The sequence below is a fragment of the Heteronotia binoei genome, chromosome 3 (genome assembly GCF_032191835.1).
Source record: "Heteronotia binoei isolate CCM8104 ecotype False Entrance Well chromosome 3, APGP_CSIRO_Hbin_v1, whole genome shotgun sequence".
NCBI classification, from domain to species: domain Eukaryota; kingdom Metazoa; phylum Chordata; class Lepidosauria; order Squamata; family Gekkonidae; genus Heteronotia; species Heteronotia binoei.
In genome coordinates, this window is record NC_083225.1 from 69,300,875 (window position 1) to 69,445,053 (window position 144,179).

A 144,179-nucleotide genomic window follows, 5' to 3' on the forward strand; every position below is an offset into this window, starting at 1 on the left:
TTGTTCAAATGCAAACTGGCTACAATTTCAGGTTCTTTGGATTTGTACTTTTTTTGGTATTTGTGTATGTTCTACTTGTATGTCTAGATAGATTTAACACTTCATTACACAGTGTACAATCTGTCCATCTGATTCTGATGGTAAATAGCTCATAGCAGAAACTGTCTCTATTTCTTCTCTTATTTTTTCTGAAGTTTATCAGCACAGATCAGCTTTCTGTATAGTAAGATACAGGATATTTTTAAAGGGAAGAGGTTAAATCCTGGTTTCCTAAAAAGGTCCACCAAAAATGTTATATGCCGTCTTTTATATGTAAACAGTCTGCTGACTCTAAATTCTGGAAATATGATCATATGGACCTGTCTTTTACCAAGTCAGAGTATCGATCCACCTAGTTAGAATTATACAATCTAACCAGCAGCAGCTCTGCAGGACCTTAGGTAGAGAAACACAGGCCTGTTACCTGAGATATCTTAACTGGCCATGCCAGGGAATGAACCTAATACCTTCTACAGGTAAAGCATGAGTTGGACCATGTTTTTCTTCTTTTCCCAGAATCCTTAAGCAGTACTGGGAGAATCTGTTTTCAAAGAAAACATGCTCTCATATACTTCAATACACTGAGTTTTCCAGCAATTTTAATTCAGCTAAATTCCAGTACTGGAGCCAGACTAAAGGGGGAAGGAATGCTTCAAGCACCTGTGTAAAGTGAGCTAGGGACAAAACCAAAGGTGTAAAAAGTTGCATTAAAAGTATAAAATCAGTGGCCTAACATTTCCCAGATTAAACACAAGAAGAAGAATGAGAGAGAAACAGGAGGAAAAAAATCCACCCAAAGCCTTGATGGAAAAATGTTGGTTTTTAACCACATACTAGAAATTCCAGTAGCTTTATGCCATGCTGATGAGACAGCTTTCCTAATCTAGGATATCCAAAATAGGAAGGTCCCATTCCAGATGGCCACTTATTTTACCACAGAAAATGTTTGAAGGCAATGCAGAGTATCTGAAGACAACCTTAAGTGATGAGTAGGTATGTATGAGAGCAGGCAGTCTTCAGGTTCCCATGCTGTTTAAAGTTTTACTAGTTTGGTGTAGTGGTTAAGAGCAGCAGACTCTAATCTGGAGAACAAGGTTTGATGCCTTATTCCTCCACATGCAGCCAGCTGAGTGACCTTGGGTCAGTCACAGTTCTCAGAGCTGCTCTCTCAAGAGGAATTCTCTCAGAGCACTCTCAGCCCCATCTACCTTACAGGGTGTCTGCTGTAGGGACAGGAAGGGAAGGAGATTGTAAACTTCTCCAGGACTCTGAGTGAAGTATAAATCCAACTCTTCTTCTTTTAAAGGTAATAACTGAAGTTCAATCTGGAAGCTGATTGAAGAAGCTGTTTTAGCACCATGGAAATATGCTTTATACAGAAGGCAGACTTTGAATATGTCTGAGACTTAATACTACAGTGCATACTTTTGCAATACTCCATAGAGAAACCACTTAGCTATCATATTTTATTCTGTCCTTCCTTCAAGGAGCTCAATTCTCTCTTCTCCCACCCAAATTTATTCTCTCAACCCTGTGAAGCAGGTTAGTCTGAGGGAGATGGACTAAGTGTGCGTCACAGCTGAGTGAAAGTTGTCTCTTGACTCCCATATCCTCGTTCAACACTGTCATTGTTGTATCATTTTGTCTATTTGTCCATACTTTTGAACATGATTAAACACAAACCTATTATTTTCAAATGCAAACAGTTGCCAGCACCTTATAAGAAGCCTTAAAGCATGAACATATTTTTAGTAGCTACAGTCTACTTCACCAGCTGCTTGAAGTGCCAAGAAAGCTTGATTTATGTACAATGAAGAAGAAAACCTTTCCACACTGATACCAAAAGATAAATGTGAGTGATCTGGATGTGACTTCATTCCACTGAAGCCTAATATCACGGACAAATACTGATGTGGTTCAAGTGCACCAAGCCAATAAACAATGACTGGTATACAATATTTGTAAAGCACATGGAAAAGAGTTACTTATTATGTGAGCTATCCATTTGTAGTTCTTATTCCAGAATTATAAAATATTTCTGAGCTTTTTTTTTAAAAATGCACAAATTGGCCACTTTTCTTATTATGGATATAACTGTATTTCTGTTTTGTGCTTAGATCTCTGAATTCCATTTAGATACCTTTCTCAGTAAATTGAAGTCAACAGGGTTAGGAGAGTGCAACTTTGGGATTGCATTGCTAGATGTCTAGTTGAGGTGTCTCTAACATTTGTGCTTTGCATATGAAGTTTTGGATTTCAGCTGCTTGGTGCCATTTTAGATTCCAGCTGCTGGGTACAATTAAAGCATCACTGTTTTTAGAATCAGGGTCAGACTCATACCTGCTTTAGGTGTTTCCCATGATAAATCACTGGGCTGTTCTCACAAGCCTCTTTGGAAACATCAGTCATGTCACAGATAGATTTAAAAAGAAATATTGAAGAACCATCTGCCAACAACGGTGATGGTAGAAATGAATTAAATAGCTACCCTTGATAACAGTCTCAGGTTGTTTCCCTCAATCATGGTTCAGTATGTAAATGTGAGCAGTGATTGCTTAAAATAATTATAATTGCACATTAAGCAGAATGCATAATCTCACCTCAATGAACCACAGTTAATGTTATCTGAAAATTAGTGAGTACCATTTCAAAGTTAATTACAGCATGCTAACTAGATCCTCGCAAATAAGTGGCATGCCCTTATCTTTCCAGTGTGCACTACTTTCAACCTGCATGGTAATAATGTCTTTGAGACACAGAGGATTATAAAGAATATATAACTGGAAAATAATTAATTATTGTAACCTACCCTTAAAATAGAACTGAGAGCCAGTGTGGTGTGGTGTTTAGAGGGTCAGAGTAGGATCTAGGTGCCCCAAGTTCAACCCCCCACTCTGCCATGGATGCACTGTGTGACCCTGAGCCACTCACACTCTTTCAGCCTAACAAACCTTAGGGTTGTTGTGAGGATAAAATAAGACCTGCCTACTTGAGGGACCGTCTCTCCCCATATGAACTCCAGAGAGCGCTGAGGTCAGCTGGAAAGAACCAGCTGAATATCCCTGGGCCAAGGGAGGCCAGATTGAAGACCACCCGGGATCGGGCCTTCTCCATTGCAGCCCACTGCTGTGGAATCAACTCCCGGAGGAGGTACGGGCCCTGCGATGTTTAGATCAATTCCACAGGGCCTGTAAGACCTACCTCTTCAAAATAGCCTTCACCTAATACCGAGGCAAGAAAGTCTCGCTGGACATGTTTTAGCCACTGAATTTTATTAAAGACCTAAGTTATAGCACCACAATGTTAATTTTAATGTAAGTTGTTAATGATTTAATGATGATTTTATAATTGTAACTGTAATTACTATGTAAGGTTTTATTGTATTTTATATTCCTATGCTGTGAGCCGCCCTGAGCCTGCCCTGGCGGGGAGGGCGGGATACAAATAAAAAGTATTATTATTATTATTATAAGAGGAGAAGAGAATGATATAAGCTGCTTTTAGGTCCCCATTGTGGGGAAAGACCGGGTATAAGTAAATAAATAACTATGCCACCTGGCACTTATACACTTGTGTGTCTGCTTTGGACTAAATAGGAAAGATGAGATATAAATATTTCAAAAAATATATAAAGTCAGACTAATAGGCTGTACTGACATGGATGGCCAAGGCTAGCTTGATAATGTCAGACCTCAGAATATCAGCAGGGTTGACCCTTGTTAGTACTTGTAATGGACCTGCCAGGGAAGTCCAGGGTCACTACACAAGTTGGGCAATGGCAAGCCATCTCTGAATGTCTCATGCCTTGAAAACCCTATGGAGTCACAATAAGTATGCTGAGACTTGAGGGTGCTTTTCACCAGATTGATAGGTTAGGATGAAATCTGAAAATTACCTTTCTTTACAGTCTGTATAGATTGATTTATGCATACTCACTTGTTATTAGGGTCTGATCCGGTAAGAGCTCTTATATTCTTACATTACATTCAATTGTGCAACCACCAGAGATAGGGCAAGCAAATTCCTCCATAAGACTTGATCTGGCTAACAACCTCCTGCTCAAGGAAATGTGTGTTAAATTTTAATTGTCTTTTTCACGGTTCTTTGATGCCTGTGGAAGTCAATGTGGACTGAAAGCAATACAAAAACAAAATAAATAGGGAAATAAATGGGTTCTGGGTCTGTGTAACAATCGTATCTTTTGTTCCTTGTTGAATATATGGTGATGGTTCCAGACTAGCAAATATTGTAGCAAATGAAAGAAACTAGAAGGGCAAGAGGGTTGTTTCTGCTTACTATTTAAAGAGTAATGGTTTCCTTACATTTCCATAGCGAAAGCAATCAGTGATCTCAGCAAAAGGCAGCTTCAAGGTTAGCAAAGGTTATGTGTTGTATTTATTAAATATAATTGTTTAAAAACCAAAACCTTTCTCATAAAAACTGTCCAAACCTTCTATAATACAGAAAGAGGAGGAGGAGATTGGATTTATACCCTGCCCTTCACTAGGAATCTCAGAACAGTTTACAATCTCCTTTCTCTTCCCCTTTCCACAACAAACACCCTGTGAGGTAGGTGGGGCTGAGAGAATGGCTCTTGAGAGAATGGCTCTTGAGAGAACAGCTCTGAGAGAACTTGTGACTAACACAAGTTCACACTAGCAGCTGCATGTGGAGGCACTGGGAATCAAACTTGGTTCTCCCAGATACAGTCCACACTCTTAACCACTAGTTCCACTAACACAAGTTCACATTAGCAGCTGCATGTGGAGGCAATGGAAATCAAACTTGGTTCTCCCAGATACAGTCCACACTTTTAACCACTGGCTCTTTAGTTGATGCACTTCTCATGTATTAAATTCCTTCTTGACCTGCAGTATACATATTCAAAGTTGTGTGTTTGCCAAGAAATATGCAGAACTAACTAAAGTCACAGTATCCTGAGATTCTTACACTTCAACGCGTGCGCATGCGCACACACACACTTGTCTACTGCCTATGACTAAGATAAATTAGACTGTTATATGGAAACATCTAGTGAAGCCCAGTAGGGTCTTTACTGATCATGGGATTGACCTTCAGTTCCCTCCTTCAACTAAAGTACTTGCCATAAATCAATCAAGGCAAATTCACCCAAGACTGAGCAATTATTTTGCAGAACCCAAGAACTACCTTTAGTCATGGTATATAACTGTCCATTCCATGAACCCAGTGTTTCATATAATTGACATTCAAATTTGGATGGCCCTGAGATGTTCTCCAACCTATATGAAAACTGTTTTTCTAAGAGCAACTCTATGCAGCTGGGAGATAATTTAAATGGACTAACCATGTGAGTAGATGTGAAAGCATCCATCTACCCCACACAATCTGTTACCAGTTTTGTGGGAAAGAACAACGCCATCAGCCTATGCCCACATTGCTTTGTCATGAAAACTTCTTCAGGCTGCCCTGTTTGTTTCAATGAATGGGTACTTAAGAATATGAAAAACATAAGGAAATATGTCTTTTTCTCCACTCTGGTTGTGACAGCTGTTAATCACCTTGCATCCTCCCATTCATTTTCTTCCTCCAAATTTGTATTACTTTTCCGACTCTTTTCTTTCCCTCCCCCACTCTCAATCTCTGCTTCTTTGCAAATTGTCTGGAACAAAAATTCCTATGGTAAATTTGGATCACCAATTAAGAAAAAAGTATAAAAAGGAAAAAATGTATTTATAACACATGTAATCAACTTGAAAGCTGATTCAGCACCTCATTGGTGGATATACCAGCAGAGTTTGCTAATGGTGTTTTTCTGTAGCCTTGATTGAACTGGGTTGGTAATGCAAAAATGCAGCTGCCAACCATCTTAGCTTTCATTTATTTTGATTCTCCTTCTACATACAAATGAAATTACCTACTCTTCTGGTTTTGCTTAGGAGATGGCATTCCTTCCACTGATTTTTTTCTTACTATTCAGCCAATGCTAAATGCTGTTTCCACTAAAATGCATGACATTACTGCTGCAGCTGTCTTCCGTTCCTTTTGAAGGCAGGGCAGAGTTTTCTTCTATGGCTGAATTCACACATGCTATTTAAAGTGCTTCTCATCCATACACCATTTGTGTGTATATTAAAAAACAGAAAGACATTTCTACGTGCGCGAGTCTCAGACTTCTGCCTTTTAAGAACAGGACAGTTTTAGGTGCACTCATAAAGATTTTGGAATAATCTGAAATCCATTCAGGAAAGTCGATTTACAGTCATATTTTAACAATCTGTTTTAACATTCATGATTTTGGTCTGTGCCTGAATTGCAAAATCATTTTATGTTGTGGGCTATAAATTAGCAAAAATGTGATGGCTTTTAAAGTTTAAAGTTTCCAAAGCAATCTTGACCATGTTTATTTGAAAGTCTATTTATTCCTATGAAATTTATTTTTTAATCAATTTCCATAGAATTATAGACAAAGGTTGCACTTCTTACAAATCAGACAATGTAACAGTGGATTTGGATTGTTGTTAGTATTTTTTAAAATTATGTCCTGAAGTGTACAGAGATTTCACTTCATTACCATTTTAAAAGGGGCAATGTTACCAAATGTTTTAGAGAAACCCTAAAAACACAATCAAATATCACATTTTCCAGCTGGAATCATTTCCAGAATATTGAGTCCAAAATGGTGGATCCAGCACTTTGCCAAGATAGGTATTTGTCTGGAGAAGGTTGAAGGGCCCAATGTGCTGAGCCTCAGACCTTATCCACTTTCCAAGTGTTCAAACAACACGAGGTGACTATGTTTAGATTTCACAAGACAGCTAATGTCAAATTCATGTTGAGGTGGTTACTGTTCTATTGCCCAATGGGCTATTACAATGGGAATTAATTGCAATATCAGTCAATGGAGTTGTTCTAAGAGTACAGACATTAGTGTTTTCTAATTAAATCCCATTGACCACCAGATCTTTTTAAAAATTTCTCTGACTATTGAGCCAGTAGCATAAAATTTCACACAATGGAAAGTAAATGAAGGTGGTATCTTTGTTAAATTAACTCACTGGCAGAAGTGCTAAAGATTCTTACTTTGTCACAATAACATCCGGCCTTCCATCCATCATGGACCTCCAGGTGGGTGTTTACCAAATATGCAGGAGTTATTCTCTCCAAGGTCTGGACCTGCCTAGTTTCAGCAAAATTGCCATAGCTGCCTTCTGCTTACTCCCTGGAGACCCACCCCCAAGTCATAGCTTTCTCTGTCTATCCCATTATGCCATTATGCTGTATTGTGTTTGCCTTCTGTGGGATAAATTTCTGCAAACTGTAGCCAAACAGTTCTAGCTTTAAAGACAACAAAAAACAGTTGCCCCTTACTGATTGCCAATGAAATGTATCTTCAGCCCCATTTGGTGTAATGTCAGTTTTAAAAGGATGGCATGATGTCAGCTAATTTTACAAGCCAAAGCTGTGTTGCATTAGTGATTTCATACTGGATTGTAAAGCTGTTTTTCATCACTGCAAGATTACATGCGTGGGATGTTACAGCATCTCTGATTAAATCATGCTTTCTGTAGCCCTGCAGATTGTTTTGGTTAACTGAAGGTGGGCAGTGCAAGGAAAGCAAGCGAGCTTTGTTCAGTAGTGTCATTTTGCCTAACTCTGCCACAATCAATGAAGTATTGTACTGAAGATAATTTAACAATGGTGGCTCTGTGGAAATGGCTGAGTGTGCGACATCCTGCATACCACAAACTACATGGTTGCCGAAAATCATGATAAAAACAGAAAATTATGGGCATTGTGTTCTTCTACATAAGATTTAATTACTTCAGGAAAGAAAGTTGCAGTACTTTTCACCAAAGGCATTTCGGTACATGAAAATATATTTATGAAGAATAACGAATGATTCAGAAAATATGTGTAGCAGATCTTCCACAGACATTCCATAGTGGAATGTAAAAACATTGTTGCCATATATTCCTGCCACTAATTATTTGCACTTTTTGGCAGTTACCGAATATAAGTGTTGTAGCAATAATGGTTTCTGTTAATGAGATTGAGAGACGTATTAGTAGATACAGATTCTCTTTTTCATTCAATAAGACTCTGAAAACCCTTCAGACTAAATGAATGCTTGGCTGTACACTTTTCATTCATTTTGAAATGCTGTGTGTGACTGCATATATGTTGGTAATTATCTATTCTGGGAAATACAGTTACAGGCAATGAATACCTGTTTGCACAAAGCAAGGCAAGAGATGGGAAATAAAATTTTGTGAGTGTCTCTATTTGAGACTTTTAACACAAACCTACACCTCTAGTTAGACAGCCTAATGGTCAGTCTAACAATACCTTTTGGTGGAAGGACACATTGAATTGGATTCTCAATAGACCTGATTAGGATTGCTATGATAGTGACAGTACCATATGGATTGACTATTCAAGTCATCAGTAATTGTTTCTGCGAAGAACAATTTCTGCTGCTCTCTAATCATATTTTGAACTACTACCTAACCATGGACAATGTTCCCTACACACTTGGCTAAGATCTCTATGGATTATATTAGTCTAGCTTCAGGTGGATAGCTGTGTTGGTCTGAAGCAGAACAGCAAGATTCAAGTCCAGTAGAACCTTAAACACCAAGAAGACAACCAGGGCATAAACCTTTGAGAGTCAAATCCCCATTTGTCAGATACCCTGTCACGTTTCCCATCCAGCTAAGATGGAGGTGGAGTGGGTATGGGCATCCAGCTCCCAGCTGTGGACAGTGCCACATTGGTGCTAGTCCAACAGCTGAAGAGCTTGGGAGTGACCTTGGATGCCTCCCTTTCCATGGAGACCCAGATCACGATGTTTGCCAGGTCTGCGTTTTGTTATCTTCAGCAGTTCAGGCAGCTAGCACCACATCTATCCCCCCCAGGACCTGGCTACAGTGATCCATGCAATGGTCACTTCCAGACTAGACTACTATAACTCACTCTGCACTGGTTTACCCTTGCGATTGATCTGGAAACTGCAGTGGGTGCAGAATGTGCCGGCTCACCTGCTGTCTGCACCACCTTTATGGGTGAGCATTCGGCCTGCGCTCCGCAGTCTGCACTGGCTGCCCATTGAATATCGGATTTGCTTCAAGGTTTTAGATCTAACATATAAAGCCTTATGCAGCCTGGGACCAACATACCTGCGGGACCGTCTCCTTCCATATATGCCCAGGAGGTCGTTATGTTCGGCCTCTCAATATCTGTTGGCCATCCCCGGCCCGAGAGACGCCACCTTGCCTCAACTAGGGCCAGGACTTTTTCAGTCTTGGCCCTGACCTGGTGGAATCGGCTCCCTACAGAGATCCGGGCCCTACCTGGCTTATTAGCTTCTGTAGGGCCTGTAAAATGGACCTGTTCTGCCAGGCTTTTAGTTGAGGCTGTGGGCATCTATTCTTGATCTGTTGGCCTCCCCTATCGGCACTGTCACCTGTGCTACAAAATGGATTATCATCTGCCATCTCTATGAGATATCATGATGTGAGATGGCCAGGCTGGGCAATATGTGATGATACGGTAAACTTCTCTGAGTGCTGTTGAGTTGCCTGTTTTTAAAATGTTTTTATTGTATTTTATTGTGTTATCATATGTTGTACTCCACCTCCACCCTGAGCCCACGGGGAATGGGTGGAATAGAAATATACTAAAATAAAATAAATAAAAATAAATCATATATCTAATATTTAAGTCTGGGCCAATTTGTGGATATCTAAATTTGTTGATCGGGTACACACTGACAGAAAACAGATACTCCTGAAATTTGGGGGACTCCCCAGGTTTGCAGAAAAATCTGAAAACTTAAAAAATATATTGGATTTTTTAATCCCCCCCCTTCATTTTAAGAACATTGTTCAGCACTTGTGCAGAACAACACATCTACCTCCTCCACTGATGCAAGACTTGAAACTCCTCTCTTCATTTCCAGGTCAGTCTTTCCCTCACCATCACTGGAGACACTGCCAAAGCCAGGCAACCCTCTGTGGCCTGCTGCAGTTCTGGCCACTGTGTCAGCCTTCTTCCATTACTGTAGGAGTTTCTGCCAAAGTCAGGCAGCCCTCCATGGCTGCTGGGACCACTGCAGCTTCTGGCTTATCACTAAGCCTGCTCCCCCCGCCCCCCATATCAGTGGAGTTGCTGCTGCCACAAACCAGGTGGCCCTCCACAGCTGTTGGTAGGGTTGTCAGGTCCTGTCCCGTTGCAGGCAGAGGACTTTGGGTGGGCATTCCTGGAGAGAAATGACATCATAATGTCAGGGACACAGCCCCATGGAAGGTACCATTAGCACCAGCTTGCAAGAACCATTTAAAGGAAACCTTCCCTTTAAATAGTTCTTTTGAAGTGGTACTTTTGCAAATGCCCCCACATACCTGAACTCCAAGTTGTGAATTTGCCACTTGGAAATCAGGTTTGGATGCCAGTTGGAATTCGGGCACATACAGCTACCACTTGCAAAAAGCATTTAAAGGGACAGAGGCCTGACTTCTGCTTTCAGTTGCCCACATTGCAGTTAGGCAGGGTGTTTGACTGCAGATTTCAATCTACTTGATGTAAAATTAAAGTAGGCCTTTTATTTATGCCATATAATGGTGTCAGCTGCCCTTATTCCATGTCTGACTGAGAAGGCAGTTACGATGACCGATGTGGTAACTGTAACAAGAGACTTTCACAGTGGAACATTAAAACATTGTTGCTGTATTTTCCTGCCACAAATTATTTGTATTTCTTTGATTGCTACCAAGAATAAGCATTGCAGCAATAACTATTTATTTTTATTAGCTGCCTTTCTTCCTTACAGAGCTCAAGGTGACTTACAATATTAATAAAAGACAAAAAAACAGATTACATAAAAACATAACACCAAAATTTAAAGCCCCAATTTAGGATTGCAGTCCTATATAAAATTATTTTCAGCTGCCTTCTAAAGATCGAAAGGGATGGAGCCAGGAGCACCTCCTTCAGGAGCTTGTTGCATAATTTTTGGGCTGCCAATGAAATGGTCCTCTTTTCAGTACCAACAAACAAGCTTCTCTGATTGATGGGACAGTCAGGAGGGCCCCTTTCTGTGACTTAAATTCCCAGGCAGGAACTCTTAATAGGTCTAAAGAGATACGTGTTCTAACACTGGATCCTGCAGGGATTTCATAACATATTATATCAAACCTTTTGTTCTTGGGAAAGTATGATCACAAATTTTATTTTTAAACAAATCAGAAGACAAGGATTTGCTGCAAAACACAGCTGGCTTTTCAGAGAGTAAAATGGCTAAAAAAGTGAGAAAAATTCTCAGCAGAACAGTCATTTTTTTTCTTTAGATAATCTTCAGGGAAAAATGGATTTTCACTTGGACTGAATTTTACGGAGCTGAATTAGAATGGGTTAGTGCAGAGAAGCAATAGAACATTTCTAGTGGTAAATGCTATGACAGAGCAAACATGCTTAATGGATTTTTTTAAGGACATGAAAGCTCTATAAAAAGCTTGACTGAAGTCACTGATCTTGCCGTGGGCAGGAACTTCTTAAGATGCCTGTACATACATAGTTGGTATAAATTTCACTGATCTGAAATACTGAATACACTGTAACAACTGGTAACTAAGCTCTTTATCATGCAGTTGGAGGCAAGAATGAGATATGATTTGCTAACATTTCATAATGTATTCTGTTAGTTTGGATGGAGAAACTTTGCATAATTACATGTTGATCCATAGACTCTGGGTTCCAATCTATAAAAGGAAGCTCTGAGCTGGTGGAACTCCTTATACCACCTGCATTTTGGCCACTGTGTAACGCAGTGTTGGACTAGATAGGCCATTGGCCTGATCCAACATGGTTTCTCTTTTGTTCCTATGTTCTATTGCAAACTTCTCTTCCTTCACATTTGTAAAATGAACCTTCTACTGGGCTATGGTAGTTAATTCAGGGAAAACAAAAATGCTGTTAAATGATAAAGTTAGAGGCCAGAAAAGGCTGCAAATAGAAAAAGTCATGTTTGGCATTGCACACCGGATACTTGTTCATAAGTATAAGTACGGCAACTGGACCCTTTCCTGGAGCAGCGCAACTTAGCAATGGTGATCCATGCTACAGTCACCTCGAGGATAGACTATTTGTAATGCCCTCTACATGGGGCTACCTTTGACCCTGACTCAGAAACTGCAGCTAGTGCAGAACACTGCGGTGTGGTTGTTAATGGGGCTCCCTCGATGGGAACACATTCAACTGGTGCTGAAAGAGCTGCACTGGCTGCCTATTGTGTACTGAATCAGCTTCAGAGTGTTGGTATTGACTTTTAAAGCCCTTTATGGCCAATGACCTGTCTATCTAAGGCAGGGGTGGGGAACCTTTTTTCTGCCAAGGGCCATATGGATATGTATAACATCATTTGCGGGCCATAAAAATGTATTAACTTAAAAAACAGTGCTCCACAGAGGGAAAATGATTCACACCAGCAAAATTAATACAAATAATTGTTTTTCTATTTGAAGTCATGTGGGGAGAGCCTAATTGGCACACACACACACACGGCCTGCTGCCCTAGGCAAATGCATAGGTCCAGGGCTTTTTTGTAGAAAAAGCCCAGCAGGAACTCAGTAGCATATTAGACCACATCCCCTAATATTAGCATATTAGGTCACATCATCTGGGATAATCAAGTGCAAACTGAACTGTGACAGAAACTTTTCCAGACCCTGCAGCAATTCTGGTCGGCCAGCTAGGCGCCAGGGAGGCTGCCACACAGTACATCTGGGCCCTGTGATCCCTGCCTGGCCCTGGGGAGGCTGATGCACAAAGCAGTAACGTAATGTCCATAACATAACTTATCAACTTTATTACCTTTTCCAGTTTCTCCCACCATAGGTTCTAAGGCTCGGTTTACATGTCCTAACGCAACAATGTGGTTTGTCATGCTGAGAGAAAAGGCTGAAGGATCCTGGGATTCATTCCTCTCATTTCTGGTCCACTGACTTGATAATGAAAGCCATCCACTTTGCAGAGAGCCAAGATTGAATCAAACTATGGTTTATCCTCTTCTCTGCAAGCCAAGTCTCCAAGCTGAAGTTGTATGAAACAGAACAACATACAAATGGCGCTTTCATACCCTTAGGCTGTGAATCAAGTAAAGATAAGTTTGTGTTCAAAAATCTCTCAGGGTCTTTCCTTTAACGATAAATCATGGCTTGCTTTTATGTGCAATCCCTGCAATTTTGTTCTAATTACATCTCTGTGTGTTTCACAGACTTCGCCTGGGCAGATTGCCTCACAAGTACAGCATAGCCATCACCATAGGCATACTCAAGAGAAAATTTGTGTTTGGTTCCCCTCTGGTTTTGTAAGGAAATTTAAGGGTATTTTAAAAGAACACATAAGGCATGCTAGTAAATAGAAGAACTCCATGAAATAATAAAAACAGCAATACTAGCATAGCACAGACTTCAGCTAGAATCAAGGCTATGTCAAATCTGATTTTAAGGAGACAATTTCCCCCTAACATCGGAATTAAATATGTCTTGGTAAGTGTCTCCATCTGATAACAATTGAATGGCAGCCCTTGAGTCTGAATGGCAACACATAAACTATAGGCATAGACCAGAAGGCGGATAGGCAGTGGATATTCCACTACATATACACATTAGTGCACAGTGATATTTGTGTCATTAAGCAAACATCTGGATAGAAACACTTTAAATTATAGAGATTTCAGCCTCTGTCAGAAAATCTAATGTAAAAACCTGCCCTTTCCCTAGAAGTAAGAGAAGATTGTGGCATGTAGTGTCATGCAATTGTGTGTGTACCACCACCAACTGCATGTGCAAGTCCAGAGTTTAAAGCAGTTAAAGATACCAGTGACCAGTATAATAAAATATGGCTGGGAAATGTGAAAGCCACCACATGTAAGCACTGTTGGAATCCCTAATGAACACACATATTTACATGGAATGCATGCCTTCATGCAATTTGCCAATATCAAAGTGGTTGCCCACCAGCTGGTTAGCATGATAAATATCTGCATTAGTACACTGCCAAAAAGCATGTTTAAGTGAGTTACATACCAGCAAACCCTATCCAGCAGGCATACCAATGGGAGGTCCTGATTTGAAAACAGGTGCTTTTAGGAACACATTTTCTGTAGAAAGCATTGAAGTCCATAAAGGTTTCAGTGCAGGCATACAACTTTTAGAGCATGAAACACAGAGATAATGAGCAGCAAGTATCTGTGATATGTAGCATTTTCTCAGCTTCACAGGGTACTTTGTTGCTTTTTTGAGGGGTAGTCATTGATGGGACCCCCTTCCCAAAGAAATAGGTACAGAATTTTTAAAAAAGAAATGCTCGTTTATTAAGATTTCTTTACTTTCTAACCAGCTTAATGCAGCTTGGCACCAAGTCAACCACCCGTATTAATCTGTAAATGTTTATTAACTAGTTACAGAGCAAAGATGGACAAACCAGTATGGGTAAAAATGTGGTTTTGAACTGAAACCTTACAGGTCACATTTCAGTCTCAAGGAGAAACTTCCTGTTCTATTGAAAAGAATGAGGAATAACTCAAATAGCTATACTATGGTTATTGAATACATCATAACTTTGCCAACTATTTCAAGCTGTGTCCAGAGTATCAGTAAATGGCAAAAGTAGTATAAACATGAAAAACTCAAACTTGATTTCTAGCAATTCATAACAATTGTTCTATGCTTTAACTCCCCCTCCCCCCAGCACAACTAAGTAAAAAACAAAAGCTATTCCATTTTGTGTAAGGCCATGGCAAGCCAACATTACAATTAGTTAAAATATATGTTTTTTAGAAGAAGTGAATTTTCTGTATTCCCTACAGTACAAATGACCAATTCAGCTCTTCCTGTTGAGCTGGAATGGACTCTGGAAGCTGGCTGACGGATTCAAAGAAGAATTGGAAAGGAGAAAGGAAAATAAAAAAGGCTCTTTTTGCTGACTCTGGATTCATTCGCTTAATCCTTCTGCTTGGTTGAGCGTCAAGATATGCAGCCCTGAGTCTTCAAAAAGGGATCAAGACACACAGCTCAGAGTTTCAGAGGAATAATTGGCCAGTACTTGGGTTGCTTTTTATCACAGTTCCTATCAAAGCTGAGTTGCATGGTGGTCTCCATAGCCTGGATTTTGCTGGCACCTACTCCATAGAGCTTTTTCATTTCAGCCAGCCTCCTCTCGCCAGGCTTTTCAGCTGGGGGCTGTGCTGATCGGCCAACTGATGGGTGAAGGTCATGGTCCGCCTTGACATATGTGTCTTGGTGTTCTGCCTCAAGCTGCTGCTGTTTTCCTAAGAAATCAAACAGACAAAGTCCTTCAGAAGTTATTGAGGAAAAGAACAATGCCAGCTGTGTTTCAATCATCAGCAGAGGGAGTGAGCTTTGGGGAACACCTTGCTAGGTGTGTAACATCTGCTTCAGCTTCTGTCTCCTTCCTGTCTACAGGTATATAAGCCTTTAACACATTCAGGTAAAAGCCTTATGAGGGTGCTGCATCCCTTCTCACAGCCAGCATGAAGAATACAGTTCATATACAAAGTGTGCCATAGATGTACAGTGCAAACACAAAGCAATTGGCACACAATATAGAAATAAATGAACCATCAGTGCACTTAAGTCTAAGAAACAGAATGCACTTGTTAAAATGTACAGAATGTTGATTTGGAAAATGAGTTGAGCAAAATGTATTGTATTCAAATGCACAAATTAATGGAGCAGGTTTTGCACAAAATTAATCTACTAGACATGCACAAAAGTTAAATTCACTTTGTAGTTCTCCAGAAAATGGAACCAAGCAGCCTAAATGGTTTTGCAGCTGTGGTGATGAAATGATAAAAGAGGACAATACAACTAGCTGAACAGCTGCCAATGAAAACGGCTGATATTTTCCACTGGAAAGGGAGGCATAAGCCTTAGCCTGCCACACATGTCCAAACTAAGTTTGTCTCGCGAACTACAGCTGCTGGTATTGTGTTTACACAGGCCTGTCAAATTCACACACTCCTGAATACTTCCACAGGCATTCAACATTTCTCTCAAGGTAGAAGCAGTCATGTGATAAGCAGCCATCATCCATACTCAGGCTCATAAACCCCTGAACCTCTCTGCCTGCCTGATTTTAATGTCCAGTAAACACTATTAAGTATTGGGGTTTTGCACACCATGCAAAGAGTCCATAAGTCAGCTGAATACAGAAGGATTTTTTTTTAATGATATGGAAAATAAGATAAATTTAGTAATGTTAAAAGTCATACTGGAAGAGCTATGAAATAGTAAAGAAGCAATCTTAACACATAGCTGATGGATATATATACAAATGTATTTTAAAAAACTAGGTATGTCTTATTGTCAAAGACGCAGATATCAAAGGCCACAAGCTGTTTTATTGTCTTGGGCAGTTTTTGCAGAAAAGAGCCATATATGCAGCCCTTCTTTAGCAACAGGTGCCCCCACCTTAAGCCACATCAGCCTGCATTTATGTGTACTACTTGTATCAGTGAACACGAAAAATTACCAGTTTCCATGACAACAGTAAGAACAAGACACAGGCAAATATGCATGCTTGTTCTAATTTTAAGAAAAAACAAGTAATCAGTGTCAACAGGCTGAACATCACTATATTTTGTCCACACATACCTAAATGCTGCAAGTACCATCATTAAATAGAAGGCTGATCCACATGTTCTGCTTAGCAATGTATCATGGGCAGGGAGGAAATTATCCCTGCTTTCCAAGTTGATAAAGATTTCTGTCTTCTTTCAGTGAAGGCGGATCCAACGGGAAGGACTGGGGTTTGATAACAGACTTCTTACAGCCACATATATGGGAAGTTATTAACTGGCAGAAGAGACACGTAAAAGAAACATCCCTTAGGATGGAAAGAGGCTTCAAATGTTGTTGAGCAGAATGGTCATACCCAGGCCATTGCACAGGTTAGGCAGAGGAACCATTTGCTACCACACTTAACATATAGCTAACATATCTAATGATAGTAAAAGTAACAATAGTAAAAGTAACAATAATGATAAACACAAGGACTTTTTGATTCCCTTAGCCACTAAAGCTCACCTTCCAACAAATATTCAAAGAGATGATTATATGCAAAAGCACCAATATTGCTGACCCAATGGATATTGCATCCCATAGCTGAATTTGAAATATGCATCAGGTTTCAGGATGATGCAACCATTTATTTAGTGTGCCCCTTTGCTGTTCTGCCAGGGGTGTGAATTCTCCACTAAACCATTTGCCTACCACAGACCAAAGTTAAATATCTTGCCGTATCTTCTCAAAATATCTGCAGTGTATTTTAAAGTGGGGGGGGGGGGGGAGAAACCACACACACGTTTAACAGCCTACTGACAATCTGTTTGGCTCACAAGAACAAATTATACCTTGTACCTCATTCATGGAAAATAGATATTTAAACTATACAATCTGGAACTTCAATTTTTGGCATGTGCTGCAAAGCTTGTGGACAGAAAGTATTGCCTCACTATTAAAGCTTGCCATTTTACCCCCTTTTCATCAGACTCAGCAAGAGGAGTTGCTGAACAGGGGTGGCCAACGGTAGCTCTCCAGATGTTTTTTGCCTACAACTCCCATCAGCCCCAGCCTCTGGCCATGCTGGCTAGGGCTGATGGAAGTTGTAGGCAAAAAACATCTGGAGAGCTACCGTTGGCCACCCCTGCTCTAGAACGATACAAAAATGTGCCTGCTAACGGCCTCCAGTATAATAAAGTGTCTAAATGATTTCTGGATGGCTGAACTTTATTTGGGCCAGGCTGTGTTTCCCGCAAGTCTAGACAGTTCAGGGATAAAAATGCATACAGTATGTACATTGAAGACTTTTCAAATATTCAGCAACTATCACTGACAGCAGCTAAGGAAGTCTTTCAGTGAAATAGTCTTTTATTTTGGCATCCATTTCTCCTCCATTCAGAAAAGGCTGAAGGTACAAAAATTTGCTATTTTTCTAATCATTGGAGTTGTAAACAACTAAGTAGCCATGTAGAAACATAAAAACAAGTTTTTACACAGTCTTTAAAATCACAATATATACAATGACTTCATGACAAAATGGCAATCCAAATCAAATAATGTCCCACCAGTGCTTGCAAAATGAACCAACAAGTTAGTCAGTAGGACTTTCTAGTTTAACAGCTCCTAGCACAAAACATTATATACCCCCCCCCCCAATTGTCTCAGTTGTGGCAAATCACTGGAAACACTGGAATTAAGAGCACTTTGAAACTTGCAATTTTTATTGTTATCTGTATTTCCTGAATGTTAAAACTCATTGCTACAAAGAATCTCTCCTTAAAGAATTCCACCCTCGCTAACCACAATTATGGCAACATTACACTTCTAGGAAGCTTCACATGCATGCCACCTGCAGGGTGTCAAGAACAAAGATGAAGTGAATAAACCATTGGTACATGTAGTAGCAGACCTGTTTTTCAGAACACTGTTTCACTGGAATAAAATCCAGGAATTCATTATGGCCATATAAAAAGGTAAAGGTAGTCCCCTGTGCAAGCACTAGTCATTTCCGACTCTGGGGTGACGTCGCATCACGTTTTCATGGCAGACTTTTTACGGGGTGGTTTGCCATTGCCTTCCCCAGTCATCTACACTTTTCCCCCAGCAAGCTGGGTACTCATTTTACCAACCTCGGAAGGATGGAAAGCTGAGTCAAGCTTAAGCCGGCTACCTGAACCCAACTTCTGCTATGATTGAACTCAGGATATGAGCAGAGAGTTTGGACTGCAGTGCTGCAGCTTTACCACTCTGCACCATGGGGCTGCTACTATAGCCATATAGAACTGCCTTATACCACCTCAGACCAATGTTCATCTATCTCAGTACTGTATACTCTGGCAGCAGCCCTCAAGTGTCTCATGCTCATAAACTCTTATATGATATATTTTTAACTGGATCTGGGACTTTCTTTGTGCCGATTATGTGCTCTTTCACAGCCCTCAGGATGAGCCATTTAAGCAGTAGAGTTCAATAAGTGGCAAACCTAAAAAATGTTAATAATGGTATAGTTACACAACATTAATTCAAATTAGAAAAGATTTCCTTTCAAGCACTTAGATTCCAGATACACAGTCTTGGAGCGTTATAAAGATTTTAAGACTACACAAATTAAAACAACCCTTTAACCCTAAGTAAGCTTTAAATAGTAGCAAGTGCTACAAGGGTGATATTTTCTTGGTTAGAACATATAGTCTCGACTGCCAAAGAAAGTTGGAATTTAACTCTACTGGAAAGTCACCATGCCAGATGGCAGGCTATTGGACTTGGAAGAAGCTGAGAAGCTCGTGACCTTGGGCCACTCACCATTCCTCAGCCAAGTATTAGTATCAACGTCCACGTTAGGATACTTGTCCTGAATATACATGGTAGGGCTAATATTGGAAAGTTCTTTCAAAAGGCATTATTTAGACATGAAGACAATCTGTGGCTTGTTGCTATGTGAAAGAGAGTGGGGGCTCACATATTACCTTCTTCCTCCCACATATACCCTTGATCACCCTCTCCTTCCCAGTGCATGGTGAGATAATTAGTTATTTTTGGATTTGGAGCAACTCATAGCAAAATACTACATAAAAACTGGCAAACAAAATGGCTTATTTTGTCTTACAGTCTGGAAGAGTGCCAGTGATAGATTGGATATAAGAACACAGTAAATAAATAAGAGCACAGTAAATGAAGATCTTCATTACTTAGTTGTTCACATGCAAAGGAGAAGTATGAACATATGCTGTACGGCCCTTCCACAAATGTTTAGTATGTGTTTATTCTACATATCACCTTTTAATGTAAACTAAGATGAGCGTGACCTCATTCAGAATGTCACAGTTGCATTATGTCGGCAGAAGAAAAGGCCAGCTGAGAATGTGTAAACAGGAACAAGGGCACAGTAATCTGTTCAATAGATGGGCTGTCCCGAATTGCAAGGGAACTTCAGTAATAACAGCCAAACATTATTTTCCTTGCTCACTGCGTAAAGCAACACAATCCGGTTCTAGCAGCCAGCAGCAATGCCGCTAAGCTGCAGGAATGTCTTTGCCTCCCAGGAAGGGAAGGGAGAACTTTTTGCAGCCCGTTTGGGTGCGATTTTGAGGGGGCGGGGCTTGTCGTAGTAACGGCAGCATCACCTGTCACCTTCTTCAGTCTCTGGCAATGTTTGGCGAAGCAGGAGGGCTGTGTCCTGGCTCCTGCTTAGTGGGGTCCATTTCCAGGGCCAGGGACTGCGGGGATTGGCGGGAGCGTTCTTCTTTCGCTCCCGGCCGATCTGCTTGTGTCGGGTGATCAGGGTGTGTGTGTGTGTGTGAAAGGAAACCCTCAGATCACTGATTAGGCTGTAAAGTGCGGCTCTTCTAAGGAGGCAGCAATTGGCAACGTTGGCTGGACGATCGGGACTCGCTTTGGGCATCTGGCGGTCACAGTGTGCTTGGATGGGGGGAGAGGAGATCCTTTGAATGGCCTGTTTCCCCCCCTCCTTTACCTTTGCAATCACCCCCCCCCCCTTAGGTTTAGTTCTTTAAGGGTGGTAGAGGGGTATTTCACACACATACACCCAATTTTTGCTTTGTTGCCAATTCCTTTCACTTCATTTAAGGGGAGTGGGTTTGGTTATTACCCAGGTGGTGCTGGGTGGGGCTGCCCTGGGCAGAGTTGGCCATATTTGCTTCCCCTTCTCTTACTGTCCGTTGGTGACCATTTTGAAGGGCTTTAGAAGGGAAGCCATTCTGTGGGGTTTATTTATTTATTTATTTATTTATTTATTTATTCTATGACTTATATCCTGCCCTTCCCATAAAATGGCTCAGGGCGGCTCACAACAAACGAAAAACAGTATAAGGCAGTATAACAGTATAACAGTATAAGGGTTGATTCAGTATAAGGCAGCTTCGCATAGGCAGGCAATATCAGCCTCTTGGGGTTGTTCTTTAGTAGTGAGTGGCCATTTTAGGTGCTGTTTAACAAGTGGCCATTTCGTGTAGTTTTATTCATCCTTGGCATTTTAAAAATGTCTGGTAGGAAGGGGACGGAAAAATCCAAGGGTAGGCAACCTGCGCCAAAGGCCCCGCCAAAAAGGTGACGAGGGTGAGGATGAAGTTAATGCAGCTATTATGCAGAGGGAGTTGGCACTGGAACAAGCGTCTGGTATTCCTCCCTCACAGGGTTTAGGAGCTGGAAAAGCTTCTAAGATGGCACTTCAGGCAGATATGTTAACCAGGTTGTCTATTCTTGAGGGCAGGTCTGCTGGAAACATCGCAGGAGGAGCCATGGGTCTTGGCTGTTCAGACGGGGGATCAGTTCCATCTCTGGGGGCTGCTGGATCTGGGTCGGCGCTGGTGCCTATTGAAACAGTGCGTAAGGCTGGTGACACTCCACATTCATATACCGGGCTGGCTTGGCCTTGGGGTCCATGGGGTTCTGCCACTCCTACTGCACCTGGCATTGCCGCTGGGAGTTCTGGTGTATCTCCTTCCCCAGGTATAGGCTCTCAGCCAAATTGGTCATGACAGTTTGGCCCCTATGGAAATTGGCCAGCTGGGTTTTGCAGGTTCCTTTTTTGGGGGTTGGGGCTTTCCTATGGGGCAGTCCCTTTTACTGCCTTACCTTTTGGGGACGTAGCATTACCTTTAGGATCTATTTATGATGTCCCGTATAGGACACCTAAGCTCCCTCTGACAAGCTTTAATTAGCATGGGTCCAGATCACAAGTTGTTGGGCGTACAGTAGAGAGGATTCTGTCAACTTCCTCCAAGCTGAGTGTGTCAAAATGATCCAGAACTGGACCAGAAGACAGGCACGGGGCCTCGAATTCACATACTGTATTCAATGTGGCGGGGAGGTCGTGGCAGAGCAACATGATCTTATCTGCAAAAAAATTCACAAAAGCCTCAAAGCCTAATTCCCTAGCATTTGGCCTGCCTTGCAGCAGTGTTGTAAGATTCCGAATCGTCCTAAACAGTTGCGCCGAGTGCGAATTTGCAGATGCAATCTTGGCCGCAAAGTAAGTTTTCTTTGTGGCTTTGACTACCATCTCATAGGACCTAACAAACTCTCTATAAGATGTTCTAGTCGCTTTGTCTCAAGTATGCTGCCATTGCCTCTAACCGTCTGAGCCCTCGTTTCAGCTGTCGCAACTCCGGGTTGTACCATGGGGCCAGCTGAACGCGAGGGTGCAGAGGGTGTCGAGGTGCGATCTCATCAATGACTCTGGAGAGCCAGCCATGCCAGGACTCAACCAGATCATCAAGAGAGTCGCCAGGGGGCCAGGGATCCTGTAGAGCCATTTGGAACCGCTCAGGATCCATCAGACTCCACAGGCGAGCCAAAATAAGCTGCCGCCCAAATGGCGTGGAACATCCACACAAGCCTTGAGGGCAAAGTGGTCCAACCATGGCACTGTCTCTGCAGGCCTGTCATCTACCACTGGTCTCTACTTCAGCCTTAACCAATGTAGAAAGAACACCCTGCAATTAATTAACTCCCCAATCCTCTCCGTCCTTGCCAATCCAATTCCCCTTAATTTACCAACCTGCCAATTCTAAAAGTTAACCAACCAATTAAGCCCAATCCACAATCTCCTTTTTAAATTAATTAGCTAAAATACTTAAATTAGTTCTAATGGCATTACTAATTATAGAAACCCTCCCCAACAACAATAAACAACAAATCAGCCAGTATCATAACGCCCCTGTATAAATCGATGGTGTGGTCTCATTTGGAGTACTGTGTGCAGTTCTGGTCGCCGCACCTCAAAAAGGATATTATAGCATTGGAGAAAGTCCAGAAAAGGGCAACTAGAATGATTAAAGGGCTGGAGCACTTTCCCTATGAAGAAAGGTTGAAACGCTTGGGGCTCTTTAGCTTGGAGAAACGTCGACTGCGGGGTGACATGATAGAGGTTTACAAGATAATGCATGGGATGGAGAAAGTAGAGAAAGAAGTACTTTTCTCCCTTTCTCACAATACAAGAACTCGTGGGCATTCGATGAAATTGCTGAGCAGACAGGTTAAAACGGATAAAAGGAAGTACTTCTTCACCCAAAGGGTGATTAACATGTGGAATTCACTGCCACAGGAGGTGGTGGCGGCCACAAGTATAGCCACCTTCAAGAGGGGTTTAGATAAAAATATGGAGCACAGGTCCATCAGTGGCTATTAGCCACAGTGTGTGTGTATATATAACATTTTTTGCCACTGTGTGTCACAGAGTGTTGGACTGGATGGGCCGTTGGCCTGATCCAACATGGCTTCTCTTATGTTCTTATGTACACCCTTAATTAATTTGCCAAAAATATATATTCTATCTGAAAGCCAATCAATTCAACAATAAATTTATCTATAAATCAGTTAACCAAAACAATTAATCAATTAGCAGTTCAATTAAATCATTATAAATTAGCAGCTCGGAGGTAGTTGGAGGTAGATATTATAACAAAATAAAGTGCTGCTGTGCCTCTATAGTGCAGATGTTGTGCAAAATATCCTCAAAGTGTGGTTTTGCAAAAGCAGGGTTCCCAGTTCTCCAAAGTGCGGCCGTGCAGCGAGGTGCAGAGCGAGGTCTTCAGTTCTTTGTCCTTTCGAGCAAAGTCTTTAGCCCGTCAACCCCTCTGCGCAGCTTGGCAGACACGGGGGCGGGGTAAAGGCCCCCCTCATGCCTCCTCGCCACGCAGACAAGGACTCCAGGAATTCCGCTAGCTCCCCTCGTGATTGGTGCCCAGAACGGCTGTTTGTAATATTCCCAGCCTGAGTCAGAGACACAGTAGCAGCCGACCACTACCGCTGAAGGAAGTGCTGATCGAACTGCCGCGAGTAGAAGTGCTGCATCCATGGCTGCATGGTCGTGTTGTAAAATGCATACATATGTTCTTTGTCTTTCTGTGCAAAGAAAGTATTAAGATTTTTAATAAAAATATGTGTAATATTTGTTCATGTCTTGTGACTCTTAAAACATCTGAAATTTATTCTATGTGGCTCTTACGTTAAGCAAGTTTCGTTATCCTTGATCATGAGAATGTATAGTTTTTTTACTTGTATGTCTCAAAAGCATTTTATATGTATTAGACATTTTAAATTTACCTTAGATTTTGTGACTGTTATATCTTGTAAATGTTTTTAAGGTTTTATGTCTAAACATATGTTTTGTGCTAGAATTAATCTAAGTTTTAATAAGAATGTATGCTTATGATTAATGATCTTTGATTGCAAATAAAAAACATTCGTTCATTCATACCTAGGTAAAAATGCTCTCCAGAATATTTCAGTTTTGCATAGTGTGTGAACTGTAAGAAGAGCAAGAGTTTTTATCACCTTATCTGGCAAATAATTACAATGAAGCTAAAAGTATCAGAAGGATCAGATGTGCACCTTCTCTTTCAAACATCTGCCATTTCCTTTCCTTATAAACAAAGACACATTTATATACAAACTGCCAAAATAACCATTATTTTGGCATTTCAGAATGCTGCTCTTCTTAGGGTAGAAGTCCAAACTAAAAAGATATTTTTTTAAAAAAACCCCGTCAAAATGAGAAACAGAAAGCACTCTCTCATAAACCCACAGTTGGTGTGATTGAAAGTCTTCCTAGATGAGCCAGTAGGAAACATTTTATAAATATTAGAGGCAACCTGGAAAAAAAAGAAAAAGAAAGAAAAAGAAGACGCATAGTTGTAATAGGCAATCCATTATGGCAGAGACATAATTTTCTAAGTGCCAACTACTAACACGTCTCTTACATTAAGAGGTTTTTCTGGGGGAAGGCAGGCAACAATAGAAATCAAGGGCAACTGCTACAGAGAGGGCACTCCTTGATATATCACTGTAGAGTATTTCAATAATCTTGAGAGGAACCGACAATAGCTCTGCATCTCTGGGCTTCATCATGCCTATTGATCTGTAGAACGATTACTGCTTTCCACCTCAAGGAAAGGATTAATGAACTAGTAGCAGAGAGACATTTTAGAAATCCTTGGGCTTAAAAATGACCAACAGACACAAAGGCATAAGAGCTTTCTCTCTCTCTCTTTTTAAAAGGCTTCAACTGCCTTTTTCTTCTTTATAGAGATTCATCTTAAGAAACCAGCAGCTCATTTCCAATCTCTCAGTTGTACAATGGTCATGTACTCGGAATGACATTCATTTGCATTTTACTTCTACAAAGTCAAATCTGCTTAGGTGGTTCACAGCATAACAAATACAAATTTAGGGGGGGGGGGACAAAAACAAGATAAAATCTACAATCATCTAACACAAAAGTAATGACAGCAGCATCTGAGACTGATCAATAAAGCACAGGGGAGGGGTAGAAAAGAAAAAGAGGAGTTAGCCCCTAATCAAAAGTCAGTTGAAATAAGACCTTTACCTGATGTCTAAAGCCAGTGTGGTATAGTGGTTGGACATGGATCTGGGAGACCCTGGTTTGAATCTCTGCTTTAAGCTTGCTGGGTCACCTTGGGACAATCACTAACTTATCTCACAGGGTTGTTGAGAAGATAAAATGGAGAAGAATATAACAATGTAAACCATTTTGGGACCACATGGGGAAAAAGGTGGAGTATAAAGGGAATAATACGTTAAAGAAAGATGGTGAGTGACAGAGCTAGATGAAGACAGCGCACAGAGGGTATTCCAGGGAGAGGATTATACCACCAAGAAGTCCCCATTCGTTGTGGTTGCCCACCTCACTTCCAAAGGTGGAAGAAACATACAGAGCTTTACAGGTTAGAACTAGCATGTTGAACTGGGCATGGAAACAGCCAGTCAGCAAATGCTGCATGTACAACATCTGCGGACTGTCCCTGGCCCAAAGGACGTCTGACTTGCCTCAACCAGGGCCAGGGCCTTTTCAGCCTTGGCCCCAGCCTGGTGGAATCAGCTCTCCCTAGAGAGCCAGGTCCTCACTGAATTACTACCTTTTCATTTTGTTGTTCACTCACACAGTTGAGTCCAACTCTTTGTGACTCCATGGACAAAGTCACGCCAGGCCCTCCTGTCTTTTACCATCCTCCAAAGTCTGCTCAAATTGATGCTTGTTACATCAGTAATGCTGTCCAGCCATCTCATCTTTTGCCATCCCCTTCTTCTTTTGCCTTCTGTCTTTCCCAGCATCAGGATGTTCTCCAGTGAGTGCTCCCTTCTCATTTGGTGGCCAAAGTATTTGAGCTTCAGCATCTGACCTTCCAGGGAACAGTCTGGGTTGATTTCCCTTAGGACTGACTGATTTGATCTTCTTGCAGTCCAAGGGACTCAAGATTCTTCTCCAGCACCACAGCTCAAAAGCATCTGTTCTTCTGCGCTCAGCCTTCCTTATGGTCCAGCTCTCACAGCCATACTAATAAGTCACCAGGTCCGGATGGCATACATCCAAGAGTTCTGAAAGAACTCAAAGTTGAATTTGTGGATCTTCTAACAAAAATCTGTAATCTTTCATTGATATCTGCCTCCGTTCCTGAGGACTGGAAGGTAGCAAATGTCACCCCCATCTTTAAAAAGGTTTCCAGAGGAGATCCGGGAAATTACAGGCCAGTCAGTCTAACTTAAATACTGGGAAAGTTGGTAGAAACCATTATCAAGGACAGAATGAGTAGGCACATTGATTAACATGGGTTATTGAGGAAGACTCAGCATGGGTTCTGTAAGGGAAGATCTTGCCTCACTAACCTGTTACATTTCTTTGAGGGGGTGAACAAACATATGGACAAAGGAGACTAGATGTTGTTTATCTTGACTTCCAGAAAGCTTTTGATAAAGTTCCTCATCAAAGGCTCCTTAGAAAGCTCGAGAGTCATGGAGTAAAAGGACAGGTCCTCTTGTGGATTAAAAACTGACTAATTAATAGGAAGCAGAGAGTGAGTATAAATGGGCAGTCTTCGCAGTGGAGGACGATAAGCAGTGGGGTGCCACAGAGCTCCTTACTGGGTCCCATGCTCTTTAACTTGTTCATAAATGATTTGGAGTTGGGAGTGAGCAGTGAAGTGGCCAGGTTTGCAGATGACACTATTGTTCAGGATGGTGAGAACCAGAGAGGATTATGAGGCACTCCAAAGGGATCTGTTGAGGCTAGGTGAGTGGGCGTTAACGTGGCAGATGAGGTTCAATGTGGCCAAGTGCAAAGTAATGCACATTGGGGCCAAGAATCCCAACTACAAATACAAGTTGATGGGGTGTGAACTGGCAGAGACTGACCAGAGAGAGATCTTGGGGTCGTAGTAGATAACTCACTGAAAATGTCAAGACAGTGTGCAATTGCAATAAAAAAGGCCAACACCATGCTGGGAATTATTAGGAAGGGAACTGAAAACAAATCAGCCAGTATCATAATGCCCCTGTATAAATCGATGGTGCGGTCTCATTTGGAATACTGTCTGCAATTCTGGTTAAAAAGGATATTATAGCATTGGAAAAAGTCCAGAAAAGGGCAACTAGAATGATTAAAGGTTTGGAACACTTTCCTTATGAAGAAAGGTTAAAACGCTTGGGGCTCTTTAGCTTGGAGAAATGTCGACTGTGGGGTGACATGATAGAGGTTTACAAGATAATGCATGGGATGGAGAAAGTAGAGAAAGAAGTCCTTTTCTCCCTTTCTCACAATACAAGAACTTGTGGGCGTTCGATGAAATTGCTGAGCAGTCAGGTTAAAACGGATAAAAGGAAGTACTTCTTCACCCAAAGGGTGATTAACATGTAGAATTCACTGCCACAGAAGGTGGCGGCGACTACAAGCATAGCCAGCTTCAAGAGGGGTTTAGATAAAAATATGGAGCAGAGGTCCATCAGTGGCTATTAGCCACAGTGTGTATATATATGTGTGTGTGTGTGTGTATAAATATATATCTATATATATATTTTGGCCACTGTGTGACACAGAATGTTGGACTGGATGGGCCATTGGCCTGATCCAACATGGCTTCTCTTATGTTCTTATTACTACTGGGAATACCATTGCTTTGACTATACAGACTTTTGTTGGCAGGGTGATGTCTCTACTTTTTATCATACTGCCCAGGTTTCCCAAAGCTGTCCTCCCAAGGAGCAGACATCTTTTAATTTCATGGCTACAGTCACCATCTGCAGTGATCTTGGATCCCAGAAATGTGAAGTCTGTGACTACTTCCATATGTTTTTTTTTCTTCTATTTTTCCCTATTTTCCCCTTTTCATAGGGCCTGTAAAATGGAGCTATTCCACCAGACCTTTGGTTGAAGCAGCGGGCGTCCTATTCTACCGTCTGGTCCTATGCTATAATACCACCCCTGCTGTAATACTATATTTTATTCCACTTATAACTTATTTATGATCTATCTAAATGTATGGTTCTTATTGGTCTGGTTTTAACTGTACGTTTTATATTGTTTTTACTATTTTATCATCCGCCCTGAGCCTGTCTTTGGGAAAGGGCAGAATATAAATCACCTAAAAAACAAACAAACGTAGCCCACATCTATGGGAACAAAGAAGCAAAATCTTCTGAGCCAAAAACAGCAAATTAGGAGTTTCTATAAGAAACTCTAACACTTTCTGGCGCTGTGCCAGTGGTAGAGCCCAGAAAACTCTTCACACAAATCTCTAAGCACTTTGATTGCCTGATCTGATTAGGTGTGTAAGGGGTATATCAAATAAACTGTGGATCCTAACAGTTGTGTAGAAGACTAAGGAAAAGCATGGAAATGTACACAGCTGTGTATGTATGCCTGAGCCAAACACAAGCAGCTGGGTTTACAAGGGAAGTAGAAAATGGAATACCTATGAGTGCTATGGAGAGCAATGTAGGCTAAACAGTGACTGGAAAGTCAGACCACTCTTTCCCTGATAAAGCTAGCAAAAAACGGGAAGAGATGGACCATACAAAGTTAAGGGGCCAATGGTTCTGATTTAAAAGGGACATTTGCTTAGGAGTCAGAAACATCCATCTGTCTTAAGGGCCAAAAACATCTGCTGCAAATTGTGTCTCTTGTCAGCCCCAGTCCAGGGGAGGCACTAGAGAACCGCCATTAATGTAGCATCCACTTAGAATTATAGAGTTGGAAGAGATCTCCAGTGTTATATAGTCAAGCCTCCTGCACAATGCAGAAAATTCACAGACACCTCCCCCCACATCCCCAGCTACCCTGCTTCATTCCCAGAATATCGCAAAAACAAAACAAAAGTAGTGATCAGCATTTCCCTGGGCGCGTAACAAGGAGCCACGATAACTAAACACTGATGCAACCCTTTCTGCCCTCTCTTTCATGATCTGCCTAAGTTCACAGAATCAGCATTGCTGTCAAACGGCCATCTCACCTTTGTTTAAAAACTTCAAAGGAAGGCGAGCCCACCACCTCCTGGGGAAGCCTGTTCCACTGAAGAACTGCTCTAACTGTCAGGAAGTTCTTCCTAATGTTTTTGCTGAAAACTCTTTTGACTTAATTTCAGCCCATTGGTTCTGGTCTGCCCTTCTGGGGCAACAAAAAACAATTCTGTACCATCCTCTATATGACAGTCCTTCAAGTAGTTGAAGATGGTGATCGTATCACCTTTAAGTCATCTCCTCTAGCCTAGCTAAACATACCAAGCTCCTTCAACCTTTTGTCATAGGACTTTATAGATACATTTGAGCTTTTCCATAAAATAAGAACACTGCTTCTTCAAAAGTTGTTCAGGACCAAGCCCTGGCAGATGCCTGAAGAGAAGATTAACTCTACAGCAATTGAAATCATAGGCAGACTGACTGCCCTTCTATCATAGTCTGTCTCAGTCAACAGACAGTGCTAACACCAAAGCTAGTAGTTACTTTTAATGGAGAATTACACTTGGCACATCATATGCTAAATTGAGTTTAATTTATTAAATACATAAAAAACTTTACACATCTGTTTCTGGTTAGTCATCATTTTGGTCTGCAGTCATGAACACATGCAGTACCTTCTAATGACTCAGACATCTGGTTTAGCAAGGTCAGTATTGTCTACTCTGATGGGTAGTATCTCTCAAGGATATGAGGTGGAGAAGCCTGCATATATCACCCATTACCAGATTCTTCTAACTCTAAATGCTGGGGATTGAACCTGCGACCTTATACATGCAAAGTAGGTACCCTAACACTGAGCCATGGGCCTTCCTCAAACATACCTGGAAGTAAATGTTCTGAGGCATAAGAGGGGCAACATTCTGCACATAGTGACAGAGTGTTGGACATGGCTTCAAAATAAAAAAGACTGGTTTTGAAAGGCTCCTTGTTCCCTTTCAGATGTTAAAGCAGCAAATAAAAGTGAAGTTATTCATGACTAAAACTTCTGCAACAAAGTTAGGTTTTAAATGGGATAGAAATATGAAGAGACTTAATTGTTTTTTCCAGTTAAAAGTTCAAAGTGTTAAAAAGTAGTATGTGACTGTCAAGTAAAATGTTACTTTAAGAAAACAAAACACCAAGTATGTTAATGCCAAGAATAGTATCTCCAGCTGTCTAGCAGTTGTCAGAGTAACTGTTGGTACAGACACAAAAGATAAAATAAGTTGATTGGGATGAAGCTGGTCTCAGGAAAAAAAAATTAAAATTGTTTCCATGCTTCTTGGCAACGCAGTTGGTTATCCTGTCCATCAATTTTGCAAGGGGGCCCCTTGAGAGGGTGTAATTAAAGTGTATGACTGGTAGGAATGGACGCACAAGTCCACTGCCCACTAGCTACCTTACAGTTGCTTTTAATATCACCACCAGGATATTCTTAGCAGACAAACTGTGGAAGGGTTTTCATTATCAAGAATAATCTATGCACTAACTCAACTGCATCTTGAACCAACACTGGGCTCTGATGTCAGGACCTGTGATTTATTGGCCAAATTGCTGCATAGCAAACCACCCAGCTCATTAATCTTACATGGATTCAAGTTTCTCTGCACCTCTGGGCAACTTCCCTGCAAGGCCCAAACATGAGAAAATGTCTTGGGAGAGAGAGAGAGAGAGAGAGAGAGAGAGAAGCAAAGCAGCATTTCCCTCAATATTACCTCTACGCCGGGGTGTCAAATGTTCAGCCCGTGGGCCAGAACTGGCCTGCTCAGGGCTTTAATCAGGCTCCCAGGGCTCTTTACTCCCCCCTTTTGTACTCACCACTTGAAGCTCTGAGGCTGATGAAGTTCCCTTTTCTTTCAGCTCCCTGCCTTTTCTGTAGGCTGCAGCACAGACAAAGCTGCAAGGAAAATGTGGAAAGGACTCTCCATGAAAGCTGCAGGGAGAACGTGGAGAAGATTTTCCATTAAGGTCTCTGTGCCCAGATAGATAGGGCCCAGGGACCTTGATGGAAGATCCATTCCATGTTTTCCTTGCAGCTCTGTCTGGGGTGCAATGTGTTTCAATGGAGTGGAGATCAGGTTCCTTTCAGTGTTCCTATATAGGCAGCTAAAGCTCAGGCTTCCTGGAGTTATGTCCTTGCAAATAAAGGGTTGATGTTTTGAGCCAGCTTGTTTCTGCTCAATAGACCTCACCTAGTGAATACTCTAACCTGAGAACCACAGCCAAAGGGGCATATTTCACTGGAGAGCCACTGCCAATCTGAATGGACCCAGGGGATGGGGGCGGGGGGAGAAGTTTGCAATGCCATTTCATTGTTTTCCCAAGGTTCAGAGCATTTTATATTTTAGTTTCTGCTGTACTTTTTCTTAATGTTTTATTGTTTAAACTGTATTGCCAAACCCCACAATTCCCCCACCTTTCCATTTTAAACAAAATATTGCAAGAGTTTTAAGCATATTTTAAGTTAAAAAATAATATCTTTGTGTTTGTCTGTGTCCTTTATAAAGTTTATATCTCAGCTATCTCACATTACATTTTATGACACACATGGTTCAGTCCCACAAAGTCTCATTTGTGTCAGTTCAACACCCCTGCCCTACCCAATCACACTCCTGAACCAAATCAGGCAAGCAAGCAGCCTGGCCTCAAGCATTTTTTCAGAATACTGGTTTAAACCCCTGCAGTCCTTTATCTTTCCTTTGGGTTCAACCCTAAGTTAGAGATAGAGCTATTAACCAGGAAGTCCCATGATTCAAATCTTGCTCTGCCCTAAACTTGCTAGACAGCTTCAGGCAAACAACACCCTTGCTCAGGCTCAGTCCATCCCATCACATCTGTATTGTGGGTACAACAATTCTGACTTAAAACCACCCTGTAAGATTTTCTAATGAAGTCTTGTTTTCAACCTCTCAATTTCCCATCCCAACTGGACAAACATTAGCTTCTTCCCCTCACTTTGTTGGCTCATTTATGTCACATTTTAGACTGTAAAATCCTCAGTGCAGGGTCTGGTTTTTGTATATTCTGTAAAGTACTATGTATGGTCATGACCATATTATTATTAATAAGAATTAATAGGCTTACATGAAGATTTGAATGGGCATGTTATACATTCAAGTTTCAAGTTCAGGCTGCACATTATTATTGACTAGATACTCACTGAAACAAATTTTCATGGACTAGAATCTGCTTTATTAGATCCATGGGCAACAAACCAGACAGTATGAGTGTAACCTACTTCATCACTAGGGGTCATAAACATGCATACCAAGGTTAATAATGAAAACAAACAGCTAAAGAAGGACAATTATTTTAAGTAATAAGCTGGTTATTCTCATGATTTGCTGAGATCAAATTCCTCAGTGTCAAATTTGATAAGGAACACTAAACATTCTTCACTACTTTCTCAAGGATCAACAGCCATTCTTGGGAAATAGTCCTTTCTCGCCCATCACATTCTACAGGCTTTGGATAAGATAGCTCCACCAAACCACCCCCACTTTGAAATATAAATTCTCCAGGAGTAATGGGTCACCTTATGGGGCTACAAACCAGAAAATTTTTAAGTCATATCCGGTGGGTTTCTCAGAGAGGTGGCACCATTTTTTTAAAAAACCGTAAAGAACAAATCCTGTAACAGAACTTCAGTCTCCATGTGCACTTGGCCAAAACTAACATGGGACTAAACAACAACCACAGGTGCACCCCATGTGGATAAAATATCCACTTAATGGGGTCCCCTAGGGTATAAAACTGTTTCCATAAAACGTGCATCTTTGGGGTAAAGCCCACCTTGAAGTTGACAGCAATCTATGAAATTTTTATGGATTGCAAGAATTTTAGCAGATTTAATATGCTAGAATGATCTTTTTTTTTAAAGAGAACTGGTCAGAATTGCTGAAATCTCCCTGGGAAAAGCAGAAGATAAGAGTTCCCACTGAGCAGCTGAGCGGTTTCAGCCTATACAATGCAATTATGTAGAAGCATTTTACAATGGCAATATAAGTCAGCCAGCTGTGGAGCTATCCAGCTGTGGCATGAACAGCAAATTATTTTAAGTGACATTTTTATCACTAAGTGGACAGTTTTTCTGGAACTCTTCCAAATATTGCTAATGTGTTTTCACATTTCTGATTAATTTACTGATCTCCAACCATATTCCATCACGAAACCTCCCCAGGAGACAAGTATTACTACAATCTCCCTCATCCAGGTGTGCATTGTGCATCTGACCAGAAGTATAGGCAGGGAATAGTCATTTGGCAGGCTGAATGATCTGTCATAAACATGACATGGCCCTGAGTGAGCAAAAGAAAGTTAATCGACTAAAGACTGTTAGTAAACCCCACCCCCCACAAAGGCTACATAAAAAGTGTTTTACATCAGCAAGGTCACTCGAAGCCATTTAATTGTTTCTCAAGTATGAACACAAATACACAAGTTCTACAAAGAAAGACCGACAGAAGCAGTTGGCTAATGAAAATAGTACTCTTATCAATATATCTAATTCTCAATATGGCCAAAAACTTGGAGACTGGAGCCATGAACAAAGAAGACAGATCTTTCAACAAGCCTGGAAAATGAGACAGGTTTGCAGAAAAACCTGAAATTTTTTTTTTTAAAAAAACACCCAAAATACTGTGAGGGGGTAAACTTCCTCCCAAATAATAGAAGCAGCACTTGTTGCTTTAAGAAACAAATACCTTCAGTGGTCATTGCTAGCCAACCACAACAGTACTGCCAGCCTTAAAGCCTTGGTTTTAGTAAGAAGCATGGTCAGGATCTTTCCAAGACTGTTTTGCTCTTTTAAAGAGGATTTATCAGGGCCATGTCTAGCAGCAACAACCACTAGGTGACATGCTACCACACAAATTGCACAACTCACCCAAGACTTGCTGCTTGCTACTGGTCAACAGGAGAAACCCCACTAAAGCCAATATGATATATAGTTAGAGTTTCAGACTAGGATCTAGGAAACGCACATTCAACTCATTATTGTGCCGCAGTAGCTAATTTGGTATTGTTATAGAACTGCTACATGCATAAGTCAAAGCTACATGACCCTCATTGTGAGAATACCCTTCTTGCCCTGAAGACTTCCACTATCACATTCTTGCTTCCCATTGTTTCCTTAAATTCAGATAGGCTCCACAGTCTACTCTTTGTAAGCCACTTCAACTCTCAGAAGGTCTCCTTGTTGCCTGACCAGCACTCATCTCATACCCAAATGCTTTCCAAAGAATTCTTTTTTGCCTGCCTTTAGACACTATGCAAGTTTCTTCCGTAATCAAAGATTCTCTCTCCTTTCCCTCTCCATCTTCTCCTTTGACCTGTTGCCTCCTTCCACTCTCTTTGGGAACTATGTCTTCCTATTCCTTCAGCCTTGAAACTGCCTATCACCTAGGCTCTGCCTCAATTGCCATCTTCAACTTTCATAGCTTTTGTCCCTGGTTCATCTGTTCTTTTTCACAGCCAAACTGTGAAACTGTCCTTCATTTACTTCATAACAGTTGATCCCTCTGAAACAATATGTAGCTCAGAGGTCTGTTCCATCAGCAACTAGAATGCTCATGAAATTCCATGAAGTCACAGAAACTCAGGCACTCATTTCATTAGCACCACACAATCTTTTAGTTCATTATAGTAGGAGAATCTCCAACAAACCCGAGTACTTCAGAAACAGTTTTCATTCCACAGATCAGCTGGGAACCTTATTAACATATAAACATGCAAATGCCTCTTGTAAAAAAGCAGAATGCCAGAATTTGTCCCTGGAAAACATTTGTGTTTTATGAAATTAAATATTGGGGGAATGCAATAAAATACACTCAAACAATTTTCTGGCAGGATAGTTAGAATGAGATAATTAAGTAAAAGATAAATCCTGGCATGCAGATTTTACCCCTACTCCCCAAAGGAAATGTATACATTCCTGATGATGCTGTGATAGCTTAGTGTCATCTGTTCTGCAACACCTTTGATGTTTTCCCATACTAAATACAATCATCTCCACAAACCCAAGTGATGCTGGCCTCAGTGAACACAATTTTGGAGTTCTGGAAGTAGAATAAATATAGGATAGAGACAGAAAATGGTGGCCTCTGACCAACTTTATCTTCTCTTGGGCACCTGGCCATTCACTTGCAAACCAAGAGACAAAAGACTATATGAAATTACCTATAATATATAACAGATAATTGGCAATCATATTCTAATCTAGGAACTATAGTTTGGGCCGGGGCAGTCCTATAATTTCCCTCACAAAATGTTATACAGTAAATATGAAGCTTGAGAGAAAGACAGACATTCCAGGGAAAAGAGCAAGTACAGGAAACTGAAACAGAATCCCAAGGTCATGGGTGGGGGTGGTGGGGGAGCATTTGACAAGATGTCACACAGGCAGGGAATGACTTTTCCTGAGAGGCGTCCCCGGCAATTACTTGCTTCTTTCTCTAGCAGCTGTTCTCACAGACTTCTCTGGAGAAAAAAAATGGAAGAAAAATTATAGAAGCCATTAAGGACAACTGCTGACTCCAGTAGAATAAGGCCATAAAAAGGCTGAGTTTAAAACGAATGCTTAGGGTGGGAAAGTCTAAAATCATGAGGAAAACTCCATTTTTAAATCATTTAAAACAAGCTCCTTCAAGTTTCTAGATATAGCAGCTGTCCTCAGACCACTGTCAGATTCCCCTTGTTTTGAATGGCTCTATTATCACAAAAGTCACTTATATCCCAGTTCCAGGGTCTGGGTTGCCTTGGTAGATGACCAGCGCTAGGATATGGACAGGGAGAGGGGATCTTGTTGATTTCCCATGCACTGCCTTTTGGAGCTGGGACTAGGGGGCACCTGGTCATACATATGGCCAGAAAAACAGGGGAACAACTGCTGGTCTTGACAAAAAAAGATCATGGGAGGTCAGAAGAAGAGCTGGCCAAGTCTGTTGGCTAAACATGCTGAATAAGGGAGTCTACAGACCAGAACAGAATAGTCTTGGAGAGAAGTAAGAGACCAGAACCAGAACAGAATAGTCTTGGAGAGGAGTAAGAAACAAAGGAGTAACACGGTAATATGGTCTTTTAATGATAAGAAACAGTCTTTCAGGGGTGTTATTTGTTATGAGGGCTAGATCTGACATAAATGATACCTTGTGGGCCACGCCATGTGTATCATAAAATGTAATGTCAGGTAGCAGAGATACAAACTTGATTAACCACAGAGACAAACACAATTAAATTTTTTTTAAAAACCGTAAAATAAAACATACTTAAAACATTCTCATTGATCTTAAAGGTGGTTGTTTTGTATCTCTCCGGTGAGATCCAGAGAATTGGGCAAAGGAAGCTCTGGCTCTTTCCTTCCTTCCCAGGGGACGAGGAAGGGGAGGAGTCTCAGCCAATAGAAGGAAGAGAGGCTTGGCTCAGTAACTGCTGTGTGAGTGAGACAGTCTGGCAAAGCAAGCAATTCTTCCCCCTCCCTTCCCCTCAAAGGAAGAGCCTCAGCCAATGGAGAAAACAGAACCTTTGTTCTGTAGTTCCTGTGTGATTGAGAAACCTGGCAAAGCAAGCTGTAATGCACAAGAAAGCAAGAGAGAGGGAGAAGCAAGCAGATGACAGCCAATTGCTTGGGGGCCTGATAGGAGCCCTCCGGGGGCCTGATTCAGCCCCTGTGCCACATGTTTGACACCCCTGGTCTAACTCATTTTAAGAGATAATGTGCGCTAGGACCCAGGTGAAAGAACTGTCTGTGAATGGCACCACAGAAGTGAAGGTGTAGTTCAAAGTTGTGGTGCATTGGTTGAGGATTAACTTGATACATTATTTCTTATGTAGAAATAAGAAATGTATTCAGACTGTTATGAGAAACTTGTAATCACTATTTCAAAATATACATTGTTATGACAAAAAACAGCAAGAATGAACAGTTCTTACATATTTTAAGAAAATATTCTATAGTACAAATAACTTTGTATGTTGCTTGAAATTATAAGACAATCAAGAATGTGTGCTCTTAACAAGTGGGACAGCTGGCTATTGTTGGAAGATGATAATGGGAATCTAAACTGATTAGGATGAACAAGAAGAAACGGTTCTTTGCTTGTAACCTGCTTATCTCTGGATAAGATATTTTAACAGACTGATGTTTTTGCACTCCTTTAATTATCTATGTAGTAATGGATAGTGCAATTTTCCATTTAGTTAGTGAGTGTTATAGATGTGAACAGTCATGTTGTGCCCAGAAGTGACTCCTAATTTGCTTCTGGGCCCAGTTCAAGGTACTAGTGTTTACCTTTAAAGCCTTATACATCTTGGAGCTAGAACAGTTGAAGGACTACCAACTCACATATTAATATATCCAATTGTTCTGGTTGCCTTCGGAGGTTCTGCTTTCGATGCCCCTGCCATCTGAGGCTACATGGGTGGAAATCTAAAAAACTGCCTTCTTGGTCATAGTGCCAAATTTTAGAACTCCCTCCTCACAAAGATTCATCTGTCTCTTTCTACTGTTGTCTTCTGCTAGTGGGTGAAATTTGTTTTGTTTTGTTTGGCATCCCCTCATATTAGCTTTCCTCCCTCTTTGTGCATTGTTATTTTGATATTATGTTTATTTGTTTTAAATACTTTATATTTGTATTTTAATGTTTGAAATGTTTTAGTGTTTCCCTCCTTCAGGACACTGAACAGGGTGGAAAGGTGGTATAGAAATGTTTTAAATAAAAATAAAACATAAGTTGTCATTTGTTTCAGATAATTCTGCTTCAGTGCGTCACTTCTACTTGAAACACTGATCCTTACTGGAGGACAACCTTAGTCCTCCAGTTCCCTTTCAAACACATACAGACACAAAGTGGGTACATTCTCTTCATCGATCAGAATTATTGCTCCTGTGGCATGACTTTTCCTTTGCAAGGTATTTTGGCTTTTGGTACAATTATTATAGGCATCTGTTAAGTTCTGAGAACAGCTTAATTTCTTGCTGATATACTCCATGGCATAATTAAAACAAACAAAAAATGACATAAAATAGCAAACAAGTTTTGATGGCTCCAGATGAAGATAAAGAAGAACTGCAGATTTATACCCCGCCCTTCTCTCTGAATCAGAGACTCAAAGCGGCTTACAATCTCCTATATCTTCTTCCCCCACAACAGACACCCTGTGAGGTGGGTGGGGCTGAGAGGGCTCTCAAAGCAGCTGCCGTTTCAAGGACAGCTTCTGCCAGAGCTATGGCTAACCCAAGGCCATTCCAGCAGGTTCAAGTGGAGGAGTGGGGAATCAAACCCGGTTCTCCCAGATAAGAAAGAATCCATGCACTTAACCACTGCACCAAACTGGCTGTTTGAAGAGTCCCAGAGGACTGGAAATACACACATTATTTCATGTCATTTTGGTTGGTCTTAATATAACTTATTACATGGATTTTGTTCAGTACAGAGAATCCTGACTAGCAGAAAATAATCCTGTGCAAACTGATATTATATTCACTCCCTTTGATGTTCAAGATTTTACAGTTAAAAAACAGGAGAAAAATTCTGGTATATTTATATGCTATATTTTTAGAGCAGGAGTTTCTCCATTGTTCAGCAATGAAGCAGCAGCCCTTTATTTGTCTCTTTATTTAATTCTTGCCTTATTATAGTATTTAATTCAAAGAAACATAAAAAACAGATTGAGAAAAATCCTGAAGCTGATCATATACAGCATAAACCTGGGGTCTCTCTCTGAATATATATATATATATATATATATATATATATATATATATATATATATATATATATATATATATATATATATATATATATATATATATATATATATATATATACACATACATACATACATACATACATACATATATATATATATATATATATATATACACACACACACACATATATATATATACACACACACACACACACATACACATATGCATTTGTGTGTGTTATGGCAACCTTTGGTTACTCCTACTAGGGTATGGAGGATGTTTAGAGAAGTGCTTGATAACCTACCTCTGCCTCCCAACCCTGGTATTTTCTGGAGATCTCTCATCCAAATACTTGCCAGGGTCAGCGCTGCTGAATTTTGAGATCTGATGAGATTGACCTTACCTGGGCTGTCCAGGTCAGGAATACCCAACATTTTTGAGTCCACCTTTGGAATTCTGATACTGAGTGGTGGGCACAAATAAATACAAGATTGCTGCTGGAGATGGAGCTAACTACAGAATGGCTGCTGCAGAAGGCAGAGCCAACCCATAAAACTGCTGAGAGTGAGGTTATGCATAGTAACTCTTCAACATTTCAGGCAGAAGCCCCTTTTAACAGGATGCCTTTTAGTCTATACAACTCGCCGGAGGCCAATCAGAAGCCCTGTTGGGCAACCCCCCGCCCCTACTCCACTTTCTAAACCCACTTGATGAGTGCCAGGAAAGGTGTCAGCAGGTGGCATGCTGCTCTCAGGAGCCACTTTGGGGACCCCAGTGTAAATGATCAACAATGAGAGAACTCTGCACATTTTTGTAGAATAATTCCAGCATTTGAAAGAGAGCTCTCTGCAGATCTAAAAGGTTTCCTCTGCTGTCTCATGTACTTTATAACCCAGATTCCTGAAGAGCTTCACAAGAAAATGCTTGATACATCTGACAGGTGCATTAACTAAGAAAAGAATGACTTCATGAGTTTTCATACATGGCCTCTGGGAGGCCGTTTAAGCACAGCCACAAAATGTTTCCTGCTGCTTAGAACTATCAGGTCCAGAAGGAACAATGAGAAAGAGCAGCCACTGTGAAGCATCTAAACCATCAAATAATTAAAACGACGGAACAGTTATAAACAATGGAAAAAGCATAACAGAATGAAAGCTCACTGTACTTCTTTATTGAAAAGGGTATTTTGTATTTTTTTGTTTTTAAAAAATGGCTGTGCCATACTTTACCTGGGGCATCTGACATGCAAGTATAATGATGTAAATAACTTGGCATATTATAAATGCTCAGTTAAGCACTGTTCATACAGTTAGACTGGGGCCATCTAGGAGCCTGGCACATGATGTGAATTACAAAGAGTTGGAGAGCACTGGAGATGAATTCAAAGAAAAGAAAAGAAAGCCTTCTGAGAAAGAGTGGGCTTAGTGAGGAAAAAAAATTCCATCCTTACTGGAGTGTTAAATCAGGCACTGAGCTTCAGGAGCTCCCAGTTTTCAATGCTTCACTGTCAAAGTTAGAGCTACAGCAGCACACGATGCCAAAAACGAATTGTACAGAAACCTACAGATTGTCAGAATTTGCCGAGAGTGGGGTGAGGGTGGAAAGAAAGGAAGAAAGGAATGAAAACTATTTAAGATTGATGGCTATTTTTCTCTCCATTCTTTGATAATGACCACAAAGACATGATTAAAGTATTATATTCAATCCAGCTTCAATCACATCTGATAACTTCTCTGGACTTTCCACTGCATTCTACAGTGGAATATAGAGGATCACAGAAACTTACTAGTAATAGTTGAATGTCCAGAAAATTCTGCATTTGGTATAGAACAAGTCTTCTTCCCTGCAAAGTGATGGCATCATCATCACCATATGTCAGGGACTAGGAGCGTCAGTCCCTGGTATGACAAAGCTTTCCATGATGGTTACCATTCTGTGCATTGCATCTTTATTGGTGCAAAGGAGGATGGCAAAAAGAGAAACCACGAATATTTAACCAGGAATGAGGGTTTGGGACTCTGCAGCAGGTCCTGGTCAAAATGATAACTGGAGTGGTTTAGTAGAGTGTTGGATTTGGGTTCCAATGCCTGCTTAGTCATGGAACTTACAGGATTACTGTGAGGATAAATGGAGGAGGGGAACCATGTAAGCTGCCTGAGCCCCTTGGATGAAAAAAAGATGAAACAAAGTTGTAGATAGATATTCTGATCATTACTTAACCCAGGCTGTATGCAACCCCTTGCTAAGCTGGTCAAAAGAAACATCACATCAAGCAGTGAAGAGAATTTTATGATGCATTCTGGGGGTCAATCTGTTATGTAACTAAAAAAACTCGTAGGACTAATCAGAGAGGTAGAGAAAAATGAAGCAAGCACAAGTTGAATGGATAGTACAGAGATTCAGGAAACCAGGGGGAGGGTGAAAAGGATGTCAAAGAATTAAAAGAAAGAGAAATTACAGCTACAAACCACAGAGATAATAAGGAGATCACTCAGTTAAGGGGTCATTTAAAAGTAGCTTATCTTTGGACACCTTACTTCCATGTGCTTTGCTGCTTTTGGGTTGATTAGATAAGAAGCACATTAGATGTAACTGTGCTGAAAAAGTGCCACACTGAAAGCAGAAGTTTAACGTGGTTTTTGATTCCCAGTCAACACTATCGATTTCAGTATCTGTGACAGGTGAAGGAAGCATTATGAATGAACAAAGCTGGCTATATACTGAGCAAAAACACTGAAGATCAGAGGACTTCCAAGGCATACAAGAAGGTATGAACCATTATGTCATGTTGTGTGGTTTGACTGTCAGATTAGGACCATGGACAACCAGGTCCGAATCCTTGCTTTGGGAGTCCAGTAGTGACCATGGGCTCATTATACTCTGTCAATCTAACCTACCTCTCAGGATAGGTAGTGTGGCTCAATAAACAAGCCTCTGCTTCAAATACAGGTCACAGGTTCAACCCCTGGAATCTCAAGTTACAAGGTTCAGGTAATAGGTGAGGCCCTGCAGAGCCACTCCCAGTCTAAGTAGAGAACACTGACCATGACTGACTAAAGATCTGATACAGTATAAGGCAGCTTCATGCGTGTGTTCAGGATTGTTTTTTGTAGGGACAGAGTATAGGACTGGAGAACTATCTGATCAGCCATTTCAGGTTTCCAATAGGGAAAAAAGTGGGATATAAATTTTAAAAAATACATTATTCATTTTCCAGTATGATACAGACCTTTACCTGAGGCCCTGCAGAGCCACTGCCCATCTTAAGTAGACAACACTGACCATGACTGACTAAAGATCTGATACAGTATAAGGCACCTTCATGCATGTATTCAGGGTTGTTTTTGTAGGGACAGAGTATAGGGCTGGAGAACTATGTGATGAGTCACTTTAGGTTTCCAGTAGGAAGAAAAGTAGGATATAAATATAAAAAAACATATTATTCATTTTCCAGTATGTAAATCACTAACATGCACTGGACTTGCTCTCCTGCAGTCTTTCTATTGTAGATTATAAGGTAGAATTATTCAAGATGGATAATTTAATGACGTCTGGTATTATATAGCCTTCCTTCAGTACATGAGCATCTTCTGCTGAGAATGAAAGATGCCATTATTGTATTCCCTTTAATCAAACTCCATCCTGAAATTTTTTGCCTCAAAACTGTACCAGCAGAATCAATAGCGCCATGTAATTAAACACAGAGCTAGTGTAACTTCCACACCATGTCTCCAGGGGACTGTCTGGGCTGCACCACTCTTCAAGTTATAACAGAGTTGGAAAAATAGCACTCCTTCATTTCTTTTATTCTTAGGAGACCCTCCGGCAGCTGAGATTCTTGCCGAGTGAGAAGCTGCATTATCCTGCAAATGCCTCAATATAAACTCACATGGGAGTAATGATTTTCTTCACACTGTGAACTGAGCCAATCAAATAAAAACCATAAAAGCACTTCCAAACCCAAGTCATTTCAATAAAGTATTACATTGGGATGAAAATACTATTGATTTGCCTGAAGTCTCTCAGAAATAGAGTTCAATTCCAATTACAAAACGAGGGAAAGATAACTTTCTGCACTGCACTGAATTAGAAGAACCCAAAGAAACAAAGAAGTCTTGGAACTTACACTGTTGGACAAGGCCAGTGGAAGAGAAAGCAAATGGCCAATCCATATTATTAATGCTACGTCAGAGCTTCCTCCTAATTTCAACAATACAGCTAGGAATTTCCTTTTGGCTACTCTAAGATGCTGCTGAATTTAACTATATAAGTACCAGATCAACAAAAAACAAACTATGCAGAAATTCAGCTTAACACATTTAGAATTCCAAGTTATCAGTCTCCTTGACTGAAGATTTTTTGGAGCAAAATTTCATTTTGGAGGACAAGTTGGAAAACTAGTGCTGCAAGGCGGGAAAAAGAGGGTAGATAACTGGATACCACAGCAAGAGAAAACAACAACAACAACAACAAGAAGAGTTACAATTAACAGTACTTTTATAAATTCCATCATATTAATTGGGCTTCAGAAATTCCCATGTAAACCCAATTTGCCCCAATGAACACAAGCATATATTTCTCAATAACTGCACCACCATTACTTCCATTACTTATTTTTCTTTTCAGAAACACCCCGTGGGCAAGTTCAGTTATCATCATTTTAAACACTGCTGTAACATTTGGAGAACCAAGTGATTGTAGAGGTTGCATTGGTGGCTTAGAAGAAGAAGAAGAAGATATTGGATTTATATCCCGCCCTCCACTCCGAAGAGTCTCAGAGCGGCTCACAATCTCCTTTACCTTCCTCCCCCACAACAGACACCCTGTGAGGTAGGTGGGGCTGGAGAAGGCTCTCACAGCAGCTGCCCTTTCAAGGACAACCTCTGCAAGAGCTATGGCTGACCCAAGGCCATTCCAGCAGGTGCAAGTGGAGGAGTGGGGAATCAAACCCGGTTCTCCCAGATAAGAGTCCGCACACTTAACCACTACACCAAACTGGCTTAGAGCTGTGGAATCCATGTTTCGATCACTACTTGGCCATGGAGGCTCACGAGGTGACCCTGAACCAGCCAGTCACTTTCTCTCCATCTAAATTACCTTACAAACTTATTGCAAAGATAAAATGGAGGGGAGATGCATGTCCAGGGCTTCAGGCTCCCCAGAGTGTGTTGGATTCTAATGTAAACCATTCATAGTACGTAAAATGTATGTATTCTTATAGGTCTTGTTTCATTATTTAGCATTTTAGCCAGAATTAGTTAAGGTTGTAACAACTCCAATCAAATATTTCTCTTTCAGTTTTAATTTACATTTACTGTCCTTGAAAAATGTAGCACAAACCAGCTCTGATCTCTAACTTCTTGTGAATAGCTGTAGTCTGCCATCTTAAATCCTAGGAAATGAACACTGACTCTAATTGGCAATATGCTTTTAGCCTTTACAGTTTCATGTTGAGTATCCCTGATATGCTCAGAGTAACACCATGAAACAGACAATTCAGTATATGTGATGCACAAAGTCTCAGATCTGGATTCAGTGAGGGTGCCTTTTTTACATATGTTCAAATAGAATTTGGATTCATTCTTAAATTCAATGTAAAATAGAACTGCCATGCATTCTCATTCACTCATAATATATTTTACATGTGCCACAGCCGTATTCACATATTACAGTCAATGAATGTGCATCCTGCCTGTGTGTGCACTTATCCATTTGTAAGAAACAGACAATGAGCATTCACTTTATAAATGAACCCAGGACTGGGATCTGGAAAAATGTGAGGTTTCAATCACATGTTCAGCTGTACCTGTGTTGACTTACTCTCATTTATTTATTGACAAAACATCTGTGCTGCCTGAGGTGGGAAGCAAACTAAAGCATGGTAAAATAATAAAACATCATAAAAACAATTAAAAATAACATTTAAAAAAAGCATCAATAACTCTTAATTGTGGAATCTCCCCTCCTCCAGGTACTCAAACCTACTCAAAGGGTACAGCAATAAATTTATATTTCTGTTCTACCAAGAGCCCATGTTTCATTTTTTGCAATGCCCTGCATGTATACATGAAGATGCCAGCATAGTTTACAGGACAGAGTGCTGACATCAGGACAAATCCCTATTTACTTGAGATGGTCAGTGATAACATCACAGATTTACTACCCCACAGTTTTAAGGAGATATACCATAGCATATATTCAGACAATCACTAAGTCTTTAAAAGAAGGGTCTGCTACAAATGTGATAAAGAGGTCAATAACATTAGGAGCAGCAAATAGGCTAAGGAACATATTACCTGATATAATAAAAGAGGATCAATATGGTTTTGTGAAGAATAGGAGTATTGCACATCCTATAAGGAATATATTAAATGTATTGTACCATAAACATTCTGGGCAACTTGCTTTGCTTAAATTAGATGTATACAAGGCATTTGATACGCTGTCCCATGAATTCTTATGGTCCATAATGAAGAAGTGTGGGATTGGGCCACTATTCTTAAAAGCCATTCAAGAGGTCTATAGGGAGGGGTCAGCAGTGGTAAGAGTAAATAACGAACATACGGATCAGCTCCCAATTGAGAGGGGTATGAGGCAGGGGTGTCCACTTTCCCCATCCCTGTTTATAATGGCGGTAGAGCAATTAGCAGAAAGGATCAGGAATTCAGGGAGAATAGAAGGCTGTAGAATGGGAAAGGAGGAAATAAAAATCAACTTATTTGCGGATGATATAATCATGACAATATCTAACCCGAAAGAAGCCATTAGGGAAACGAAAATTATTTTAGAGGATTTTGAAGCCGTGTCAGGTTTAAGAATAAACATGGGAAAGTCTGAAATAATGTACTTTAATGTTGGTTTGGAAGAAAGGAAAGAGATTAATAGGATAACTAATATGGGGATGGGAGTTAAGAAATTTAAATATCTAGGAATAGAAATTTATAAAAATATTAACAGGATAGTGGAAGGAAATTATAATAAAATCTGGGAGAAGATAGAGAGGGATATGCAGCAGTGGGGGAAAAGGACGATGAGTTTGACCACTAGAGTAAAGAGTGTATCGATGTTCTGGATGCCAAGGTTGTTGTACCTTTTTCAAACGATACCATTGGAGTTAGATAAGCAAAAAATGATTAACTGGAACACTAAAATAAGGGAATGGATATTTGGTAGTAGGAAACTTAGATTCCCAAAAAAATTAGCATACAATCATAAATCGGAACTTGGATGGGGAGTCCCAGATATAGTCAATTATTATGAAGCATTTCAGCTTAAGGCATTATTAGAGATAGAGAAGGAAGAGGATCAGAAATGGATAAGGTTTGAGAATGAAGCTAACAATGGGGTAGGAAAACATGGCATCTTTACGAACATGGGGGCGAAGGAACTTAATTTAAACGTGGGACCAAGGAAAAATGGGCTAAATGTTTGGAAGAAATGGCAACCGAAATGGCTGAATCGGGTATCTAGATGGACGCCATTAGAAATGTTGATGGAAGAAGATAAGGAGCATAGGTGGAGTGAACTACTTAAGGCTAAAGGATTTAGAAGGGTAGAAGATTTGTTAATACTAGATAAGTTAAAACCATTACATGAGTTTCAAGAAGTCGTAGGAATACAATACTGGCTTAAGGCTACAGGATTGTATACTAAAGTTAAGAAGGAAGTGGAGAAGAGTAATTTAAATGAAGAAGAACCTATAGAAAAGTTTTACAAATTAATGGGTAAAACAAAAAAAGGATTAGTAGGCATCCTATACAGGAGTATGAATTCAGGCAATGAAGGAGCAATAAGCTACCTTCAACGGTCATGGAGTTTAGAAGGCCAGATAACAAAACGAACAGGGGAGAAGATAATGGAAGGTTTAAAAAAAAATTAAAATACATAAGGTTAGAGAAATGGAATTGAAATTTTTTACCAAATGGTATAGAACTCCGGCTACTTTAGCCAATATGTTTCCTGGGTTGAGCCCTAAGTGTTGGCATTGCAAGAAAGAGAAGGGATGGTATACGCACATGTGGTGGGAGTGCCCTGAGGCCAAGAAACTATGGGATATGGTAGTGGGAACGATAAAGAAATTCTTTCAGGTAGAGCCGAGAATTAACTTTGAACTAATGCAGATGAGTTTATTAGGGAATGAAAAAATAGGGAAGAATAATCAAGATTTACTAAAAGCAATGATATCAGAGGGTAAAGCGGTAATAGCGGCAGGATGGAAGGATAAAAGTAAATGGAAGGAAAGAACTTGGCATAACTATCTCTTTGATTTTGTCCAGTCAGATATAGCTGCCACAATGTCGCAAGAAGAATCATGGGAGGAAAGAAGATCAAGAATCAAAGAAAAGTGGCAACCTATCTGAAATGGGTGAAGGAAGAAAGGAGAGTGGACATTCAGTGGAAGCTTCAAGTCCTTTGTCCCTGGCTGGAAGAAGAAAAGGATGTATAGACTAAGGGGAGTGGGTTGGGGGGGAAATGTAAAATAGATATCAGAAACCATGTAGAGAAATGGATAATGTATAAAAATAATTTTATTTTTATTTATTTATTCTATAATTTATATCCCGCCCTTCCCACAAAGTGGCTCAGGGCGGCTCACAACAACGACAAAACAATAAACAAGGTACAAAGTTAATACATTTAAAAGTCAAAACATTTAAAAAACCTAAAAACCTTAAAATCTTAACATTAAAACTATCCAGTATATTTCACTAAAATCTGATAAGCTACATTTATCTAGTCGGCATAAGCTAACCGGAAGAGGGTTGTCTTACAGGCCCTGCGGAACTGAGTAAGATCCCGCAGGGCCCTCACCTCTTCCGGCAGCTGGTTCCACCATGTGGGGGCCATTGTAGAAAAGGCCCTGTCTCTGGTTGTCTTGAGACGGACTTCCTTGGGCCCGGGGATGGTGATAAGGTTTTGAGTCCCAGACCTCAGTACTCTCTGGGGAACGTGTGGGGAGAGACGGTCCTTCAGGAAGGCAGGTCCCAGGCCATATAGGGCTTTAAAGGTAATGACCAGCACCTTGTACCGGACTCGGTATGTTATTGGAAGCCAGTGCAGAGCCCGAAGGCCCGGCCGGATGTGCCCCCACCTTGGGAGGCCCAATAACAGCCGGGCCGCGGCATTCTGCACCAGCTGCAATTTCCGGGTCCGGCACAGGGGCAGCCCCATGTAGAGGGCATTGCAGTAATCCAATCTCGAGGTGACCGTAGCATGGATCACTGTTGCTAGGTCATTGCGGTCCAGGAAGGGGGCCAACTGCCTTGCCCGTCTAAGATGAAAGAACGCGGACTTGGCAGTGGTTGCTATCTGAGCCTCCATCTTTATAATGTATAAAAATATACATTGGAAAAAATAACATTAGGAGCAGCTGGTATGAAATAGCACGACTTGGAACTTACGCAGCTCTTCCCTGTGCCTCTCAGTCTGTTCGAAATACTGGCGGAGTTCTTCTGTGATTTCCATGTTGCTCAGGTCATACTCTATTGCCTCTTCATCTTCAGACCCATTTTCTATCTTGGAATCTCTGTCCACTCCTGTGTTTTTGCCGTGAGATATAAGCTGAGGCCTTGGTGGATGCCAGTGCCTGCCACTTCTGCTGTAGGCAGAATAGGAATTACCTTCATCCCAGTCAGAATAACGTCGATGGGAACGATCAGAAGGGAAGATGGACTGATGATAAAAGGACTCCATTGCTTTACTGTAAGCAATTTTGTGCCTGTGCATCCACTGCATAGCTTGGTTGTAATGCTTCCAGTATCTTGCATATATTTTTTGTGAATACCATGGTTCTATGTCTTCAGACATTGAGGATGCCTAAAAATGAGAGCACAGGACCAAAAATTCAATACACTCACCCACTAATTCTACAACAGGGGAGATTTTATTAAGATCAAACTGATTTGCTATGGAAGTCTGAATGTATGGAGTATGCAAAAAATAAATAAAATCACATTTTGAAGTTCATTCCTGTCACTTGATTCAGAAAACAATGAGTCAGCAACAGCCTTCTTTCCTACCATTAGGAATCAAACATGGTGGACTCTGCCAGCTTTGCCTACTCACCTGGGAATCCGTCCTCTTCCACAGCATAGGAGAATCACACTCATAATTCATCTTATGGAGCAGATCACAGTTCACAAAGAAGGACCCAGGCTAGTTCTCATTTGCTAACAATAGTAAGCTAGAGATATTAGGAGGCTGAGTGAAGAACACAGGAGGTACAGAGAATACTTTAGTAAGATGGATGTTGTGTTGCTGCATTCATCTGCTATGTGATGTGAATCAGTAGGCTTTAAGTCATTAATCAACTTTTCCTTAGGAAGTTGTTAGAAAGGAAAGATGTTCCCATGGAATACATTTTATGTTCTCCCTTTAAGGAAAAGGCCGCTGCTGAGCTCCGCCTCAATTACAACTAGAAACCCTAACTCAACAAGGTCTTGGAACTAAAGTCAGATGTTCAGAGAACAAATCACACAACTTCCTCCCCCTGAGCATAACAGCTATTTTAAATGTTTATGGATCACTGTAAATGGACATATACATCACAATCTTACAGACTGAAATGGGAGTCTAGTAGCACCTTTAAGACCAACCAAGTTTTATTCAGAATGTAAGCTTTCATATGCAGGCATATTTCTTTAGACAAAGGAATGAGGTGCAGTGAGCAGAACTACATATAGCTGGTGGGCAGTGGTTAAGAATGCAAACTGATACAAAGTTAGGATACAATGGCAAAATAATGAAATGAACAAACTGAAAGGACCAAAGCTATACTGATGACCAACAGCTTTCTGGTCTCTGCTTCAAGATCTTCAGCAACAGAAAGGGTCCATGCTCGGAAACTGGCTCCATTTTGAAACTACTCTGATCATGAGGGATTTTCTCCCAATAGCTGACAAAAATCTACCAACCTTTAGCTTAAACCACTAAATCTAGGCTTGCCTTTTGGAACAGCAGAAAAAAAGTTTCAATCACTGTGATATTTTAAATCTCTGAAGAGTGTGATCATATTCCCCTCTTCTCCATGCCAAATGTGCTCAGTTTACACTTTTACAGACTGCTGACCATCTCTGTTTCCCTATCCTGAATCTGCTGCAGCTTGTCTGGACACAGTATACCAAATGAGGTTTGACTAGCATAAAATTGAGTAGAATGATTATTGCTTATGATTTGAGATACTGCCTGTGGTTGGGCCTTCTCCTGGACTTATCTAGACAACAGCAAATAGCCATGACGACCCTGGCCACAACTTTTGAGTTGTCAACAGCTCTTATGGCCACCCTGACAGCAAGAAGGCCAACACCACCAGGCCAAGCAATGCATACCTCCTATATAGCACTGAGCAGCTCTTTTAAGAAGCTGCCAGCAACAGTTGTAGCTGGGCCAGACTAGCTAGGCTATCAGGCAAATGGTGAACAGCTGTGGGAGGGTCAAGGTGTTGGGCATGCAGGTGATTAAGCTTGGCCCATAGTGATCTTGATCTCCCTTGCCCATAGCGCCACAATGAACTGTCCTCCTTAAAAAGATCACTATGGCTTCTGTTGAATAGGTCCTTGTAGGAGGCCTTTGTGGACCCCAGAAATTGAGTTTCTGTGATGTTGGTTTTAAATCTTTTTTAACTTTGCAAGTTGTATTTTAACCCCTGTAACCACTGCCTTCAGCCCACTTGCGGAGAGGGTGGGATATAAATTGAATAATAAATAAATAAATAAAAGGGGCCAAACAGCACACCAAGGAAGTGGTGTCAGTGGTTGTTGCCCTTGAGACTTGGCTAGAGCCACAGAGGTGGACAGGAAGGAACAACCAGTTGTGGATGCCCTGGATCCCCACAGATACTATGCTTCTAATAACGCAGCCTAAAATTGCACTAGCTTTTTCCTTGCAGCTCTATCACATGTTCAGCTCTGATTCCTTTTTGATTTGAAAATTTTGACTAAATGCAGAAAGCCTTGCATATGTTACTACTGAATTTTCTTTGTTAATTTCAGCCCAGTTCTCCAACCTATTGAGATCCTTTGGAATTTTATTTCTGTCTTCTGGCTATCCCTCCCAGTGTTAGGTCATCTGCACATCTGATAAAGATTCTTTTTACTCTTTCATCTAAGGCATGGAGCACAGATTAAGTAATTGTATCAGCATGGGATAGTTTCATATGCGCACTGTACTGGATTTGGTATGGGCTACCATGATACCTGCCTGACAGCTATAAGCAGCACATCATTCAGTGTGATAAAAAGCACAAGCAGCTTCGGCACATCTTGTTCTGGTTTGACCAGAATAATTTTGCTCCTGCTCTCAGTGATAAATGCTGAAATATCTGTCCTGGCCAGATTAAGATGATCTCAAGTATGGCTTCAGTTAAGGTTAAAGCAAGTTGGAATCCAAGGACTGGACATTTGTCTGAGCCTTAGTAATATGATATGCACAGCAACCACAGCAATAAATTTAGTTGTAAGTTAACATTTCATCACTAATATAAGGCTGAAGATTTAATTTTCGTTAGAAACAAAGGGTATCTCAGGAAGCTCCAGCAAAGCAGTTGGAAATGAGAGCTGTATAAAGAGACACTCAAGTATTTTTCTGTGACAGAGATTCATTAGTATCCTGAAACAGGACTGAGAGGCTCTAAAGGGACTGCTGTGTGTTGGATACAATTTGCACAGACATCGCTGCCTATTAATTTAAACTGGAAGAACCTGAGTAAGACCATCCACGTTCTCTGGGATCTACACGAGGAGGAAAAGTAGCCCAATTGCCTCCTTTTCAGTCTCTATGTAAGTGCCTTGAAAGTATGGAAGTCCCAATTGTACACTTTCTCCTTTTAAAGGGAGTGAAATTATGTGAGCACTCACAAGAAGCCCCTGTGCATACATTATGTTATTGTGTCAGGAGGGAAAGAAGGCTACCCTTTCCCTCTGCCATGAGAAAGCCCAATCTAACTTGTGAAATAAAGCACCAATTATCTTCTCCTTATCTAAAACCCAGGAAGATAGATCTGGGTGGGTAGCCATGTTGGTGTTAAGCAATAAAGCAAAGTTAGATTCCAAGTCACATGACAGCTCACACTCTGAATAACACTTCGTTGGTCTTAAAAGGTGCCATTGGACTCTAACTTTGTTCAAAAAACAGGAAGACAGGAAACTGGGTCTTACAAACCACCAGAGAAAGGTGCCAAAGGTCTTCCCTGACATCCCCTCACCTCAGGAGTCACTTCTGAGCCTGGCAAATTTTATTTCCAGGGTTACAGGACCTGCATAAAATTAGGGCAACTGCAGTGAGGAGAGGAAGTATTGTGATCGCCCTTTCTGCCTTTGCATGACCACAGCTCCAACTAGTATTCTGTCCCCTTCCCCCTCCATGTTGCGGCCACATGGCCACTATGACTACCCACCTCCTCCTAGGGTTGATGCTGAAAGGACTCAAAAATACAGGGCATGATAGGAAGAATGCACAAGTTGAGGTAGAAGGGGTTTTCAGAATAGAGCGAATGGGTATTTGGGATTGGCAGATTATTAAGGAAGCAGTTTGGAAGTAGGTTCAGATAACCAAAGACTAAAGAGGGAGCAGAGAGAAAATGAATATGGGGAAAGCAAAAATGGAAGCAGAGGCACATTATATCCTTAGAGACGATAAGATCAGCCTCTGAGGAGCAAGATTAGTTTCTATATAAGATTAAATGGGGAAAGGGTAAAAAAGTTGAATAACAGAAGACAAAGTGGCTTTGAAAAAGGAAAAGGGGCAAATAATTCTAATAATCATGGTCAACATATTTTAAAATTTATTTGTAGAAATTTTTACCTGAAAAGAAAAAGGTATTCTCTAGCAAGTTGCATTTCCTTTTGGCATTGTGAGATTCCTGCATGGGGGCAGGACCCAAGGGTATAGGCAGCAAACTCTGCCCAAGCTTTACAGGATGAAGACACTGTACTGGCATTGCCCAGAAGGACCTGCCTGCCACTGCTTCTCACTGCTCAATCCTATCCATGGTTGCTCAGAAGTAAGTCTCCATTACATTCATGAAGTACTGACCACCCCACAATTTTCAGTTTTGCTGCCAGAGAGAGAAAGGCTGCACTTTTACTATATTGTGAAGACATGCTCAACAAACCCAATGCAATAAAATATCTTTTAAAAAAAAACCTCACTTAGAAGTCAACAGCATTGAACAGCAACAAGAAGCACTGACTTCTTGCCGGGTGAGTTTGCCATCCTAAACTATTAAGAAAGAGTGAATTCCCCAAACCTAATTGTATTTACTCTTTCCATTTAAGTCTGACAATGAGTCTTAAGAGGTCAGTCTTCTTTTGTTTGTGGCTATTTTACTCTCTGGTTCCCATGGGCTACTAGGACACAGGGGTTTTTTGTGTGTGGCAGACATACTTGAATACAAGTAAAAAATCTCCCCCTCCACACCCACCCCACCCCTCAATGGCGTCAGGAAAAAACACGAACAAAGGGTTCAATCTGCATTCCACTGAATAGCAACATTACCATTTTTTTAGCTGTGCCCTGAACCTTTTGAAGTGAGCTTTCTCTGGCTACAAGAACAAATTGCTCTTACTACTGTGCTGTGATATTTTATATACTCTCTTTATAGACATCTTCTATGGTGATATATATACTTCACTCTAAAAAAAATCAAGCAATTTATTTGCTATTAAGGACACTTAATTCAGTTTCAGGCTTGCTAGTCCACGTTCTGAATGTAAACAGCATTCCCAGTTGCAGCGTGCACCACTCCAAGCAGTTCCAAATCTGTTGGTAGTCCTTTTCCGGGACTCTAGCACCTCAGAATACATAGTGGCACCTGTTCATTTGAAAGTGCCGTCACCAAAAGGTGCCTGACCTTTTCCACAACATGCTTGATTCCTATACATGAGAGGAATTAAAACCTGCGGACACGCTTACCATCTCTAACATACAACGGTAGATGAAAGGCCTTGTTGGATCAGACTGATGTCTACTTATCCCAGCACATGGTCTCCAAGTGCAGCCAACCAAGCGACTCAAGGAAGCACACAAGCACAGCAAGATGGTAACAGTTTCCTCCTTATATCTGTCAGACAGACTAGATAATGATACAGGGTTGAAGCCTAAGTCACCCTCTGTGAGCAAAAGGGCACTTCTGATAGCACAAGAGTGAATGCATCCATCCACCACTGCAGACTTCATTTTGTAAGCAGCACTGGCCCAAGGGCGTGTGGCGCCCCAGGCAGGCACCCCCTCTCTGACATGGATTTCAGCAAGCACAGCAGACTGCAGTGAAAATGGGAAGATCTGCTTTGTGATCTGCATCCACAGCCCTGAGGATCTAACACATATAGCCTCCAAACCTGGAGATTTCAGAAAATAAATTAAGCATGTAGCCATCACCATGTCTGTAACAATAAACTGCACATGGTGTCAAAAAACCCCTCCCACCATCCTGAGCCTTCTCTCAGTCAACTTCATTGGCCGAACCATAGTGTAATCCCAAAGTTGCTCCTGTGTAAACCCATGAGCTTAGACCAGAGTAACCCTGAAACTGATTGCACTACTAGAATTCTAGAGTTACAAAAAAAAAGGGAGGGGGATAGGAACCTCTCTGTACATTTTCTTCAATTAATGATTTTATAGAATCCTGTTATTACTCTTTACAATGCGAAGTTCTAACCTCCTTTTCCTGGAGTGAGGGGGTGGAATCTTTTTTGCAAGGATTAGAAGTCAATTTTTTTAAGATTCTCTACTGTGGATCTGAATATGGTGGTAGATATTCCTTTGCCACAAAAACTTCCAGATCAGGCAGCAAACTACGATTCTATACACTTGTCAGGGATGCTCTAGTCTAGGCTGATCCTGCACTGAGCAGGGGGTTGGACTAGATGGCCCATATCGCCTCTTCCAGCTCTGTGATTCTATGCTATACATGCCTTGTTATAAAACTTAGGCAGGCAAAAAGATAATGCAAGATCTGTATTTGCTGTGAACAGCTGAGAGACATAACCTTCAGCCCAATCCTAAACCAGTTTTTGTCAGTAGATCAGACCAAATTCTGTGGGAAGGCTCCTTTTTAACTATGCATGGGATTCCAGCCGTTGACAATGCAATGAATGCCACACAGAGCCAAGTCAAAGGGCATTGTGTAGGTCCATTTTGAAAAAACTGTAGCATAATTTCATAAGCTATCTTTACAGCATGTTCATCCATTTACTTGTTTAAAAAGCAGCAGCAAATAGCAGTTGTGAAAATGCAGGTCTTCTGTTTGTCCTAAGACAATTTTGAAATGCAAAATTATCAACTGCTCTTTTTAGCCTAAAAGTTTCTTAAGCAGATCTTGGTGGCGACTTCACATGAAAAGTGGAATACAGCTGGCTGATTTGCCTAGCTGTTGTTAATTTAGGAGGGAAACACAAAGGAGCATTTCAAGTAGTCCAAATTGTGATTCTGGTGCTTAGCCAAAGGGGGGGGGGGGGAGGTGGAAGAAAAGAAATGACAAAATGGGTAGAAATGTCCCTGAGAAACATTTGTTAAATTGAACACTAAAAACAAAACCAGACAGAGGTTTTTAAACATTTAAAATGGCACAGAAAAAAATCATTATAAAGTCCAGCTGAGTCAGTTGGATAATACACATATGCCTCAAGTTCTACAGTGTGGATATCAGAGAGGACACTTTGTCAAGCAAACAGCAGCTGTGAAACTAAGGATACTTACAAAATTTCTGAGATCTCTATCCAGACTCTGATTTTTGAAGATGTGTGCAAGACTAACTCAACTGGTTGTCAGAGCATCTGTTTTCATGCTGAGACACTTGTTGGGTTCTATACCTATTCTCAACTGCCCTCTTGTCCACCCCCCACTACAGGCCGTCTTATATATTACATTTTTTTTGCTGCACATCTAACATGTGTGGACTGTCAACATGATAAATAAGTTTGCAAACGTGGTTATCTGACAGAGTGCCAAGACAGCTGAAACTTCTTGTCAAGGGTACATGCTGAAACAAACCTGGGTTTGCCCTCCATAATGTGTAATGGCTCAATCAGAGTGAGTGAAAGGGAATGGAAGAACAAAGAGAAAAAAGCTTCAGTGATATAGAGCATCTTCAGGCACCACTGCTGTTTGTGAAAGCTTATGCTAGAATAAACATTATTTGGCCATTAAGAGGCCATGAAATTCCTCATTTCCTTTCCTCTTCTTGGTCTACACACCTCTAACCTCTGCTGGTTTCTTTCACTCCTATGCATCCATCGAAATCCTAATGGTTCCCAATGCTACATAACACTATTCCTTCTTTGCTCCTATCTCCCTATTAGGGAAAAAAAAGAACCACTAAAAACTTGCAATCTAATTCCATTGTTAAAATGTACCTGTTTATTGGATTTATAATCTGTCTCACCATTTTACAATGTGCAATGAATACACCAGGATTCAAACACTTTGTTTATAACAACAGCTTTCCATGTTTGTCAGAAGCTAACTGATGACTTCTGTATGCATTCTTCCTGGTGTTTTTTGTGCTGCCCTCTTCAGCTCACCTGCCTGACAATCTGTTTTAATGTCCCTTTTCTCCACAGAACAAGCAGACCTATGATGGTCAGGAGGATCTACCTCAGCTGGAACCCCCAAGAGCTGGATAGTGGCTAGGTCAGCAGACTGCTGTTTTTTCTCTTTCTCTTTATCTTACTGTAGAGATCTTTAACAAGGTAACTCTTTCGTCCTATGCAATCAGTGTGACCTACAATTCAAAAGTATGGTAGACACTTTGAAATGTATGTCACGTTCTGATTCTGCTTCAACATGCCAAATGTTTTCATTAACTAAAGGGATGAAACTTACCATTATCCTGGAAATCTCCACTGCCAATGAATACAAACTAAAAGGTAAAAAGAGTAAAAATATCAAACATTAATACATATGTTAGTATAAATTATATCAATTACCGTAGTTCCTGAGTCCAATTCTAACTGCTAGTCTTAATGCATAAACCCAACACAGCTTGGAACCAACAGGCTGGATCGTCTAGATTTGTTCTGTGAAAAATGGTAGTACCTTCCTCTGGCACAAAGTGCCTTTTACCATCGCAAGAGGCACAACGCTACCATCAGTGGAACAAATCCATAGGATTCAGCACATTATATTACCAGGAGTGCTTTCTCCTGCTGCAGCCTCTCAGATCATCTAAGAGTTTCTGCTACTGGCTCCTGTACACAAGATAAACCACAGGGCTGCTGGTCTGCAGACACAAGTCTCTGGAATTTCCTCCTAAAAGAGACCAGCTAGGTCAGGGATGTCAAACATGCGGCCCAGGGGCCAGATCAGGTTCCCGGAGGGCTATGAGGCCCCCAAGCAATTGGCTGTCATCTGCTTCCTTCTCCCTCTCTCTTACTTCCTTCTACATCACAGCTTGCTTTGCAAAGCTTGCTCAGTTGCACAGGATCTAGAGAGCAAAACCTCTATTTTCTTCATTGGCTGAGGTTTCTCCCTTGGGGAGGAAGGGGGCAGAGCTTGTTTTTCCAGGCTCTCTCAATCACACAGCAGAGCTACTGAGCCAAGCCTCTCTTCCTTCTATTGGCTGAGGTTTCTCCCCCACCAGTCCTCTGGGGAAGGAAAGAGCCAGAGCTTTCTTTGGCCAGTTCCCTGGATCCCTTGGGAGAAATACAAAGAAAGCACCTTTAAAAGCAACGACTGCTAACGTTTTAAGCATGTTTAAAGTTTTTTTTAACAAAATATTTAATTGTGTTTCTTTGTGTTCTTTGTGAAGTTTATATCTCTGCTACCTAATCTTAAATAGGTACACACAGGGCCTGGCCCAACATGGCTCGGCCCAACAAGGTCTCATTTATGTCAGATCCAGCCCTCATAACAATTGAGTTCAACACCCCTGAATGATCAACACTCTTCACTAGTTCGCAAAACAATTGAAAACATTTTTGTTTCACAAGGCATCCAGAATAAATTAATTGTCTTTACACCTGATTTTTATGTTAACATTAATTTTTATTTATAATCAAAAACTAGAATAGTGACTGCCCTGCCAGTTTTAACTAAAGTTGAGTTTTACACAGAAGACTTACTGCAGACTGAAAGAATTCTGTTGACCAAACATGTACAAATACTATAATTTGTTTAAATGAATGTATTGTATTACTGAAGGAGGTCAATCCTGTTATTTATGACTGCATTGTTCTGATGCTATGGAGTAGAGCCTATGCCAATTTTGCATTTTGAATGGCTAGTCCTACATAAATGTTAATGCCAAGGACTTCCATTAATGGAAATCATTGGAAGAACAAGTGTTTAGATGCTCAGGAGTGAACTCCATTATACTGCTAGGATTTTCAACAAAGAGGAGTGTGCATATACTAAGGCTATGCAAGTCGGAACTCCAACTTTCTTCTGCAGCAGGAATTTTCCATCTCTTAGGACGGAGGATCAGAATGAAAGGAGATGGGTGATATCAGGATGACTTTCATTCATCTGAAATGCAAATTATGAAGCTACTACAAGGCAGCACAAAGGCACAGCTAGCACAATTGTACAGCTGAGAGAGAGAGACAGAGGGAGGGAGGGAGGAAGAGAGAGATTGATCTTTTCAGAGTAACCCTTCCTCCAAAGAGGTTATAAGATCCATGAGCAACCCATGCGTTGTCAGACTACTCACATAGGTAAAGATCTGAAATATCTCAGGCTGAGGAATAGCTGAGAAGAAAGAGGATTCATTTTCTTCTTTCCTTCTGTTTTCAAGAGCAGAAACAAAACATGGGACAATACTAAACCGGAGCTGTAATTAACAGAACACTGCAAAGATTTGCAGCTTTTCTAGCCTACAGAGATTTCTTTCCAAACATTCAAATTCCCATGCTCCAGATCAGAGTCTTGTTCATCCCAAACATTCAATTTCCCATGCTCTAATCCTTTTAAAGTTCACTTCTCTCAGTTTATGCATGCTCATTTAATTCTTTTAATATAACACATCTGGGCTCTGGCAAGGTTGCCGTTAGAAACATAAAGGTCCTTTTCTCACATTTGGAACACAAAGTCTTTTGTATCTGCCTTTCCGGTTTCCTGCCTATAATTAGAAAAAAAAATCTACATTTACATTCTGCCTGCTTTGACCATTCACCTAACAGGGCCTAAACTCTCCAAGTTAAAAGCAGACACCCATTCCTTGCAGGAAAGCAAACATATAGCAGTTATAACCTCATCAGATTTCATGACAGTATATTCATGACAGTGACTAACACTGGACAATCCAAAGATGGATACCAGTTCTCTCCTTCTTCAATCAGAGTTCGCAATATTATTTGATTTTCACCACATAGTGGCAGCAAAGTTCCCCAGAGACTTTGGAAGGAAAATATGCTTGAATCCCACCAATGAAGGGGATATTCAGAAACCCTACACCCCATTTAGACATTTAGGTGGTCATAGCCTTCATATGATACAAAAGTGGATGCCATCCTATTCCCAAACAGAAAAGGACATGTATGATATAGGCATACCATGTGATCAGATGTGAATGAAGAGCACCTACATCTCATGTAACATATTTATGTCAAGGAGAGAAATGGGGGAAATCCACCATGCAAAGACTGTCAGCCCAGAAAGTGTCAGAACTGGGCTTATTCTCTTAACCAGCACTTGCCTCACTGCTGGAACTACCACTGGAATTACTCCCATGCCTGCAGAGATTATATTTTCCAATGGCAGCTTAGTGTTAAATATATATACACGCATACACACACTAGCAGGAAAACATACTGCATTTCCAAATGTACCACTAGAAGCCCATGCTAACAGGGACACACTTTGAGAGCTGCAGTTACTACTCTTAGCCTAGCAAAATTTCCCAGGTTGCCCCTCACAAATTCAAAGTGACACCACCCCAAAGCCCCGCCCCCCTACAGCGCCTTATTTGAAAAATGATTAGCCAGCAAAGGAGCATCTGTAGAATAGAGGGTTCTTTCTCAACTGGGAGAGGATCAAAACCAAGACAGCCCCGAAGTCTATTATTGTACAAGATCTTTAAAAACTGAAGCATGAGTCTTCGCCACATCAATATTTGTTTGTTACAAAAACCAAACAGCAAACATGGGAAGGCTAGCCATTTAATCTATCACTGTAATTTGCCAGAGGTCTAATTTGTATTCCAAGTAGTTAGCATAATGATAGCACCCAAATATTGGTCTTCCTCAAGCAAAGTTGAGTTTACATCTAGTGCTTCTTACTTAGCTTAGAATGAAATCTGGTGTAAAGCAGAAAATCCAAGAAAACTTTGGACATTCCATTTGTACTGTGAGTTTGCAGACGTTCCAATCCACCCAATACTATTAAGAGCTAACACATCCACACAGAATATTTCCAGTCTACTTCACCCCACTATTAAGGTTAAAGAAAAGTCCAGTTATGCCATCCATCCATGGCATAACAGAGGCAGGGTAAACAGCTCGCAGAAGCAAGAAAAACATAATGCATCATCTCCTGCATTCTGAATTTTTGAGTAGATAAGCACAAAAACCCAAACCAACCAAAACAGGGCAAAGATAATCTTGTGTTTAAAGAATATTGGAATGAAGCCCACAATATACAGCAGCACTCAGAGTATCTGGAAGATATTCTTAAAAGATGTTTACCATAAAGTTATGCTATGATGCCCTCTCCTGGACTTGCATATCAAGTGCACACGCAGCAGCACAAGTTTTTGATAGCAATTCTATTACAGAAAATGAAACTGGAGTTTTTTGGGACCTTACACTATAATAAACAACAACAACAACTAGCATAAATTGAAGAAGCTCTAGTCTACAAACTCTTATACAGGAATAAATTTTGTTAGACTCCTGTTTAGCTTCTGATGGACATATATTAGTAGTACAGTGGATTCATTATTTATTGGCAGACTCTAGCTCCGCTGACATGTTACAATGAATGCATATACATTCTTCATGTACATCTATTTTATTTATTTATTTATTTAGATTTATATCCCGCCCTCCCCGCCAAAGCAGGCTCAGGGCGGCTTACATGTTCATGTATATACATGAAATATAAAATACATTAAGACAAAAAAACCATAAAATCATAAAAATATTACATTTCAAGTGATATTGATCTTTAGAAGGTAATCTAATAAAATGGATAGTTGCCTATTCTGTTTTATATTGTTTTACTATTCTGCTGTTCCAGCTGGATGTTCTATATAAAAACAGATTGTAGGTTCATGCTAGAGGAGGTCCAGATGTTTCGAAGTCTGTTGTAGCCTGTGATCTTAATTAACAAGGGACGGTGGCTCAGTGGTAGAGCATCTGCTTGGTAAGCAGAAGGTCCCAGGTTCAATCCCTGGCATCTCCAAAAAAGGGTCCAGGCAAAATGGTGTGAAAAACCTCAGCTTGAGACCCTGGAGAGCCGCTGCCAGTCTGAGAAGACAATACTGACTTTGATGGACCAAGGGTTTGATGGACCAAGGGTCTGATTCAGTAGAAGGCAGCTTCATATGTTCAACAAATGCCTGGTGGAAGAGTGCCATCTTGCAGGCCCTGCGGAAGTGTGCGAGCTCTCACAGGGCCCTAACCTCCTCAGGGAGCTGGTTCCACCAGCATGGAGCTACAACAGAAAAGGCTCTTGCTCTGGTTGTCATGAGCCTGGCCTCTTTAAGGTCAGGGACTGAGAGCAGGTTTTGTGACCCTGACCGAAGTGCTCTCCGGGGAACATGTGGGGAAAGGCAGTCCCAAAGCTATGCAGGTTCCTGGCCATATAGGGCACCTTGAAACTAACCCGGTATGTGATGGGCAACCAGTGCAGCGCTTTCAGCACAGGTTGAACATGCTCCTGTAAAGGAAGGCAAATTAACAGCCTGGGTGCAGCATTCTGCACTAGTTGAAGCTTCTAGGTTTGAGACGGGCAGCCCCATGTAGTGGGCATTACAGTAATCCTGTCTAGAGGTGACTGTGGTATGGATCACTGTTGCCAAGTCGCTGTGTTCGAGGTAGAAGACCAACTGCCTTATTTGCCGAAGGTGGTAAAAGGCTGAATTGGCAGTGGCTGCCAACTGGGCCTCCACTGTTAAGAAGGAGTCCAGGAATATCCCTAAGCTTTTAACCTTTAGCACCGACAGAAGTGGTGCTCCATTGAAGGTTGGTAATGAGACCTTCGCTCCCAGATCACCACAATTTAGATACAGGACCTCTGTCTTCATTGGATTCAATTTCAGTTGACTCAATCTCAGCCACCCTGCCACAGCTTGTAATGCCTTCCAGGGAGGAGTCAGAATGGCCACCTATCAACAGATAGAGCTGGGTGTCATCTGCATACTGATGGCATCCCAGCCCAAAACTCTGGGCAATCTGGGCAAGGGGGTGCATGTAGATGTTAAACAACATCAGGGAGAGAACCGCCCTTTTTGGCACACCTCATACAAGTGGGTGCTGTTGTGATAGCTTCTCCCCTAGTGCCAGCCTTTGTCCTCGACCCTGTAGAAGAGAGGAAAGCCACTGTAAGGCCAACCCCTGTATCCCAGCATTGGCAAGGCGGTGGGTCAGTAACTGATGATCGACTTTACTGAATGCAGCTGACAGGTCTAAAAGCATCAGCCGAACCTCTATCCAGATGCCTCTGGAGGTCATCTGTGAGGGCAACCAGAACCGTTTCCGTCCCGTGACCCAGATGAAAACCAATAACCAATGGGTGTATTTACACCACACTAAAAAATGCATTTTGCAACTGGATTGTTGCTATTCTTACACAGTAGAAAAATCCAGTTGAAAAATGCATTATTTCATGTAGTGTGAATTCACCCAATGTCTGTCCATTTTACAAATGAAACTGGAGACCAGTACATGAATAACTGTATGGTTTCAATCATACATTCAACTGTATACATTCAATGCAAGCCCATAGCTGGGGGTGGGGGCCATGCCACTCTGTTTAAACCACCTTCCTTCTGTAGGGTCCCTCCAATGTAGGGTCAGCAGGACCTGAGGAAAAGGGAGGGAGAGCAAGCAAGCACAAGAGGGAGGGGGAGAGAGAGCATGACAGCGAGGGGGAGAGTGAGAGAATGACAGCAAGAGGGAGAGTGACAGCGAAAGCACAACACTGAGGGGAGAGGGAGTGACAGCGAGAGCACAACAGTGAGGGGGAGAGTGAGAGCAAGACAGTGAGAGAGAGTGAGGGAGCACCAGAGAGAGAGAGCGCAAAAGAGAGTGGCAGAGACAGCTGGGGCTGGGCAGGCTGAAGAAGCCGGAGAAGAGGGGGGGGGGTGAGCCTGAGCAGCGTAGTGAGGCTCCGAGGGGGTGGCTTCTTCCCTGTCAGCATCCCCCCTCCCTGGTCAGATTCTGTGGCAGGCTGCTCAGGTGGGCAGGGGCTTTCTTGTGAGTAAGGGGAAGTGACCCTTGCCTGGGGGTGGGTGGAGGCCGAAAACAGAACTGAGAAGAAGCAGCCAAGCCCCATGGCCTCTCCACCAATTTTTTTTTTATCTCCCAGCCCCTCCACCCAAAATTTTCTGGCTACAGGCCTAGTTCACTGTAACATGAAAATTACTCAGTGAATGTTTTTTTTTAAAAAAAATCAAGCATACACTTCACAGATTGCACATGCACTCACTGTAACTTGTGAACAGGGCTTTTTAATGGGCTCTTTTAAATTTTTTTTTATTATAACCAAAAATAAACAATTTAGTACAAATCATAATTATAAAAAATACATAACAAATCCTTCCTCTACAGATGTAATTCAATCATTACTGAAATCCAACATTTCAGGAGGCAACTTTTCACTTTCCGAAACAGTAGAATTAACATATTCTATATAAGGGAGTCATTTTTCTATTACGGTATTTTTGAATGTTGGTGTTTCCATTAGTAGAAGTTGAGATCTTGTCTTTTACAATTAAGTCCGTCACCTTAATGCACTGATGAGACCTTAGTACTCTTCCAAACTTGAGCTACCAAATTTTTGCCAGCTAACAATAAGATCAAGATAAGTTCCATAGTATGGGGGTAGACCAATTTTCTGATCACAAATTAACATCCACACAAGAATCAGAAATTCACCAGGGTTCTCCACTTCCTGCATTCTCATTACTTTTTTTATTTTACTCTAACGCTATTAAATGTGCAGAAAAAGTGCAGCGCCTCTGACCACAAAACTGTTGGCTGCTATAAAAAGCTAATAGGGTTGCCAGCTCTGGGTTGGGAAATTCCTGGAGATCTGGGGGGTGGGATCTCAGCAGCACATAATGCCACAGAGCCCACTTTCCAAGGCAGCCTACTTCTCCAATGGTGCTGATCTCTGCGGCCTGGAGATCAGCTGTAACTCTGAGAGATGATTCCAGCCACCACACACAGGCAGGTAACCCTAACTACAAACCTTCCTTCCCGATAGAGAATTCTCTAAGAAAGCACTGCCCTCCTGGATATACTTCAGAGAGTGCTTTCCTGCTGTCATTCAGGAAAGCTAATGCCAATCAAACGGCCTGCCTAAAAATGTTCTCCAAGGCTTGGGGAGATAACCGAGAGCGACTGCATTGCTCTTCCAAGAGCTGCACGGCTGGGCTCTACCCCCTGAAAGACCAGAATCCCAAGAGGAAATTCCCCAACATGGCCCTTTTCTCGCCTTATATCACTCAGACAAGGTGAGAAAAACAAACCGTCAAGAATCGCACCACACGTACTTAGCCTCCGCGATGCACAACTCGAACCTCGGCGCCCGAACTTCTTCCCTTCCTGTAGGGAAGGGGCGGAGCGTAAGAGCCAAGCCGAGCTTCTTACTGCTGAGCATGCTCAAATCCTACCATACTCCGTAGCAGTAGCTGAAGCTCTTTGCAGTAATTAGAAAGATTTCACTAAGCTGTAGCTTACAAACCGTAGACAAAAGAAAAAGAAGTCGTCTACGGTCGGAGAAAAGGGTGCTATTAAAAAAAAACAACAAAAAAAATCTCCAGTACTGAAAAGGACTCCCAGGCCAGCATGAATAGAGCATGCTCAATTCTCAGTTGTAACCGTTTCCCTTACCTGCCTGTACTGGCAGGCCTTCTCTTTAAATTCCTTTTAGGTTTTCTTGTACAATTGTGCCATCTAGTGGATTTGGGTAAGCACACCAAGCAGAGGTGATTTTTTCCAATTATATTTAGAAACATTGCACTCTTCTCTTCCCACAGGACATACTTACCCTAGGTTTTAACTCACGGGACTTCGGAATATCAAGTCCAAGGCCGCTCGGTTTTCCTGCTAAATTCAGCACCAACTGAAGTTAATGGGAAAGCCCCACAGCGAAGTCGTCTACGTGGCACCCTAAGCAGATCTTTGCAAGGAACTAATGTTCTTTTGAACTCAGGCATAGCCGGCTTAATTGCCTTATTCTCCACCTCCCAGCCTAATATGTTTGCTCTCAGTACCACCTCTGCACTCAGTTTCCATGTCACATTTATTTTCTGTATGGATTCTATCAGGACCTTTCTTGTAGAGCAAGCCCAGCAGGAACTTATTTGCATAGTAGGCCACATGCTCTGATGTCTCCATGGTTTCACACATGGCTTTTTTGTAGAAAAAGGAGCTCATTTGCATATTAGACCACACCCCTGACACCAAGTCAGCTGGAACTGCATTCCTGCTCAAAAAAAGCTCTGGATTCTATAGGCCTGAAGCTGGGGGTGGGTGCAGACCGTTCTCTTTAACCCTCCCTCCCTCTGTAGGGCCCCTCCATCAGAGGGACTCCAATATATTCTCATTCACCGGCAGGACCCGAGGAAAAGGGAGGGAGAGAGAGCACAAGAGCTAGAGAAAGCAAGAGACCTAGAGAGCGCAGGAAAGAGACAGAGAGGGGGGGGGGAGTGACAGTGAAGGGGAGAGAGAGAGAGAGAGAGCGACACTGAGGGAGAAAAAGTGACAGTGAGAGAGCGAGAGAGAGCGCATGCCACAGTGAGAGGAAGAGAAAGCAAGAGTCATAGTAAGAGGGGAAAGAGAGCAAGAGGGAGAGCAGAACGATGCAGGCAGGGGGAGAAAGAAAGCGCCACAGCCAGAGGGGGAGAGAGAGCAAGAGCTACAGTAAGGGGGAGAGCGTGAAAGCAATGGGGGGGGAGGCAGTGGCAGACTGGGTCTAAAAATATTGGTTGTCAGGAGACAGAGGGGCCCCCCACACACCTATAAGTCTATAATTTTTTTTTGTAAGAAATAAACACAATTTTCAAAAAATACATAAGTGGGAAAAAGGTACAATTAAAACTTTTGTGAAATAAGTAAATTATATATATATATATATATATATATATATATATATATATATATATATATATATGTATGTAATTACAGTGTACCTATATTGTACATATTACTGGCAGTATACAGCAGATACTAAATGTAAATATAGATTGCATTTTCTCCAGGGGAGTTGATCTCTGCCAGCTGGAGATCAGTTGTAAAAGTGGGAAATTCCCAGGCCCCACCTGGAGGTTGGCAAAAAATCTAAATACAACATAAATTTTAGTTGCATTATAGTAATAATACTATACTATATTACTATATTATATTATAGTAATAATACTATAATAAAGGTAAAGGTGTCCCCTGTGCAAGCACCAGTCATTTTTGACTCTGGGGTGATGTTGCTTTCATAACATTTTCATGGCAGACTTTTTATGGAGTGGTTTGCCATTGCCTTCCCCAGTCATCTACACTTTCCGTCCACCCCCCCCCCCCCAGCAAGCTGGGTACTCATTTTACCGATCTCAGAAGGATGGAAGGCTGAGTCATCCTGGAGCTGGCTACCTGAACCAGCTTCTGCTGGGATCGAAGTCAGGTCATGAGCAGAGGGCTCCGATTGTAATACTGCAGCTTTACCACTCTGGGCCATGGGACTCTTATAATACTATAATACAAGGTCATGTTAAAGATCCTACAAGCTAGGCTTCAGCAGTATGTAGATTGGGAATTACCAAAAGTTCACTGGGTTTTGGAGAGGTAGAGGAACTAGAGATCAAATTGCTAACATTTGCTGGATTATGGAGAAAAAACGTCTATTTCTGCTTCATTGACTGTGCTAAAGCTTCATCTGCTTCATTGACTGTGTGGATCACAACAAACTGTGGCAAGTCCTTAAAGTGATGAGAATTCTAGACCACCTCACATGTCTCCTGAGAATCCTGTATAAGGGTCAAGAAGCAACTGTCAGAATGGGATATGGTGCAACTGATTGGTTTAGAATAGGAAAAGGAATTCGACAAGGATGGATATTGTCACCCTGCTTATTTAATTTATATGCCAAGTACATCATGCGGAATGCCAGCCTGGGTAAAGCACAAGCTGGAATTAAGACTGCTGGGGAAAACATCAACAACCTCAGATTTGCAGATGATACCACTCTAATGGCATAAAGTGAAGAGGACCTAAAGAACCTCTTGTTGAGGGTGAAAGAAAAGAGCACAAAAGTAGGCTTGAAACGCAACATCAAAAAAACTAAGATCATGGCATCCAGCCCCATCACTCCTTGGCAAATAGAAGGAGAAGACATGGAAGTCATGTCAGACTTCACATTTCTGGGGTCCAAGATCACTGCAGATGGTGACTGTAGCCATGAAATTTTAAAAAAATTTGCTCCTTAGGAGGACAGTTATGGTGAACCTGGGCAGTATAATAAAAAGTAGAGACATCACCCTGCCAACAAAAGTCTGTATAGTCAAAGCGATGGTATTCCCAGTAGTAATGTATGGCTGTGAGAGTTGGACCATAAGGAAGGCCGAGCGCAGAAGAATAGATGCTTTCGAGCTGTGGTGCTGGAGAAGAATCTTGAGAGTCCCCTGGACTGCAAGAAGATAAAATCAGTCAGTCTTAAGGGAAATCAACCCTGACTGTTCCCTGGAAGGTCAGATGCTGAAGCTTAAATTCTTTGGCCACTAAATGAAAAGGGAGCACTCCCTGGAGAAGATCCTGATGCTGGGAAAGACAGAAGGCAAAAGAAGTGGATGGCAAAAAGTGAGATGGCTGGACAGCATTACTGATGTAAATAACACAAATTTGAGCAGACTTTGGAGGATGGTAGAAGACAGGAGGGCCTGGCATGACTATATCCATGTGATCACAAAGAGTCAGACTCAACTGTGTGACTGAACAACAACAAAAAATAATACTGGAACTTCTATTATATTTTCAAGCTACTAAAAGGTCTTTAGCATTTTTACCATATTGCCTAATATTTAAGGGGGCCCACTTCATCAGGGGCCCACTTGCCATTGGGCAAGCTGACATCCTGGCCAGTCCACCACTGGGGGAAGGAAGAGGGAGCGCACACCACAGTGAGAGGGAGAGAGAGCAAGAGTGATAGTAGAGAGCAGAAAGAGAGAGAGCACAGAGGTACAGCAAGGGGGAGAGAGACAGCGCACTACTGCGAGAGGGAGCAAGAGCAACAGCGAGGGGGAGACCGTGAAAGCAATGGGGGGGGGGAGCAAGAGAGAGCTACACCAAGAGAGTAAGAAAGCACGAGAGAGAGAGAGAGCAACAGTGAGAAAGAGAGCAACAGTGAGAAAGAGAGCTGGAGAGACGGCTGGGGCCAGGTGGGCTGGGAAAGTCGGGGAAGGCAAGTGAGGAGGGTGAGCCTGAGTGGTGTGGCAAGGCTCCAAGGGGGCAGCTTCTTCCCTGTCAGCATCCCCTCCCCCCATAGTCAGACTCTGTGGCCTGTTGTAGGCTGCTCGGGCGGGCAAGGGCTTTCTTGGGAGTAGAAGGAGTGAGTGACCCTCGCTAGCTTGCTCTGGAGAGAACAGAAGCCTGGCAGAGAACAAAGTTAGTACGGAATCTCTCAAGGTGAGCTTGGGTCACCCATGCACTCTCAGTTCAAACCACCTCACAGGATCGTTGTGTGAAGAATATGGAGGAAAGGAGAACAATGTAAGGTGCTTTGGGTGTCTGCTAAGAAAAAAAAAAAAGCAAGATGAAGCGAATGTTCCGAGGAGTAACCATGTTAATCTGATGCAGCAAAATAAAATAGAAATCTATTAGCATTATAAATACTAGCAAAATTGATAACAGAATTCTCCAGATAGGTATTATGCCTTATGTGAAGCTTGTCAAAGCCAGAATGATGGTATGTCCTGTGCAGAGAATGTGGTACACAACTGAAAAGGGGGAAGCAGAAGGAAACAGCTACTATCCCACTGATCTTCACTCCTCTGAGAAGCTCCTTGAGAAGTTCCAAGGTTCAGAGGTAGACATTAAGGCAGCCTGCTAGCAGAATGGACAATAAGCTCAGCTGCAGCCAGCAAGTACAGCAACTGTATCTCTAAGCAGCTAGCCAGTCAGCTAGCCAGCCTGACCATGGGTCCTGTGAAGAAGTACTGAGAAGATGCACTGCTTTAATTGTGGCTCCAGCTGTGAAGGTACAGAGTGGCATATCTCTTCAGTTATCTAACTGCTCCATGGACTACTTCATTCTGTGTAAAATACAGATCTCAGTTATAAACTTGTGGGTTATTAGGCATTGAAGAGGCAAGATGGTAGTGATAACAAGCTGTTTATTGCGTACAGCATGGTAGGTGGCTGCACTAACTGAACTGGTGAACGGTGTCCGCTGGGCCAACTATATACAACACTGGGTTCCTGTGCTAGCACATAATTGGGTCATTCAAACCAGCAGGGGGCCCATGATTGGAGCAGGGCAGTTGGGATTTAGATCCTACTGCCCATTGTTCCTAAGTCCCCATGCTCAGTCCTTCAGGCTCCATATGGTAACCATAAATTCACATACATAACATCAGCCTTGCCAGCTCTCACAAACCTTTTTTCTTCAATGCTGTAAAAAGCCTGAATTTTATTTTAAAGTAGCACCACTTAGCTAAACTTCAAAACACTTCTGTTTGGGCCCATTTATAAAAGCATTGTTTTTTTCCCTGCCAGTGATCATTCCTGTACCGATATGTCTAATGGGATTCCCATATGAAGACATCTTGGGAATGGTGCCAATGGCAACATTCCAGTTATTAAAGAAATCTGAGAGATTTTATTCCTGACAATTTTGATGTGCAGTTCCATCACACATCTGCACACTCCAACGAAAGAGATCTGTGTGCATTAGTAACTTCCCACGCACACTGTCAATGCACATCTGGAGCAACACAAGGATGTTTATTAAAATCCAGCTCAATTTGATGGCTGCATTTCATGGTACCAAGGAGAAGGGGAATCCATACTGGAGGATTCTGGAATTCTGTCACATAATTAGCTCCTCATGATTTCAGTTGGATCAGGGACAAGCAGGAAAAGGTCCACGCTTTCTTGAGAACATTTTACATGCTGGGAAGTTTTGCCCTGTGGAAAAATGTTTTGTGTAAACACATCCTTAATTAGATACTGAACATCTGTTTATATAGGTAAGGACACTGCCCCAAAGCTTTACTGTTCTGTAGTTGAATGTGTGCTCATTTTACATGATTCTCATATAGCTGCTGGCATTTCAAACTAACAAGGGCAGGATTATGGGCAGCCAAATAGTCTGCAAGCAATTATTAAACTGGAATTGTACACCAGCTTAGAAAAATTGATTGCCACAACCCCTGGCAGCCTCTTTGCTCTCTGTAGCAGACCATTGAACATAGATTATTATTATAATCTTGATTTAACGGCTTCTTCCAGGTCCAACCACCCCTTCCCAGCCCAATAGGAAGCCAATGCAGCTTCAAACAGCTAGGCTGCTGCCTTTCACAGACTGTAAATGTATATTTCCAATGCTGTCCTAATTATGGGGGAATGACTTTCCTTTTACTGCTTTTAAGTTTAGAAAATTGTTGTTTAAATGAATTAAAGTTTATTATCTATGCCACTGATCTTGTACAGTCAGGGATGCTCATTTGACCATTTCAAACAAGCTATCAATAGCAATTGCCTCCTGCAGATAAAACAAGTGTCTAGTAAAGAATGTCATTGCCATTTGGTTCCAGGTTATACAAGACATACAGCAGCAAGGAGAGTTAGGACAAACTTGCAGATTTCCCAATGGAAAGCAGTTAATAAACAATCCTGGCCGTGCTGCTAGCAGTTCAATTCCTAAATATTTGTACTAAAAGGAAATTGGGTATCACTTGGACAAACCATGCTAGTTTTGAACTGTAAAGGCTTAAACAAAATTCTGGCTTCTTTAAACATAACTAAATTCTTCTCAGTTTCCCTTTGATATCCTAAGAGGTTCTTGACACCACCCATTTAAGGCAGCTATGCTGTAAAGCTGGGATGCTGATAATGTGCTTTCATGATTCCAGCACATGGGTCAGAGAAAGAAATGGCATCTGCACTTGTCAAGTCGGCTGATTCAATAACGAGGCCTTGTTGATACAAAGTTTCTAGTTTATTGATATCATTGTTCTCGACTACAAGGAAATTGAAAGACTGAGGATCATACAATAAAGTGTAATCATATAAGGTATACTTCAAAGGGATTCTTTAGGGAGGGGGTGCTATGCAGGGCACATTCACTCATTGATGTTACAAATTCGTTCTCAGGCCTGTTGTGGCCTTGGTATCCTCCCCCGGAGCCCAGCCTGAGAAGGCACCATAATCTCTTTCACATATTCCCATTTCAAAGCAAAACTACATAACAAAGGAAGGGAGTGGGGAAAGGAGAGTTCGAGCTAGCAGCATTGGTATACAGTGTGGCTTTTACCCAGAATGCTCCCCCCTGAACCAAAGATGACATACAGGCTTGACCAGAGTAGAAGCAGACTTGACATACTGCCCCCCCCCTAAGCCCCCACCACCGCTTGTGGCCGTGGGAGAGGCGGATGGTTTTTAGAGTCTCGGACCTCGTGGCCCGAAAGGCCTTGATCCCCCTTCCGAGCCGGAGGGAGTCCTGGTGGTGGAGGATGCCAGTCCAAAGAACCAGGGTCTCGACGCAGCAGGCTGCAATGAAATACAGGGTGTATTTTACCAAGGGCAGGAGGTAGATCTAACTCCACAGTCACTGGGTTAATGACCCTTTTGATTTTGAAGGGTCCCAGGAATTTATACGCCAGTTTCCTGGAGGGTTGAGAGAGAGGTAGGTTCTTGGTTGATAGATACACAGAGTCCTCAGCTTTGAAATCCCAAGCAGGGACATGAGACTTGTCATACTGTCTTTTATAGGTCTCTTTGGCAGCCTCTAGGTTCTCTTGGATGGATGGCCAACTCCGACTCAGACCCTGCCACCACTGTTCAAAGGCTGAGGGGACCTCCTGACTCCACCCCCCCGGTAGGAGGGGGATTGGTTTCCTCTCATACCCAAACACTGTGGAGAAGGGAGAGGCTCTGGTGGAGCTATGCGCACTGTTGTTGTAACAATATTCTGCAAAGGGGAGGAGGTCCACCCAGTCGGACTGGCGTTGATTTATGAAACATCTTAGGTATTGCTCTAGGACCCCGTTTACCCTCTCCGTCTGTCCGTCCATTTGGGGGTGGTAGGCTGAACTCAGACCCTGTTCCATGCCCACCAACTTGCAAAACTCCCGCCAGAAGGTGGCAACGAACTGCGGCCCGCGGTCGCTAATGACCTTATCTGGGAATGAGTGTAGTTTTACCACGTGATCAAAGAAGAGGGCCGCTAGCTTTTTAGCCGTGGGCAACTGAGCGCATGGGATGAAGTGGGCTTGCTTTGAGAATGTGTCCACCACCACTAGGATCACCATTTTTCCTTGGGAGGGGGGGAGCTCTACTATGAAATCCATTGACACTACCGACCAGGGCCGCTTAGCTGTCTCTATTGGGTGCAGGAGCCCCGGCGGTTCCCCCCCCCTTCGTTTCGCCATGATGCACACCAGGCAACTAGTCACAAATTCGGACACGTCCTTCCGCAGGGACGGCCACCAGAACTGCCGGTTGACTAAGTGCAGGGTTTTTACATAGCCAAAGTGCCCAGCTAGTTTGGAGGAGTGGCAGAGTTGTAGTATCTCCCTCCGGAGCCTCTCCGGGATGTAAAGCTTTCCCCCCTTATACCAGAGCCCGTCTTTCCCCTTCAGCACCCCCTCTGGCCGTTCTTTTCCCTCCCGCTCGGTTTCTGTGGCGATCCGCTCACGACTGATCCCTTCCAGCTCCCTCTTTTTCTGGGACCGGGTGGTGACCATGGCTGCTACTTGGGAGGGTGAAATTAGAGAGTCTACCACCTGTTCTCACTGACTCTCGTGCTGCGGGAGGTGGGAGAGGGCATGGGCTAAGAAGTTCCTCATCCCCGGGATGTGCCTCAGAGTGAAATCGAATTTAGAAAAGAAGCCCACCCACCGGATCTGTTTCTTGCTCAGCCTTCTTTTCCCCGTCAGGGCTTCTAAGTTCTTGTGGTCTGTCCACACTTCGAATGGCACCTTGGCCCCCTCTAACCAAGACCTCCAGGTTTTTAGGGCAAATATGACTGCAAACGCCTCCTTGTCCCAGACTGACCAGTTCCTCTGAATATCTGAAAATTTTCGGGAGATGTAAGCGCATGGCCGTAGCTTCCCCTCCCCATCCCTCTACATGAGAATGGCTCCTATGCCCACGTCGGAGGCGTCGCATTGAACCACAAAGGCCCTTTGCTCGTCAGGATGGCTCAGGACCGGTTCGCAATTGAACAAGCGCTTTAGCTGGTCAAAGGCAGCTTGGCACTTGGGTGTCCAGTTTAACCAGGCTCCCGGCCGCTTGGCTTCTGGCTCCCTTCCTTTCGTCTTTAGGAGTTCGGTCAGGGGCAGGGCGATCTGGGCGAACCCCTCTATGAACGCCCTGTAGAAATTTGCGAACCCGAGAAATTATTGGAGCTGTCTACGTTTTCTTGGGAGGGCCCACTCGAGTACTGCCTGCAGCTTGGCGGGGTCCATGGCCAGCCCCTGACCCGACACCCGGAAGCCCAAATAGTCTAGCTTGGTCCGGTGGAACTCACACTTGGATAACTTAGCATACAGCTGGTGCTCCAGTAAGGTACTGAGCACCTCCCTCACCAGTTTCACATGGGACTGTTCGTCTTGTGCATAAATAATGATGTCATCCAAATACACCACCACCCCCTTATACAGAAATTTTCTGAGCACATCATTTATGAAATTCATGAACACCCCCGCGCCCCCTGCAACCCAAACAGCATGACCAGGTACTCGAATTGGCCCATCGGGGTGTTAAATGCCATTTTCCACTCATCCCCCTCTTTGATGTGCACTCGGAAGTACGCGTCCCTCAAGTCCAGCTTAGTAAAAATTCCCCCCCCACCCAGACACCAGGTTCAACAAGCCTGGATGAGGGGGATGGGGTAGGCGTTGGACATTGAGATCGCGCTTATCCCGCGAAAGTCTGTGCAAAGTCTAAGTGAGCCGTCCTTCTTCTTGCGGAACAGCACTGGGGCAGCGTGGGGGGCTGTGGCTGGTCTAATGAACCCCCGCTCCAGGTTTTGGTCTAAGAACTTGTGCAGTTCCTTCTTCTCGGCCCACCCCATCTGGTAGAGTTTGGCTTTTGGTAAGCTCTCCCCTGGGATCAGTTCTATGGCACAGTTGGTGCTCCGATGGGGGGGCAACTGGTTGGCTTCCTGTTTGCTAAACACCCCCATCACGGTAGGCGCTTGGGACGGTAGGTCACGGTAGGCGCTTGGGACGGGGTGCGCCTCCTCTACCAACACGCATGCCCTCTCCTTGGCCATGGGAGCCCGTGGGCCCCACGCCGTGTCCCACAGGTGGCCTTTACATAGGGGGTCCAGGAACCTGATCGTCTGCGCTCTCCACTGAATTAGGAGCTCGTGCTTTTCCAGCCAGCCCACCCCCAATACCACTGGGTAGGAGCACGAAGGGGCAATAACAAAGACCTTGTGGTCCCAGTGTTCCTCGATCCCCATGGGGCAGGCCTGTGTTTCCCATGTGTACGGCTCTCCGCACATCACGGACCCGTCCATCTGCTCAAACAGCATGGGGTGAGGTAGCTGCGAGCTCTCTAGCCCTAGGGCTTCCACTACCTTGGGGAAATTAGTTCCCGGTTGCACCCCAAGTCTATTAGGGCCCGTATTTGCAGAAACCTTCTCAATTTGGGGTTTAGGAGCTTCACCGTGACAAAATACAACTGTCCCGTTACTCTCACCGTCAGTGGTGCCTCTTCCTGCTCAACCTGCTGGTTGGCACTGTTCAGAGCAGGCCGGCCTCGTTTCCCGCCGGTTCCTCGGCCCAGGCTAGGTTGGCTAGTTCCACGGAGAGCAACACCTCCTCGTCTAGTAGCTCCTCCGGCACTGCAGCGCTGCTCTTCGCCGCATCCTTAGGGCGGCCGGGCGTCTTCTTGGGTCCCGGGGTGCTTGGCTTCACCGCCGGCGGGAGAGCTCGGGCGGGGGGCGGCTGGAGGCGAGGTGGTTTGAGTCCCCGCACCTGAAGCACTTGCGGGGTCCCACCAGCACCGCCGCTGCAGGTCTCTTAGATTTTGGGGGGTCGGCTTTCCCCAGGGTGGCTCTTGCTTGGCTCTTGCCCGACTGGTGTTGGCGCAGCATCGCCACCCGTTTCAGGTTGGTCTCCACTTCCCCCGCTAGTTGGATCCACCCCACCAGGGTGTCTGGGCTCGCTTGGGTGAGGGCCCGATCCAGGATGCTGGCGTTCAGCCCATTAGAAAAGTGTTCTTCATTAGTTCGCTCCAACCCCGGACCCTAGCCGCGTTGGCTTAGAAGTCTGCCGCATACTCGCGGATGGACCGGGCCCCCTGCTGCATGTTGCGGAGGGCCACCAGCACGCGGGTCTCCTGCAGGGGATCTTCGTACTGGGTCAGGAGGGCTTGTAGGAAGGTGTGCACGTAGTCCAGGTTGGGACTCATGGTTTCGCACAAGCTCACGTACCAACGCTTGGCCGCCCCCCTCAGCTTCGAGCCCAGGTAGTCTACTCGGCTAAACTCGTCTGGGAAGGAGTTCCCCCAATAGTACATGAAGCTGTTTGCTTGAATAGCGAAGTAGTTCACCTCCTCCGGATCCCCGTCGAAGGTCGCATCCAGCTCTCGCCCTCTGCCTGCGTTGCAGGGAGCCGCTGGCGCCTGGGGGGCCGCTGGTATCTGGGGAGCCGTGCCTCTTGCAGGGGCTGCTGCCTGGGCCGATTGGCTTGGGCGGCCTCGGGTCGCCGGCTGGGTGGGTTGCTGTTGTCGAGACCCGGTCACCCCCAGCGCCCTCCCCAGTTGAGCCGTCAGGGTGTGCATCTCATCCTTCAGGCTCCGTATCGCTCCGTCGACCTCCTGACGGACCATCGATGATAGTCTTCATCGTGCATGTCTTTGGGCCTCGGTTCTCCGCTCTCAGCCCCCCTGCACTCAGCATCCGCGTTCTCGTCCTCTGGCACCTGGACGACAATGATGCTGTCCGCCTCCCCCATCTCGGTGGAGCCCGGGTTGGCGGCCTCTGTCCTGGCTATCCGGATTTCCCTGGTGTGGCGGGTCAGGATAGCTTGCCGGCGGATTGGGGCCTGCTCCGTGATGGTGGTAGAGGTCCGCGGTTGATACTGCCGGGGTGTGATCACCAACTGGAATTGAGGGGGGGGGACTCTGCAGCTCTCCTGGAATCAAGGACGTGCCACGGCGTCTCGGCCCCTTCCACGTCAATGGGAAGTTCTCCGTTGTCCGGAATCTGTTGGGCCATGAGGCTTTAAAGTTGCCGGAAAGGTTGAACTTCAAAAGGGAGTCTTTCAAAATGTCAAGTCGACTGATTCAATAACGAGGCCTTGTTGATACAAAGTTTCTAGTTTATTGATATCATTGTTCTCGACTACAAGGAAATTGAAAGACTGAGGATCATACAATAAAGTGTAATCATATAAGGTATACTTCAAAGGGATTCTTTAGGGAGGGGGTGCTATGCAGGGCACATTCACACATTGATGTTACAAATTTGTTCTCAGGCCTGTTGTGGCCTTGGGCGTATCCTCCCCTGGAGCCCAGCCTGAGAAGGCACCATAATCCCTTTCACATATTCCCATTTCAAAGCAAAACTACATAACAAAGGAAGGGAGGGAGGAAAGGAGAGTTCGAGCTAGCAGCATTGGTATACAGTGTGGCTTTTACCTAGAATGCTCCCCCCTGAACCAAAGATGACATACAGGCTTGACCAGAGTAGAAGCAGACTTGACAGCACTAAGGGGACTTTCTTGTCACAAGATATGGACAAGTTTGGGGCCACAGTTTCTTTCCCACCACCGTCTGAAAAACTTAAAATTTGTAACATCCCTATGGATAATGCTGCATCCTGGCATGGTTTTCATTCTGTTAACAGCAAAATATGTCAAGGAGGTAGGAAGATTCAATGATCCTGGTAAACCCAATGCTGCTGCACCAGGGTTAACGCCAACATAATGTAGGTGTGATCATTTGGTCAGCCAGCAGCAAAGTCAGAATCCAGTGCTGCAAAACACAGAGATACTCCTGTGTTAACCTTCATAACCTCATAAGACTGCTTGTAAATAACACCCTGGTATTTTGCTCACACATAGGGATGTTCATGAGCATGTAGAGACCCTTTGTTTGTTTGTGGGTGGCTTCATTGTGCCATTTTTATAATCTGTTCAGGGACTAGCCAGTTAGCTATTAGATACAGTGAACATTGCCAGGGTGGATGCTTTATGTTGCAGCAGAGCAAATGGGACACAGAGAGATTAATGTTCTATTAAAGTGCTCAGCAGTCAACATCGATCATAACAGAACCATATTCATTTCCAGGCCAAAAGATGGCAGCATTGTCATCACTAACGCATTCACAGCAGTTGCACTATTTTGGTTTCTTGCAGTGAGAAAGGTGACAGAAAGGAATGGGAAAATAAATGAGATGGCCAAAAAAGGGGGCACATGTAATTCAAATACATTTCAAATCCTTTGTAGCATGAGTTTTCAAGAAAGGGGGGGGGGCATTTTGTTCCTCTGAAAACAAGAAAACGACAAAAGCAAGAAAAGAATGAAAATAAACATGACCTCTTACAATTGGCAAACACAAGGACACTTCACAGAAATCAATGGTATAAATAAGCATATTAATTCTGAAGTTTGCTCATCTCTATATGATGTAAAAGTGCTAGTGTAATTCTGGTATTCTTTGTTTCAAATTTCCTTACTTGCTTGAGTTTATACCACTTTTGCTTTGCCTTTAAAAAGGCCCCCTTTGCAAGTGCCCATTGAAGAACTGTTCTGCCCTTCTCTTGCCATAAATACACACATGTGAAAAACAGAGATCCAATTCTAAATGCTGAAGTAACAGATTTTCTGTTGTGTGAAAAACAGTAAGGCAGTTTGAAAAGTGTTTGTATTGGCTGTTTGAATCGATTTACCAAAGACGGAGGCTGATTTATAATTGTATTTCAATTATGCTTTACAAAGTACGTGTGGCTTTGGTCATAACATGTTCCTTTCTATCTTGAATTGTTAGATAAGTATGTGTTTAATTCCTCAATTTATTATAAGTGAGGTTCTTAAAAGCTGGTTGGCAGAAAGATTACTGGTCTTGCATGAACCAATGAATTCTGGGAGATCTCCAGGCCCAACCAGAATGGTCCCCCCCCCCCCTTCATCAGTATAGCCAAATACTGGAATTACTACCTGGAGGGCCATCAAATGAACACAGAAGTCAAAGTCTTTCCCTGATTTTACTCCTAGCATTGGTATTCAGATGCTTTCTGCCTTTGGATGCGGAGATTCCATTTAGACACCATCATGGCTAGCAGCCACTGATGGACTTATCCTCCATGCATCTATTTAATCCCCTGCCATCTGTGCTTGCAGCCACCACTACATTCATTGTCAGGGAATTCCACAATTTAATTAGTCAATAAGTAAATAAATATTTCCTTTTCTTTGTCCTGAGTCTGCCTGTCATAAACCTCATGAGTTCTAGTACTATGGGAGAGGGAGAATTTGGTTCTTTCTGGTCCTACTTCAACACTTTAACCACTGCACCAAACCTTCATTACACAAATACTACTAGTTCAAAGAATTTAACTTGCTTTGTAAGCCTTATACCAACCCTGAAAGGTGTGCTGGTATTATTACTTATACAACTTAATGGCCCATGAGGCTACAGATAAATAAATGGGGAATTATTCCTTGCCCCCCATGCGTATCTCTCCTTCCAAGATACTATTAAGCTCTTAGGTGTTGAGCAAACCAATTTTCTTCTCCACTGTATTTTTCTTTCCTCCATCTTCAACTTGGGTTGCCAACTCCAGGTTTGGAAATACCTGGAATTTTGAGGATGGAGACTGGGAGGGGAGTAACCTCAGTAGGGCAAAATGCCATACCGTCCACCTTCCAAAGCAGCCATTTTCTCCAGGAAAAGCGGAATCAGTTTTTTAAATAACCAAATAAAATAATAAATAAGCTATGTAGTTTGGAGATAAGCAAATTTAATTATCATCAGTCTGTTTTTAGGGGAGGGGGGTTATTTTTTAATTTACAAAGTAAAATTACTTTTTCAACAGTGCAAAAATCCCAATCTTGTCTGTAAGTAGGGCTCTTTTGCAGCCACCATAAAAGTCACTTAAATATTGAACTTATTACTATCAGATGGAAGAAGTTGCATTTTCAATAATAATTTATAGGGCGGAGGGGACATAATAGTTTTGGAATTTCTTCCATCCTAGAATTTTCTCCTCTAGGATTATCTATGCTCTCAGGGGCATGAGCAGGCCCAGGGTCTATTTAGAGCTTCTCATTTTGAGCTATTTCCATCCCATGCCTCTTGGGGCATTCTCAGTCTTTATTAGGCTGTGGTGGTTGTGTTTTTTTGAGGGAGTATTTCTTTTTATTTTATAAACATATTTTTCTGCATGCCTGGCAACTTTAACTTGTCTGTGGGTGGTCTGTTTTTGCTGTGTTTTTTATTGGCTCATAATGACACTAACTTTACCATTCGATATAGTGATCATTATGATAATGAAATTGTTGTAATGATATTTCCCCAAAGAACTGATGGATAGACAGTTTCCCTAAGGCTACTCTGTACATTTATGAGTTTATGGCTGCACTGATGTTGAAACAGACATTTGTTTCTGCCTTAGATCTTGAGATCACAGTCACTAGAATATTCTTAACATGGCAGTCCTAAGCAGAATTACACTTGTCTAAGCTCACTGAAGTCAATGGTCTTAGAAATGTGTAACTCTACTTAGGATTTCCCATTAACACTTGTGCTGTTGTACAGCTATAAACTGTATAAATCTAAAGCCAAGATTTGACTTTATGTATATTCAGTTGTATTTCAAGGCCCATACTTGCCCCCCAAATGCTCAAGATTGTGAGCTATGATCACATACATCAACTAAAACAAAAAGCTGCTAGACTCCCTAGAAAATACATTGATGAAGGAAATTAGATTTATAGACATACACAACATATTTATTGCAGGGAGAATGAATAACCTCACAATAAATGCATTATGCATGTTCATAAATTTCAATCTTTGCCTATTTTTGAGCATCTACAGTAGTTTTATTTTGTATGTTGCAACCGTGATTGATTGAGTCAATTTTTCCTTTGTGCAGTAATGTCAATAATATTGTTTCAGCCCAAGTGTTCCTTCAGATTATAGGCTTTGATAGAAATGCTTGCTATTTGTCACAGCGACACTGTCCCTCATGCAAGAGTAACCAATGGCACAGCCAGTCACAGCTAGGGTGGCTGGCTATTTTCCTTCTCTTCCCAAAGTGCTCCTGAATTTTTAAGTCTTTTGATACTCTGAAGACCTTGCTAATATTACACAGAGTCATCTGTCTGTCTATCTATCTATCTATCTATCTATCTATCTATCTATCTATCTATCTATCTATCTATCTATCTATCTATCTATCTATCTGTCTGTCTGTCTGTCTGTCTGTCTGTCTGTCTGTCTGTCTGTCTGTCTGTCTGTCTGTCTGTCTGTCTGTCTGTCTGTCTGTCTGTCTGTCTGTCTGTCTGTCTGTCTGTCTATCTATCTATCTATCTATCTATCTATCTATCTATCTATCTATCTATCTATCTATCTATCTATCTATCTATCTGCCTTTCCCACATGAACTCAAGAAAGATTCCTCATAGTAAGTCAGTACAGTCAACAAGACCGGATATTCAGTAATTAATGCATTTATCTATTAGAAGACCAGAAGCCACCAGAAAGAACAGGAGCATAACATGAGTGTTAATATGACCTATTACGTGATACAGAAATTACATGATAGGATCCTGTTTACAATATGCTATTATGAAGGCCCAGTTTACTTCCCTCCCTCAGAGGCAACTTTTCCCCTCTTTTTTCCCTTTCCTTTTTGTGATTGAGATGCCCCAGTTGTGTTTTCTTCTTTCCTGAAGAATTCTGGCTGTCCTACACTGTTACAGTACAATATTTTGGCTATTTGCTCAGTCCAGGAACCTGAGGGAAGGAATGGGAGTAGGGTTGCCAGGTCCAACTCAGGAAATATCTGGGGACTTTGGGGGCAGAGTTGGGGGCCTTTCCCATTTACAATAAATGAATGAATTAATAAATAAATAAAACTACAGCAGTGCAGTTCCCCTGAATATAGTCTTCATTTCCTCATCCTCTTTTTTTCTTTTTTGTTCCCCAGCACTTCCACTAAATTAAAGTGAAAACACACACACACACACACACACACAGAGCAGCCAAAAGATTTTTAAAAAAACCCAAAAAACAAAACCAACACTTAAAACATGCTTAATACATTAGCACTTGTTGGTCTTAAAGGTACTTTTTTTGTATTTCTCCCATGGGATCCAGGGAACTGGGCAAAGGAAGCTCTGGATCTTTCCTTCCTTCCCCAAGGGAACAGGAGGGGGAGGAGCCTCAGCCAATAGAAGGAAGAGAGGCTTGGCTCAATAGCTCTGTTGTGCAATTGAGAGAGCCTGACAAGGCAAGCTCTGCCTCCCCTCCCCTTTCCTCCCCAAGGGAGGATCCTCAGCCAGTGGAGAAAATAGAGGTTTTGCTGTAGCTCTTGTACAATTGATCAAGCCTTGCAAACCAAGCTGTTATGCAGAAGGAAACAAGAGAGAGGAAGAAGGAAACAGATGACAGCCAATTGCTTGGGTGCCTGAAATGAGCCCTTTGGAAACTTGATTCAGCCCCCGGACTGCATGTTTGACACCCCTGATCTATTCCCTTTCCTTGGCCTGAATGGGAGTCTCCATCTAATTACCCATTTGTCCTTGCCAGCTTTCCCCAGCTGAATGCTGAATACTGAGGGAAGAGAATTCATTTGGAATTCAGCCATGACTCAGAGAAGTTTAACACAGACAGGAGAACACATACATTGTAGTGCGATGTCCCCAAAGTGATGACATCACTTCTGATGCTGTCATCACATGGAGGACATCACATGGCAGTGCTCTGTTTTTTTTGGAAAACTCTATGGTTTTGAAGCAAAAAAACCCCATAGAATTTTGCCCAAAACCAGAGCATTGCCTCTGCCATCACCGACATGGTGACATCACTTCCAGGTGATGTCATCATGTCACAGACATTGCATGCAGTGTCCCACCCACCCTGGAATGGTCCCCAGATTCCTCTGCCACAACGATGGCTTGGCAACCATAACTGGAGTGGATCTTACGACTGCATCACTTAAATGTTGTTCCATCTACATTGGCTTCCAATTTGCCACTGGGCTCAATTCAGGGTGCTAGTATTGATCTTTAAATCCTTGTATGGCCTAGGAACAACTTAACTTATGGACCATCATCTCTCCTATAAGCCTACCCATTCACTTTGATCATATTTGGAGACCCTTCTTCAGTTGTCCCTGCCACCAGGTGCTAGACAAGGTGGTGACAAAAGAATAGGACTTTCTTGGTTGTGGCACCAAAACTTTTGGAACTCTCTCTCCAGAAAGCTTTGTCTGTCTTCCTCTATTAGAGCCTTCCACCAGAGGGTAACCCCCCCCCCCCATTTTTCTACCAGAATAACAGTTATTGACCCTCCTCCTTTGTTCTGGTGTTGTTTATATATTTTTAATGAATTGTCTTATTTTAAATGTTCGCTTTAATTATTTAAATGTTTTAATATCTTTTTATGTTTGCTGCACTGGGGACTCTGATTTGGTGGAAAGGTGTCATTAAAATTTTTTAAATAAAATCCAACTGCACTGTCTATTGGATGTCCTATCCTGTTGATTGTATTGACTTATTTTGTGTCATCTGCCTTGATCACCAATGGGAAATGCAGACTATAAATAAATAATAAATAGTTATTATCTAGGGCTAAACATGAACATATACAGTATGAACATATGAAGCTGCCTTATATTGAATCAGACCCTTGGTCCATCAAAGTCAGTATTGTCTACTCAGACTGGCAGTGGCTCTCCAGGGTCTCAAGCTGAGGTTTTTCACACCTACTTGCCTGGACCCTTTTTTGTTGGAAATGCCAGGGATTGAACCTAGGACCTTCTGCTTACCAAGCAGATGCTCTACCACTGAGCCAATAGACAGTGAAGTAAAGAACTCTGCATATGTTCAGATATGTTCTCTTCTGATGAGTTCTCTATGTTCAGATGAGTTCTCTACTACATAATTTTTGCCTTAAAGAGCACTGGCTCAAATAAATAGTCATAGGAAGAATACCTTAACTCTTCCTGCACATTTTTCTTACCTTGATGATCAAAACTTTTTTAAAAAATGAAAGCTGAGTTTCATAACATTCCAATAGTAGTCTAGGTCCTATAAGTTTCTGGAGGTGGGGCATTTGACTTCACCAGTGAAAACAATGTTTGTGCTGAGGACTAAACTTCTGATCCAAATTCTATCAAAGTGCAACTTTTATTCATTGTTTTAGTGGGACTTGGATGACTGTTGCATTCCTTTTTATTTCCATTTAGATAATTTCAAACATGATTCCATGGTGCCCTTAGGGTTGTTAAAAAGTGAAAAATCAATACACATCAACATTTAGTATTACAATGTACTAACAAAAAATAACAATCCATCTGTAAAAAAACGCAACATACAATCAATGATGAATAGGACTTACAAGCTAGTTCATCTTCTGTGGCCTTTCCCTCCTTGGAGACCTATTCAGATAACTTTCTGAAAGCAAAAACCAAGCTGCTCTTTCAAAAACCAAGATTTCTACAACTGGGTTACTAATGCAGAAAAAACTTCTGTTCATGGTTACCAATTTACCGTGGAAGAGGCTGCTGCTGTACTCCTGCTTGTGTTTCCTGTTCATTTTGTCATTCTGCCATTTGCTTTGAGAAAAAAATTAAGTCCTGCTTGCTTTAATAAACAGGGAAGAATAGTGAACAACAGGAGGCAGGAAGAAAAGGAGGATCCACTTCTTGTAATCTGCACATGCATCATGCACGCTAAATGGGAAATCTCAAGGCTGCAACTTGGCAAGGCAAAGGTGCTACCATGGACCATAACAGGAGTCAGCCCCTCCTCATGCCACGTTAGCATCACTATGTCATCAGAACAACATATGAGATTAGAATAGGAATGCCACTTTTCCCAATGACCATTTGACTGGCTGCTAAAGCCACCAGAATTTTATACCACTTGTCTGTCCCCCCAGTTACACTGAGGATGAGCTAACAGAATTGTAGTAGAAATAGAAGCAGCAGTATTAAGAGCAATGAGGGATGCCATATGATGAATACATCACATGAATGCCATAAAGCTTTCAGTCCATGGTGATTATGCAAAGTCCATCTGACTATGATTGCATAACCTTTCCTTTCAACTACCACATTCTCCTAATTTTTTTCTTCTGCTGAGAATTTCAGTTTAACATTCTGTGCTTCAGGAGGATATTGCATTTTCCAGGAGCCGTAAGGAATTGTAGATAGTGCATTATCTTTTCATAATTAACATCCTCTCTCTCAAATAGGATTGACTAAAGCTCTCAGCAGCTGGTCCTCTGGGCAGCACTTGTGCTAAGCTTGTTGCTTGTGTGTGTTTTGTAGTGTTGATAAAGCAGTCATAAAATAATGAATGAAGGGATTCAGATGCAGAAATTACTGGTGTGAAAGGTCCACACTGTATTATAAAAACTAGAATTAAAATATTTTTTGCCGCCAAAAACAATGAGGAATACCAACTGGTACAGCTGAGCAGCAACTAATGGTGACATTACACTAGGGTTCCAGGAATACTCCAAGACTAGCATGTTGCAAAGGCAATGGAGTCTTTGTAACATGCTATTATTCTTAAAACAATCAAACTGTAATATGCTATTCTTCAAAAAACAAACAATTAATGGTGAGTTTACCTGGATATTCATGAGAATTAAGGCAGCAGAAATGGCCTTTGGGCTGGTACTTTAGCCTCCAAAGCAATTTCCAAAATGGGTTTAGAACTTCAAATGTCATTTGGATATTTAAATTGCCACCAGATGGACTGACTTATAAATGTTCTGAAAAATTTGGAGAGAGCTTTTGATAAAACCATTAGGAGAACTCCCCCACCCCTCCACCAAATGTGGAGTATTACCAATGTCACAATAACTTTAATTCTTCTCAAGGGTAACAAAAGATTCCTGCATTTTATTGACTGAATTCATTTCTCTACAGTGATTTTCATATCTTGACTACAATATTAAATAACAAGACTGGAAACAGGATTCTAGTGCACATGACAACATGCAAAGAAGGGAGATGGGGACAACCATGCTGGCTCAGTTCATTCCCATAGACATGTTGGCCCCACCCGCTCCTATAGTCATGCATCCAAATGTAAGCATAGCACCTACATGTGTAGAAACTGTATATGTGTGCATATGATTATGTGGCTGTTCACTGGGATGGAATCTATGTGCCATGGGCTGGATGCAGTCAGGAGCAAAGTCCACGTCTGGTCTGATGTCGATCAAGGGGACTCTGAACCAAAGCCAAGTCAGGTAGTCAAGTTGGGGATCAGAGAGTGAGGTCATCTGGAGCTGAGAGTCAGGAATCCGAGGAATCTGATCAGGAGTGCAAGAACCAGGGTGGATGTGAGGTCATCATGGATGCAACTTGTTGCTTCCATGAGCAGCCAGGCCTCAAATTGGGGGCTAAATGGGCCTCCAGCAATGTTAGCATGCGGTGAAGCTCCTGTTGGAACTCAGGACTCAGCGACCGACTTCCTCACAGGTGTGCATCTCTCCAATGGGTCACTGAGTCCTGGCAGAATTGCTTCCTCAGCTGAGCTACCCATGGGGTTGAGTCTGACAGGCTTTCGCTTGCAGCTGTGCCTCTCAACTGCTGCTGGGCCAGGTGTAGGGAATGCTGACTCAGTGGTGGCAGGAAGCTGTCAGCTCCTGGGACATCAGAGGGGCCAGCTGCAGCCTCTGCTGGTGCTGTCAACTCGGGTGGGTGCCCAGCATGTTCATTGCCATTGCCCATGACACTATGTGAATACATGTATTATTATTTATTTAATTTATACCCCACCCTTTCCTATGAGTGGGTACAGGGTGACTTGGAACGTAAAACTAGCAACAGTTAAAAAGCAATAAAACAGTAGCTGACATAATAACAATAGCACAGACCCATGCCTCATGTCAGACAAGGCTAGAAGAATGCAGAGCTGATGGGCTTGGTTGTAGGAGGACAAGCTACCAAGTACATCTCCTCCTCCAAACCCCTATGTGCTTGTCCTTGTTTGTGTTGTCTGTATAATGCTATCTATATTCTTTCATATACCAATATTCTTTTATATCTTATGGGATTTATGGTTTATGGTATGATATATGCAAGATAATATAATATTAGAAGCTTATTAAACATTACACACTTATTGCTTATCTAGGCAATAACAATAATCTTGTTTAAAAATACCTGGAATTGCAGTTCTACCTGTTGCTCATAATTATGTCCCCCCGCCACCGTCACATTTTGGGAGTAGTTAATGGTTTTTAAATCTACTTCCTACAAGGATGAGTTTTCATGAGTACATATCATGAACACTATCCACGGGAAGTAATTGTCCTTTTATTTGAAGAAAGAATTTTTTACATATTAATTATATTAGGGACTTGTTCTGATGTGCAGAGTTTGTATATTCACTGCATCACTTTCCTGTTTGTAACTGCTATTAATGATAATAAAATAATAAAATCAGACTCCAACATTGTTCTCAGGACTTGGGAAGACACCTGGATGCTTGGATTTCTACCATTGTGTCTTTCTCAAAATGCGGTTTGCCTATTTGCCCTATAATCTATACTTCAATGCCTTCTTAAACTAATAAAGGAAAAATGTATTTTCTGTGGGTTGTGATCTATAAATATTTCAGTACACACAAATACATGACACAGTACCAAATACATAGATTAAAAAACCACTGTCACAATACAAATAGTAAATTGAGCATTGTTATAAAATATGTAGCCTGCACATTTTATAAAATATACAAAATACAAAAGCAAAACAGTGCAATAATTCTGTTGTCTGAGCGTCCCTTAAACAAATGACCTAGCTATTCTTGTTCTTTCATCCTAATTCAGATCCCTATATTTTCATACATCTCAGACACTGAGTGCCTGCATGTGCTGGCTTCTCCATTCATTATTTTTGAAGAAGAGTTGGTTTTTATAACCCACTTTTTTCTCCCTTAAGGAGTCTCAAAACATATTGCAATTGCCTTCTCTTCTTTCCCCCAAAACAGGCAACTTGTAATAGGTAAGGCTGAGAGAGGTCTGAAAGAACTGTGACTGGCCCAAGGTCACCCTGCTGGTTTCATATCGAGGAGTGGGAAACGAAACTCATTTCTCCAGATTAAAGTCCAGTACTCTTATCCATTTTTGAATGGATGGAGAGATCTGATCCATCCTGACACTTACTGTGCATGGAGAATACCAGCCAATGAAATAATTAGGGGAATCCATGAAAATATCCATGTGCATATCACCTACAGTAAACTGGTTGAATGGAGCAATTAGGGAATGTGTCCCTGTGGTTTTGGTGCAGTTTTAGTATGGCACTTTTGAGAGCCATGTGCCTATAGATTTGTGGATTCAAGCCTTTTAGCCTCTAATTTCAAGGGCAAAAATGGACCCCATAACTCTAGATAGGAGACAGAGGCATCTGATAGGCCACTGCTGGAGACAGATTGTTGGAACCATAATCTGATCCAGCATGGCAACAGTTTTCACTACCTTTCTCAGCAGTCTCTACACTAGAAATATAAGTTTATGTCATTTGGCATTTCACTTTATAAGACCTATGGCTTTTTGGAATTCTTATAGACCTCCTAACTAGTTCAAATGTTTAAATCTAACAATTTTAATTTCAGCCTTTTAAACTATTTCAGGCATGCCCTAACCTGGATAGCCCAGGCTAGGCTGATATAAAAGCTAAGCAGGGTTGGCCCTGGTTAGTATTTGGTTGGGAGAACATCAAGGAAATCGAGGATTGCTATGCAGAATCAAGCAATGAAAAACCACTTCCTATTGTCTCTTATCTTGAAAACTGTATGGGGTTGCCATAAGTTGTTTGTAAACTGATGGCACTTTCCACCATCATTACAAATATATATATTTTAGAATATTCATTTTTAAAAAATCAAGCCGGAACACCTCCTGTATTTTTAAAGCTATGGTTATCTTGTTGTGCATTTAAAAAAAAAACTGCTGCAAGTTTGAACAAACCTGTTTTCTACAGTGTTTCAAATTATGGGCCAAATGTCTTATTATTCTATTCATGTTGATAGTTTTTTTGAAACAGTTACATGGCAAGGGCAAAACAGATAATTTGAATCACAAAGGCCATGCAAGGTCCACCAGTAATGGTAATTTCTGCAAGTTATCATTCAGGCAGCCTTGCAAAACCTCTGACTATATATAAAATATGGAAACAATTAACTTTGTGGAGAATTTCCTTGACCAGCACATTGTGTTTCAATAGCATATTAGTTATAACCCTACATCATTTGGACAATATTTTATTTATACTGGAGAACAGAGATTGTGCATCATTTGAACCATTTTTAAAAATTACATTGACATTTCAGTCCTAAATATTTGTATTGTCCTTCAAATGCTACTGTAATATTGTTCTACTCTAACTACCTATTACCTGAACAAAGTTTAAGGCTAGTGACTCCTTTAAGACAAACAAAGTTTAATTCTGGATATAAACTTATACCCAGAATTAAACTTTGTTGGTCTTAAAGGTACCACTAGATTCAAATTTTGTTCTCAGACCAACATGGCTACCCACCTGAACCTATGTTTAAAAACAAATCTTAGTCTTTTTTCAATTACTAGTTCCATGGCAAATGTATTTAAATACTATCAGTTTGATACTGAATGTGTTGAAAATGAAGGACTTTGTGCTATCTCAGTCTCAGACTTCAGAGGAGGACTATAGATAAATAGGTCAAAATGCTCAACACCCTTCCTTTCTACTGCTCTGATGCTATTACTTTGATGTGTAGATTACTACTCTTAGGGAATCTTCTTTCCTTCAAGCTGACATACTTCTCTCCCCACTCTTGTCTATCTTGGCACAATGGGGGCAGGACACACTTCCTGAATCTCTATCCATCCTGGCTAGTTAGACTAGACTAGACTCTACTCTAGCCTGTCTACAATTGAGTTCCTTACAATGGAGGACTCATACTAGTTTTGCAAACAAAAAAAGTAGTATACACAAACTATCTATCTGTCTATCATCTGTCTATCTGTCTGTCTGTCGCTTCACATTTCTATTCTGCCCTTTAAAGACTGCTTGTGGCTTTCTTTAAATATCCATGGGTTGTGCCTGACCCAAGAAATCTGCAGGACATTGGTCTGTTCAGCATAACTTGTGAAATGCGTTGACAATTCTACTTCCTTATATGTCTGCCCAGCTTCTGGCAGGAAAATCTTGGACAATCTCCAATATATGTAAATAAATTTCCTTTGTAAGTTAACTACATTTTTTCCTTGTAATATTGGAAGACCATTCAGCCAGTAACAGTCACCAGGTGCATATTTACAGCATGGTTTTAGACACAGGCAGAAATATTCTTACTGGCAGAAAATAGGAATGACTTTAAATGTCTACTGATGAATATTAAAAGAGAAAATGCCGACACAGGATTACAGCTGAATATGAAGAAGAAATAACTACTGAAGTTCAGTAATAACTACTGAAGAATTAAAAAGGTAAAGGTAGTCCTCTGTGCAAGCACCAGTCGTTTTCGACTCTAGAGTGATGTTGCTTTCACAACGTTTTCACAGCAGACTTTTTACGGGGTGGTTCTCAATCATCTACACTTCTTCCCCCAGCAAGCTGGGTACTCATTTTACCAACCTCAGAAGGATGGAAGGCTGACTCATCCTGGAGCTGGCTACCTGAACCAGCTTCCACTGGGATCAAACTCAGGTCGTGAGCAAAGGGCTTCAACTGCAGTACTGCAGCTTTACCACTCGGCGTCACGGGGCTCTTCCGCTGAAGAATTACACAGTGTTAAAGTTGACAATGAAAAAAGTGAAACTGATAATTCCTTGGCTCAATCATCAACCAAAAGGGAAACTACAATCAAGAAATCAGAAGGAAATTGAGACTTGGAAGGGCAGCCATGGAGGCCCTACAAAAGTGACAGAAAGTGTCACTGGAGAACAAAGGGTAATTTGTACTATCGTACTCCCCATTACAAGAGCTGGACAGTAGACAAAACTGACAGGAAGAAAATGGATTCATTTGAAATATGGTGTTAGAAGAGAGTTTTATGGATACCATGGGCTGCCAAAAAGACAACTGAAACTCACCCTGGAAGCTAAAATGACTAAATTTAGGCTATTGTACTTTGATTACATTAAGAGAAAGCAAGATTATCTGGAAAAGACAATGATGCCAAGGAAAGAGGACGACCCAACATGGGAAGAATTGACTCAATAAAGGAAACCAAAACCTTCGGTTTGCAAGACCTGTGCAAGGCTATCAATTATAGGGTATTTTGGAGAATAGGAATTCATAGGAAAGGAAAGGTCCCCCTGTGCAAGCAAGCACCAGTCGTTTCCGACTCTGGGGTGACATTGCTTTCACAACATTTTCACGGCAGACTTTTTATGGGGGTTTTTGCCATTGCCTTCCCCAGTCATCTATACTTCCCCCCCCAGCAAGCTGGGTACTCATTTTACCGACCTCGGAAGGATGGAAGGCTGAATCAACTTTGAGCCAGCTACCTGAAAACTCAGCTTCCACCGGGGATCAAACTCAGGTCATGAGCGGAGCTTAGGACTGCAGTACTTCAGCTTTAACACTCTGCGCCTTGGGGCTCTTTTTTGTCAATTCATAGGGTTACCATAAATCATAAGTGACTTCATGGTACATAACAGGTACATAAGTACCCTTCAGTCATCACAATAAAGTTCTGCTCAACCAACAATGGAAACAAGGACACTTTTTCTTACTGTAACACATGTTGTAAGCTGCCCTGGGCCCACTTGTAGGGTAGGGTGGGATATAAACTGAAATAAATGAGGCATCTCTGATAAACATGCAATTTTTCTTAGTATTGAATCAAAAGGAGCATATTGATTACCAGTTTTAGGAAATGTTTTGTGTCTGTTGTAGAGTTTATTACAAGTGGATATTGAAGTTTCTACATGTATCATACCTATAAGGTTTGTCATCTTTGTCAAAAAGGCTTGAATACTGTCAAACATTTCCACTGATGAAACAATTTCTGTTGCTGGAGCATGACTTAGTTCATCTCCTGCCACACAATGTATGCTCAAATACCTGAGAAGTTTGGATACGGTTGACTGTGAAAATCCTGCTTGCTGCTTCTAGGGGAGAGGTGAGAGGGGAGTTGGAGGTCTGCAGTGGTAAAGAAGAACTGGTGAACAATGCCCCCCTTCTATCAACAGAAGTCCTCTGTGAGATCCAAACCAATATAGGTATGTTTGCAACGTTTGATTGTTTAGAGAAGTAAGGATGGAGGGAGTAAAGTTTATATAGACAGTACTGCTGCTCCTAAGTGATTTCTAAAATATTGTGAGAAAATGTTTTAAGATGTATTCATGGAAGCTATACTTTATTTTCTGAAATGAAAATGCAGAGAAATAACACCAGGAGAGGGTTTCAGACTATTTCAGCTTCTAATATTACTTCAATATCTTCATGATGACTTGCCACTTATACTGATGTACTCCAGTGGATGTTAAATGCTGTGTGCTGACATTTTAATGGAAATTGCCATAGTAGCAACCTTTGAATAGAACGTCAGCGTGAAGGCTGACCTGCTCTCATCTCTTGACCTTTCCTCCTGCTGCTCTCTTGACACCTTTCAATAGAGTTATCAGCTTTCAAACAACATTTCTTATTCCCCTAATATGTAAAACTTTTCCTTTCAGTGGAAGAAGTTAGAGTCAGTTCTACTGATACTCTCTGTAGTATATCCTGCATTTAATCTGGGGCACTATTTATGGATTTTTAGTGTGAGTGGGCATACACTTGGAAAAGTATGAAAGCATAGGATCCTGTGGTGGTACACAGACTGACTGTACCTCTTCAGGCTGCAAATGGGGATGCCATTTGGAATGCCATAAAAATATGCCCAGTAATTTAATAGATGATACAAGAGCAAAACACATTCTAGTCCAGCATTCTCTACGTGGTACTAGTTTTCTGTTCAGAGGGATTTTTCACACAGAGAATGAATAAAAGATGTGATGCCTTCACCTAGAGTATGGAATGCTAAAGTTCATTCATTCCACCATTTCATTTGCACCTCATTCTACTGCATTTGTAAATCTGTCTTAGCTCCACAGTTGTGGAAGAAGTTATTAGTCAGTAGGAGATAGCCGGATCTGGAATGTTTAATCACTTGCTGGTTTGGAGTGTGGCCTGTTTCTTAGTCGCATAACTAAATGTTTGACAAATTGTTCATCTGTGTTTGAGAAGTTTGGATATGTTTGACTGTGTAAATGACTGCATGTCACGGCTGGGGCTGCGTCAGGCAAAGTCCAGGGGCAGTCCGAGGTCTGTAGCCAGTAAGCAGGAGGGTCCGAGGCGCCAAATCAGAATCACTGTACAAGTATCGCAGGTCCGAGGTCCAGAAGCCGAGATCAGGGAGTCCAGAAGTCACAAGCCAAAGTCAGGGAGTCCAGAAACCAAAGTCAAGCTGGAGTGGCCGCTAGAACATCAGGGAGATGACTAATTGCTTCCACAAAGCCTCCTCCCAAAGCCTACAGCTATATAGCCCTCTGCTGGCTGTTGCCCATTTGGGCTAATTGCTGGCTCAGAGAGGCAGCCAGGATCCTGTTGCAACTCAAGCATCCTTGCTCTTAGAAGGGCCAGAATCCTCTCAAAACTCAGGGCTCAGGGAGCGTCTTGCTTGTGAGCGTGCCGCCCTCCTCCGATCCCTGAGGACCTGACGGAGGCGGTCACGCACACGCGCCACCCGAGAGGGCGAGGCAGGGGGGCTGGGATCTTCTCCAGCAGGAGGCAGGGGCACTGGTGCAGGTGGCAGGGGCACAGTTTCTTCTGCAGGCTCAACTTCCTCTGCAGGGTCCCCAGCACCCATGACACTGAACATATACCACCCCATTCCCTCAGCTTTCTCCCATACATTCCATGTGCTATCTCCATTATTTCCTTGTCTGCTGTTTGCTATGTTCTATAAGTGCACAAAACATCCACTCTGTGAAGTAATTGACATAAGTTATGCAGTGCCCCTTATTGCTGCTTGAGTTGGCGATGATGAATGGCAAACGCAGATGGAGTATCTGGATCTGGATCAATGTATTCATATGCATTCTGGTACTGCTTTTGGAAGTTGTATTTTGACTCCCGCCCCACACACATACATTAAACTCTTCTTATTAAAGCTTGCTAGGCTAACAAAACAGGCGTATGAGTCTGCTCGGGTTTTCTTTTACTCTCTTCTTCACTTGCATTTGTCAATATGTAAGGCAAGTGAACTGTTTAGATCAGGAATAATTGGTGGAGCTGCATCCATGCACTGCCATTTGGGAGCTGTAGTTATTTTTCAGGGAAAGACCAACATCATATGATTCTGACCAAGTCTTGTACTCCACAAAGTACATTCATAAAATCTTGAAAAATATACATTAAGTAGAAATAACACACCGATTTCCACATTAAGTGTAAATAAGTCACACTGTATTTACAATCAATCAAAGTTTCATACAGAGCCAGTTTGGTGTAGTGGTTAAGTGTGCGGACTCTTATCTGGGAGAACCGGGTTTGATTCCCCACTCCTCCACTTGCACCTGCTAGCATGGCCTTGGGTCAGCCATAGCCCTGGCAGAGGTTGTCCTTGAAAAGGCAGCTGCTGTGAGAGCCCGCTCCAGCCCCACCCACCTCACAGGGTGTCTGTTGTGGGGGAGGAAGGTAAAGGAGATTGTGAGCCGCTCTGAGACTCTTTGGAGTGGAGGGCGGGATATAAATCCAATATCTTCTTCTTCTTCTACTACTAAGACTGCAGTTCTCATACTCATCCACCAGCATACCTACATTTTTGGGGCCCTGAAGCTTGAACTGTTATGGGGGCCTCTTCTCAACCAGCAACAATAGGGCAACATCCAACAAGGTCCAAAGGGTCTTGCAGCCCTTGCAAGGACCTCAAGGATCAGATGGTGGAGAACAGGGTGGTAGAGTGGAGCTTTGAAAATGGGCCATACAGTCAGCCCCTTCCCACCAGCAACAATGTCTGGGTAACTGCTGTTATCTTCTTCAATGGGGTTGTTCCATGGCAGATCACCATAATTTTTTTTAAAAAAGTTTAACCACTACATCTCAGATTTTGATTACATTATAATCTACTATTCTAATCTATTATTCCAAATAGGAAATAAAATAAAAAGGGCATGTGGTCCTTTTGGTGAGAATACAGATGTAAGGGCTGATTGAGGTTTGCATATGTAGTGAGATAAGAAACCAATATCCCTGCTAAATCCTTGGGATTCCATTTTTCTAAGAGTTGTAATAACTTGCAACTTGGCAATTTCCCTTTCTAGTCTGTTCCTGAAGTTTCTTTGCAATAAAACAGCTACTTTGAGATCACCCATTGAATGTCATGGAATGTTGAAGTTTTCTCCTATAGGTTTTTCAGTCTTGTGATTCTTGATGTCAGATTTGTGTCCATTTATCCTTTGGGATAAGGTTTGACCTATTTGTCCTATGTAGAGAATTGAAGGACATTGTTAGCATTTAATGGCATATACAATGTTAGAAGATGAGCAAGTGAATAAACCTGAGATGGTGTAGCTGATATTGTTGTCCAGTGATTGTGTTGTTTGTGTGTACGTGGCAGCAAAGTTAGCATAAATTGGATTTAAATTGGATTTATTGCAAGTTCTGGTACCAGGGTCCATGTTCAAATTAGGTGTTGTACTATTGTGGGTGAGGAGTTGTTTGAGATTGAGGGACTGTCTATGCACTAGAAAAGATTCCTCCCCACCCCCCAGTACTTGTGAAAGAGAACTGTCAATATCCAGTAGAAGCTGTAAGTTGCTGATGATGTGTTTAACTGTTTTGAACTGTATGTGACCATTAGTGGTGTTCCATTATTGTCTCTTTGGGGTGGGAGTTTAGGAAATGTTGCTCCATGTTAGCCATAAAGATGTCAGCATACTGTGAGCCCGTGGCTGTACCATTCATCAGAGGTTGCCACTAAATCTGAAGTAGCTATGTGTGAGTACAAAATGGCACAATTTGGTGGCAAAGTCACCAAGTTTATGATATCAGAAATCATATTCCTTATGGCTTGTAATCTAGCTTTGTGTGGGATGTTGGTATACAGAGATTCCACATCCATGGTGGCTAAAATAGTATTATCTGGAAGATTGTTCAAGAATTATATTTTCTTTAGAAAATCTATGATGCTACAAACATAACTAGAAGCATTGATGGCATATATCTAGATTCCCCCTACGGTGATAGTGTTTATGCCTGAGACAATGGGGTGTCCTGGGTTGCCAGGTTTGTGTATTTTGGGTAGAAAATAGAAGGTATCTGGCCAGTGTTCCTGTGGTATGTCTAAAAGGATTTGTTCCTAGATATGCAGAGATAATTCCTTTATAATCTTGTTTAGTTCATTTTTGTATTCATGTGGGGGATCTGAGTCCATTTGTTCATAAAAGGAAGTATTTGAGAATTGTCCGTGAGCCTCCTGGATGTAGTCTGCTCTATTCATGATGACAACAGCTCCACCTTTGTCTGCCTCTTTAATTATAATATTTTAGCAAAATGTGTAAAAGTGCAGGCAGTCTCTGGGAATTATGTTTTGTGATACAATCTAAAAGGGCTGGCAAACATTTTTTTTCAGGATAGTCTTTTTGCTTAATCGTTTTATTGTCATCCGTTGCTGTGGGGGGTATTCTTTATGCATTAAGGTCAGCTGGCAATGTGTAATGCCAACATGAACATATAAACCCTGAGGCCACTGATAGAAATAAGTTGACTCATTTACACATTTCATTTTCCAGTTGGAGAATTTCTTGAAAGCATCTGTAGGAACTGCAAATTCCAGGTTCTGGGGATAGAGTCTTGGCAAGGTGTTTATAAAGGAATGATTTTCTTTAAAAAAAATATTTGGTCATTATTTATATAGTACTAGCTATGTTCTTGGCACTTTGCAGAGTACAAGTAAATTGGATCCTATTCTGAGTAGCTTGCAAGTTAAAAACTGAGGCGAAACAAAAGCTGGAGTTAAAGCAGGAGGCTGGAATAAACAAGGGACACATATGCATTCATTCTGTATGCACAGACCTCGACTTCGTTTCCTCAACAGAGCAAAGCTGAAGTGTTGTGCCAAAAATTTCATATAAAACATCAGATTCAAGAGAAGAGAGCAGGGCTTTTTTTGATATCAGGAACCCATTTGCATATTAGGCCACTCCCTGATGTAGCCAATCCTCCAAGTGCTTACAGAGCTTTTCGTTCAGGGCCTCTTGGAGGATTGACTACATCAGGGGTATGTGGCCTAATATGCAAAGGAGTTTACAAAAAATACCTGGAAGAGAGAAAGGTATATCACATGTATTCTGGTAAGTAGTTTAGGCCAAAAGAAGTTTAACAGAAGAAAGTATTTAGCTATTGAATTCCCAGGATGAGGAATATGAGGAGAGTGTGAGCGCAGTGGATTTGGTAGTGAGGAGGCTTGCAGTGATTGTTGTGAGGGCAGTTTCAGTGATCTTTTGGAGGATCTTTTGTAGACAGCAGCAGAGCCACTTCAGCTATAGTTAGTACTGTCCAAAATAAGGCAATGGTAAATCACTTCTGATAATCTTTTATTTGAATACTCCCTAGAAGCTGAAAATGACTAAACTGAGGCTATTGTACTTTCGTTACATTTTGAAAAGATGAGACTCAATGGAAAAGACAATCATGCTAGGAAAAGTTGAAGGCAGCAGGAAAAGACCAAACATGAGATGAATTGGTTAAATAAAAGAATTCATAGCCCTAAGTTTGCAAGACATAAGCAAGACTAATCTCTTGACAGATCTCTTTCAAAAGTACTGGGGGAAAAACCTTTTCTTGAACACAGACAGCACCCCCAATCTCAAACAATTCTTCATCCACAACAATACAACATCTCATTTGAGCATGGACACCGGTACTAGAGCTTGCAATAAACCCAAATGCCAACTTTGCTGTCACATACACCCAGGCAACATAATCATTGGACCTAACAGCATTAACCACACCATCTCAGGCTCATTCACTTGTTCATCTTCCAATATTATATACGCCATTAAATGCCAACAATGCCTTTCAGTTTTCTGCATAGGGCAAAGAGGACAAACCCTACACCAAAGGATAAATGGACACAAATCTGACATCAGAAATTACAAAACTGAGAAACCTGTAGGAGAATACTTCAGCCTTCCAGAACATTCAATGAGTGACCTCAAAGTATCTTTTTTACTGCAAAGGAACAGAATGGAGAGGGAAATTGCTGAATTATAAATTATTATGAAACTTCCCAGAACTGAACAAAGATATTAGTTCCTTATCTCATTACATATGCTAGACCCATTCTCACCAAGTAGAGCTATACATCCACAGTATTCGAATGTATTTATCTTTTAGAATAGTGTATCAGAATAATGTTTTTTTTGTATTGACAAACTTAAATAAGGGAAATTGGTTATTTATCTCATTACATATACTCATTACATTACAGTATATTCTAATGTATCCTTTTTGCTATTGACAAAATGGAATGATGTGTATAATGTTTGCTGCATGTTAAAAAGTAAATTAAGTGGACAGGAACACCTCTGAGAAAAACATGTTCTTGGTTTAACCCAGGTTTAAGGAACAATAGACCAGCTAACAATAGACCAGACTCTGCATTTATTGCCTTTTGACACTCTCACCATCATTCTCCAATTCTGAAATGTTTACTGCCTTTGTTGTTCATTGCTTTTGTTGTTGTTCCATGCAAATGCTATCCAGACAAAACCTAGTGCTCTTTCAATTTGTAAATTTCAACATTTTTCCCATTGGATTCTAACTTTGTACTAATTTGCATGTTATATGTAGCACTGCTCACTGTACCCCACTTCATTGTCCGAATGAAGTTTTATTCAGAATGTAAACTTTTGTATGCATGTACACTTCATCGTCCAATGAAGTGTACATGCATACGAAAGCTTACATTCTGAATAAAACTTTGTTGCACCATGTTCAAAGGTGCTACTGGACTCCAACTTTGTTCTTTGAGCAAAACTGGTAATGATTGGAGGTCATTCATTCATAGAGCTGCCGAAAGTTGGAAGTGACTTGATGGCACTTAATACACACACACACACACACACAGAGGGAGAGAGAGAGAGAGTTTAAGTGAAGTGCACAGAGTATAAGCCTGACTGCAGGGAGTCATGAGATGAATCAGATGAGAGGATGTCAAGACAGCTTTATTTATTTAAAAACTTTTTTCAACTGCTTCCTTCCAACTGTATGATGTTTTATCTAAAGCTGATAAAACATCTTACAATTGCAGACCCCAAAATGAATATCAAAACTAAAATCAGATCTATAAAGTGAACAGCAGGATAATAATAAGAGTGCTAATGTTCCAATCTGAACAAAATACCTGTAGTTACAGCTGGAACACTTGGTTGTCTGATGAGCCAAAATAAGACTCACCACCATGCCAATGTTACATACCTCTGGAATTTTCAGAATGGGGCACAAACATAGGAGGAGAAAAGTGTTTTATCCAATACCATATCAATCTGAGAACCAAGAATGATTCCAGCAACTCAGTGTTTTGATTCGTCTATTCTCCTGATTAGTATTTTACTAATTACTTTTTACTTTTTAATGACTATATAACAGAAATGATTTTATTGTATATTTTGTTTTTAATATTTTATGTTGTTTTTATTTGTTGCTAGTCGCGCTGAGCCCATCAGGGAACGCCAGGATATAAATCTGATTAAATAATAAATAAATAAATAAATAAATTGTTGTGGTGATAAACCCACCTAATCTAGCAGGTGAAAGATAACCCATCTTGTGACAATGACCAGAAGACCCTGGCAATCAGCCTAATGAACATGGGTGAAAGGCAGGTTGGATGCAATGAAAGTCTATGAAAAATGTAGGGCATTCTGGAGCATAGGTGGGTGATTAGCTCAATAATTGACCAGCTGCCCTGATTAAGAGAAGCTTGGGGAAAAGCTTCCTGGCACACTGCCAGGAAGGCCTGGTTGCTAGGTAAGGCACTTCTGGAATTATTTCTTCCGTGGCTACTGCTGTACATGTAAATCAGTTCTGGTTCATCACCCCTGAATAGGGATGCTGCAAATTTCATCATGGATGTATACACCAGTTAAATGCACCATGTTCAAATCTATTGATCAGATAGGAGTCAATCACCTGGAATGAGTGGTTCAGGCAAACAGACATTAATGAAATCAGAGAATAATAAAAATGTCTATTTAAAAGTAGGGTTGCCAAGTCCTCTTCAAGCCCTGGTGGGGGACACTCATGCACATGCAACGTGCATGTGCCAAAATGGCATCACCTGGAAGTGATGTCATCAAAATGGCGGTACGCATGTGGGCTGCTCAAGGCATTTCTGAGAAAACTCTATGGTTTTCCCGGATGCTCTAGCCACTTGGGAGGTTAAACCTCTATGGTACTTATTGTACCATAGAGTTTTACCTCCCAAATGGCTAGAGTGTCTGGGAAACGCCTAGAACAGCCCTGCATGCATGCCGCCATTTTGATGACATCACTTCCAAATGATGTCATCACGCTGGTGATGCAGGGGGAGGTTCCCCCCGCTGACCCAATGTGGGCCAGCAGGTTGGGAACCTCCAGGGTGGAGGATTCCCCGCCTGGACCGGGGGCTTGGCAGCCCTATTTAAAATAAATAATTGCTTTAAAGCAGAATAGCTAAACAATTTTACTTCTTAAAACATTTATACATCCAGAACAGTATAAAATAGTTATTTTAATTTGTCCTTATTCTGTAAACTCTATTTCCATTCAAAGACTTTGTAAACTGGAAATAAGATTTATTTTCCACAGAATTAGATCAATGATACAAACTGGATAGTTTCGCATTACTATGTTCAGTCCAGATGTTACTGGCCTTTTGGTTTAGAGATCTTTTGCTTACAACTGGTTTTATTTCTAAAAATTCATCACAATCCAGTACAGAACCAGCCAGAACCAACCTGGAAAAATCAAGTTTTATTTATTTATTCATTCATTAATTAGTGATGAAAAATGGGGAAGCAAATGAAGGCTATATGAATTGTTCTCTAACTCCTTTAGAAAACAGGGAATTTGACATTTGACAAAGAAAGGAGGAAATTATCATAAAGCTTATATAGCAGGAACCATACATATCTTCAGGGAGGCTACACCATTGTAGGCAAATACAGGAAATAGTTTTTCATTCCCATGATGCTTTCAATCATTACAAAACCAGAATCACAAACTGCAGAAGCCTTTTTTAAAAAAAAGGGAAGAAGGAGCAAATCAGACATTTTGAAAGAGAGGGGTGGGGTGGGGAGAGGTTCCTTCTGATGTAGATGAACAATGAGAAAGCGTCATGAATGGCTTGTTCAAGGTTGTGTTTCATTTTCCCCAAGCAAAGTACCCTCCTCTGCTACAAGCTTGCAAAATAAAAGAGAAACATGGTTCTTTTAAGAGAAATCACTGTTGTGACTCCCAAAGCACTGTTTTGATTTGGATTTTCTCCATGTGTGAATCAAACTTGTGAGTCTTTGACTTAAACTCTATGATATTTCCCCCCTTTATGCTTCTCTTTATGGCAGCTTTGAAAGATTTCCTTTCCTCTGCTGTGGCTCTCACTTCCTCTGTCACTAGTACCTCCAAGTGCGCAAGGGCTCCTTAGGAAAAAAACAGTCATGAACATGTGGCAGTTCTAATGGCAGAAGCAATAAATGCTACAATGGTGGAAAGCCTCCAAAGCAGTCAGAGAGAAGAACAGGGGGAATAATGTCAAAGGGTCCGAGCCTTTATTTTGAGGCTATGTTTTGTTTTCTCATGTTGATTTTTCCCATTGAAATTAACATATTGTTAATCTTATTCTGGTGTCATTTTGGCATAAATAGAGCATGACATAAGTTGGACAACAATGATCCAACTGCTGTGAAATGGTGTAAAAGAAAGGAACAAATTAGGGAGAGGGGAAAGAACAGATTGGGAACACCAACAATAAATTCTAGTGAAACAAACAAACAAAAACTCACAACAACAATGCAAAAGATTAAAAGGAAACAAAGGACATATGTAACCATCATGCTGGAATAAAACACTGGCCCCTCCTTCAAGTACAGCATGGGAATTGGAATCCTACTTTTTCTGCCATTAGCCTGACTATGACTAACTCATCTCAAGTTGACTCACTTACCTTTGTGCATTATTAAATTAGCTATAAATTCATTTCAGTCCTCAACCATCTAATCATGGCAGGAAAGCATCACCACTTGACTTAAAATCCGCTGTATTAAATTTGCCTTTTACAGGATAACTAGATTACAGCCTTACTTTATTTTACAGAAACAACAAGTCAATTGAATAATCAAAATCCTGGCACTGCTTTCATTTATGGAATACCTTGGATAGTGGATCACCTTGGACTTATACTGATGCATACTGAAAGTGATGGAAGCAGCATGTAAACTGGAATGATGAGAGGCTGAAACCAGGTTTTTAAAATGCCAATTATATGAGGCATAGGGCAGCTTTCTATCTATTCTGGTCTTATGTTTATTGTTGGTGCAGAGTAGTCCAAACTATTACTATGACACCTGAAGTCTTGAGTTGGATCCTTTGACCCCCTTCCACTAAAGCTGGATCCTATGACTCTGTGCTTAGTCTACTTCAGGGTAGAAATGGAAAATTAATTTATTTCAAATTGAGAAAGTCAAAGCTTTACTCACTCCATAACACCGGAGTATAACAACTAAACCATCTATCATTTGTGTATCCAGATTACCCATTTGCACATATCATTATGGGTATGTAAACACATCCTACCAGTGGGTGGTGCTGTTGCACACCTGAGTGTTTGGGGTGGGTCTGTTCCCCCTCAATCTTCTCTATTCTGGAGGAAGCTGTTAGACTTCTATAAGATATATTTTGGAGGCTTTGCAGTAGACCACTTGGGAAAAAAACTTTACTAAAGTTTATTAGAGTTCAGACCTTGAACAAATTTCTTACAGTATATCCTCTCCACCACCTCAAAAAATATGTCTAGTCATTTATGTTTGTTGGTTGCCATCACTGGCCTCCACTGTAGGTCTGCTGCAGAGGTCTGCATATACCACAGCAACTGTATCATAAGAACCAGAACTTCCAGCATAGTACTCGACTGGAAACAGTACATGCTATCTGGAGATCCACTGATGAAAGTGCTATGAATGTTGAGTTCAGCAGCTATTTTCAGCTCTGATTTGTACAATTGCTGCCAGTAGTACTTTGGTGAGAAGGGAGACATGAGTAGTGGATGGAAAAAATCTGGTGCTCAGCGCTATTTATGTGTTGGAGATGGACTACTTTATGGGACAGACAATTATTGTGATTAGGTTGCTATATTTTTCTGCCTCGTTATGCGGAGTGTCTGCCATAACTTCAGAGCCTGATAGAGATTAGTGTCATCAGAGCTTTTAAGAACAAAATGCCAACATGTACAAGAATAAACCTGCCATACTTGAAAAGCCAACTAATCCACAGTGAAGAACACTCCTCCATACAATTAGGATATAAACAAAAAAGAAATTGCATTTAAGAACAGCTGTCACCCAAACATTTTGACCAAGCGGCTTTCTTCAGGGAAGAATACAAAGGAAATAACATTATACCAACTGAGTTTTCTACTCTTCACATTCAATTAAAATTATTTCATTTGACTTCACCTACCTTCATGAAGCTCTTATGCCATGCTTTTGGTTTCCAATTGCATTAGCCATACAGACCTGAGACACGTTATTACCATCAATATTCCAGTTATTTGCCAGTTGGCACAGCTGCTCTGTTAATGACCATCCCCTGGTGGCTGGGACAAGTCCCTTGGCTTTAAATGCAAGACTGATACCTAACAGCTGTAGTTCAGGCCCACTTGAAAGAAGGCAGACAGTGATATGGTTGATATACAAATAAACAGGATGATTATTTCAAAAAACAAAACAAAGGAATTGAAAGTCCTATGTGCATAATATTTCTTATGCCAATCAAAATAAAACAGACAGTGCAGGCTAGAACCAAATTATTATGTCATCTAATTTTTACTAACAATTGAAAGAGTCAGGGAATTGTTTATTTTTTTTACCCAACATATCCTCGTATATAATAGCATGTATATGTTTTGATACTTCCCATTCACAGTCTCCCACTGGTTTCCCAATCTGGCACTGGCCAGGGTTTTGGATGCTTAACTCCAACAATGCTACAGTACCAATTGCTCACAGGGCATTAAGTGAAACATGGAAAAATCCAATAGTTAAAAGTATGCTAGCAATTGAACCCATAATCATTTGCCAGATGGAAAACCACTATGCTTTGTCTTATTTGGGGGAAGGAAATTAGCTCCCCCAAATCCACATTATCTTGTGATATGTTTAAAAAACTAACTCGTTGTTTGAGTCATGCTACTCTGTTCAGGGATGCTTGAACACTCACTGGTTTGATCAACAATTAGACTCCTTGTTGTGACCTGTCCATGGCCGCTCAAAGGTTGGGTGTATTCCATCTCAGCACCACACAGGACAGCCCAGTCAGCTTTCACACATGCCAGTCATAATCAAGCAGCCAATTTTTTGATGATTGATTGAACTGCCCACGCAACCCATCTGTGGCTATTCAAAGGCTGGCTGTACTGTTGTAAATATAAAACAAAGCTCCAATGCCATCGTTAAAGACTAACAACATTTGTCCCAATATGAGCTTTCATCAGTCATCACTCACTTCTTCAGATATGAACGCTCATCTTGAAATAAGTACTGTTGGTCTTTTAGGTGTCACAGGACTTTTGTTTTATTTTGCTGCAATGACTAATATGGCTATCCTTTCACAATGTACTGTTGTTACACTGTCCAGTGGAATCTCATCCTCATTAATACTGTATACCAATTTCCATGAAGACAGATGCAGGCGGATAGTTGACTATATTGATCTGAAGCAATAGAATAAAGTTAGAGTTCAGTGGCGCCTTTAAGACCAACAAAGTTTTATTCAAGGTATGATCTGTTGTGTGCATGCACACTTCTTCTGATAGAATGAAATGGAAGAAAACCATTTCAAGTTTCATCGCATTACATAATGGATATATTGAAATACTGTCTTGTAATGCAATGCAACGCAATACTTAGGAATAGATTTTTCTGACATAACACCTCTAAAGAACAATATATGGGTATAGTATTTAGAACAACATATAGTGATTGTAATGCAATGAAATGTGAAATATATTTCCCTATATAACACTGCACCCCACCCCAACAAAAGGAAAAAAAATGCTGTTTGCCAACTTCACGCTCAAGAGGAGACAAATGGAGCATCATAAAGGGATCTCAGTTAACTTTCCACAATTAGAAAGGATTCTCTTACACAGTTTGAAAATTTATTGCTTCAATTGTTGTTCCCCTTTAATTAAATCCATACAGCTGTTGACCCCATACACTTAGCTCATTATTCCTGTTTTGTCTCAAAATATCTTCATCATGTAATATGCTAATTTTCTGTTCAACCTCCATCTAAAAGTTTGAATGGTTTTCTTTCATTTCATTTTATCTGAAGAAGTGTGCTTGCACACAAAAGATCATAAGAGCATAAGAACATAAGAGAAGCCATGTTGGATCAGGCCAATGGCCCATCCAGTCCAACACTCTGTGTCACACAGTGGCCAATATATGCATGTGTGTACACACACATGCACACACACACACACACACACATATATCATACCTTGAATAAAACACATATACACATGTATATCATACTCTGAATAAAACTTTACTGGTCTTAAAGGTACCACTGGACTCTAACTTTATTGTACACCACTTTGTTCTCGAGCCATAACATCATGTTAAATCAATTATCAAGTATAAACTTCTGGCAAATAAATGTATTGTTTTTAAAAAGAATCACCATTTACTGTTCTTTTCTGTATTATTTAGTGATAGTTATGCTGCTGATTTGTTTGGTTTTGGAGCATAATCACGGGCCTGCAATTTTGCAAAGCACCATTGCAGTTGTAGCAGTACAATGACAAACACCCCCAAAAGAAAAGGCATGTCTTCATAGATCCCTGTAATTAAGGGCAGACAGTTCTCAAAAAGCCCTCCATTGCATTTTCTCATTGGCTGCCTTCACATGCTAAAGCAACTAACAATTAGATACAGCTGCAAACATGTCACAAGTCATTTCAACTGTTTGTCACTGAATCAAACAAATCTAGGAACTGACTTGTCCTGATAGAAGCTTTTGTATTAGGTAAATAATGAATGTGTTTGCTGCAATATTTATGGCAACTCAAAATCTGTGATGCAAACTGACCCTTTTGCTTCGTAATCTTTAAAAACTATCATAATATAATACTGAAGGATCTTTGACTTTCCCAAAACTTCTGGAATGTATCATACCTAATTTCCTGGGTGAGGTTGAAAGCCCATTTGGAACATTCAACATGTATCTAAATATGGAAATAATATTGTCAAATATTGCAGGATATTTTTATGGGGTTTCTTGGGGGGAAAGCAAGTGTTTGTTTGAATGGCTGGCAGTGAAAAAAAGTCTAAAGTAATAAATAAATAAATAGCTTCTAAAAGGGCTATTCTGAATCTGCCTACAGTAGAAAAGACTGTGAATGCCTTATGCCCTTCTCATAGTATAAAACAAAATTACCTTCCCATTTATATGTGGGGATGGAATAGCGCTGTATGAGCACTAGATTAGGGCTAGCATCAATATACTGTTAAAATGGGGTATGATCCTCACAAAGCTAAGCAAATTTAAGTTCCATTAAATTCAGTACAGGAGTATTAAACAAATACTTAACTTCCTATTGACATGAAATAAACAAGATAATAGGACTAGTATCACAGAATTAGAAAACAAAAAGGCATGACATACCATAACATAGAAAGGGGATTAGAAAGGTAGAAGACAACGCAGTAAAAGCAATAACCTACAATAACATTGCAATAGACTGCAATCCTATTCCGTTGCAAAAATACCTAACTGAAGTGTGATTCTAATTCTTTTAAAAAAATGTTTCATATATTCTGCAGTACTGCAATCCGAATTCTCTGCTCACGATCTGGATTTGATCCCAGTGGAAGCTGGGTTTCGGTAGCTGGCTCAAGGTTGCTGGGGGGAAAGTGTAGACAACTTGGGAAGGCAATGGCAAACCACCCCATAAAAAGTCTGCCGTGAAAATGTCGTGATGCAACGTCACCCCAGAGTTGGAAACAACTGGTGCTTGCACAGGGGACTCCCTTTACCTTTAACTTTACCATAGAAATATGGTATCCTTCCTGACCTTTTCAGGAAGCTCACTCTATGGGGCAGGAGCCACAACAGAGCTTGCATGCACACAGCCAGTTGCTTATCATACCCATTTGCAAGGCCCTTGGAGTATATTAAAAAACTTCTTACCCAGCCATTTTACAGTTCATGCTTCAGTCATTGCCTTCCCTATGGTCCTGTTCTGCTTGAAATCAGGTCTATATATTTTACTTGCATTTCATCATTTAAAAGGTTTTTGTGTGTGTGCTTCCATTTGCCAGCGATGGTATGAGATGTTATTTACCAGCTGTAGATATGTGTCTTCTTTATGGATGTTTTTTCCAGCTATGGATGTGTGTCTTCTTGATAGAAACAGCTGTCTGAAAAATAAAATTTCAATCCATTTGCATTCCTGTCACAAAATGCAAAATACCAAAGTGAGTTTTATAATCTTATGTCAGAACACAGCATTCATGAAAACATTCTTTGTTTATTCAATGAGTATCCATGCTGTGAACATATTCCGGACACACTTTTGAGTTCTGCTGGTTTAATGGAAGACAGACAAGCATGTTCTTGATGGACAACCTTCATCATTTAAAAACAAAGGCCATCCATCCATCCCACATTAAGCAAGATAATGTTGCTTTCTTTAGAGAAGCACATGTTATTTAAATCAATTGCACTGAAAGGTAATTAACTTTGGCTGGATCATGCACTGTTGCCTTTAAAATATGGTTACTCAATCAGTTTTTTAATACTGATTATTCTATTATTTAATCATTTGAAGTAGAATCAACTGGAAGAAATACAGAGGTTTGGATCTAGACAATTCTCTCTCTAAGTCTCATCTTATACCCCTCCTGTTATATATGCTTTTTGTCCATGCACAGGCCTGGTGTGTGGGAGTAGGTGGGGTAGGCGGCTGCCTATAAGCCAAATTGCTCTAAAAATAGGTTTTGGGGAATTAGTTTGGTGGGCAACAAGGCTTTTAGTGAGACCAAAGATCTGTGTATACAGAAGATTTCTCCTTTGGTTTTATTATGAAAATAAGAACAAACATACAAGGGTATCAAAGCATACAACACACATACAGGCCTAAGAAAATGGCATGAAAATGTACAGGGGTAAACACCGGGATGGACAAATAGGGTAATAATTACCTATTATTAGGAGAGCCAGTCTGGTGTAGTGGTTAAGTGTGCGGACTCTTATCTGGGAGAACCGGGTTTGATTCCCCATTCTTCCACTTGCATCTGCTGGAATGGCCTTGGGTCAGCTGTAGCTCTGGCAGAGGTTGTCCTTGAAAGGGCAGCAGCTGTGAGAGCCCTCTCCAGCCCCACCCACCTCACAGGATGTCTGTTGTGGGGGAGGAAGGTAAAGGAGATTGTGAGCCACTCTGAGACTCTTCGGAGTGGAGGGTGGGATACAAATCCAATATCTTCTTCTTCAATGGCGACGAAAAAGGGAGATGGAGGAAGGGCCCTCAACTGATCAGGTATCGAGGGCGTATCTAAACAGGGTAGGAGTGCTGTCAGATGCACACCTGTGGGATGTTGGGTTAGAGGTTATAAGGTCTACCTTGAGCCCTTAGGGAGTAGGAGGTCCAGGGGCTTATGACATGGGGTCAGATGGGACATGATACTGCATCACGTGGTGCATTACCTCTGAAAAAAGGGAAGACTCCAAAGTGACAGTTTGGGCAAGGCATGGGTGGAGGGGATTAAAACAAGCTATACAAACTTATCAAAAGTGCCAATAGAGGGCTGAATTGATATCTAGGGTGACACCCAATTTACGCAATAGCTCTGGCTCTGGATTAAGACTGTTCTTTCTCTTCTTGCTCCTCTGGCTGGCACCATTCTTTGTCTAATGTTCCATTTGACAAAAGCTTGGGCAGTCTTGCAGGATACACACCTAAGATAAGCATGATGACCTTATGCAGATGTTTGAAGCAGCTGTTGGATATGTGAGGCTCTCGTTTCTCCATTATGGAGTCTGGCTGTGCAGGAAAATAGTCGCTGATGATGTTAGCCTTGGACAATGGCTTTCATGGAGAAGGGCTGGAAACTGTTTGACGGGACAGCTCATGATGTGACTTCTTCCACTGCAATGGCCGAGATTGTGCTGGGAGCTTGTCTTCACTCCTAGCTAGCACCCATTCAGAGATAGAGAGTGCTGCGGTAACGCTGAGACTTTTAGTATCCACATAAGTCTCTCAGAAAATGGCGGGTGAAACCCATGTCTTAGATCAGATGTGTGAATTGAAACTCCAGGCACCCTGGCAACCAAACTAGTAATCACGATGTCCGTATATAAGTGAAAATAGGGGGCTCTCACTCACACCTAGGGCAGTGCTCGGTTGCTGCACGCTTTGGAGGCTTCCTTAGAAGCCTCTGAAGAGTGCGGTGTTTTAGCCCAAGGCACCATTCAGCTGCTTTCAACCCGAAAGTGGCTGGGCACCACTAAAATACTGGTGCTATTCGGAGGCTTCTAAGGAAGCCTCCAAAGAGCACGGCAGCCACTTTCAACTTGAAAGCAGCCAGGTGGCACTCTTGTGTGCCATCCGTCCCGCTCTCTGCCCCACGCTGCCCTGCACGATGACATCACTAGTGATGTTATTGTGCCGCGCATGCGCTATGCACACGTGAAGAAAAAAAGGAGCTGGGGGCATGGTGCAGGGGTATGCTGGGAGTGGCAGAACCCCTAGCACCGGGCCTGTCCATGCACTTCCCATGATGCTCACCATAGGCTTTTTGAGTGGTTAGCGGGGACCCTCTCCTCCCCTTTTCAGTCCATTGTCTTATACCTGTGAAATCTTGATACTATCAAAATAGGCTTCTTTCAGAAAAATTATCTATTATATCATATTCAGTTCTTCATAGAGAATCCTTGATGAGTATGCCAACAGAGAGAGACATTTTTAAAAAACAGCATTATACATGACATATGAGAGAGTTCCAAGAGAACTGTGACTGGCTCAGGGTCACCCAGTAGGTTTCATGTGGAGGAGTGTGGAATCAAATATGATTTCCAGATTTGACTGCACCACCTTTTACCACTACACCACACTGGCTCTGGGTGAGTAGATATTTTTATTCAAAGTAACTATTACTATGGGACCTTGAAATAAATCCTAGGTATTAGGGGTTGATGGGAAAATCATCAAGACTTTTCTCAGGACTGAAATAATCAGTGTGGTTACTGGCTCAATTAAATAGCTTGCTGGATCTGGCCACTTCAGTAGCTTTTAAACCTTCCATAGAAGTCAGTGAGCTAAACACACCTTTGCCCAATATCTGCATTTGATTTTTATTTTTGCCTACAGGTCAAGAATCCTTATTAGATGTATTGTTTAATGACAGTAGGACAGTCTACCAAGGTGTTAGTAATACAATGTTCCCCCTGTATAATATTAAACCTTTCAAAAAAGCTGCCTATTTTTCCATACTTAACTGTTCACCTCTCCTCTCCCAGTGTCCCGTCAAAAAGCATTTCAGAATAAATTGCAGTAATGCCAACATTCACAAAGTGTCTGAACTATCAGAACAATTTGAAACTGGAACAGTTCAGCTGAAAACTATGTCAGTATTGGTACCCAAGCATCAGAAACTGTTCAACAAAATGTGACAGCAGTCAACCTCTTCACACTGTGTAGAGGCTCTCTTGCACAACCCATTTTGACTTGATAGGTCTCTGTCTACTAAGACATAAAGGTGTAAAGATGCCATCACATACTGTCAGAAGGTATCTAACTACATCAGAGTCAGATCAGTTTGTTCTCTAGCTAGCTAGCTAGACCATCAGAAAGTGGTTACATTCCAAATGCAGCTTAAAATTTGGTGATTTCCCACATCATTGTAGAAACAACTGATGAGCCTAATGTATCTATCCAGTTTGATTTAAAGCAAACACTCACTCTGTAGAGCTTCATATTTATGTGACTGTTGATTTTTTAACAAATACATGCAACATCACTGAAAAAAAAATACCTTATTGGAGGATTGGTAGGTGGCCAATATAACACCCATTTTTAAAATATATGGTTGGCAGGGACCTAGGTTTAGTTAGGTCATGGGATTAGACATGGCTATTATTGCTTAATACAACCACCACATTCAGTAGTAATGTGTGTCTGACTATACCAGGGAGGCAAGCAATGAATGTGGTGAGGGGGGCGGGGGCAGTTACATTCCTTCTCTACTTGAGGACTGCCCAATTGACAGCAGTATGCAGGATTACATGAATCTTTGATCTATTTTAACAGGACTATTTTTATATCCTTATACAAAAATTGACAGAAGTGCTTACACTAAAAAATCAGGCAGCTAACAGTTTAGATTACATAACTGAAAAGGAGAGTTTACACACATTAAAAATGGGAGATCTGTGCAAGGAGTTAGGATAGGACAGGAAATTGACCCATGTAGCAGTGACACTCTGGGGGTAACCCTAATATTAAAGCTGCAGGCAAATCCTGTATCTGACAGGTAATCAAAGAAAACTTTGGAGGTTTCCCATCAGAATATAACCTTCATCCCTCATGGCAGTAGCTCCACTTAACCCATTGCCTTAATACTTGGTGCAGATCATCTGGCAGCTTTGGATCCACTAGAGCTCCCTTTTGTGACATCAGTGAAATCGTTACCAAAAACATATACAGTTGATTATAACCCTGTAATAGAACAGTTCTAGGAGAATGGGAATATAGTACTGATTACAAATTCAAAAATAACCTTATAAGAATATGAAATAATGTTAAACAAACAAACACTGGCAATTTGTAAGAATACAAGATGACATAAGTTTGTGAAAATTGAGGAAAAAACATGGAGCCATTTCTAAAATGCAATGAAATAAAATGTACACTTTTAAACTAATAATGAAAATAAACTACTCTAGAAATTAATTACTCTAGAAATTTAACACTGCAATGTCAAGACAAGTAAATGGAAATGTACAAATATGACACAAAACATCTAAGAAAGCCATATACAAAGCATAACAATTAGGGTTTGTAGAATCTTTTGGGATCAAGTGCCGTGTTCTACTGGAGAAAGTTTTCCTTCCAGACGTTTCGTTCTCAGCTGCGGAGAACATCCTCAGTGGCGTTGCAGCTGGAGCAGGTGCTCAAATCTTCTTGGCTGCTGTGCATCACTCAATGGAAGAAAAACTTTCTCCAGTAGAACACGGCACTTGATCCCAGAAGATTCCACAAACCCTAATGATGTTACCAGCCGTAAAACCTGAAATCTTTGAAAGCATAACAATGTTTGTCTCAGTATAAAAAAAAGAGGATGGAGCATGAAACAAAGGTGCCACAAAATGAAAAGTGTAATTCTATTTAACTTAAGTCACTAAACATCATGCTTTCATATTCAGCAAAGGACTGGCATATTCAGCAATTCCTGGAGAGGAGTAATGACACTCCCAGGGAACACCCAGAAGTGACACCAGTCATCTGTAGGAATCAACAGCAATTCTATGATTTTACTATAGAGTTTTTGATGATTACTAAAGAGGTGTAATGTCACTTCTGGATAATGCCATGTGAAAGGAAGGAAGGAAGGAAGGTTGGTTGGCTGACTGATGTGTAAATCAGGGCTTTTTTTTGTAGCAGGAACTCCTTTGCATTTTAGGCCACACATCCCTGATGTAGCCAATCCTCCTGGAGCTTACAGTAGGCCAGGCCCATAGCTACATTAGGAGCACAGGGGCACGGCCCCTCTTTTTAAACCTCTCTTCCCTCTATAGGGCCCCTCCATTGGAGCCACCCTCTAGAAACCCGACGCACTAGAGCAGGGTCTGCTGAGTGGAGGTGGTGAAGCTGAGTTAAAAGGGGGGGGGGGAATAGCAAGAAAGTGAGCAAGAAAGAGAGAGAGAGAGCAACAGCGTGGGGGGGGGGAAGCGAGAGAAAGATGGACAGCGAGAGAGAGTGAGGGGGAGAGTGAGAGAGAGAGCGACAACACCTGGGGCTGTGAACGCCACAGACATCATGGGGCCCACATGAACAGGGGCTCCATGCTACCACAGGCCCTTTCCCAAACTGTCCTCTGCCTCTGAGGTGGCAGTGGCAAAGATCTAGAAAAGGCAAGTGAATTGAAGGAGGAAGTGTTTGCCTGTTGGGCCAAACAACTTGCATCCTAAAGGGGAGGGGGGAGACTTATGTCCTTCCTGAAGCCCTCAGCAACAAATGAAAGTCTGCTCAGCACGGCATGACTGTTTGGCAGCTGTCACTCAGCACTGGCAGCTTAGTTCAGTGACTTTGCCAAGGACTGAAACACACCGCGATATCTGGCTCCTCCCTGCTATAATAGCATGTTGCAACCTGACCTTCTTAGAGGGCTGAGAGTGGTAACAAATGTTACTGCCTGAGCAGAGGGGGAGACTGAGAGGGTCACTAGGAGCCTAAACCCCATCCATCAATGGTCCATCCCACTTCTGTAAGCGGCTGACTGTTCCGCAGGCTGCCAAGTGATTCACGGTCGGACTCTGGCCTGCTGCAGGCTGCTCAGGCAGGCATGGGCTTTCTCTTGAGTAGTAGTAGGAAATGATGATCCTTGCCTGGGGGCAGGTGGAGGTCGAAAGCAGAACCGGGAAGAAGTAGCCAAGCCCTGCGGCCCCCCCACCAATTTTTTTTCACCTGGCCCCTCCATCCAAAATTTTCTGGCTATGGACCTGCAGTAGGCCCTGTACTAAAAGCCCTGTAAGCTTCAGGAGGATTAGCTACATCAGGGGAGTGTGGCCTAATATGCAAAGGAGTTCCTGTTACAAAAAAGCCCTGATCAAACTCAATTGTTATAAGAGCTGGATCTGACATAAATGACTTTGTTGGGCCGAGCCATGTTGGGACCAGCCATGTGCATACCTATTTAAGATTAGGTAGCAGAGATATAAACTTTATAAAGGATACAGAGAAACAGAAATATATATATATATATATATATATATATATATATATATATATATATATATATATTAAAAAAACACCTTAAAACAAAACATCCTTAAAATATTAGCGCTTTCTGGTCTTATAGGTACTTTCTTTGTATCTCTCCCATGGGATCCAGGGAACTGGGCAAAGGAGGCTGTGGCTCTTTTTTTCCTTCCCTAGGGGGCCAGGAAAAGGAGGAGCCTCAGCCAGTAGAAGGAGAGAGGCTTGGCTCAGTAACTCTGCTGTACAATTGAGAGAGCCTGGCAAAGTAAGCTCTCCCTCCCCCCGCTTCCTCCCCAAGGGAGGATCCTCAGCCAATAGATACTTTGCTCTGTGGCTCCTGTGCAATTGAGCAAGCCTTGAAAAGCAAGCTGTTATGCAGAAGGAAGCAAGAGAGAGGGAGAAAGAAGCAGTTGACAGTCAGTTGCTTGGGGACCTGATAGGAGCTCTCCGAGGACCTGATTTGGCCCCCAGGCTTCATGTTTGACACTCCTGGTGTAAATCTTACTCATTAGAGAAGAATAACGAAAGCATTTTTTAAACAAAATCTCTTAATTGTTGAGCAGTATTTTCTAGACAATATTCCGACCTCTAATTTATTTTTATTTTATTAGGTGATTTCTATTCTGCCCTATCCTGCGAATGGGCTCACTTTCCTTTGTATATATTGCACTTTCCTTTGTATCTATGGGAGCTAATTAAAAACCCTTATTCTGGATAATATTTCTATTAAATACAAGGGATGGTGTATCACAAGACTGATTAATTTTGAAGAGCCTACCTATAGATATTGTGTATTTTAGATTAGAAGCCATTCATTTAAGAGTGGAGAAAGGAGGAATATTTGTAGTTGTATATAGATCTCACAACAAAACTTTTGATCTGTGATGCACCTGACAACAATTTGTCATCATGCTTGAGTGCTCCTTCCTGACTCTCATGTCTCTATGTATGGGGAGCTTGATTGAAAGCTTACTGGTTTCAGAAGCCTTTACTCAAACACAAAATTGTTATGACATCTGTGGCAATCATCTCCCAAAGTCCCACCTCTCCTTCAGGGCTCTGAACCAATCCTTGTGATTACAGCCTCAGGCAAATTCAAGTGGTTGTCAGCAAACCAGAACCTCACTTTAAAAAGAGGGAGGGAAAAAACCCTTCTCTGTTCAGTTAGTAAATGCTAGCTCTGGTTAAGATTGTCAGATTAGCCTTAATTTTTATTTGGGTTTTTAGGTAGGGTAGGTAGACTTAGAGGAGAAAGCTTTTTTTCAAGTGAAAAATAAGCACTCAGGTAAAAGCCAGAAGTACTAAATCTATCTGGGCAGTCTCTGAGAACCAGGGACTGTGTGGTGAAAGAGTAAAGCTATACCTTTGTGGCAACCTGCTTTGGTAACATGTGAGTTAGGCCTGTCTCATTAATTATTAAAACACTGGCTGTACATGGCAATACCAGTCACTATGGCAATACCAGTTACTAATCAAAGTAACATCCATGTGAAATCAGTCATGGATATATACAATGTAAAATAGTAACGCTTAACCATTTGACTTTGGATACATTAACATCTGAAAACTTCTGAAAACGTGTGTGTTATCTATCTGACATACTATTACTTAGAGAACTGCAGTTCACAAATCAGTTAAGATGTTAAAAACTTCACCACAACCAATCTTGTCCCTCCCCTGTCCAAGGATTTATGGTAGATTTATTTGGTTTACAACACAAGGAGGTCAGCATGCAATTCTGTTGATACTTGACATGCAAAACACTCCACCAAAAGCACAAACACCACTGAGGAAGGCTTTACAGGCCCATCTGCTACTGTTTTTTTTTAGATATTAATTTGCAATGCATCACTTCCTATGATTTCATGTCACAACACATCCCGTGTAAGCTATTTTAAGACATCAGATGTGACGGCAGTGCCTACTGCATGTCACTTCATATCACGTCAGGAGACGACACAAGGTAAACATTATGCTATAGGAGAGATTTTAATTTTGCTTCTCAGGTGGAGCAAGTTGGGCTAGTTGGATAAATGGGATGAAAATGAGAAAAATAAATGAGAGAGGGATCCTATTAGTGAATAGCACTCAGACAAGCTACCAAGTGTCTGTTTAACAGACTGTGTGTTAAGCATTCTGAACACTTGCACTTCCCTTCAGTTTCAAGAGATCTTCATTCAGTTTCATTCATAAAGGCAAATCACTATTCCTTCACATGTTGCTAGTGCTGAGCTTCTATGTGGCATAGTTAAAGCTGTAATTGTGGCCAAATTGTGTGATAGTTCTGCAGCTCTCAATGGATTTAAATATGGAAGCCCAAATACTGGCAGAAAAAAAAGCTGACAGCAGAGTATACCACTGGTAAGAACGACACTGCCTCCTAAGGTTTTTTAAAAATGTTATTCAAGGCCTAAGTCAGCACAATAGCACATCTTGATTTGTTTTTATGAATGGAATTGATTGAATGTTGTTATTGTTGTTTACAAATTTATATCCCATCTTTCTGCCCACACAAGGACAACCAAGGCAGCTAAGAATTTAAAACATAGAAGATAAAATCACATTTAAAAACCATTAAGATCTTCCCCTCTAAAAGCGCCGCCTCCCATCACTAAAACTGTTAAAACTGGAGCTAAAATACATAAACAATTAAAACATTGGTTAGGAAGGAGGGCTCAATGAGAGAATGTCAGACAAAACAAAAAATATTTGCTGGTGGAAGATGGCAATGAAGGAAGATGGCAATATCTCTTAAAAGTGAAGGAAAGTAAAAGTATCCAAAACAATTAAAAACATTTACAGATATAAATGGCCATGGTTCAGATTGTCTCAGGAACCCCCATCTTCTGTTTGAATTTTTCTGGACACCAAGGTCACATGAAGAGACCTGCTGCTCTGGATCCTGTGACTGCCAGATTAATTGCTGAAAGGTTGTGGGTTTTTTTGTCCCCTGTGATACTGACCTCCTCTGATAAGCCCACCAACCATGTTTATTTAGGACTGTTGAATACCGGTAACAGTATTTTTTCTGCAGGCATTTGGGTATGAGATGTTCAGTTTATATACCTGAAGACAATTTACATCCTGGTATTAAATTTATTTGTTGGTGTGGTGATTAGTTGGTCTTTATTTATTTAGTGTTGGAGGACACCACCAGGGTCACCTAGTCCAACCCCTTGCCAATGCAAGAACTACAGCTATAATGTCCTTGACAAGTTGGTATCCAGTGATACTTGAACTCCAGTCATGAAGAATCCACCACCTCATGAGGTAGACAAACCGCACTATTAGAAAATTCTTCCTCAAATTTAAACAAAACCTCATGAAGTTTATATCAAGTAGTCGAAGTCCTGTCATTCAACACAACTGAGAATATATCTGCCTCATCCTCTCCATAGCAACCCTTTCAGAATTGGAAGGTGGCAATCATATCACATCCAGTGTAGAGATCATAACTTCTTCAGCCTGTCCTCATTGAACATGGTCTCCAAACCTCTTACCAGCTTCATTGCTCTACATAGGACTTATTCCAGTTTAGTGACATCCTTCCTAAATTGTGGTTCCTTAAACCAGGTGAGAAACAATGTTAGCCTTTTCCAGTTTTCCAATACCTCTGTGTTCTCCAAGATTTTTCAAAAGTTAAAATTATTTGCATTCATTCCACTGGTATTTTATTATTATTATTATTATTATTATTATTATTATTATTATTATTATTATTATTATTATTATTATTATTATTATTATTATTATTATTATTATTTATTTTTGCTGTAAGATTATGGAGCCATGTTTGTCAGATACAAATAACAGATTGAACAAAAGAATAAAATGTCAGAAGGGGCACTTAGGACCAAACTAGGATTATGTATTAATGTTTAAATTTTATACTCGGTGTCTGTTTTTTTGCACTGAAAAGCAGGATTAGGTAGTTCAGCAGCACAGATGAGTTAGCGTGAACTAGCTCACAGATTTTTAGCCTCCAGCTCACACATTTTTGTCTTAGTTTAGGAAGGATGACCCCAGACCACACTAATTTATGCAGTAGCTCTCAACTTTAATGCCAGTAGAATTTTTGCTCATAAAACTCTGCAGCTTAGAGGGAACGGTGGCATATGGAAGTCAAATTTCATGTGCTCTCTACATAGTCTATAGATACTCTATAGAGAACTAATGACAGAAGCCCAGTATGGTAGCTTCCCAAATAAAATCTAAATAATTGAAAGTAGGCCTCTGTAGCCTTTGAATTATTGAAGCCTTATTAAAACACCCCCAATTTATGTTAACAGAATACGCACAATTCTAACTGTTTTCACATTCTAACCAGTCTCTCCCTTTCCTTTGTGCTTGCTGAAGCAACATACTCCTCACTTCTCACTGGTTGCATACTTTCCCCTTGTACTGTTGCCCTGTTCTCAACTGCTGTTATGCATTTCTCAGAATCCTCAACTACTCATAAGTAGCCCAGTGCCCCCCTTCCAACTTTGTGGTTTGTTTTTTTAAAAAAGAAGTAGAACTTTAGAAAACCTTCTCGATTTTCCTGTGTACCTCCTCTCCTTTCTAGGGAATACACTCCTCTCTTCTACCACAACTAATTTTAGTGTCTCAATTCAATGATAGAAAGAGTGATGGTGGAATTAAGACTTGCAAACTAGATGAAGAATAATTCTCACTTAGTTGAATGCTAGAGCATCCAATCAACCAGGACTGGATGCCCTTGCACCAGCATCACAATGTTATACCATTTGTTTAGTTAAAAAATGTCAAAGAAAATCTCCTCTAGGAACTTATTTCCCTAAACCCCAAGGGAAAGCTTATGAACATGATTGGGTTGTGATATTTGCAGGGGGAGAATTTTGTTCATAATTTATGCATACTTCTCTACTATGGAGAATTGTATGTGCATCCATAGATGTTGTATGAAATAGCACACAAATATAGACGCACAGAATCTATATTTGATGAACACATGTCATCACAACCTCATGATATTGAGCTGCAAACTTTTAGGAGTGTAGTACATGCTGGCAAGACAAATACATCTTTTCAAGCAAGTACCTTTAAGACTTGACCAACATTTTTTATCAAGATGAAAATGTGAACAATTGTTAATCTTCCTTGCTGTACAACCTTTTCCTGTCATTGTTCTTATGTCAAAATCAAATTAGGATTTCATCTAAAGACAAATGAGTTGCCCAGGGTTCCTTGGAATGCTGAACAAAGCGATTATTTCATCTTAATTGCTTAGGGGAAAATTTCCTGTCAGTTTTGTTGCTCTGAACCCATTACAGCTGTAAGTAGCTAATGAGAAATACAATATCAAAGGATTGCTTGGATGGAGTAATCTACCAGTAAGATCTGAAAACAACTGAACACAAAGAGATAGTAGGAAAGAGCAGTTTTATAAAAATCATTGAAGGCTTGTAGCTGACTTAAGAACCAATAACATAACAGTAACTGAAACAACACTTGTTGCCCTCTCCTTGGCTTTCAAACTCAGCAATGATAAAGTTATGCAGACAAAGGAACAGAGTTTGAAACAAAGCGGTTTGACACTCAGCTCTGTGTAATCTTTACTTGATAGCAAAATGGCTGCTGTGGAGTTCTTTCTTTCTTTCTTTCTTTCTTTCTTTCTTTCTTTCTTTCTTTCTTTCTTTCTTTCTTTCTTTCTTTCTTTCTTTCTTTCTTTCTTTCTTTCGTTCTTTCTTTCTCTTCAAAAAGCATTCTAAAACCAGTTCCATCAATGCAACTCCTTTATGTCCCACACTTCCCAGAGGGAAAAACACAACACCTGAGCCAGTTACATTCAGATCAAATTTATAGTATCATCTAAAACATATAAGCACACATGTGCAGCTAAACCACATTTGTTTTGGAGGAGCCCCTGCCTTCTGTCAGCTAAAAAAAAGAGAGAAGGGTGAGGGAGCTGCTTTTGGTATTACTAATTTTTAAATATGGCTATGCATCTGTGCAAGTTGAGTGATAGAGCTTTGATCAGTAGAATCCAGAACCTCCTTTCTTCCCTTCTATAAGGCAAGGATGCTTTAAAGATGGGGAGTGAGGAGGTTGACTTCAACAGCACAGCAAAGTCAAGGGAAAGAGAGCAACTGTGAGTAGCATATACCTTTGCAGGTGACCAAGTGGGCATAACCCTAATTAAAATAACAGCCTCAGAAGAATTCACCCCCAAGTTCATCCACTGATTTCAATGAGTATGATGAGAAACCCAGAAATAGGTTGATATACCTGCATCATATGGAGATATGGAATCGAGTCTGTTGATAATACTGTTTCCATTTGATTGTCTAATCTAGGGGCGTTGAACATGCAGTCCTGGGGCCGAATCAGGCCCCTAGAGGACTCCTATCAGGTCCCCAAGCAACTGACTGTCATCTGCTTTCTTCTCCCTATATCTTGCTTTCTTCTGCATAACAGTTTGCTTTGCAAGGCTTGCTCAATTGCACAGAAGCTACATAACAAAACCTCAATTTTCTTCATAGGCTGAGGCTCCTCCTTGGGGAGAAAGGGGGGTGGGGAAGAGCTTGTTTTTCCAGGCTCTCTTAATCACAAAACAAAGCTACTGAGCCAAGTCTGAGGCTCTTCTCCCTCCCGCCACCCCTATCCCCTGGGGAAGGAAGGAAAGAAATCACCTTTAAGACCAACTAGTACTAACATTTTGAGCATGTTTTAAGGATATATATATATATATCCAACAAGGTCTCATTTATGTCAGATCCGACCCTCACAACAAATAGTTCAACACCCCTCATCTAATCAGTTACCAGTTATATAAATCCAAAAGGATGTGTGTGACAGAAACAGGAAATGTTTATCAGCAGCACTATATCATTTTCTGTCTCCATTTTCCTTTTGATGATTATTAAAAAGACGTTGAACTTTGAATTGATAGTGGAAAGTACCATGAAGTCACAGCTGACTTATGGGAAACCCATAGGGTTTTCAAGGCAAGGGATTTTCAGAGGTGGCTTGCCAGTACCTGTCTTTGTATCAAAACCTTGGTATTCTTTGGAAGCCTCTTATCCAAATACCAGCCAGGGACAACTCTGTTTAGCTTCTGAGCTCTGATGAGATCAGGCTAGCCTGGGCTTTCCAGGTCAGAGTGAACTTTAAATTAAGCATTATAATGTATCAGCACAAATAGTGAAGTTAATTTAGATTTCCCTAGGCTATGCTGGTGTGCCCCAACGTGTATGAGGTGTCAGCCAGGGAAGAGGGCTTTTTCAGTATTGGCATCCCTGCTATAGAATATCCTTCACACAAAGGTCTGCCTAGCTTAGAGACAAAGTTCGCACAGTAAGAACTACAAACCTAATTTATGAACAGTTACAAAGTTATAGGTGGATTCAAGTGGGTAGCTGAGTTGGTCTGAAACAGTAGTGCAAATTTTGAGTCCAGTGGCACTTTAACACCAACAAAGTTTTATTCAAGGAACAAGCTTCTGTGTACATCTTTCGTTTATCTGAAGTGTGCATGCTAAAGATATTTTAACTGTTTTACATACTAATTCACTGCCAGCTCTCTCTATATGTAGGACTGCTAATTTTATTTCATAGTATTGATATGAAGTGTGCTTTTAGCACTCAAAAGCTTACATTCTCAATAGAACTTTGTCAGTCTTAAAGGTGCTACTGGATTCCAACTTTGTTGTAGTGCTTCAGACCAACACAGCTGCCCACCTGGATCTACTCCTTCACCTGTCTACTTATTTTTTGCTAAGCCTAGCAATTCTGCTTTCTTTTTTCTTTCTTTTTTTAAAATCATCACACCACTCCAAAAGCAGGCAGGATACCTCTCTGCTTTACTCTCATCCCTATTAACATTAAAGTGATGTCTCCCAAAGCCAAGTCATTACTATCACTACTACACAGCTCATTTACCTGAGCCGCTTTCTTACCTCATCAGCTTCGTCCTCCCAAGGACAATGGAACCACATTGCCTTGTTATGGCCTTGCTTAACAGCCCTTCTTTAATACAAGTGAACCATATGCACACCCAGAATTACATTAACTGAAAAAGTTACTTTTATAACATGTCAAACATGGATGAAGTATTTTTCTGTACTCACTTAGTAATCGAAAAGAGAAATGGAGATTAAAAAAACCCAAAAAACAAATCTGATGTACAGCTTTAGTGGAATCTTATCTAAGGAAGAAGTCTTGGTGTAGCTTTCCCAGTAATAAAATACTCTGGCCTTTAGAATCAGATACAGACTTTCAATGGATGTCATACATATGGGGATAGGTTTTTGGAATGACTGAGGACATGGGTTATGTTTTGTAATGAATTATTATCCTTCCAAATATGATACAGTGGCCAAAGCCTACTGCATCTACTATTCTGACAAGTACTCATTGGCTCGCATATAAAAAGATTAACTGCTACTTTACAGGAATAATATATTTTGGGATTTAATTAATTACTACAATAAGGAACTTTAAATAAATCAGTAGACAGATCCCACTCCAATCCCTACTAACTTCTAGGAATTCTTAACAGAAATGTTGACATGTTTAAAGCCAAGCAACCTCCTAAAATGGAAGCATCTGCTTCCATTTTGATGATCCCTGCAGTTGCAAATCAAAATGCCTCCTGGACTCTTCTAAAGAGCATCCTTCAGTGAAAATATGGAGGAAAGTTGGATTAGCTTTTTTGTTTTGGCTTGGTTTGTGGTTTGGTTTCAAGATACCAAAAAGGGAAGGAGTTGAGCATTGAGTAGCCAAAGGAAGAGATTGCCAAGCTCAGTGACATAAATTTGTCCATGTCTGTGGTTGATTTAATTTAATTTATTTAATTTACACCCCACCCTATCCCACAAAAGGACTCATGGCAGTTTACAACAAAGGCCCATCAAAATTATAAAAACAGTAAGATGGTACAATAAAACAATACAAAAAACCATGCTTCATGCCAGGCAAAGATGGGTACCCCATGAAGCTCCAGTGTACACTTCATGTTTGGGCAGGACACTAGGGAAGGAGCCTTGAACAAAGGAAGGAAGGCCAGAAAAATTGAATGTCTGCCACCTCAACTAAAAGCCTGATAGAACAACTCTGTTTTACAGGCTCAGCAGGAGCCTGTAATAACTTCCTCAGGGATCTTGAGTGGGAGCATATTTTACCAGGTTGGGGCAAGGGGCAAAAAAGCTCTTGCCCTGGTTGAGGCTAAGTAAACTCTCCTGGCTTTCTGCAAATTATGCAAAAGTAGAATATTTAAGAGGGCTTTTCTTAAATATCTCCTACTTTTACTGCTGATCTCCAGCTGGCAGATATTAGCTCCCCTGGAGAAAATGGCTGCTTTAAAGGATAGAGTCTATAGCAGGGGTGTCCAACACATTCGTTATGAGGGCCGGATCTGACATAAATGAGAACTTGTTGGACCAGGCCATGTGTGTACCTATTTAAGATTAGGTAATGGAGATATAATTAAAGATTTTTTAAAAAAACTTAAAATGTTCTTAAAACATTAGCACTTGTTGGTCTTAAAGGTGTTTTCTTTGTGTCTCTCCCATGGGATCCAGGGAACTGTAAATCAAACTCTAGCTCTTTCCTTCCTTTCCCAGGGGACCAGCAGAGGGAGGAGCCTCAGCCAACGGAGAAAATAGAGGTTTTGCTCTTAGCTCGATTGAGCAAGTCTTGCAAAGCAAGCTGTTATGCAGAAGGAAGCAAGAGAGAGGGAGAAGGAAGCAGATGAGAGCCAGTTGTTTGAAGGCCTGATAGGAGCCCTCCGGGGGCCTGATTCAGCCCCTCAACCACATGTTTGACACCCCTGCTCTATGGCATTGTTGTGGTCCCTCCCCAAATTTTACACTCTCCTGGATCCACCCCCCAAAGTCTCCAACACAGATCTGGCAACACTACATCAGAACCAGGACCACCAACAGAAGGGGACTGGGGGGGCAGAATTTGGGGGGCTTAAGTTAGCTGGAGGGCCCTTGAAGGCAGCATCATGTTTAGGATTACCAGATGTCCTCTTTTTTTTTTTGGTGCCCGTCCACTTTTGTGCTTTTAAAAAACCCAAATGAAAATGTTCTCTTTTTGGATTGGAAGTTTAGAAATATTCCCAGTTAGTAGCAATTAATGGTAAAGTTAGTCCCCTGTGCAAGCGCCAGTCTTTTCTGACTCTGGGGTAGGGTGGCCAGACCGTCCCGGTCTCCCAGGACTTTCCCGGTTCTGGCCACCCAATCCCGGCTCCCGGGCTGCCTATACCGGGACCATTACAAAGTCCCGGTATAGCCAGCGGGGAGCCGGTGGGCCGCGCGGGCGGGCGGGGAAGGTGGGGAGTGAGGCAGCCAGCGTCCCTGCGCGTGTGCACAGCGGTGTGCGCAAGCGCAGGGACACTGGCTGCCTCACTCCCCGCCTTCCCCGCCTGCGCGCGGGGTCCGGAGAGGCCGGCGCTGGTCCCTGGAGGTCTCCAGAGGCCAGCGCCGGCAGCGTGGAGAGGCCGGCGCTGGTCCCTGGAGGCCTCTGGAGGCCAGCGCCGGCAGCTTGGAGAGGCCTCCGCTGGTCCCTGGAGGCCTCCAGAGGCCAGCGGAGGCTTCGTGGAGAGGCCTCCGTTGGTCCCTGGAGGCCTCCAGAGGCCAGCGGAGGCAGCGTGGAGAGGCCTCCGCTGGTCCCTCGAGGCCTCCAGAGGCCAGCGGAGGCTTCGTGGAGAGGCCTCCGCTGGTCCCTCGAGGCCTCCAGAGGCCAGCGGAGGCAGCGTGGAGAGGCCTCCGCTGGTCCCTGGAGGCCTCCAGAGGCCAGCGGAGGCTTCGTGGAGAGGCCTCCGCTGGTCCCTGGAGGCCTCCAGAGGCCAGCGGAGGCTTCGTGGAGAGGCCTCCGCTGGTCCCTGGAGGCCTCCAGAGGCCAGCGGAGGCTTCGTGGAGAGGCCTGTGCTGGTCCCTGGAGGCCTCCAGAGACCAGCGGAGGCAGCGTGGAGAGGCCAGCGCTGGTCCCTGGAGGCCTCCAGAGACCAGCGCCGGCCTCTCCGGCCTCCGCAGCCGCCGCCAGCCCCGCCAGCAGCCCGGAGGAGAGGCCGCCACCGCCCTGGATCCAGGTAAGCCAAAAGCGGGGGGGGGGGCGGCTGGCCTTCTTTCCTTCCCTCCCTCTCTCCCTCCTTCCTCCCTCCCTCCTTCCTTTCTTCCTTCCTTCCTTCCCTCCCTCCTCCCTTCCTTCCTTTCTTCCTTCCCTCCTTCCCTCCCTCCTCCCTTCCTTCCCTCCCTCCCTCCCTCCTCCCTTCCTCCCTTCCTCCCTCCCTCCCTTCCTTCCTTCCTTCCTTCCTTCCTTCCTTCCTTCCTTCCTTCCTTCCTTCCTTCCCTCCTCCTCCCTTCCTTCCTTTCTTCCTTCCCTCCCTCCTCCCTTCCTTCCCTCCCTCCCTCCCTCCTCCCTTCCTCCCTCCCTCCCTTCCTTCCTTCCTTCCCTCCCTCCTCCCTTCCTTCCCTCCCTCCCTCCCTCCCTCCCTTTCTTCCTTCCTTCCTTCCCTCCCTCCCTTCCCTCCTTTCTTCCTTCCTTTCTTCCTTCCTTCCCTCCCTCCCTCCTCCCTTCCTGACTGAATGGGCCACAGGCCTGATCCAACAGGGCTTCTCTTATGTTCTTATGTGACACAGTGTGTTGGACTGGATGGGCCACTGGCCTGATCCAACAGGGCTTCTCTTATGTTCTTATGTGACACAGTGTGTTGGACTGGATGGGCCACTGGCCTGATCCAACAGGGCTTCTCTTATGTTCTTATGTGACGCAGAGTGTTGGACTGGATGGGCCACTGGCCTGATCCAACAGGGCTTCTCTTATGTTCTTATGTGACAATACTGACTTTGGTGGACCCAAGCACTGATTCAGTGTAAGGGAGCTTTGTGTTTGTGACTGGAGTAGACAATACTGACTTTGGTGGACCCAAGCACTGATTCAGTGTAAGGGAGCTTTGTGTTTGTGACTGGAGTGGACAATACTGACTTTGGTGGACCCAAGCACTGATTCAGTGTAAGGGAGCTTTGTGTTTGTGACTGGAGTGGACAATACTGACGTTGGTGGACCCAAGCACTGATTCAGTGTAAGGGAGCTTTGTGTTTGTGACTGGAGTGGACAATACTGACTTTGGTGGACCCAAGCACTGATTCAGTGTAAGGGAGCTTTGTGTTTGTGACTTCTGGTGCAATTTTGTTCTCAGATCTTGTATTTACTTCATCAGTATATGGGATAAGGCACTTTCTCAACTGTGCTGCATAATGCAGCCTATTTATTTTGTCCTGTTTGCTCTGTTGGCTCTATCTGCGCCACCTTCATCACTTTCGGGGTGTGGATCCCCCAGTGGGGTGGTCTCGCGACTCCCTCCGCCGGCTGTTTCTGATAGCCCTGCGCCCCCTCTTTCATTTGATATGTGTCCCGTGCGGATGCCACCCTCCTGCCGGGAGATGCCGCAAAATGAGCCCCTGAAGCAGCCTGTCGGTCACTTCCGGGTTCCTGTCCTGCATCTCGACCTGTGACAGGCTGCTTCGGCGTGCTGCTGCGCCGGCCCCCTGGGTCCCACAATGATGGGACCGATGCCACAGGGACGGGCTCGAAACACTCTATAACCCCTCAAAAGAACAGCAGTCTAGCTCGCTTCCCCCGAGCCCTGCTGCCATAAGCCTCAAGGGGGGCTCATTTTGAGAAAGGCAGACTGTAAATAATGTAATTTTTTTTTTTAAAAATGGTAGCAAAGCTAGATGTGCTTGTCCATTGAGAATAGGGTTGCCAGGTCCCTTGGACCTGCTGGCATGGGATGGGGGGGTGAACTTACTGGGAGCAGGGAGGAATGCTGAAAATAAATGTAATGTGCCTATGTGATCCAGAAGCAACGTAGGCATGTTGAGGACATTAGGAGGAGATGCTCTGGATTTTGGTCACCTTCTACCATAGAATTTTGTACAAAAACGAGAGCATCCTCTCCCCATGTCACTGCTGTGCTTATGTCACGTCTGGGTCACGTAGGCATATCACATTTATTTCTGGCTTTTTTGTCTGTTGGGGGGAGTAATTGGAGGAGTCAGAGAGAAACTCCCCAAACCAGGGGACCCCCACCTTCATCGGCAGGATCTGGCATTCCTAATTGGAACAGATATGGGATAGATGTTCTGTAATGCCAGTTCTGAGTACTGGTGTAGGAGCAAGATTCAGCATTACATCCTTTATTTCTAACATTTTTTGTTACAATGAACAGTTCTGAATTATTTAAATATCCATTTAATATTATAAAGAAATATGCACTGTATAGTTGCATGGATCCACTTTCTTTAAAGAAGTCTGGTTTTATTTCTGCTGATGTATGGGAGCTGAACAAATATGTCTCTGCGTTGTCCTCTGTCATTTTATTTGAACCCATAACACTGCTGGTTCTGTGTGGAAATAATCCAGCCAGGCAATCAAGTTATAAATAATTAAAATATTAATAAGGTTAAAACATTGAACCTTTTTACCTTGGACAGAAATACAATTAATGTTTTAATTATGATTAATTAAAAAAAAAACCCTTTACATTCCAGTGCAAATAGAAAGTATCTCTGAATTATACAAAAGCATAAATCTTGGCCTTTTTACATTCTAATAAAGAAAGTTTTAAAAGATTTTTTCCCAGCCAGTCCTACCAGCATTGACTTCTCTGCTTTCTTAGAGTTTGATGGGTCAGTTTCCTTTGTACCACTCATTAATTGTTGCAGTACATCTTGTGGTAGAATGGGTCCCGGAGGCAACTCTGTTCTATCAGAGGAAGTGGAATTTACACAGCTGGCCCAGACCCTCTTCATCATTTACAAGAACTTTCAACCACTGCCAAAGGCAGAAGAAATAAGAGACTGAACATTTTCATCTCTACTGCCAACTAAAACCTCTCTTCAAGTATTTTATTAATGTAACAATCTCATTCATTTCCTAGTCACATCCTCCAATTTACTCTGAACATGGAGGCAAGTATTAGGAGACCAGCATATTACAGTGATTCAGATCCAGTTGGAATTCCTTACTTTTTACCATGGAAATTATGCTCCAAGAAAAGCTTGTATGGGGAGTGGAATGACCACCATATGACATCACATTTATTTTAAAAAAAAGGTATTATAAATAAAGGTGTTGCTTAACAGAGAAGTCAAATTCATAACATCTGCATTTTTCTTTCCAACTTTCTGTGGTTCTTCTGTCCAGATGAATTCCAAAAGCCATGTTTTTCTCTCTTCTCAGCCTGACTACCTGGTTATCCTCTTCACCAGCTGGATGAAGAGCTCAAAACGCAGTCTTGGCAACCATTTTGTGTTGAGACCCACTATCCTTTCTCACACTTTGCAGAGTGGTCACAGATCCAGTAAAACTGAGAAGTCTTGATCTATGGGGAGAACATAATTACCTTCCATTGCTGGATAATCTGTTGTCTTGAATATTCAGGGTGAGGAAGGCAGAACATGTGCGGGTCTCTAAATGTGGTCTATCCATGGTCTTCTTTTCCCTTATTCATTTCATTAACCTGTCTGATGAAAAAAAAGAAAGAGATATTTTAACACAGAAATAGGCCAGTAGTCATGTACAACACAATTTGAGAACCACTGCTTCAGGTTTCTGAATAATTTCTAAAGGTTACTTCTGGATTCATGTTCCATGTTCAGTAGTGCCCATCAATGGAAGTGACGCTGGATTGTTTTTGTTTTTCCTGACAGTGATGTTGAGCAGATTTCTGCTAGCAGAGAGATGAATTTTTTTACCCATGGCATTTCTTCTCATTTTATTATTTATAATGCTATGAACAAAGTAACATAGTAGGAAAAGAGGCTTCCCAAGTGCTTTTATTTTCTGGGAAAGTGGAAACAATGTTAATAATAAAAAAATTCAAGTAACTCACTTTTTTAAGAGCATAGATGCTTAATTTGTTTTGTTGCTGTTCAGAAATGTGAGTTTGCCTTCTAGCTATCTGAATGGCTAAGCTTCCTTGATAATTGACAAATGTCAATAGGTTCCCCTATGGAACAGAAGCATGTCAGTCTTGACCTCCCTCCTAGTAGGCTTCCCAACCCCCCCACCCTGGCGGGGGACTCCTGGGTTCGCAGCCTCATCTCCCGCTCTTTAAATATCGGGAAGCGGGGGGTTGAGGGGTGGAGGGGGGGAGAACATACGTGTAGGCTTCATATTGTTGTAGAGCTCCTGAGTCGTTTGTAAAATGTGTGCCCCTTTAAGGCTGGGCAGGAAGCAGGAAACAGGAAGGGCTTCGGAGAACAGCCCCTCCCTTTTTTTCCTTTCGCTTTCACAGCAAGTAGACTTCTCCCGAAGAAGATCTAGTAAGTATTTGTGTGTGAGAGAGAGGGAGGGGGCAGGGGATTCCCTGGTTTGGAGGCCCCCCCTTTAGAAAGCATGGGGGGGAAGGAAATGTCTACTGGGCACTCTATTATTCCCTATGGAGAATGATTCCCATAGGGAATAATAGGGAATTGATCCATGGGTATTGGGGGCTCTGGGGGGGGCTATTTTTTTAGATAGAGGCACCAGATTTTCAGTACAGCATCTAGTGCCTCTCCCCAAAATACCCCCCAAGTTTCAAAATGATTGGACCAGCGGGTCCAATTCTATGAGCCCCAAAAGATGGTGCCCCTATCCTTAATTATTTCCTATGGAATAAAGGCATTTAAAAAGGTGTGCTGTCCCTTTAAATGTGATGGCCAGAACTCCCTTGGAGTTCAATTATGCTTGTCACATCCTTGTTCCTGGCTCCACCCCCAAAGTCTCCGCCCCCAAAGTCCCCAGATTTTTCTTTAATTGGACTTGGCAACTCTACCTCCTAGTTTTGTCCACCTGGTTTCCAAAGTATGATTGCCTTCTAATGTAGTCTATTCTATTCTTTCCTGAAATCAATGGTTCAGCACACAATTAGCAGTGGTGCAATAGATTATAATGTAACTCTTCAACAAGATAATTTATGCAGCTTTAAATTCTTATAAATAGTTTGAACAAAATAGTCACATTTGATTCACTCATTGTATGAGAAGGAATTTTTAAAACGTATATATTCTTGGAAACTCTTAAAGTTATCTCCTCCATGACTCAGCTTGCCAGATCCTTAGTCGCCCAAGTGTTAATATTCATAGGGTAAGGGCTGGTGATGTCATGGGCTTAAACCTGGTGATGTTATATTGAACAGCAGTACTAATGGTAGGTCTAGTACACACACCATTAGCAATTGTACCATATGGTATTTCTAAATGTGTGCAGCTGATACAGAATGGCTGTAGCAGGGCCCTTTCTATGGACATCTTGGCCCCCATTTCTGACCCAGTGTGTAATCATCATGTGGCTTTGAAGAGATGAACTATTAATTGCACACACTACAATGAAAGAAATAAAATAGGAACTATGTGTTACATGTAAAATGTAAATGTGAAATGATTGCCTCCCATCTCCAATTTACATGTTCAATAGTTTGTCAGACACAGACATGCATAGCTGTCTTTTAAAAGCCATCAAATGTGCTGGGTTAGCTTATGACCCTCAGCGTTCAATCTGCTACCATGGGGTGGTGTAATTTGTTTTTTGGGGGGCACAGGTCTGAACTTGGACCAGGCCTAGTAATATAACCATATTAAATTATTTAAATATAAAATTATTTCTATTTCAGAAAATGCCATCAACAATTAATCATGTGGTTTGAAATGTGTGTGTGTGTGTGTGTGTATATATATAATACAAACACACACATATATACACATGCATACACATATATATGCATATACATACATATATGTGTGTGTATATATATGTATACACACACACACAGCTCGTAATAGTCGGACTATCAGTCAAAGAAATAGGACTCTGTAAGAGAAGAGGGAAGATGCCATGAACTCCATCACTGAGACTGATTTTGCACTAGGCTTTTTCCGGGTGGAGAGCTGTTTTGCCCCCAGCCTTTCTCTCTGTTTTCACACAAGTTGCTGTGGAGCTGTGAGTTGGTGCACTGCTTTCCCTCAGCAAGCAAGATCCTCTTACAAGCAGTTTCTGCTTTCTGCGGGAAAACAGCGTGTCAACTCGCAGCTCTTTGGCAGCTTGTGTGAAAATGGAGAAAAGTGCCGGGGGCAAAATGGCTCTCCACCCAGAACATGCCCTAATGTAAAATTGGTCTAAAACAATTTAAGTTAATATTTCATTTGTGTATGAAAGCAAATACTTCCTTCCCCTCTCTCTTTTCCTCCTAACTTAGGCTGAAAGTGTGTGTCTGGCCCAAGGTCATGCAGTGTGCTTAGACCAACACTCTTAACAGCTACACCTCTCATGTACCAGATACTCAGTATGAATCTCCAAATACATCTCAGAATCCAGAGTAAATACTGGCTTCTCAGATACCCTGGCCTGAAAACATGGCAGCATTTGTTTGGTCAAAGTAGGGTCCAGAACAGAAGAATTGCCTCATTTTCTGTATCTAGTGAGCCAGCTTCCCTCACCTTAACTTCTTGCATTTAAGGCACAGGCCTCTTCCCTCACCCCCAGCCCGAATGGCTAAAGACAGAAATATTCTCATTTCTTTCCCTTCTTTTTCTCTAATACTGGAAATCCCAAGATACCAAAATCACTTTAACTTCTAGTACATTGTCAGTTTCAGTGATCCACAGGCTGAGAGGCAGAGCTTCCAAAGATCCCAAAGAAAAATAAAGTAAGAGAGTGGAGGGGTGCTCTGCTCTTGTGTGGCAAGTAAATGTCCCAAAGTGCCAGCAAAAGACAACCAGAGTTGGCAGCCTTTGTGTGAGATTGCACAGCTTTGGCTGACAAAGCAGCACAAAAGAATTTCAAAAGAATTCAGGATAGGGTTGCCAGGTCCAAGTCAAGAAATATCTGGGGACTTTGGGGGTGAAGCCAGAAGACTTTGGGGGTGAGCCAGGAGCAAGGGTGTGACAAGTGTAATTGAACTCCAAAAGGAGTTTTGGCCATCACATTTAAAGGAACCACACACCTTTTATATCCCTTTCCCCCATTTGGAATAATGAAGGATAGGGGCACCTTTTTGGGGGGCTCATAGAATTGAACCCCCTGGTCCAATCCTTTGGAAACTTAGACAGTCTTTTAAGGGGAGGCACTGGATGCTATACTGAAAATTTGGTGCTTCTAACTAAAAAAACAGCCACCCCCCCCAGAGCCCCAGATATCCGTGGATCAATTCTCCATTATACTCTATGAGTCTATGTGAATCGGTCTCCATAGGTATAATGGAGTGCCCAGCAGACATTTCCTCCCCCCACACTTTCTGAGATGACCCTGAAGCAGGGGAAGGGCCTCCAAACTGGGGGATCCCCTGCCCCCACCTAGGGATTGCAAACCAAACAGGATACCATGGTATAATAACAAAAACCATTAAACTATAATCAACCCACTTTATCAAAAAGTTTTTTTCTTAAATATAGTGATGTTATCACAATTTACAATTTAACACAAGGTCAGTAATTCACACAGCCATATAAGGTGATTTACAATAACTGATCACATACATTACTCAAAGAGATTCAAATTCCCACAACAAAGTGCTGAGTGCAAAAAGTGCTTGCATACTAAATTATTCAAAAGTTCATTTTTGGAGACTCCACAGGTCCACATCCGACGGAACCTGAAGCCAGCTGGCACTTGTTGTGCCATTTCAAAATCCTTTGTCAAAGAGGGGAAATAGAAGTTCTTTCAAGCTTTCACTGTGCAAAAAACAACATCTTGAGAATATACATATTCCAGTTACAGTCTACCCACCAATTCCTTGGTTTAAAGCTGGTTACAAACACTCACCAATAACAGAATGTTCAACAGCACATACAAGCACTCACAAACCTTCCCAAGGCGTATTATCGCAACACAATGAACAAGCCCATTATTTAAAGGTATATTACTCAAATTAACTGCACCTGTTTGATAAGTCTTACATAAGGCTATAAGCCTGCTAACATGCACTACTATGAACTAACAAAATTTACAAAAAACAGGAAAAATTAATGTTGTTATTTAAGTCCTTTGGCACTAATGATTGTAAATGGAAAATCCAAAATGTTTCTTCTCTTAACAGAGTTTTTTTGCATATTCATTATGGGGCCCCATGTGCTTATATAACATATTAATGGTTTTCGTTATTATATCATGGTATCCTGTTTGGTTTGCTATCTCCCCGTGATTCTCCCGTGTATATTATTTACCCACCTGGGGATTGGCAACCCTAATTCAGGGTGAGTTCAGGTTTAGAATCTATGAATTTCCAGGTTCTGGCTAAGATGTGGGGGGGGGGGGGGCTTCCCAGAAAGATGACAGAAAGAGATACCATCCAGGCAGAGTAAACAAAAGGTCTGGTAGGGTGGACACTTCCCCCATGCCTTCATACCATGACAAAAGGAAATGTGACAAAACAAGGGACTGCATCCAGGTAAGGTGAACAAATAGGCTGGCAGGGTGGAGGCTTCCCTAATGCCTGGAGCAGGCTGGTAGACTAGAGAAGATCAACTGTAAGCCAAAATGCCCTCAAAATGAGGTTGGGGAATTGTCAGCTGGGCACCTGGCTCACTCAGGATCTTTTTACCTGTGTATACAGGATTCCACGTCCAGAAAAGTAATGCTTAAAATATTAGGGACTTTAATTAGGTAAAACAGTTATAATTTATTAAAGAAAATAGAAGCTTCCATACAAGGGATAAAATACTCATCAAAACACACATTCAGTCCTAGGAAACATAGATAGAGAGATAGGGGAACACATGGGTAGACAAACAGGGCGATATTTACCTATTGTAGTTTTCAATGAAGGCTCCAATGGTGACGAGGAAGGAAGTCGGAGAAGGGACCCGAAACTTGGCCTTAGAATCGGGGATGGATCTATGCAGCGGAAATTGGGATACTGATAGAAGCACACCTGTGGGAAGCTAGTCCACAGATTATAAGGACTCTCTTAAGCCATTAGGGGATGGGAGGTATGAGGAAGGTGGTCAGCTGGTGCATGACCTCACGAAAAGGGGAGGTTTTGCAGTGACCATAAGGGCTGGACTACTGTGACAACCAATAGAAAGTTCATTGGTGGCACCTAATTGGGTGCTTGCTTTTGACCAATGGACTGGCTTGGATCCTGGATACCTGAGTGAACTTTCAGGTTGAAATGGACCAAGGGGAGGCTCCAAAATGACAGTTGGGGAGAAGAATAGAAAGATTACTTGGGTGGGGAGATGCTTAGGACTATTAGACTTATCTAAAAGGGTGACAATAGAGAGTCAAATCATGGCCTAGGTAACACCCAGTTTGTACAAAGGAACCTGGCTTTGGCTGAAGATGGTCTTCCTCTTCTTCTGTCTTCTTCTGGGCACCAGTCTTTGTCTAGAGTTCCGTTAAACAAAGAAAGTGGCGGTTGGACTATTAACCACTCCTGGGGTGGTTTGGTTGCTTGCAGGCACAGGTGACATCTGGTGAGTACGTGAGCCGTCCGCTTCGCCGGAATGGAGTCAAGCCTGGTAGGAAGATGGCTGCGTGTGGTGTTAGCCCTCCACGGTGGATTCCATGGTCAGAACTTTAAAACCATTTGCCTGGATAGCTCCTGGCGGCGCAGTTTCCTCTGTTCCATGGCTGAGATGGATGTCATACAGAACAACAGGGGATACATCCGTTCTCCTGGTGGCCACTCTTGTACCGGTTTAGAGTGCCTTAGTAGCATTATGGCTGCTAGTACTGCATAAGTCCCTTTTGCCCCTGGATAGGTTTACCCACACTCTCTGGCCAGACGTGTGTGAGTCACTTCTCCAGGTGCTCTGACAACCAAGCTGGTAATCACGATGTTCTGTAAGGGTTTTTTTCCTCACACAACAGTCAGGGAAGATCCAAAAATGATAATCAGTTCACCTGGCTGCTTGATAGTAATTAGATTTTGTAGTCAGGTAGACTCACATTTGCTGATGAAATTACCTTGATAGGCTGAGGTGGGTGCGTGGCTTTGCAAGCCCCTGAGGCAAAGGGTAGACATGCAGATGCCCCATCAGTGAATCAGTCCCCTGCCTAAGGTTTTAGCCATTCATTGGCATAGCCTGAGGAGTCCTGACCTCACATTCTCCAAAACAAGAGATTGTTAGCTCATAACATGGCTGCCAAGGCAAGTTTAGGCAGGCTGGAATCAGGGAAGACATCACAGGGAAGGGGATCCTTGGTTATATCACCCCCCCCCCCCCCAGCAACAGATAAAATGGAGACGGGACCATTTCCTTCTCTAAGGCAGGGCCACCAGGACACAGCAATAATGCAATTATTAGGATTCCATCTGAGAATGGAAACCATAATTCCCTTGATCCATCACTTACATCAGATATTTTCAGAGGATAACCACAATGGCCTGAGTAGAACCACCACACTGGAGTTCAGTAGTACCTTAGGGAGCAAGAAGATTTTTTTGGGGGGTGTGTGTGTGCAAAAAATCCTATGAGATTTAAATGGCTTTTACAAGACCTTCCCCCCCTTCCAATCTGCTGGCCTTGGGGAGCTGCTGCTAGCAGAAAGAAGGGAGGATTTCACCCCCCAAACCTAATTAACTGAACTGGTTCAGTAAATGTGGAGGTTTGTAGTTCATGGTTTGTGTGACCTCATGAATGATGAACCTCCATTTCCCTGGTTCATGCCCATCCCTAGAACATAGTACTTTGGGATAGGCTATACAGCTTATGATCATCACCCAATTGCAGCTCACCAACCATATATTGTGCCTTCCTGGTATGTGGCAGCTTTTCTCTTTTTGCTGAGCCAGGAGATCCATGAGGGGGCTACCATATATGTTCAACTTGGTAGGCTGCTAATTGTACAGGACTACTTTAAAGGGTTCAAGGTACCTCATATGTCATTTGACAGAGGTTTTTACAGCAACCTGTCTGACAGGTCAGTATTGTAGATAGGCTCTGAGGCTAAGCAACAGAGCCTTGCCTAAGATCTCATAGGTCGTTTTCGCACTTACCTTCAGCCGGTGCGACCCCCCTCTTCACCGCGCAGGATCTGCGCGGATTTCGCACTAAACGCTGCGGAACAGCCGGAAAAGCCAGAAGCTCCCGTCGCAAAAGCCGCGCAAACGCCAAACTGCTTTTTGGCGGTTAACAGGGTGGCAGAATAGACAAATCTGGAGAAAAAGAAAGCTTGCCAAATAAATCTTTACGGAGGTTATGGTATAAAGAACAATCAAGCAATATATGCTGGATTGAGTCAGGATATAACCCAGGGAAAAAAGTTGTACAAATGGTCTGCCCCACATAGATCAGGTCATAAGCATTGGAGCTTCACAAATTAAGATCTACCAAATGTCTCGATATTGGCAGCTTGCATTGCAAATAGTATAACCTTAAGAACAACGTATCTATCACTTTTCATTTAAAAAAAATGAATGCTAGATGAGATAGACAAGCCTGCTTTCTGTCAAGAAAACTTTCTTGAAAGAATGATACCTCACTGTAATTTTTTGTTTTGATATTTCTATTTCTCAGCTCCATCTTCCTTTATAATTTTCAATGGGGGGGAGGGGCTTCTTCTATGGCTTTTATTCTTATGACATAATGTGCTCAGTTTCTTTGTTTAAAAAGGAATTAATTTCCAACATATAATTTTGCTTGCTTCAGTGGCTGGTTAAAGATTCCCCCACAAAAAACCCCTTGGCTTGTTGCTCAGTCCTCAATATCCAAAATCAAGTATCTCAGCTTAATATCTAAAAATCAAGTTTTCAGCAGGGCCTTGGCTTATGAATGGTTTTGCTTGAAAAGGACCTAAGAATTGCCTTCATGAACAAAAGAATTATTACAAAGAAAGTTGTGAGAAGCCAGTTCCTGTAAACATAATTCTAGAATTGTGATTGAATTCCAATGCCTGACATATTCAGTTCTGGCTATCACAGTGGAGCTAAATGTTGAAAATGTTAGGAAGGAGGAGAAGTGCTTGGAGAAGTAGTGATCAGAAGAATTTAATGAAAGTTTCACTCCACAGTCAGACACAACTGCTCCAGAGTGCTATGTGACAATTGGCTAGATTCATGCGCTTCAAAAACTCTAGAGAAGTTTACAGTGAATGTCCTACTTTATTTCTAAAGAAATCTGAAACAAACCACAAACAAACAAATACAAGTCTTAGAGTTGGTGGCAGCTTGAAGCCTAATTTGATTTTCCAGTACATTGTATTTCAGTAAGCAGACTAATGAATACCTAGATATTTGAAAGAGTCAGCCCAATCAACTAAGTGCCATTATTTAGCATTGTCTAATTATAATATGGAAATTTATGTGCAAAAACCATTATTTTCATTTTTGCATAATTAATGACTGTTCAGCCAGCAGAGAAGGAGAGTGGGCATACAAACACAGGAATAGAAGATCAGGTCAAAGTTTTATAAAAGTTACAACTAGGGTTGGGATTAATTTCACAATTTTCTTTTTTGCTTCCTCCTTTTGTTCTTACATGTTCTTCCCAATGTCAATCACTATGCTTTGTTAATCTGTTGATAGTATTTATTTTTGTGCTGCTAGGGGCATGTGGCCTATGTAAAGCAGAACAGATAATTTATTATCCTCCATGTTAACCAGTACATAAACTACAGAATGGTCTGGAAGACTGAGACTGAAAACTACAGAATGGTCTGGAAGACTGAGAAAAGAGGATTCAATCAAGACCATTTGATTCCACAGCCATTGGTATTGGACTAGTAAGACTGCAGAATACATACAAATATAAATGAATAGGGGCTGTGGCTCAGTAGTAGAAACATCTGATTTGTATGCAGAAGATTCCAGGTTCAGTCTCTGGCAGATACAGTTTAAAAGATCAAGTCGTAAGTGATATGAAAGACCTCTGCCTGAGACCCCAGTGAGTCTCACATATAAACTAATTATAATGAAAGACCAAAAGATGAGGCAGAAATAATTGGTTTCCTATAATATATTTTGGAATAAGATGGTTTAATACAAAGAGTATTGCAATTGTTGATCACTGTTTTGTACTAAATGATCTAATTCATAAACACTTTAAATATAAATATGGCTTAAGTGTGTGTTCTTGAGGTTTATTTTTTGCAGCAAAAGTAACATTCAAGACATGATATATGCTCTGAAAAACAGCATCCCATTTGGGGAAAATACATTTCATTACAAAAATCAAAATCTCTTCCCTTTCTCTTAGCAAAGTGCTTGTCAAGAAAGGGGAAATTGTGCTGGGCATTTTCCTGCAAATTGCTGCAATAGTCACTTAAAAGACAGTGATCACACAGTGTGATTTCCTTTCTCTCTTGCCAAATAGCATACCCTTCCTTTAAAGTGGATGCATTAAAGGAGGAGAACCCATTCCAGTAGCACAATGTGCTGGAGGTGATTCATCCTCTTTCTTGCTATGAGAGGAGCAGGACTGGGCTCTGCATACTGGTTGCAGATTACCTCCCAACCTTGAAGTGGATGCCACAGCCAATTTAAAAGAGAGAATTCTCTATACTAGACATTACATGATCTTCCCCCTCTGGCTAGCCAAGGAATGAGGATGATCATATTGCAAGTATTTTATCAGATGGGGGTGACCACTTTAAAAGAAGCAAACATTTTCAACTCTGCTTTGCATCTCCTGAATTGTGAAAGAAATGGAGGGAACCCTTTTTACTGAAGTAAAAAAGATCCCCATTTTGGCCCAGCATTAAGCATCAAACAATGGTTGACTTAAACAGAAGTCAGCTTGCTTTTACTATCTGTAGCCACTGGATCTTCAAGATTATATCACATATATAATGTGCATAAATGTTGCCACTGTACAAATAAGGCTAAGGGGTGATAGTTCCTAGTTTTGCTATCAGTTAACAGGTTTTAATATGATAGTCAACACCTGTAGTAAGTAAACAATCCCGAATTCCTCAGCCTTTATGGGAGGAGGAGAATATTGTATCAAACCTTTTGGTGAATTCTCATCCAGCAGTTTCATGCTAGACTCTCCCCTTGAAGTTCTTTTGAGGAGAACAGTGACTATTCAAGCCACAGCAGTGCATTCTGGGAGGAGGATATGTTCTCTCACTGGTTACTAAATATTGCCATTTTAAATGTCAGGTTTGTTTCTATTTATTCTTTTATAAGCAACTGACCTATTTATCCTTTGTAGAGAGTGGAAGGGCACTGTAGATACATGTGTCAACAATGAATCACATCAAAGGATGAGCAAAACAAATGTAAGTTCCAAGCCAAATGTCCTTCTGAGGTAACTTTCTCTGAATGGGTGTTCCCTACAGACACAAAGGTCATACTCCTGCTCCAATGAGGGGGAGGAAAACAAGAACAACCTGTTCTGTTTTGGGGGAAGAAGCAAGTAAGCCCCAAGAAATATATTGACAGGCATTCTTAGTGCTCATGAGCGCTGCACTGATGATCTCTAATATAGCTATTGATATGATTAGCTCCTCTCATAGAATTTCCTGTGTGTATATGGGGCAGATTTAGAATCTGGGTTTGTTACAGGGTCTGCATCTCTGTTAGGTGGCCCTTTGTTAATGGTATGAACCTGTTTCGGGTTGGAGGAAGTTGTCTGTAAGCAAGGAAAGGGCTGTCACCAAGGCTTGTGTGAGAGAAAATCACTGATTTCATTTCATTTCTTTAATTTATACCCCACTCAAGTGTGCTCAGGGCATTTTACAGAATAAAACCCCATCAACAATCAAAAAACAATAGAAATATAATAAAAACATAGATGGCACAACAAAAAACATAACAGAAATCCATGCCTCATGTCAGGTAAAATAGGTGCCCCAAAAGACTCCAATGCCCAGGTAATATTCTAGACATAAGGCACTGGGAAGGGGACCAAGGATGGTTGAATGCCCACTGCCTCAGCCAAAAACCTGACAGAATGGTTCCATTTTACAGGCCCTGCAGAACTGAAGTTAGTCCCACAGGTCCCTGATCTCAAGTGGGAGCATGTTCCACCAGCGTAGGGCAAGGGCCTAAAAAGCCCATGCCATGGTTGAGGCTAAGCAGACATCCCTTGGGCCAGGAACCTCCAGCAGATGCTGGTCAGAAGAGTGTAAAGCTCTCTGGGGCTCATATGAGGAGAGGCAGTCCCACAGGTGTGATGGTCCCAGGCCCCATAGGGCTTTTAAGATCAAAACCATAGCCTTGAACTGCATCTGGTATTCAATCAGCAGCCAGTGCAGTTGGCACATCAGCTGAATGTGTGCCTGTGAAGGCATCACCATCAGCAGGTGAGCTGCCGCATTCTGCACTAGTTTCATTTCCAGATCAGGCTCAAGGGTAGCCCCACATAGTGTGAGCTATAGTAGTCCAGCCTGGAAGTGGCCATTGCAGGGATCACAGTAGCTAAGTCCTGGGGAGTGAGATAGGATGCTGCTGCAGGCAATAGCAACTTATCTTCAGCATGCTGCAAATTAGAAAGTTTTTGTGACTCTCTTTATCCCTTTCTGTTTGAGTTGGACCCTGGTCAAAGAGATTCTCCTCCCTTCCACAAGATTTGCATGTAGGTAAGTGCATGGGCTATTGTGATAGATCATGCAGACAATAGCATAGCTATTACCTTTGGTATAGCAACCCCACAAAGAAACCCAGTATCCCATGAATAATTCAAAAAAACTAAGGGAGTGGCTGATATACCCTAGAATTAGTTTTGTGGGTTTTAATTATCATATGGCCTGTGTCCTATATGTTTGATAGTTTTCCTGATTTGTTGTTATGTTGGTCTATGCTGTTGAGACACTATTAGTTTGTTTCAGATGTTGGTTTTATGAGAATGATATGGTGTTATTGCCAATGAAGTTGGTTTTATTGGTGTATTGATTTTGATTTTATATTGTTTTACTTGATTTGCTCATTAGCTGCCTCTTCTGGGTCCCTGGAGCATTTTCTAGATGGATGGACAAATGGATACCACTATCCATATGAAGAAGGAATTCTATCTGGATGAATCTGGATAACACATAATTATGTAAATAAATCTTTACAATTCTCAGTTGTATTGAATTTGAACAAACTTTTGGCCCATAAACTACCAAGAACCCATTGGTCTTGACTCCCTTTGATTTTTGGAATTCTTCATTCAGAAAAGATGGATTTGGGCAACTTGTCTCTGATAATAAACACAATAGAAGATAAAAGAAAGCTGCCTCTTTCCAATACTTTTTTTCTCCTTTTGGGCCATTTAGCATTTCTCCAGAGAAGAAGGAAAAATAAATGATTGTGCATATTCCTGCAACTGAGGTGTACTGCGTAGTGCATGCAGAATTTGCATGAGAAGAATATTAAGAAACCCCAGTGCCTTAATGATATTCTTGACAGTTTTATTAAAAACAGGAAACAAACAAACAAATGAGATGCACATCCAAAGTGTTGTGAAGTTATTTAATTAGAGGAGCACTGCCAGTCATTTTGGCAAAGGGTTGGTCCTTTAGTGGTTACATTTGTTAATAAAAGGTAGCCCAATAGCAGCTTTTTATGAAGCTCTCATGCTAATGCTCGCTTCCTAGTAATAAAGCATGGAGGGTACTAAACTGTGCTCTTACAGCTGCTCCCTCCCATTACTATTGACTTCATCCGTCTTGATGCCTGCAGCAGTTCAGCAAGACCAAGGGAAACATTAGACTCTTCATTATTTATAACCTTTTTTCCCTTACCAATAAAACAGAAATGCTATAAACACAGTTTCCATGGAAACTCAAGCAAGGCTCAAATTACCATAGGTTTTTGTTGTCATCTGTATCTTTGTGGTCATAGGTAAGCAAGATTTGGAGCTGTATACTTGTGATAAGGTAAGACTGCTGGTAGTTGATCATATTAGTTCAACCAATAGTAGGAGCAATTAAAAACATTTTTTCCTGAAACACTAATGATTGCAAACTAGATCTTCTCTTGGAAAGCATGAAATATTTTCAGTGTTCAACTTAGAAAAACTTATATTTTCAGGGGGAATTTCCTTACCTTTGAAGATGGATAATTCCCAGGGTGTTCCAGTTCCCAGGGATCCTTTGTCAAGCTGTAGCTTTGGTCTTTCCACTTTGGTGAGATCCTAGCTTGCTTAGCTTCAAGGGGGTGCTTCCTTCTTATCCTTATTCTTGCAGCATCATTTGGAGGTGCTGGTGAGTATTTGTATCTAGAGTAGGATTGCACATTTTAATTCCTTCCTTCCTCCAAGGTGGCATTCATGGTTTTTTCTTTCCCATTTTATCCTCACAACAGCTTTATGAGACTAAGAACGAGTGACTGGCCGAAGGTCACTTGATGCGCTTCATGTCAGAGTGAAAATTTGAACCGGGATCTTTCTGATCCTAATCAAATGGGTAAATCATTACACTACATTAGCTCTCTGAGGAAGAGAACCTGTAAGTATTTTTAGAGGTAAAGTGTTATCAGTCAGCTCCTGTTTTGAGACATTATGAATGTGTTGCTTGTGCTAAGTGCCTCATCACCACCCTTCATGACCTAGTTTTGTAGACTCAAGGACTGAGTTTGCAGTAACCTTGCTCCATGGCTGGCTTCCCTTTTTTCTCCAGAGCAAGCTAGCAATTTTGCACAAGCTGCTCCACACTGCCATTTTTCATTGCAGCAACCCCTGATTTGACGCACGGCAATGTAAACTTGAAAAAAATAGGATTCTGCAAACACATTGGAGATGAAGGCACTTCAAGTTGCCCTTATTTGGATAGAAAGAGCAAACAAGGTAGACCTACTTTTTATCCCATCATTTGACTCAGAAGAACCATAAACAAGTTTAGTGATTAATATGTCTAAAAAAGAATTATCTTCCGAGGAACTCATAGTATTAGAAAATGGAATGGGATTTGTACCATCCCCAAAATGCAATGCATTTCAGACTAGAGTGGATTTGTTCAAACTGGTATAGTCACTTAAGTTACGTTTCTTTTTTGGGAACACAATAAAAGGTGGTCAGCATACTTTTAGACGTAAATCACAGTTTGTTCCAAATGTTACTTGGCTATACAGGTTGTCATGAACCCTGGCACAGGTCTTCGAAGAATTGGTATTAAGGGATATTGAGAGGATGGAACAAACCTATTTGAGGCTGAAACATAATTTAACAAAAGAAGAGGAAACCATATTACAGAAATTAAAAAATGACAATTCAGTTGTCATTAAACCAGCTGATAAGGGAGATGGAATAATTCTGGATTTTGAGGATTATGATTTTGAAGTTTGTAGACAATTAAATGATGATAGATCTTACATTCCTTTATCAAATGACCCTATGGATAATTACTCCCGCATAATTAAAGTGGTAGTACAGGAGGCTATATTACTACTAATGAGGCAGAATTCTTACAAAAAGAATACCCGAAAGTACCGATTTTCTATATATTGCCAAAAATACATAAACCAGGGAAACCTCCACTGGGACACCTGATAGTTTTAGGGTATGCATCCACTTTGGAGTCCTTAGCTAAATACGTGGGCTCCTTCATTAGTTCTGTTCCAACAATACCAGAAATACTTAGAGACATGACAGACTTTATTAAACAAATAGAGGGCATGGAAATTTTGGGGGGAACTTTACTAATGTCCCGGGATGTTAATGTATTACATACATGTATACCTCACGAAGAGGCTAGAATTATTCTAGAGGAAGTATTAAATAAAAGGCAGAATCCACACCCACCCACACACTTTTTACTGTCTTATTGACATAATATTGGAGAAAAATTATTTCCGATATGGAGAGGATTTATATCTTCAAACACAGGGGATAGCTATGGGCAGTGCCTATGCTCTGAATGCGGCTAATCTTTTTATGGCATTCTTAAAAAGCTCTAAGATTAATTATACCAATCCTTATTATAAACTTTTCTGTAAAAGATTTTTGGATGATATCTTTCTTCTTTATAGGGATGATGGTACAGCAGTAGTTTTTTAGAATGGCTTAACTCTATACACAGTACTATCAAATTTACTGGAAAATTTAGTGACACAAATATTAATTTTCTGGACACTAAGGTTTATGTCCAAACTAATCACAAATTGGAAGTAAAATTATTTTAAAGAACTACTTAGGAATTAATATTTGGCATACCAATCATATCATGCCCATCATTTAAGGCAGAACTTGTCTTACAAGCAATTTTCACATGTAAAACAGAACATTACATTGGTGACAGAGTACAAGAGAGATAGTCAATTATTGGCTAAACAATTATATCAACGTGGCTATCCAAAAGAAGTAATTTCACATGCTAAAATGTGAGCAGATCTCAAAGAATGCAGATTGATTTTTGAGAAACCTAGGAAAGCGATGGGACCAATACAAATCTATTGGGCAGTAGACTACACAATGAGAGCCAATAAAATAAAAACTATAGTAAATAAAAACTGGCACGTATTGAGTAATGCAAAACCTAGGATAGGATTTAGGAGGACTTTTAACCTGAAAAATATTTTAGT

At 41.7% G+C, this 144,179-nt stretch overlaps 1 protein-coding gene across 2 annotated transcripts; it reads right to left on the minus strand.

Annotated features, from left to right (window-relative positions):
* Positions 1 to 14,367: 14,367 nt before the first annotated feature.
* On the minus strand, positions 14,368 to 65,053 carry GEMIN8 (gem nuclear organelle associated protein 8). 2 transcript variants are annotated; one of them, XM_060233981.1, is made up of 4 exons: positions 64,712 to 65,053; positions 56,881 to 56,917; positions 48,462 to 48,876; positions 14,368 to 15,349 (listed from the first exon to the last, which is right to left on the minus strand). In XM_060233981.1, exons 1-4 carry the CDS (start codon positions 64,816 to 64,818, stop codon positions 15,093 to 15,095), a joined length of 816 nt encoding a protein of 271 aa, XP_060089964.1. In that variant the 5' UTR covers positions 64,819 to 65,053; the 3' UTR covers positions 14,368 to 15,092. The 2 variants fall into 2 exon arrangements, with proteins under 2 accessions (XP_060089964.1, XP_060089965.1); XM_060233982.1 differs by lacking the exon at positions 64,712 to 65,053 and adding an exon at positions 58,706 to 58,772.
* Between the last annotated feature and the right edge of the window lie 79,126 nt (positions 65,054 to 144,179).

Excerpts from the sequence above, each read along its gene's own strand:
- GEMIN8 (XM_060233981.1), bottom strand. The coding sequence starts at position 64,818 with ATGCTCAGCAGTAAGAAGCTCGGCTTGGCTCTTACGCTCCGCCCCTTC. Across the intron at positions 56,918-64,711 it reads TTGTGCATCGCGGAGGCTAA|TTTGTATTCATTGGCAGTGG; the intron begins GTACGTGTGGTG and ends TTTACCTTTTAG. Across the intron at positions 48,877-56,880 it reads TGGAGATTTCCAGGATAATG|GCATCCTCAATGTCTGAAGA; the intron begins GTAAGTTTCATC and ends TCTCATTTTTAG.